At 32.1% G+C, this 143673-nt stretch overlaps 14 protein-coding genes, 7 non-coding genes and 1 pseudogene across 23 annotated transcripts in view; 8 read left to right on the top strand and 14 right to left on the bottom strand.

Moving 5' to 3' along the window:
• LOC129892243 (transcription factor ILR3-like) overlaps window positions 1-244 on the top strand; it is a 3884-nt gene extending 3640 nt beyond the window's left edge. The window contains exon 5 of the mRNA XM_055967805.1: window positions 1-244. This exon is cut by the window's left edge and continues 273 nt beyond it. The gene's annotated coding sequence lies outside the window, so the exon portion shown is untranslated.
• A 330-nt stretch (window positions 245-574) lies between these two features.
• LOC129892455 (uclacyanin 1-like) lies at window positions 575-1967 on the bottom strand. Its single transcript, XM_055968025.1, has 2 exons — window positions 1671-1967; window positions 575-1545 (listed from the first exon to the last, which is right to left on the bottom strand). The coding sequence occupies exons 1-2, from the start codon at window positions 1834-1836 to the stop codon at window positions 887-889; spliced, it is 825 nt and encodes a 274-aa protein (XP_055824000.1). The 5' UTR covers window positions 1837-1967; the 3' UTR covers window positions 575-886.
• A 3009-nt stretch (window positions 1968-4976) lies between these two features.
• On the bottom strand, window positions 4977-7709 carry LOC129892232 (uncharacterized). The gene is made up of 3 exons (XM_055967790.1): window positions 6796-7709; window positions 5726-6256; window positions 4977-5631 (listed from the first exon to the last, which is right to left on the bottom strand). The coding sequence occupies exons 1-3, from the start codon at window positions 7588-7590 to the stop codon at window positions 5518-5520; spliced, it is 1440 nt and encodes a 479-aa protein (XP_055823765.1). The 5' UTR covers window positions 7591-7709; the 3' UTR covers window positions 4977-5517.
• Window positions 7710-10359: 2650 nt separating this feature from the next.
• Window positions 10360-15836, bottom strand: LOC129892509 (uncharacterized). Of its 3 annotated transcripts, none has more exons than XM_055968088.1 (4): window positions 14836-15836; window positions 13392-13922; window positions 13044-13266; window positions 10360-10748 (listed from the first exon to the last, which is right to left on the bottom strand). In XM_055968088.1, exons 1-3 carry the CDS (start codon window positions 15643-15645, stop codon window positions 13156-13158), a joined length of 1452 nt encoding a protein of 483 aa, XP_055824063.1. In that variant the 5' UTR covers window positions 15646-15836; the 3' UTR covers window positions 10360-10748; window positions 13044-13155. The 3 variants fall into 3 exon arrangements, with proteins under 3 accessions (XP_055824063.1, XP_055824062.1, XP_055824061.1); XM_055968087.1 differs by lacking the exon at window positions 10360-10748 and adding an exon at window positions 10777-11435 and having other exon boundaries at window positions 14836-15835; XM_055968086.1 differs by lacking the exon at window positions 10360-10748 and adding an exon at window positions 10777-11438 and having other exon boundaries at window positions 14836-15835.
• Window positions 15837-21139: 5303 nt separating this feature from the next.
• On the bottom strand, window positions 21140-24764 carry LOC129891156 (uncharacterized). The gene is made up of 3 exons (XM_055966426.1): window positions 24003-24764; window positions 22417-22953; window positions 21140-21250 (listed from the first exon to the last, which is right to left on the bottom strand). The coding sequence occupies exons 1-3, from the start codon at window positions 24762-24764 to the stop codon at window positions 21140-21142; spliced, it is 1410 nt and encodes a 469-aa protein (XP_055822401.1).
• Window positions 24765-42720: 17956 nt separating this feature from the next.
• Window positions 42721-43283, top strand: LOC129892310 (B-box domain protein 30-like). Its single transcript, XM_055967875.1, has one exon. It carries the CDS (start codon window positions 42767-42769, stop codon window positions 43160-43162), a length of 396 nt encoding a protein of 131 aa, XP_055823850.1. The 5' UTR covers window positions 42721-42766; the 3' UTR covers window positions 43163-43283.
• Window positions 43284-50387: 7104 nt separating this feature from the next.
• On the top strand, window positions 50388-52717 carry LOC129892012 (cyclin-U1-1). The gene is made up of 2 exons (XM_055967532.1): window positions 50388-50892; window positions 52080-52717. Exons 1-2 carry the CDS (start codon window positions 50456-50458, stop codon window positions 52363-52365), a joined length of 723 nt encoding a protein of 240 aa, XP_055823507.1. The 5' UTR covers window positions 50388-50455; the 3' UTR covers window positions 52366-52717.
• A 1823-nt stretch (window positions 52718-54540) lies between these two features.
• On the top strand, window positions 54541-66564 carry LOC129892003 (peroxisome biogenesis protein 22). Its single transcript, XM_055967522.1, has 8 exons — window positions 54541-54832; window positions 57231-57467; window positions 57551-57598; window positions 61760-61816; window positions 61893-61994; window positions 63941-64006; window positions 64191-64292; window positions 66150-66564. Exons 1-8 carry the CDS (start codon window positions 54740-54742, stop codon window positions 66252-66254), a joined length of 810 nt encoding a protein of 269 aa, XP_055823497.1. The 5' UTR covers window positions 54541-54739; the 3' UTR covers window positions 66255-66564.
• A 6470-nt stretch (window positions 66565-73034) lies between these two features.
• Window positions 73035-79954, top strand: LOC129893229 (pentatricopeptide repeat-containing protein At1g71460, chloroplastic). The gene is made up of 2 exons (XM_055968730.1): window positions 73035-75187; window positions 78849-79954. Exons 1-2 carry the CDS (start codon window positions 73216-73218, stop codon window positions 79952-79954), a joined length of 3078 nt encoding a protein of 1025 aa, XP_055824705.1. The 5' UTR covers window positions 73035-73215.
• On the bottom strand, window positions 75788-76706 carry LOC129893230 (uncharacterized; annotated as a pseudogene).
• A 2133-nt stretch (window positions 79955-82087) lies between the features above and the next one.
• Window positions 82088-91075, top strand: LOC129892541 (histone-lysine N-methyltransferase ATXR2). Its single transcript, XM_055968125.1, has 15 exons — window positions 82088-82323; window positions 82427-82502; window positions 82824-82909; window positions 83026-83375; window positions 84082-84194; window positions 84303-84334; window positions 84595-84737; window positions 86754-86841; window positions 88218-88266; window positions 88364-88418; window positions 88860-88929; window positions 89010-89079; window positions 90067-90143; window positions 90655-90711; window positions 90813-91075. Exons 1-15 carry the CDS (start codon window positions 82240-82242, stop codon window positions 90918-90920), a joined length of 1458 nt encoding a protein of 485 aa, XP_055824100.1. The 5' UTR covers window positions 82088-82239; the 3' UTR covers window positions 90921-91075.
• A 4196-nt stretch (window positions 91076-95271) lies between these two features.
• On the bottom strand, window positions 95272-95400 carry LOC129893677 (small nucleolar RNA snoR80). Its single transcript, XR_008767558.1, has one exon. It is a non-coding gene; the product is annotated as a small nucleolar RNA snoR80 (small nucleolar RNA).
• A 93-nt stretch (window positions 95401-95493) lies between these two features.
• LOC129893658 (small nucleolar RNA R11/Z151) lies at window positions 95494-95583 on the bottom strand. The gene has a single exon (XR_008767545.1). It is a non-coding gene; the product is annotated as a small nucleolar RNA R11/Z151 (small nucleolar RNA).
• A 121-nt stretch (window positions 95584-95704) lies between these two features.
• Window positions 95705-95804, bottom strand: LOC129893656 (small nucleolar RNA Z157/R69/R10). The gene has a single exon (XR_008767543.1). It is a non-coding gene; the product is annotated as a small nucleolar RNA Z157/R69/R10 (small nucleolar RNA).
• Window positions 95805-95900: 96 nt separating this feature from the next.
• On the bottom strand, window positions 95901-96027 carry LOC129893676 (small nucleolar RNA snoR80). The gene has a single exon (XR_008767557.1). It is a non-coding gene; the product is annotated as a small nucleolar RNA snoR80 (small nucleolar RNA).
• Window positions 96028-96115: 88 nt separating this feature from the next.
• On the bottom strand, window positions 96116-96225 carry LOC129893660 (small nucleolar RNA Z152/R70/R12). The gene has a single exon (XR_008767547.1). It is a non-coding gene; the product is annotated as a small nucleolar RNA Z152/R70/R12 (small nucleolar RNA).
• Window positions 96226-96311: 86 nt separating this feature from the next.
• On the bottom strand, window positions 96312-96398 carry LOC129893659 (small nucleolar RNA R11/Z151). The gene has a single exon (XR_008767546.1). It is a non-coding gene; the product is annotated as a small nucleolar RNA R11/Z151 (small nucleolar RNA).
• Window positions 96399-96487: 89 nt separating this feature from the next.
• LOC129893655 (small nucleolar RNA Z157/R69/R10) lies at window positions 96488-96589 on the bottom strand. Its single transcript, XR_008767542.1, has one exon. It is a non-coding gene; the product is annotated as a small nucleolar RNA Z157/R69/R10 (small nucleolar RNA).
• A 4525-nt stretch (window positions 96590-101114) lies between these two features.
• On the bottom strand, window positions 101115-103043 carry LOC129892184 (peroxidase 3-like). The gene is made up of 4 exons (XM_055967743.1): window positions 102705-103043; window positions 102356-102553; window positions 102007-102169; window positions 101115-101721 (listed from the first exon to the last, which is right to left on the bottom strand). The coding sequence occupies exons 1-4, from the start codon at window positions 102912-102914 to the stop codon at window positions 101303-101305; spliced, it is 990 nt and encodes a 329-aa protein (XP_055823718.1). The 5' UTR covers window positions 102915-103043; the 3' UTR covers window positions 101115-101302.
• Window positions 103044-114446: 11403 nt separating this feature from the next.
• LOC129892094 (peroxidase 3-like) lies at window positions 114447-116129 on the bottom strand. The gene is made up of 4 exons (XM_055967639.1): window positions 115851-116129; window positions 115389-115586; window positions 115078-115240; window positions 114447-114985 (listed from the first exon to the last, which is right to left on the bottom strand). The coding sequence occupies exons 1-4, from the start codon at window positions 116055-116057 to the stop codon at window positions 114567-114569; spliced, it is 987 nt and encodes a 328-aa protein (XP_055823614.1). The 5' UTR covers window positions 116058-116129; the 3' UTR covers window positions 114447-114566.
• An 11775-nt stretch (window positions 116130-127904) lies between these two features.
• On the top strand, window positions 127905-128922 carry LOC129893204 (uncharacterized). Its single transcript, XM_055968696.1, has one exon. It carries the CDS (start codon window positions 127962-127964, stop codon window positions 128739-128741), a length of 780 nt encoding a protein of 259 aa, XP_055824671.1. The 5' UTR covers window positions 127905-127961; the 3' UTR covers window positions 128742-128922.
• Window positions 128923-134855: 5933 nt separating this feature from the next.
• LOC129893384 (transcription repressor MYB5-like) lies at window positions 134856-138305 on the top strand. Its single transcript, XM_055968898.1, has 4 exons — window positions 134856-135084; window positions 135710-135821; window positions 135917-135999; window positions 137980-138305. The coding sequence occupies exons 1-4, from the start codon at window positions 135030-135032 to the stop codon at window positions 138213-138215; spliced, it is 486 nt and encodes a 161-aa protein (XP_055824873.1). The 5' UTR covers window positions 134856-135029; the 3' UTR covers window positions 138216-138305.
• Window positions 138306-143673: the final 5368 nt, after the last annotated feature.

The raw sequence follows: 143673 nt of genomic DNA on the forward strand, positions 1-143673 counted from the left end.
GGATTTGCCAGGTGACTTGCTACTGGAGCTTTGTTCTTTTTGTTGCTCCTGTGCGTGCTAAAGGTGACAAACAACTGAGACAATTTGCTGGTTGTATTTATATGTCTAGCTTTGATGTATGAGTCAGTCTTGATGGTTTGCTAAATCATGTATATGGCGGGTATATAATCACCCGAAAAACAGTTATGTATTACGATTCCCTAGATGGGATTCCTTCTGAAATAATGAAACTTGGTTGTATGCACATTATAACCTGTTTTAGCTATGCATGCTTCTGCACTCTGTAGTATATTCTCCTCTGGATTGACTCTGAAGACTTTGCTTATTTTGATTGAGAGACCATTTTGGTTACTTTCCACACTCACTACCAGAATTCTTTTCCTTGCACTAGGATTAACTATTCCATGTTTTCTTGATACCCTGGTGCTTGTACTAGATCATACTTTGTTTGCTCTTATATACTTATTAGAAAAGATTTCAACCTCTGTTCGATTTATGTGGTTCCGAAATTCACATCTAGGGCTTCTAAACTCAGTGAAGCACGTATTTTCAGACTATTTGCACTGTGACAAGCAATATGTTGAGGAAATTACTTCAGTTAGTTTCTTTGAACCTTTGATAGACAGCAGTATAGGTTGTGTAAGATTCCACATTTATTGCCTCTACTGATTCTACTAAATCGAGAAAGTATCCAAAGCTGAAAGAATCCATGGCAATACTTGAGAAAATCTCAATGTTGAAGTCCATTATAGCTTCGTCAATAATTTGCACATTCATAAGATGGAATGTTGAAGAAACAACCAGGACTGAGGAAAATCAGGCACAAAATAGAATTGAATGAAACATAAAACGAAAAAATGACATCTTCAAAATATTGTTTGAAGGCTTATAGAAGGAACATCATCATAACCACAAAGCCAAACCCCACAGTAGAACCAGTAACGACACTGATTTTATCAGCCGATGAAAAAACAGATGGTGTAGGTGCAGAAGCACCAGAAGGTGGCAATCCGGGTGCTTCAGCAAAAGGTGGCAATCCCGGGGCCTCACCAGTTGGGGATGTTGGAACGCCAGTAGGAGGCATGGCTGGGCTGTGAGCATGGGAGGACTTGGAAGGTGACCATGCAGGGGAAATTTTAGGTGCGTATTTTTGTGAGGGTGCTGATGAAGACTTGGGAGATGGCGATGAAGAGGGAGGGGAAGCAACTGGGGTGGTGGAAGGGGCTGATGGTGGTGTAGTCATGGGAGTTGGTGGTGGAGTTTTGGGGGTTGATGGTGGTGGAGCTTTGGGGGTTGCTGTTGGTGGAGTAGCCGGTTTGGCTGGTGGTGGTGGAGAAGCCTTGGGAAGAGTGTTGATTTCGAGTTTCATTCCTCCTACATGACAATGTCCACCAGTTCCACATATGAAGTATCTCTTGCCTACAGAAGCTAGAGTGATTACTGTCATGCCTCCAGTATAAATTGCGATAGGAGATGTTATCTGGCAGGACTCAAAACCAGCCTTTGTGACTTCAAGCACAGAATGGCTTAGAGCATATGAAAAAACTGTCAAGAAAACACAAAAGAAGGCATTAGCTCAAACGTCCAATAAAAGTACCAGACTCTGTATGGAAAGATGGAAGCCAACAATTTAACAAGTTCTAAAAAGGTAAGTCTTTTAGATGGTTTACTTAGATTGTCTCCGACGAAGAAGGTTTTAGATGCAGCCCATGCTTGAGCATCAGTAGATTGGTCCCATCCACCATTAGGTCCTCCCACAGTGTAATTTGTTGCCATGGCAGAGCCAAGCAGCATGGCTATGGCAGCCAAGCTCATCAACATTCTTAGCATTTCCATAACTTCACTCAACAAAGAATTAGCTAATTTGGCTGTATTACTGCTGCCAAATTAGCTAATTTTCTATGTCTTAAAAGTTGTGTCTTTTCTCTTGCAAGATCTTAGCTAGCTATTTAATGCAACTCTGCAAAACAAGTTGAATAAGGAGAAGACATTATTTTAATTTCAAGAGGCACTGACAGCTTGTTCCATAAAGGTTTCTTACAGTTTTAAAATTTTTGGGTTTTGCTTGCATGCTACTACTCCTTTTGGAGTCTAAATATTACACGAGAACATGGCAAATAATGGTGGAGCATTATACAACAACTTCATTCAGCAAAATAATCAGAAACTTATTCCCGTCTTTCTTCTTTAAGTTCTATACAATAAAAGGTAATTTTATTTAAATAAATATTAATTGGTTATCTATAAATAGGTAACATGTTAAATTACACTGATGGTATAATTAAAAAAGTTGTGACGATGTCCTTATATATTAACTTAAAACTCTTCTTCGAATATATGACTTTTTCTCCTTCCCTACGTGAAAAATTAAGAAGTAGTAATAGTTAAAATTAACGAACCAATAGTTTTTAAGTATTAATTACGTTTATATGGGGGATTTCTATAGTTGATATTTGTTTGTTTGTTGAGAAAGACATGGAGAGCATGCCTAAAGAGAAGACTTATCCCTAATCCTAGAGGAGGTGATTCTAATCATCTAATATTATAAGCCACCAGCCCACCACTATGATTTAAGAAATTAAAAGAGAATAATTTTGGAGCCTATTATATAACTGGATGCACGTTAGACCTATATCCTTGCTATTTATAATTAACCCTAGTTAATTAATGGAGATACTTTCAAGTTTTAAATTCATATATATATATATAAAAAATATAGAATTCTTCTTTCTCTCCCTCTAAAGTGATAGCTGGATGTTGAACAGGCTAGCTAAGTCAATTCACAATGATGAACTAGCTAATTAAATCTTAAGATAATTATAATTAGTGAAAGAACAAATTCTAGTTCATTTTATGAGAAGATTTATTGGAAATTAAGCACATAAATCTGAGTTAATTTTGCGGATAACCTATTTTGTACAACCCCATTTAAGGCGCAATTACTTTTTGTGTAGTAACTTGATCTTCATCAACCATAGTTGTTGTTATGTTTGTCTAGACTTCTATTAACTTTCATATTTAATAGCAGAAAGCATGTTGTTTGACAATTTTATACAAAGGAAACATATACAAAATCCTCTTGATAGATGATAAAGTATCTGAAGTTAGACTTTGACAAACTATTCTAATATGTATGTTGTTATAAAATGGCTAAATTTACAGCAATTTAGAGCCCGTTTAACCAACTTAAAGCCCCTTTTTAGCTTTTGGACGTGTTTGCCTAATGCTAACTTTAAGCCATAAAGTTTTTAAAGTCAGTCAAAAATGAAATGTTAGGATTCTTAACTTTTTTTTTCTAAGTGTTTAAAGTCATTTTCTTTGACCATGAAAATTACTTTTATATCCCTTATATTTTAACTAAATTCCCAAACTACCCTTTTTATTCTTTTAACCCTAAAATTCACATCATTTTCCTCATTTAATCACTTTTATCCAAACACTCAACTGCTTATTTATAAAAATAACTTTCAGCACTTCAAAGTTCTAAAAGCACTTCATACATAAAAGTTATTTTTTTAAAACCAATCCAAACGGGCTCTTAGAGATTTCAACTATGTTTTTGACAGGCTAAATTTTTCATTTTCAACTTGAAATCTAATTGGAGCTAAAGTTCTATTCAATCTTTAAAATTTGATTTGAATTGTGTTTTCATTTTATTTCTATTAAGAATTAACTGTAGAAAATAGTATGAGATGAATGAATATTGAAAAAAATTCATAGTGTGAATGGTGTTGGATCTCCCGTAACTGTTATAATTCTAGTATTTTGACTATTAAATGTTTTATGAGAATTAAGCATCATTGTCTTACATAAGTGGTGTTTTGGATACTAAAAAGAAAAAATTACCTAAATACATAACTTATTTTATCATATTCTCTAAAATTTCCTATCATTTGAAAAAATTACAAAATTTCATATTTTCTTCTATTTTCAGATACATCACTTTATGTGATGTATCGGTATTGGGGACGTTGAGTGATGTATCCAGAATCGAAACGTGATGTACCAAAACGTTGAGAGATGCATCCGAAATTGAGACGCGATGTATCAAGATATTTTGGGATGTATCCGAATCACACCAAATTTAAGAGATTTTTCTATTTTAAAAAAAGTAGGGATATAATGTAATTAACTCTTAACACTTTGGAATTTGTGTAATCCCTACTAATTAAAAAAACATTAATGATGTTATTCTAGTCTTACCCTTCTTTAAATAAAGAGCATTTTATATAACCAAGAAACTATTAAAAAGTTATATTTTCTTCTAGGTATTTAATAACGGTAATTTAGTAAAATACTCTAGAAATGAATAGTTTCTTAAGAGTTGTGTTAAACTAAAAACACCATTTATTTAGGAATCGAGAAAGTATTAAAAGCCCGTTTGGATTGACCGAAAAAAAGTAGTTTTTAAGTGAAAAAATAAAAAGTCAAACTTAAATGACTTATAAGTTAAAAAATAAAAAGTAGGGAGAGTCTTATTTTTGATTTTTAACTTATTTTAAGTCAATTTTAACTTATTTTAAGTCATTTTAAAATTTGTCCAACACTCTCATAAGCTAAAAATGACTTAAAAGTTGATTTGACCAACTTTTAAGTTAATCCAAACAGGCTCTAAAAAGTAACAATTTTTCCAATATAAGAATAAAGTTGGAAAAACATATTAATTCGTATTGAATTTCAAAAGCAACTGTCATTTTTTTTATTTCTAAAATGACATTTATTTTGAGATCAAGGGAGTATTTTCCCTCCATAATTCAAATAGAAACATAACCGAAAAATATAACCATAAGCTAGCTACAAAATTTCTCCAACAAGAATAACAACTAAATAAAAAAAAATTGAATGAAAATCACCGAAATTGCAGCTATTGTTCGCATTCTAAAATCTGGAGCTACATGACTATAAATCGTGCTCTTTTAGTTTTTAATCGAAGATTAAGATGCTGGAATACTCTGTACAAATTTCAGCTCAATCTGAATACAGTGATAAAGGTTGTATTCATTGAGCAAACAAATATAGTTGACACAGATTGTATTCGTCGCTCGAATGAATACACTAAATACATGTACCTGACAATGAAACATTTGCTACGAATGGTAAATAGCTTACAAACCGTAGTGGTTTTCTGCAAGTTTATATCCTTGTCTAGTGTCAAATTTCCTCAAGTACTCATCACACAAGACATTAAGAAAGTAAATTTTGAACAAGTTACAGTCAAAATTGCAACTTTTTTTTTTGTTAACTCACAAGTAACAAAGGTTTTCTTACATGTTTCCTAATTTGTTTATGTGCCTAGTTTCCTGTAGTATACATCTAGTCCGAGTTAATACATGTACAAAACTGATTTCTCAAAGAAAAAAGCTTCCCCCAGTATGCTCTAGGCCCTCAAATCATTTTTTTTTCCGGAGCAATGGCTTCTTCAGATTCACAATTTCATGAGAATGGAGATTGCGCGATTGGATCAGGCAATTGGTGAGACCATCAAATGGTTGCTGAATTTCTCAAGAATATATTGTACTAATGCTGCATGTAAATTAGTTCATCTTCCTTGCATTCTCTTATCGCTACTTCCATGACGTTGCCCGATGTAGAAGGTAATACATCACAGCAATGCCTTCTTGGAGCAAGCAACTACATATGACATTAGACCAAAAGATGCAAAAATTAGCTACTAAACAAATTTAGAATGAACATAATTTATTAGAGAGCAAAAGTTTCAAGATACCTGTTGTTTATCTAGGACTAACTTGTTTGATAACACTCTGATTTTTTCTAGTCTTCTAGGTGAACTCATGTCGAATTTGCATTTCTCAGATGTTTTCTTCTTGTAAATAGTCTCAGTTCCATTGATGCCAGAAGAAACTTTGTCCATGAAAAAAACAAGCTGCCTTTGGCATGGATCAGATTCATATTTCTTTGTATCAAAGTCGTATAGTCCACCCAAATGACTGTTTTTCCAGGGAGCGTAGCTCTCTTGTACGCGCTGAACGTTTGGTAAAAGCACATGCTTATCAAACACTTGAACAGCATATCCCCAAGATACTGACACTGTCCAAGAAAACCAACGATCGTAGCATACAGTTTGCTGCAAAATCCGATGTGGATCGAAGTTTGCAGCATTGTACAAATGCTCCAGAGCCTTCACTGTTGTCATATTTGGGAATATAGGATCAATTTCCTCCATATGATGCATAGATACCAATGGCCTGAGGGGATGTGCAGCCAACATTCCAAACACATTTCTATGAAAATCCATCTAAGTATTTCAATTTCACAGAAACAGAACAAGATAGTCAGAAATGCAAAATTCACAATAGCCTAAAAGGAAGTACAAGAAATTCAAAAGGTAAACGAAAATAGGAGAATAAATCGACAACCCCTTAAATTTGCTAGTAAATTTTATTTACACATTCGAACTGGGACATGTTCGGATCTAGTTCCAATTAGACACTTCCAACTCAAATTTTGGAAAAATCTTTTGCTTGTGCTTTCAAGTGCTCGTTATGAAGACAAGTTAACCATTTAAAATAAGTCACCTTCTTTAAATATATGCATTAACCCCACTAAGCCGTAAATCTTCGTGCATGTTCCAATTGAGCGTGTAATGTGTTTCTTATCTATAGAATGAGCACGTGTGAACACTGGATAGGAACTTTTTCAAAAATATGAGCTGAAAGTCTCTACTATGAACACATTCTCCTGTGTTTCAAGTGCTAAATTGGAATTGACCATAGTTGGAGTGTCTAAGTGAACTTTATTGACAAGTTTAAGAGGTTGTCGACATATTCAGCATACCTGATGAAACCCGGGCTCACGGGTTAATCCAACACCAAGCTCTGACAAACAAGCATGAATTCTACCATCACTTCCATACAAGTGAGGGTATCTTTCTATGCAAGAATCAAAAACTTTAGCTAAAACTTTAGCCAATGGATAACTTATAGCAAAACCAGCTCCACCAAAAGCCATTTCATAGGAAAAATACTTGTTCTGCATAAAACTTTCTGAATTTGTCCCAATGTAGTACCAAAAGCCATGATCATATTTAGATAGTGTCTTAACCAAATTTTCTGGGAAGAAAATTGTATCATCATCACCAAACACAAACCATCTAACATTAGAATAATTAAGCCCCACCGTCTCCGAAACGACACGTGCCACACGAATAGCTGAAGGGGTCCCACCTTTATGTGTATATCTGAAATCAGAAATATCCTCAGAAATGCAAATTGGAGGCAAAGACTCATCATTTGTTTCATTTGATGAAAAAACTGGCATTTTTTCAAGAAACACACAACCCCTCATTTTTGGGGGCTTCCACCAAAGCTTAACATATTCTTTTCTTTTAGACCAAGATAGCTCATTTGATGCAATCCCAAAAACAACATGATCAAGATTTGTTTGTAATGATAAATTTTCATCATTTTGTAATGAAATTGATGTATGTAAATGCTTATTGGTGTTGTTACGAGCAAGAAAAATAGAACAAATAAAATAAATTATGCAACCAAAACAGGATATTATAATTAGATTCTTGAAACTATTGGTGGAATAATATTGTTTCTTGCTAGGAAAATTAAAAAATTGCATTTCTGAGGATGAATTGGATGACAATGGGAAGAAGGGGTTTAGAGAAATTCAATTCACTACAACCCCTTTGTGGAGAAATTTGACAATCTTTTTAATTTGGTATAGAAAAATCGGTTACATGTCTACATGTTTTATTAATTACAAAGAGTTACTGATGGAAAATGTGAGGTTACTTTTGAATATGTAACGCCATGTTTGAGTCCAATAAGAGGTCTCCAGGTGGTGGAAATGAGTCAATAATGTTGACGTGAAAAAGGAAAATTGGTGGAAAAAACAGTGTTTTCTCACATTCAAAGAAAAAGAAATTAGCAAAACGTCAATGTGTATGAAAATGTGAAAACTAAGAAGAGGTGCATGACATGTGTTGATTTAGGATGGTGACATTTGTAGTAAATTTAAACACAAAAGAGGGTTCGGTTGCCCAACTCTGGACCTGAACTATTGGTATTTTATGATTATGTAATCATAAACTAAAAATAAATATATCAAATTGACTATTAATTTTGTGGTCTTAAACCTATTATGTAAAAAATTAAAATTAAATAATTTCCAAAAAATAAAACATTCTCTTAAACAGACGAAAAAGGAAAAAAGAAAAATAGCGCGATTAAGCAAACATATACTTCTTAGTTATTTAACATAGCTATAATTTAAAAAAATTATTGTTCGCCACTAACATATAATCCTACCGACCACATCCAATTTTGTATAATTCGGTTTCCCTGAATTTTACAAAATAGACTTTCTCTCTCTTAATAATCTTTTTACTTATTTTTCTCCTTAATTCACTCAAACACAATTAAATTTCAAAATTTTAAAATTTTTTCTTTCCCTCTAAAATCATGCTCCCAAATTTCAAAGCAAAAAAATCTTTTTTTCCCTTCTCCCAGATTTCAACAACTTTTGCATGTTTTTAATTCTAAAAATAAGAACAAAAAAGGAGATAAACGGAAGGAAGATAATTCAGATGATGTTCTGATTTAAAAAATTAAGCATAAGGTAAAAGAAATTACATTTACAAACAATATATCGAAATCATCCAAAGAAGAAGATGCTCAATTCGATTAATAAACAATCAAGGCGGGGATGGAATTGAGGTGAATTGTATAAATTAATTGGTATATATATTCTGTTGAAATTGTTTTTGTTATTTTTGTATAACCTTACAATTTTCAAGATTTATAGCCAATTTTCTCAAATTTATAGTTGTATCTATACAATAGATTCATGTGTATTTATCAATTAATTTTTTTGTTTATATAATTTGTTGAGATATTTAATTTGTATAAGTTATGAAAAAAATTATATTTGTATAAGTTTCGAAATTGTATATGGTTACCATGTTTGTATACTTGATAAATATGAGCAAGTATACGTTCCAACTATTATTTGTATAATTTCAACATTATTGTGATTTATATTTCTATCAATATATTTCACATTATGTTATGTACGATTCTATAAATTTAACGTATCAATGTTTATTGCGGCTTTCTTACTTTTTAGACCTTATTTGTATATTTTCAATAATTATATACAATTACTTTTTTGTATTTGTATATCATTAACAAGTATTCGTTCCAGCTATTATTTATATAATTTCAACATTTATATACATTTACTTATATTATATATAAAGTCATTTTTTGACATGTTTATAAAGTCATTATTGGAATTCTAATGAGATACAATCCTATGATTTATGGTATTGTTTTCCTTTTTACAATCGAAATTATCGCTCATTTTCCTCAAAAAATAATAATTAGAAATCGAATCGTATAAATTATTAAATGCACGCAAAATATACAAACGAAAATACCTATAGCAAAGTTATGGAGCGTAATTAGTCAAACGGTAGCTATGGATAGGGGTGTACATGGACCGGGTTGGTTCGGATTTTTTACAAACCAAACCATTTGTGTCGGGTTATTAAATCTATAAACCAAACCAAACCAATAAAAGTCGAGTTTTTCGATATCAATTTTTCTCGGATTTTTTGAGTTTTTTCGGGTTTCTCGGGTTTTTCGGGTTTCTCGGGTTTTTTGGATTTTTTCGGATTTTTTTGGGTTTCTCATAGTATCTAATAAAAAGCACAGAGCAGTGCTTCTTAAAATGAGTTCTAGTACAAAATATCAACATATAAGATGGAGGCACAACACTGTTTAAAGTTTTAACTTTATAATATAACTTTATAAGATAAGTTTTTTTTGTATATTATTTAGATGGGCTACTCAAGTCCAAATCTAAATGTAAGAAAGAAAACAAAAATTATGAAAAAAATTTAAAAAATATTTATAAATTACATTTTAATAAATATTTTTAGTATAACATAATTTAAAAGTAGTATATCTATAATCGGGTCGGTTTGGGTTCGGTTTGACTTTTTTTAGTTAAAACCAAACCAACCCTATAATGGTCGGGTTTTTTTTTCAAACACCAAATCAAGTCAAACCAAACCACTAGTCGGGTTTTTTTTCCGGTTTGGTTTGGTTTGTCGGTTTGGTGCGGTTTATCGGTTTGTCCTGTACAGCCCTAGCTATGGAGGCTAATTAAGTTTTTTCTCTCAGCTATTTATAAAATTTCCTCCAAAAAAAATAGAACAAACGAATTGAAATAAGTAGAACAATAGAATTGAAACAAAGGAATTATAAGTAAAAGACAATTGCTAGTCTACCAAATATATTTACCATAAAATTGCCTTCCTCTGAATCGAAAGTTTTCCTATGACATTTTCAAGTTGGGATAAGGAACTTTGATGTGGATACTAAATTCGAATTAAACAATAGAAGAAGATATATCTTTATTTCTTGTGAATTAATATAAGCCTTTCGTGTGACCTTACAAAACTTCTCTGAGGCCAGTCTCAGCTAATCGCCGGCTGAAGCTACTAGTTACTACATAACACATCTTTCTCCAGTACAAATTCCTAAAATTTAGACTCAACATAGTCCATAAAAACATAAGAATAACAACTTCAATCAGTGGTATATCGGATTATAAGCGCAAAGGCTAGCCATGAGATCCCTGAAATCGACCGACGAACCAACAAAGTTTCTGAAGAGTGATTACTACGCATTCCATAAGAGATGCAAGACACATGACACCCTCCTACTAGGGTTCCTTAATAGTAGAGAGGGTAGAGTAACAATCACATAAATCTGCAATGCCAATGACAAGAAAATGAACTTCACTATTCAAAAATCAAATCTACAGGAAGAAGCAGAAAAGTCAATAATAAAAGTGTAACCACTACATTTTATCAGTTTCGAATGAAATGAAGAGTAACTCAAAATCTTTGTGGTAATAAGGTCAAACTACTGCAAAATAATGCATTCAGCCCTTAAAACAATGCCCTAACGAGAAAACCAAAAGGAAATGAAATTAAGGGAGAAGGAGCTCCAAATTTTGCTTTAGCAATGCGCACACAACATTTGGAACTTCTCTGATCTATTCCTGGCAAGTTTCAGCAGGTGAATCAAGCAATACGACTCAAAGCATCGTTATTATCACTGCTAAGGCCTGTATAATCACTTCAGTGCAAAAGCTGAATCTATCTTGACATTTTAATGATGCTCTATACCAACTATTCAAATAACAGAAATTCAAACCTAATGACAAAAGTCTTAAAAGGCATTCAATTCGAAAAATACTAAAAAAAGAAAAAAAAAATGTCAAGCTTTAATAGATACGACGGCTGTGTGCTGAGTCTGCTGAATAAAGCAATCCTAGCCAGCAAAATTCATGAGTAATTGTTCCAAACGTGTCAATTTCAAATCTCTCTTCTTTTTGTGCACATATATGTTTGCCACACTTTGCTCAGAGATTCTTGGCTACCAATATACCTGCTGCTATTAAATAAGGTGGGTTAACCTGAGCCATGTTACAGAAACAGAACGCTAACAAAATCATCTAAGTACCAATTCCCAGTTTCTTCGTCCATGTTATACTGACTGATAAGTATGTCAGCTACAAGTTATCAAAGACTAAGTGTCAAATTATGGTATGCTCTGAAACCCAGTGTACTTGCACATGCCTAAGTAACAAGGGTGCTATAAAATGCAGTTCTTTTCTAAACTGAAGACAATTTATAAGGAAGGAGTCGAACGATACTTAGGATGAAAAGCATGAAATACCATTAGGATAAATGTTACCCCCATTCAACAATTCTTTTTTTTAAGGGAAAAGGGTCAAAAATGCCCTTAAAATATTTGAAATAAACAAAAATGTCCGTTTATAGTTTGGTCCAAAAATGCCTTTGCCATCAATACTTTGGTCCAGAAATGCCCTTATTGTTATTTAATGGGTCAAAAATGCCTCTATTGTTACCAAATATATTTATTCGAAAAGGCATTTTTGACCCATTTGGTAACAATAGGGGCATTTTTGACCCATTAAATAACAATAAGGGCATTTCTAGATCAAAGTATTGACAGCAAGGGCATTTTTAGACCAAACTATAAACGGAGGGCATTTATGTTCATTTCAAATAGTTTAAGGGCATTTTTGACCTTTTTCCCTTTTTCAATGACCGTGGTGTCCGGGCCAGCTTTCTCGCACCTTGACTAATTCCACGAGATACCTGCCACCTTCTACCACCAAGCCTATATTGATACCTGTAAATTTCGCAATTTTCCTTCTACGGTCTTGGTATGTTTTTGTATACAAATTTACCTTTTAAGTATGATTTTTTCTTTTCTTATTGGTTTTTTAGAGACTCAATAGTAATGCATCAGCAAAAGCTATTTAGTTTATAGTTGCCCAAATTCTGAAATTAATGGATTTTGCAACTAATAATTTAACAGAGAGAAATCAAACACGGCCCAAGTTTCATAGCAAGTTGGAACTGATGTCATGTGTTTCTGTCTCTCTCAAACACATTGAAATCCCATGTGTCCTCTCTGTGCCTCCAACAGTTATCATTTCTCTAGGAGTAATTTATTTTAATAGATTTGGAGAGTCTTTCTTCTCCTTGAAGTAAAAGTTCGAGATGCATTAACATTTATCACACACTAGTGATGTCATGTCATGATTCCTTAAAGACAACATGGATATGGATGGCAGGCAGACCTATATTTCTTGGTTTTAATAGGAATAGGATTTCTGGGCCTTGACGAATGGCCGTCCACCTTTTACTTTAGAAGAGCAAAAGGCTCGGGGCATAGCAGGATGAACCAATGTGAATGAGTGTAAGCTTTGTCTCCCTAACGCTATTGGTGTTGACCACAGTAGGTGCTACCATGGTAGCAAAAGAGGCCAGATGATATGAGTTATTAACATCAAGTTTCAATGCCACCCAACATTCTAGTGTGACTTGGCGAATAATATTGCATATGAAAGTAGGACCTTATATAATTTAGAAATAGCACTAGGAGAAAGAGTCTTCTGCAAATCAAAGCAATCAATAACAGGTGGAAAAAAGAAGGCACGTGATGTCTTTCTGACAAGAAAGGTACCTTATAAAATTCAGAAATCGGAAGAGAGAGTTCTGTCAAGAGACTGCATAACTCCCCGCTCGTCCAAACTATGGATTGACAGGTCATTTGTCGAGCAATTTTAAGTATCATTCTAAGTCTGCATTGAGATCAACTCATCATGCCCACATTGTCTAATACCAACTATCATCGTCTCATTGATAGGTAATGAAATGTCACAGCATGGTCGGCGAGGTGCCTTCAACTGATTCAGGAAAATTAGATATTCAGCAGAAGAAGCGTGAGATAGAAATACACCACAAATAAAGGCACAGTAATAATAACGAGACCATGAAAACAAAGTTCAGGGTCCATAGGCATGCAGAGTACCTGTTCAACATCAACGGCTAACTTCTGTGAGAAGACCCTTATCTTTACCAACTGTTTTGTAGGATTACTTCCTACACACTTCCTAACATTGTGTCTTGTATACTCAGTCCATATGCCATCTCTACTAGAAAGCACGTTTTGCAAGAAGAAGACATCAGGTTTTTTGCAAGGATCACTAGGGTTGACTCTAGTGTTGAACATATAGCTTGCAGAAACATTTTTACCCCTTTTCCATGGTCTAAATGTTCGCTGCAGCGAGAGGAGATCTGGAAGAAGTTCATTCCCTTCAAACACCTGAACGGCATAACCCCATGCAACTGAAACTGTCAGTAAATTGGACTTGTCATAGCACACAGTTTGTTCCAAAATCCTAGCAGGATCAGCATGGACAGCTTTGAAAAGATGGTCCACTGCTTGAATCCTAGTCATGCCAGGAAAAAGTGGCTCCACCGCATCCAAGTGATGAAGTGATAACAAAGGTGATAATGGATGTGCAGCAAGGATACCAAACAGCTCTCCTCGAACATCAACCTATTTATAGTGAAAGCAATTTTGATTTAATATACAAAAGATAAATCAAGAACATCCTAGGTGGCTTATATACTCACATGGGAACTCTCAAAAGGCTAGTTCATTGAATTTCCATAAGCAAAGGGAAAAATTTGAGGTAACTCGTAAGCTCACAAAAAGGTAGCATACTAAAAACATATTACCTCATCCAATTTATGTGATAGTATTTCCTTTTGAGTCTGTCCCAAAAAAGAATTAACACTTTTCTATATTTAGAAACAACTTAACTTTAAAATTCTCACTTTATCGTTAGTGAGATGATTTATAACCAAACAAATATCTATGACTTGATTGTGACCACAAGTTTCAAAAGTCGTTCTTTCTTGAACTCCTTGCACACTCAAACACCATCACATAATTTGGGACCGAGGGAGTACAAATATAAAAAAACATTAAACACTATTTGTATCAAAACGAGCCTTATTTCAACTATCATAGCAATTGCAGAACTACAATTGAAGAAAAAAGAGCAGTTATGTTCATTGATAACATGCTAAACAGAGTGGTCATAGTTTCAATATGCTGCTCATTAAATCAACCAAAAGATATCAAAAGTTCAAACATTTCCCTGTGATACGCGAACTTGACAAGATTTCACATAGTACTAACGTGCTTTATCATTTGCCTCATGTTTTTACTCAACTAGGAATAAAACATCTAACCAATGAATCTTAAGATCAACCAATAAGGTCATCTCATGAAAGCCAGCTCCAAAATTCCATCTTGGTCTATTAGTTTATAGTCCATGTTTTGTTCATGGAATCCAAACCCCACAAAAAACAACTACAACATACCCTATATGATCCCACAAGTGGGGTCTGGGGACGGTATAGTATACACAGACCTTAATTCACTGAGCATAAGCAAAAGTCACCTGATGGAATCCAGGTTCGCGGGTCAAACGTACTCCAAGCTCAGCTACACAAGAAAAAATCCTGGAATCACTTCCATACAAATGAGGGTACCTCATCAAACAAGAATCCAAAACCCTAGCTAAACCCTTAGCCAATGGAGCACTAAGGGCAAACCCACCCCCTCCAAATGCCATATCAAACGAGTTCTTCTCATTCTGCTCATAACTCTCCGAATTATACCCAACATAATACCACTTCTCACAATCATATTTTGACAAAACTCTAACCAAATTATCCGTAAAGAAAATAGTGTCATCATCACCAAAAATAAACCAACGAGTATCAGTAAAGTTTACATTTTTAACTAAATCAAAAGTATCTTTAACAATACGTGCAATCCGGATCGCCGAACGACGACCAGAAGGGAAAGAATAAGGAAATTTGGAAGTATCCGATGAAACAAGAATGGGGGGAGATGAAACAGAGAGGGTAGAACTGGAAATCGGGTCGTCTAGGAAAACGACGACGTTGGTGGAATTGGGTTTGTACCAGAGGTTAATGTAAGGAAGACGGAGAGAGAAAGAAGAAGAAGAAGCGGCAATTGAGAAGAAGATGTGTGAGATTGAAAGATTAGTGGGAATTGAGGGGGTTTTGGAGAAATTGGGATTTGGATTGAAGGAAGTTTTAGGGGTATGAATGTGGTGAAGGAGGAAGATGAGGTAGAAGATGACAAGTGTGGAGAAGAGTAAGAGAACATCTTTGAGTCGATTTTGGGTATGGAGGAATCTTGGAACCATAGGCATTTCTACTGTGTTGGATGCACTGAGCATGGAAACTGGATAGTAACTGTAACTATGGAAATCGAACTGTGTTGTGAGCAGATTTCAGATTTCTTGTTCTGTTTCTGGAGATCCCCTGTTTCTGCTTCTGTTTCTGGGTTTGAACGATGGTGTTTAATGAAAAAGTAGACCAAATGATGTCACGTGAAGCCTTTTAGAGTTTTGGCTTAAAACATCCATCAACTATCCGATAAACTTAAAGTAAATTCATATATTATAAACGGAAAAAGGTCAAAATTATTTCTGAACTTTCAAAAATAATTTATTCATGCCCTTCGTTATACTTTAGGGTCAATTATACCCTTATTATTATACTTTGGGCCAAATATGCCCTTGAGTATAACAGAGTGTCACGTGTCGGTCTCTCAGTGGACAACTTATTTTTCCTTTTAAATGTGTTTTTTTATTTGTTTTTAAATCTGTTTTTTATTTGTTTTTAAAATTTATTTTTTTAAATCTATTTTTTTAAATATGTTAATTTTAAAAAAACAATTTATTTTTAAAAAAGATAAAAAAAAAGATTTAAAAAAAAGAAAGATTTTAAAAACAAATAAAAAAATAGATTTAAAAAAATAGATTTAAAAAAATAAATTTTAAAAACAGATTTAAAATCTTTTTATTTTAAAATCTGTTTTTTAATCTTTTTTTAAAAAAATCTGTTTTTTATCTTTTTTATTTTAAAATCTGTTTTTTTTATCTTTTTAAAAAAAAAACTTTTTATTTAAAATCTGTTTTTAATATTTTTTTAAAAAAATCTGTTTTTTAAAATTAACATATTTTAAAAAATAGATTTAAAAAAATAAATTTTAAAAACAGATTTAAAAACAAATAAAAAATAGATTTAAAAATAAATAAAAAAACATATTTAAAAGGGAAAATAAGTTGGTCACTGAGAGGCCGACACGTGGCACTCTGTTATACTCAAGGGCATATTTGGCCCAAAGTATAACAATAAGGGTATAATTGACCCTAAAGTATAACGAAGGGCATGAATAAACTATTTTTCAAAGTTCAGGGGTAATTTTGACCCTTTTCCATATTATAAAAGTGAACAAAAAATATTTTTTATTTATGTCAAAAATTTTAATATTCATCCTTCCATTAATTTCTTGGCAAAAACTAACGGCTATGGTCATTTTTCTTCCTTCTTCCTCTCGCTCTATTTTCTCTACCTTTCCTCCTCAACCTTATAATCGACGCGTGACGGCTTTTATGCAGTAGTGATCAGTACAGTAATCCGATGAGTGAATATGGGCTAAACTCATCTGAATCAAATAGCAAAGGCCAACAGACAACGGAAATGAAAACGGGTCGGATGAAGAAAGACAACAGAGGATTCAGTGAAAATAAAGGCTTCCGTGGAAATTCTTAGTACAAAAAACTCTATTTCTGTATAATCTTTCAACTTAACTCTTTATGATATGAATGCTTCAACAATTGCATAAAAGGGATGATTTACTTGGTCAATATACAAATTTTTTTTTTAAATAAGTTTTTCATTGTATTTATTACTGTCAGTTCTTTTATTTCAATGCTTCAATTATAGCTTTGATTGTTTTGTTCATATCTATTAAGACTTTATTCCTTGATATATTTTTTCTTTTTTGGCTTAAGTGTGCATTTGATAAATTGGATTTGAATCAATTGATTGGTCGATGACAAAACTAAGTAAGTTGTATGTAGTATTTTATGTTGTTTATTCAACTTCGAATTTTGTCTTTTCTTGAATCCAAGTTGTCAGGCCAAACTGCTGACTTTTAGACCATAGCCGTTAGTTTTTGTCAAGAAACTAACGGAAGGATGAATACTGCAATTTTTGATATAGGTAAGGGATGTTTTTTGTTCACTTTTATAACACAGGAATGTACCTTAAATTTGTCCCATAGTTAAGAAATATTTTTAGCCAAAAACTTAAACTTTTTATTTTTTTTCACTGGATGTTCGATATTTAGAGGACATTGAAATTTGACTAAACTCGAACATAGTTGAGTTATGATTAGGAGTGAAATGACGCTTGGATCTAAAGCTGGTTGATTCTTTTCGAAATGCATTGAGACACATTAGTTGACTAGACATCTAGGGGTAAAGCACTATTTCGATGTGGATCGCGAAAGCAATATCAAATCGAGGCAAATTCTAAATACTAGATATGACCTCAAAAATAACAAGGGACAAGGTCGGCTAGTGGGACAATGGGGAATAAGCTTTGAGTGTGAGGTAACATTAGAAAATTTCATATTAATAGGTAAAATGTTCTCTAACAAAAATGACTTTGTATTCAAGGTGACTAAGCCGATAATTTATACTTTGTTTAGATGGTTATTAGCAGTCTGTATTGTATTGTTAGTGTAAATATCATGTTTATTTTGATTGTTACTTAAATTTTATTTTATCGTATCGTGTTAATCTATTGTTAGGTAACGATGAAAAAATTTATTTTATGTAACGACCAACTTGGTGTGATTATGTTGTTATCTTAATGTTTTCTTTTTTTGTTGTCTTTACTTATATTTAATAATTCTATTTTATTCTCTATCCTATCTTTTTAGAGTAGTTCTATTATATACCTCTTTTTTTTCATATGTGACATTATATAATAATAAAAAATGATACAATATATTCAAATATTATAATCATTAAATAATATAATATAATATGATAGATCATAAAACAATACATAACAAATATTTAAATAGATTGTTGTTAAGGTGGAGTGGTTCACGTAGTTTTTCTATTGCCTAAAAGATTTTCCCCACATTTGTTTTCTATATCTCTTCGGACCTGCGCATAGCGGGAGCCTTAATGCATCGGACTGTCCTTTTTTTATTTTCTATATCAATTTGTATGCCTTGATTGATTTGGCACGTGAATTTTAAAAAATTGAATTTTGCAATCTTAAATCAAACATATATATATTAAATATATTAAAATATTTTTTAATCTTATCAACTTAAATATATCATATGAAAATATGAACTTAAAGAATGGTTAAACAGAAAAAGAAACATTTTAAAAAGTAGAATTTCAAATTTTAAATTGTGATTTTAATATTTTTTAAACATAATCCATAAGTTTATATTTTGCAAGAAAATATTTATATTTGATGTGACGAGATTACCCGTATCATATGGAATGATTATATCAAAGAATAGCTAATTATTATAATTATGATTGATTAGTGAATCTTTGTAAAATTATATGTATTTAAAAATTTGTAATAGTATGTAATCACAAATATTTATTCATAAAAAGGAATTTGGAGATATACAATTTATTAATGCGATAGCTTAAGATATTTCGATACTTCATTTTATATTTTATATGAACTATCTCATTTGATGAGTTTTTATAAAAGTTGGGGGTGTTTTTACAATTTATGATGATTTTATGTTTATAAAAATAAAGTATTGTTATGTCGAAAAATGGACAAAGTGCAAAATTAATTTCATCTTTATAAGAAAAAATCAATTTTAGTAAAAGAGGAGTCGCCACTTAATTTTTTAAAGAAATTAAGAAAACTTAATTTAAAAGACCCTAACAGATTTAAGTCTTAAAAATTCAGAGAAAAAGGTACGAGATTCTTATTTCCACTTTGAGAAGGTGTTAAGCATTCAAAGTGGCCGCTAACGCGTGGTTATCCGACGATTTAAAAAATTATTTGACTAACTTTTAAAAATATTAATTTAAAATAAAATGAAGACTTTAGAATTATTTTTTAGAAAAAATGATTAAACTTAAACATTGAAAATAATATAGATGTATATAAAAAAAAGTAAAAGTTTATCAAATAACTAAGTAAAGGTAGAAAATCATTTAAAGAGCAAAATTAATATGAATTGGTTTATCTTTAGGGGAATCTAATTAGGTTAAAACAAATTAAAATTAATATCTAAGAAAGCATAACTGACATAACTAACTAAATTATTACAAACCGAATCAATATAAATACAATAAATAATACATGAACAACAATAAATAATAAGAACAGCAATAATAATAATAAGAAGAACAACAATAATAATAATAACAACAACAATAAGAAGAATAACAATAATGATAACAAGAACAACAACAACAATAATAAGAACAACAATAATGAGAACAACGATAATAATAACAACAACAACAACAACAACAATAATAATAATAATAATAATAATAATAATAATAATAATAATAATAATAATAATAATAATAATAATAATAATAATAATAATAATAATAACAACAATAACAATAATAAGAACAACAACAACAACAACAACAATAATAATAATAATAATAATAATAGTAATCAACAACAACAATAATAAGAACAACAACAACAATAATAATAATAATAATAATAATAATAATAATAATAATAATAATAATAATAATAATCAACAACAACAATAATAACAACAACAACAACAACAACAACAACAACAACAACAACAATAATAATAATAATAATAATAATAATAATAATAATAAAAATAATAATAATTATAATAATAATAATAATAATAATAATAATAATAGTGTCAAACTACTTGGAAAAATAATGAATAAAACTAAGTGCTTTCATGAAATAATCCTAACATATTCTAGCTAATTAATCCTAACACATGCTAACTATAACAAATTTATATCATTAATCTAATTATTCTTATATACATACTAACTAAAAAAAAATAAGACTACGAATCAACTAAATATAAAACATGAAATAATTAAATAGAATAAAGCTGAAAAATATTTTACCTCTTTCCGGGCAACAAGATTGAAGACGATGAGCGGAAGACAACTTCACCACCACCCAAGAGTTTGATGAAACTCCAATCTACAAAAAAAAAGATTAAAAATTTAGACTCGAACCTTCGTGGGTTCGACGTTATAAGAACACTATTCTTAGCCTAAATTTTGACTTCAATCTCCTATTTTTCTTGAAGAAAAATATAGATTGAAAGCTAGAAATTTTCATAACTTTTAGGCTGGGGACAAGAGTCCAAAATCCTAGCCAAGTTAAAAAAAATTCTAACTTTGGGGTGGCTAAAAAAAACCTTCCACTTCTTTTCTTCTTAATAAGAATATAAGCCTTTATATAGGCTTCAAAAACTATAAATTTCCTTCTAATTTTCGATGTGGGAGTTTGAGTTTTTGTTTTACGAAATTTTTTTAAAATACAAACTATAATTAAACTAACCTAAATATCATTCTATTTAGTTAAAAATAAAATCTATTTAAAGATGCTTCAAAATTTTAAAGAAACTTGATAGCTAATTTGCGTTGTGGAAGGTCAAAAATGAGTGTCAACAAGTATAACTTTAAAAATTCAAATAAATTTCATTCAAATCAACATAATTTCAAATCACCGATAATTTAAAATCATGCCCAAACAAATCCTAAATATAACGTTGGGGCTAGTCTAAATTACAACGGTCACAAATGCTTCTAACAATGAAACATTTCTCCACAAAAAAGAATAGTTTATAAACAATTTCTAGGGAGACATTGTAATTAACTCATCAATTCCACATGGTCTGATTTGAATATCCATAGATTTCTCGGACGATAATGATATGTCACAACACTGACGACGTGGCGCCCTAACCTGAAACATTTTAAAAAAAATCTTTTAGCTTAAAATAATAATCAAATAAGTCTGTCAATAGTTTACAAGTACTTGTTATATTTCAAATAATGAAATTCAAAGACAACAACAATAATCCAGTGTAATTCCACAACGTGGGATCTGAGAGGATAGATTGTACGCAGACCTTACTCCTACCAAGGTAGGACAGCTGTTTCCGAGAGACCCTCGACTCAATAAAGTATAAAAAGACGTTAGATAAGGCTAAGAAGTGAAGAGGTCAATAAGTTTAAAGCGATATGATAAGGCAAATAACGGGGGCGCTACAAATAAAATAGAGTAATGAAAGTATGGAAAGTACAGAAAGTACGAAAAATAATAGATAATAGCAGATATCAGAGAATAAAAATTTATAGTGTGCTAAAGAGCTACTAATACGATAGACTATCGTGACTATATACTAGCCTTCTATCCTAATGAAATTCAAATCTGCATGAAAAAAAAAGTTTAAATTTGCAAATATTGAATAATGATCGAACTAATTGTAATGTTGATATATATATTATTTACCGGTACTACATACTAAAAAAACAAAATTTCTGAAAAGTTCCCCATCAACATTGTATTCATCACAACTGTCTCTTTGGACTTTCCATTGGAATATCAAATTTTTCTTCGTTGGAAATTCAAGATTTCACAGGATACCTGTTACCTTTCACTGGCAATCCAGCAACAAGCCGGTATTATCAGATAACTATGTTCATCAAGATTAGAACAGTTGAAAAGAAATTACCTAGTATTTTGTTTCTTTTAAAAATTGAATATAAGGCTTCGTGGAGCTCAATCCACGCGCTATTGATTTGACCACTAGGCCATATCCTTTGGTGCTTTTCTATTCGTATTTTTTTCAACATCAAAATGATTCAGCGAGGCAAAAAAAAACATGAGCAAAGCCAAGAGGTGTCAAGGGGTCATCGCCGGATAATTTCAATATATATATAGAGAGAGAGCTAGGTCAATCTTTTTAGGTACATAGTAGATATTGATCAATCCCCTTAGCTTTTTGATACATTTCATTTTTATATTTTGAATCATCTTACTAAAAATTCTGATTCCACAATTACTATATACAAACAAAAAAAAAAGGAAGAAGCAAAATAACAATGATACAAACATAACCAACATACCTGTCTAGTTTCACTATCCAACTTGGTAGAAAAGACTCTAATCTCTTCCAAATTCTTGATTACTTTATTGCCATCTTTTGTGCATGTTTTTCCCACTACTCTGTGCCTTGTATAATTACTCCAAACTTTATCTCCATTAGAGTCAACACTTTTCAAAAATGCAACCATTTTCTTGCAAGGACCCCTAGATTCCACCTTTGTCCTAAACATAAAATATGGTCTTTTCTTATCTTTATCCCATGAATCAAACGACCTTAAAACTGTTATAAGCTCCGGAACTTTAACATTGCCTTCGTATACTTGTATCGCGTAACCCCAAGCCACTGCGACTGATAATGAATTTTTTCGATCGTAACAAATAGTTTGTTGTGATATTCTTGCAGGATCAGTGTTAGCAGCTTTGAAGAAATGTTGTAGAGCTCGAATTTTGGTCATGTTAGGGAAAACTGATTGTACACCTTCTATATGATGAAGTGATAGTAATGGTGATAATGGATGTGATGATAGCAATCCAAATAGATTTCCCCATAAATCATCCTGACAAATATAATAATTAAAAGAGATGAAATATTAATAGTGGAAATGTTTGAATAGATGAATATAAAGCAAGATGTCATGAGGTGAAATTTTGTAAAAGCAGTAAGATCTAATATTTTCAAATTTTTGATATCATTAATATTTTTTAATATTATCTGCGCATCATGATTTTAATTCTAGGGAATTGATGCAAGTGATGCCTACGTACCTATTTGTCCTCTAAATTATCAAAAAAAATCACTATTTTAATATAATGATATTTTCTCTCTCTTTTTAATCTATATTATGAATTTATGATATATCTAAGTGTCAAGAACTCAAGATGAATTTTATTAACAAAGAAAAAGAAATACTAATAACAACTCAATTCCATCTTAATTGGGATTAGTTATATGAACCATTCACACTAAAATTCCACCCTATTCCCGAAATATCGTTAATAAAAACAAGATTTACCGGATTTGAATATATCAAAAGACTGTCAAATAGCAGGATTATCTAAAGGAGGGGAAGAAAAACAATGAAATATCACCATAGCCAAATTCAAAATTTTGAGTTTATGGTTGTGAATTTTCGAAAAGATAGTTTGTTAGGTTCTGAATAAATTATTTATATATTCGTAAAAAATTTACACAAATATAAAGTATTTATCAAAACTTCTCAATTCTACTAAACATGTAACTAGAACTTTATATAAGCCTCTTAATATCATTAAATCAGAGTTGAAAAGTAGGGAAATATATTGCTTTCATTTCGAATTAGTTGTCATAGTTTACTTTTCAAAATTACTCATTTTCTAAGCTAAATTAAATTAGATCAACTCAATATTTTACAATTAAAATTTAAATATTTGAAAACTATACAAAAAGTACTAAAAATTGAAACTTTTCTCATATCAATTTGGTTAATACATTTTTAAAATATTTATCAAAATTCATATAATTTAATTCTCAAAAAACAAAACATGACAACTAATTTAGAACCGAGCAACAGTAAATAACATTTACCAAAAGTAAAAGAGAGCAATAACTTTTAAATGTTTTACTTACTTGGTGAAAACCAGGTTCATGTGTTAAACTCACTCCAAGCTCAGCCAAACAAGAGAAAATCCTAGCATCACTACCATAGAGACTTGGGTACCTCATCAAACAAGAATCCAAAACCCTAGCTAAAACCCTAGCTAAAGGACGACTTATTGCATATCCGCCTCCACCAAATGCCATATCGAAAGAAAAATAATCATTTTGAACATAGCTCTCTGAATTAGATCCTATATAATACCATTCATTATGATCATATTTTTCTAACATTTTCACCAAATTATCCACGAAAAAAACTGTATCGTCGTCCCCGAAAATGTACCATCGCACGTTAGGATCGTTACGCGCAACCACTTGTTTAATCATGTACGTTAGGCCAAGGGCATAACGTGCACCCGCACGATGGGTATACGGGAATCGAGACATGTCATCATAAATGAGAATCGATGGAAGATCGATGTTTTTCGGGGAATTAAAAATTTCTGACGAAAAGTGATCTAAGAAGACGTAAGTTTTCGTAAAATTAGGTTTATACCATAGATGGAGGAATTCTTTGCGTTTTGAAAAGGTCTTAGAGGAAGAAGCAATTGAGAAAACAAGGTGGTTAACGGTGGTCGGAGAATTTTTTGTGGCGGTGACGATAGCGAAGGAGAAAGAGGTTAATTGGTGGAGGATGGAAGAATGGTAATTGAGAGCAATAAAAAAAATTGACATAAAAATGAGTATCAAGAAAATGTCTTTGAAGCAAAATGTGGTTTTGAAAGCTGACATTTTTAATTTGATTAAAGAAGGCTGAGTGAACTGAAAATGACTTATTCAAGTCAATTATTTCCTCTATACCCTTCAAATAAATGTGTTTAAAAATGATGAAGCATTTTTTGGGGACAGATTCAATGTGTGTGAAAATGTGTTTAAGTAAAATATATTGGTAGACCTAGTGAATCTTAGACTGGATTTTGTGAGCAGAAACTGACAAGCTTTTGAAAATTAGCAAGTAATATTCTTTTACCTTACTAACACAAATACACTTGTGGCCTATTTGGAAATTGGAAGGATATATGAGAATGGAATTGGAGTGTAATTATAGTTTGACTTGTTTGTTTGGTCATATAGTTATTTGGTTAATAGGAAATTGGATATAATTGAAAGGAAATGATTAAACTTTCTAATTGTTTGTTTGGTCATATGATTATTTGGTTAATAGGAAAATGGTATAACTGAAAGGGGATAATGTAACGATCCATTAGGTCGTTTTGAGTCTTAGAAATTTTTAGTTTATAAAAGACTCATTCCGTAAAATTTTAATTGAGTATTTTGGACTTTTTGATAATTACGGTTATTTAGTTGAGAGAAAAACTTAGATAACTTATTTAATTAGCGGGTTAAAGTGTTAATTTATTTATCACTCTATACCAATTATTAAAGGAAAAAGATAGAGTTTATTAATTTTGATACATAATTGAGTAGAAAAGAAAAAGAAGAAAATAAATAATAATAAAAGAAAAAAAACATATATATATATATATATATATATATATATATATGTATAACTGGTAAAGTTGATGCCATGTGACCAGGAGGTCACGGGTTCAAGCCTTGGAAACAGCCTCTGGCAGAAATGCAAGGCAAGGCTGCGTACAATAGACCCTTGTGGTCAGACCCTTCCCCGGACCCCGCGCATAGCGGGAGCTTTAGTGCACCGGGCTGCCCCTTATATATATGTATATATATATAAAATCTGATGGCATTAAGCCATCAAATATAAGTATAAGCAGCAGCGAGAAAGCCAACAAGAAAACGAATCAGAAACTGGAAAAAAAAATATACGGAGGAAGAAAGAAAAGAAAGGGGAAAAAAATAAAGGAGAAGAGAAAAATAAGGATTTTCATTCTAAAGCGTCCAGGTAATTATTCTCATCCTTTCCATTAAATTTTTATGCGATTATGAACATATTTTTATGGTATATTGGTGGAGAAATAATGATAAAATAAGGAAATATGACCCTAGGTTCTTCACATAAAATCTTGATTTGGGGGTCAAATAACGATCTGTTTTAGCTGAAATTTGACATGTGAGTTTATTTTATCATGAGTGAACATAATCAAAAAGAAAATTTCAGATTTGACTTTAATGACTCAGGATGACTTTTTGACCCAATTTTTTATCCAAAAATAAATATAGCTATATGGGTGTCATTGAATTCGTATTCTTATGAAGATTATGTATTTGAACAGATTTTGATTGTTTGGAAGCGTTACGAAAGTCTCAAGTTTTAAAGTGATTATTAAATTTAATTGAGGTTTAACCCTACTTTTGAAATTCAAAAAATATGGGAGTTGACATGTTAAGTGGCATCAAGATTAGGAATGTGTTTATAGAATTTGGTGAGTTATTGAGTCTAGGTTAAACATATATATAATATTGGTGTTTACGAATTAGTTTACTTATAAATATTATATATTTGATAGATTGAAATTGGTCTGAGGCATTGAAGAAGGGAAAGACATTGGTGGATTAGCTTGCTTTACTTCGGTTCTTCGATTGAGGTAGGTTATGGTTTATTCTATATCATAGATAGACTCTTAATAGTGATTGATAGTCATTGAGTAATGCGTTAAGTTTACTATGCGTTTAACTGTTGTGGTTTGGATGGTTGGTATGTTGTTGTGATTTGTCTGAAATTCCAAGACCGTAAAATTCATAATCTTGAACGTGCCCTATCAAAAATGGTGCCTTGAATAAAGAAGGCTTGATGAAATATTGTTAAAGAAGTGGAATATAATCATAAAAAATGATAAATTAATTATATTTGGATCGGGTGTCACGTTTCGACACGGTATATTTAGATCGGGTGTCACGTTCCGATACGGTATATTTGGATCGGGTGTCACATTCCAACACGGTATTATTGGATCGGGTGTCACGTTCCAGCACGGTAATATAAAAGGAGAACAACTTAAAATGACTTAATGCTACCCAATCTCCAATAACTCATTTTCCAAAAGAGTGTGATATGGAGGCTTGAGTCCTCATGTGTGATCTTGATATTGTTGACTGGTTATGTAATTGTTCATTGGTTGCCACCTGTTAAGTGTTATTGTTGATTTCCCGCTATTACTTTATACATATTGATTCCTATTTTGAGTCGGTCGATGATACCTACTCAGTACATATTGTCCTATACTGACCCCTACTTGTATCTTTTCTTGTTTTATTTTGTGGAGTGCAGCGAGTTTTCCATCGACTTTGACTCGACCTCAACTCTAGTCAGTCTCCAGTTCATCGGGTTGCAAGGTGAGCTATCCTTCTAGCTGACGATAGAATCTCTTGTCATGGCATGGTGTCCTTAGTTTTCGGACACACTATATTAATTGTTTATTCTGGTGTTGATATTTTCAGACTTAGTTTTAGAATTTAGATATCCTTCATGTGATGACTTTCAGGTTTTGGGAAAACGTATTTAATTGAGCTTCCACGTTATTGTCATATTTATTAGTTGGGGTTTGTATCGTTGATTCTCCCACCATAGAGGTTAAGTGTGGGTGCCACTCATGGCCCATTTTGGATCGGGACAAAATGAAACATATATATATATGTCATCACATATATATATATATATATATATATATATATGTTTCATTTTGTCCCGATCCAAAATGGGCCATGAGTGGCACCCACACTTAACCTCCTAGGTGGGAGAACCAACGATACAAACCCAACTTATAAAATATGACAATAACGCGGAAGCTCAATTTATGAGAGTAAGATATAATAAAACCACTAAAGTCTATTAGATACGTTTTCCCAAAACCTGAAAGTCATCACATATAGTACATCTAAATTCTAAAACTAAGTCTGGAAATATCAAACACCGGAATAAATAGTTAACATAATGTGTCCGAAAACTAAGGACACCATGCCATGACCGAGAGAATCCAACACGAGCTAGAAGGATAGTTCACCCTGCAATATGATGTACTGGAGACTGACTAGAACTAAGGTCGAGTCAAAGTCTAGGGAACACTCATTGCACTCCACAAAATAAAACAAAGAAAAATACAAGGGTCAGTACAGGACAACATGTACTGGGTAGGTATCATCGGCCGACTCAAAATAGAAATCAATATGGATAAAGTAATAGCGGAAAATCAACCATAGCACCTAACAGGTGGCAACCAACAAGATCAAGATCAAGTGACACACAATGAACAATTACATAACCAGTCAACAATATCAAGATCACACATGAAGACTCGGGCCTCCACATCACACTCTTTTAGAAAATGAGTTATTGGAGATTGGGTAACATTAAGTCATTTTAATTTATTTTCCTTTAATATTACTGTGCCAGAATGTGACACCCGGTCCAAATATACCGTGTCGGAACGTGACACCCGATCCAAATATATTGTGTCGGCTCGTGACACCCGATCCAAATATAATTAATTTATCATTCTTTATTATTACATTTCACTTCATTAACAATATTTCATCAAGTCTTCTTTATTCAAGGCACCATTTTTGATAGGGCAAGTTCAAAATTATGGATTTCACAGTTTTGAAATTTCAGACCAATCACAACAACATATCAACCATCCAAACTACAATGATTAAATGCACAGTAAACTTCACACGTTACTCAATGACTATCAATCACTATTAAAAGTCTATCTATGATACAGAATAAACCATAACATACCTCCACCGAAGAGCCAAAGTCAAGAAAGCTAATTCACCGGTGATTTTCCTTTCTTCGATGCCTCAGAACGTTTTCAATCTATCAAGTATACAATATTCGTAAGCAAACGAGTCCGTAGACGTCCATATTATATATGTTTAACCTAGACCCAACTCTATAATCAATTCCCTAAAATTCAAGCTTAGAGTTAAGCCTCAATTTCTTCAAATAACATAAATCTAATGGTATTCATATAATAAAATACACTTAATATTTAATTACATATCTCCATATATCAAACTTAATTTATAATATGATAACAAAATAATAATAATTAAGGTCGAAGTCAACTGATTGTACAAAGTGATATGGTAAATTGAAATAGCACCAAACTTCTCATTCATCTATCATTAACGCCTAAGGATTGGCTATCCTATAGTGTTGGTCATTATTATCTAATGATAATTCATAAATCTTTTTATTCAAAAATTTCCATAAATTTCTTATTATTGGCTACAATGGTCTACACATGTTTCTGGCCAAAACACTTTACCACCAACAATAACGAAATGGGATTTTATCCCTTCAATTACAAGCCATATACAAACATATGTATGGTATCATAAATTCAATCCAAATTCAAAAGTTAGAGCTTCAATCAGTGTTATCTGAAGTCACGTTCCTTTCTCCTCTAACATGTTCTTTTTTTGTGCCCTCAATTTATGATCTAAAAATTATTAAACCCTACTACTTATTTTAATAAATATGGGACAAGTGGTATAGGGTATTAAATAAATTATCAATTTATCTCACCAATTAAATTAAATATCTAAAGTTAGCCCTCACTAAATAATTATAACTACCAAATAGTCCAAAATACCTATTAAAAATTTACGGGATGAGTTTTTTATTAAAATAAAAAGCTCTAGTACGCAAAACGACCTAAAGGGTCGTTACACATTTCCTCTCTTCTCATTTCGTAATCTTTATTTTTGTGATTCTATGTAATTGTTTGTAAATTTTTTCTCTTATTTATTTTCTTCATTTAGTGTAACTATGTTATTATTCTAGTTTTTAAAACTACATATCCTGAATCCTGATATTAGAAAGAACGAATCAACTCATTCACTTTGTCTGATTATTCAACCTGTAAATTAAAGAGATAACTCCTTTGTAATGACATGTCCCACTCATTATTAAAAAATACCTCGTTGCATGATTTCGAGAATTATTGAAATACCCAATCATTTTAATTTGGGGTGACACGATGAAAAATTTTGGAATTTGAAAGTTTGTTTCGACTGATGTCATTCCATCATATTGGGAATTTTTTCAATGTAGCGGCTGGCAAGTCACTAGCAAGCTGACAGGACCAAAAACTAGAAAATGCGGATTTTATATTGGGACTCCTCCTCTTCAGTTGAAAAAGGACTAGGGTTATTTCAAAAGCCTTGCTAAGTTGCTGCAAGCTTAGGGGGAATGGAGAGGAAGGACTCCTCCGTGAAGGGGGTGAAAATTCATGGATTCTAGGCCTACTTCCATTAGAATTCGCCTTCACGAAGTCAGAAGTTCAGGTTCAGACTTCTATAGTACCTGCTTGGCGCCATGTAAGCTAGGCTTAATTGAGTAGTTGAACTTGTTTTCAAATCATGTGATAAGTTTAGATTGACGAAATTTTTTATGTCTAGGCCTTCTAGCACGGAATTTAAATGGCTAAAATGTGTTGACTATTGTTATTTAGGGTGGCAAGGTACTTGATTGATAGTGTTGGCCTTACAACTGTTGTTGGGTGTTTATAATATGGGTGTTAATCTAGGGGTAATCGAATGATGAGCTGAAAATTTATTTGGGAAGGGTCACGGGAAAAAGAGCCTGTACCTAACTCCCTGTGAACTACTATATATCCTATCCAAAATTAAGTTAGAGTGATGGACCATAGTTGGTTTAGGTGATGGTTGAATGGTTTTTCAATTTACGTTATGTGTGTATGTTGACTATTTTATTAGTATTGCTGGTACAAATATCTGTTTAGGAAATAAAGGATGAATGTGAAATGATATCTTGTTGTTAACCTCATGCAATAAACTTGTTTTAATTACTTGTGGTCTTACAAGTATGGTTGTATTTATTGCACGTTTTTGACCCATTAAATAAAAATGCAATAAACGTGCAATATGACTTTAGTGATTAATCAGGGTAAAATGATAAACTCACCATATCAATAATTGATTTCTTAATATGTGTGTTAACTTAAAAATTGACAAGTAAAAGGGAACGGAGGGAGTAGGTTACTTTTATTTATGAGATTTTTTTAGAATTGAGCGATATTTAAAAAATTATGTTTAATAAGGATATAGTTAAAAAATAATTGTTAATTTTAGTTTTTGAATCTTTACAGTGACAATTATGTGGGATATATATTTTTTAAAACTAATCAACAGTTAAGATTGGACTAAGAAAATATATATTATCCTAGTTTTATGTGGTCAAATCAATTAAATGCGAACAATGGCTACGTGCCCACAATAGTAATTAAATGGAGTATTAACCTCATAATGTGAACAAAACAGCATACATTAAAAGATCATCTAACATTAAACAACTTTATTACAAAACATAGGAAGTATTATGTCAAGCATACAAAAAAAAAATTATGATGTTATTAACTTCAAAAGTGAATGGAACAATACATAACATTCAAATACACAAATTTATTAATGTATATGTCTTTATTGATGTATGCCTATTCTAAATGTTCAGACACGTTCATGAACTTTACTAGCATAGTTTAATTTGTACTCTCTATTAATTTGTATTTTAACCATCCAAATAATTATGCATTTAGAAAAAAAAATACTATATTTACTCAAATCAGTTTTTTTAACTTTAAATTTTCTATAAATTGAAATCGCACTCAAATTCCAAAACCACTCATTCATTTGCAATTAATATTTCAAATTGAAAGTTGAAGAAAAAATAATTAAAAAGATAAGTATATTATGGCCAAACTTATTTGGCCCATTTACTTAAATAATATAATATATATGATTAATTATGAATTTTAGTATATACTTTATCTTTACAAAAAATGACAATACTTTTTTTACCCAAAATAGCAAAACATATAAAGTACCGTTCTTTTTCTTTTTTTCTCTCCCCTACTTTTTTTTTATATAAATGAAGCTTTTTTTCTCTCTCTCCCGTTTTTTCCATTTCTTTTTCTCTTTCTCTTTCTCTTTTCTCTCTCTACTTCTTCTCTTCATTTTTTGTCCGTTTTTTCTATCTATTTTTTTCTCTTTCTCCCTCTTTTAGTAAATAGTAATCGTTATATTGAAAAAGATGGTGTAAAATTAATTTTAATTTTATAGAGAAAAAATCAATTTTAAAAAAGAAGAGTCACCACTTAACTTTTTAAAGAAATTAAGAAAACTTAATTTAAAAGACTCTAACAAATTTAAGTCTTAAAAATTCAGAGGAAAAGGTACGAAGTTCTTATTTTCACTTTGAGAAGGTGTTAAGCATTCAAAGTAGTCGCTAACGCGCGGTTATCCGACGATTTGAAAAATTATTTGACTAACATTTAAAAATATCAATTTAAAAAGAAACGAAGACTTTAAAATTATTTTTTAGAAAAAATGATCAAACTTAAACATTAAAAATAATATACGTGTATATAAAAATTTATCAAATGACTAAGTAAAGTTAGAAAATCATTTAAAGAGTAAATTAACATGAATTGGTTTATCTTTAAGAGAATCTACTTAAGTTAAAATAAATTAAAATTAATATCTAAGCAAATATAAATAACATAAGTAAATAAATTATTACAACCCGAATCAATATAAATATACAATAAATAACACATTAAATATGACCCGACACTTAGTTTCTGTACTCCTGAACTAAGTTGTTGGGTCATCTGCGTTTTGGGCCTCAAGCACAATTCTACTGTATATCGTAGCTATATATATACTGTATATCGGATTGTGTATACACAATATATATTATACAATGTATACAATATTATTTCTGTATATCGAACTATATACACACCATATACCACCTGTTTGTTCCCTATATTTGTTGTATATCATTATATATTAGACTGTATATCAGTGTATATAACATTTTTTTGCATATCAAACTGTATAGATATTGTATATCAGTGTATACAATACTGTTTTTCACCTGTATTTCGTGTATATAACCCAATATCAATATTCAAACCATGAATATTAGCTTCTTTTTCATGTATCAACTTTTTAGCAATTTAAGCAAGATAATGTGAGAATCAAAACTCAACAATATGCAAGGATGTAATACAAAGATGGACTCGAATCGATATCACATTCACCAAAATAAAATTACATAAGCATCTACTCATTTTAAGCTAAACCAAGGATTATGTCATGCTATGTTAAGTAAGATATCAAATTGATGGGCATCCTATAGGTGACTAACAATATATATTATATGTAGACAAAGAAAAGGAAAGAAGAAATATATTCAAGTAACTAAAGGACATGGAATTAATATATACGCTATACTAACTCAAATTGTAAATAAAGAATTAAATCAATTACCATGAAAGTTTTAACTAAATAATAACTTAAGCATATTTTTTTATTATATAAATCATGTTAAAAGAAGAAAATTAAAAATATGAAAATTTATATTGTCAAAGAAAACTACTTAGAAAAATAATGAACAAAATTAAGTGCTTTCATGAAAATAATCCTAACACATGCTAACTATAAGAAATTTCTATCATTAATCTAACTATTCTTAATACATGCTAAAAAAAACTACGAATCAACTAAATATAAAACATGAAATAATTAAATAAAATAAAGCTGAGAAAAGATTTTACCTCTTTTCGGGCAGCGAGACTGAAGACGATGAGCGGAAGATGACTTCACCACCCCCCAAGAGCTTGACGAAACTCCAATCTGCATAAAGAAAAATTGAAAATTTAGACTCGAACCTTCGTGGGTTCGACGTTATAAGAACTCCGTTCTTAGCCTAAATTTCGACTTCAATCTCCTATTTTCCTCGAAAAAAAATATAGATTGAAAGCTATAAATTTTCACAACTTTTAGGATGGGGACAAGAGTCCAAAATCCTAGGCAAGTTAAAAAAAAATTCTAACTCTGTGTGGCTAAAAAACATCTCACTTCTTCCTTCTTCTTAATGAGAATATAAGCCTTTATATAGGCTCCAAAACCTCAAATCCCTCAAGGATTTTCGATGTGTGAGATTGAGATATTTTTTTTTTAGAAAAAATTAAAAATTTTAAAAATACAAACTATAATTAAACTAACCTAACTAATATTGTATTTAGTTAAATATAAAAAAAATTGATATGATTTTCAAATAACCACATAACTAGTAATCAAGGATATAGTTATATAGAAATACGTATATTATACTAAAATTTATAAAAGGATAAAAATAGTTAAGAATAACATAAAAATATCTTTGTTTTTTTATAAAAGCAAATTATTTAAAAAATGTTCAAAATTCAAAGAAACTCGATAGCTAATTTGCGTTGTGGAGGGTCAAAATTGGGTGTCAACAGTAATAATTAATTATTTTAATTTTGAATTATATATTATAGAAATGATGCTTTTACTATTTTTTAAATTAAATAATTTTTTATATAAATACATATATAATGCATTTCTAACATAATAAAAGAAATAAATATAAACAATAAGTGTAATACATTTTGAATTCAATATATTATACATATTATAGACATAATTTAATGCACGTGGTGGATATATAACTAAAATATTTTTAATATAAATGTATTATAAGTAATATGTGTGAATTTCAAACATTCTAGTACTATTTAAATTAATTTAAGTTGTTAGAAATGTATTATATTTGTTGAAATAACAACAATTGAATTTATAACAATGTATAATATTGAATTCTAATTGTAATACATTTTGAACTCAATATATTATACTTATAATAGAGATGTTTCAATGTACGTGGTGAATATATAACTAAAATATTTTTAATACAATAATATATTTTGTTAATAAGAGAAAAAATAAAAAATAATTATACTAGATTTTGAATTTAATATATTATGGGCATGTTTCAATTCGCGTGGTGAATATATAACTAAAATATTTTTAATGTATTCCGTTAATAAGAGAAAAAAATAAAAAAAATTATAATAGATGTTGAATTCAATATATTATAGGCATGTTTCAATGCATGTGGTGAATATATAATTAAATATTGATAATACAATAACATATTTTAGCACCACTAATAAGAAAAAAAATAAACAATAATTAAAATATATTTTTAAATCAATTTATGATACATATTATATGCATCTTTCAATAAATGTGGTGAATATATAATTAAAATATTTTTAATATAAATATATTATAAGTATTATATATAAATTTTAAATAATTCAGTACTATTTAAATTAGGATAATTAATTATTATTTTTAAAAAAGAAAAAGAGAAAGAGAAAGAGAAAAAGAAAAAAAAATAGAAAAAAAAAAAGAAAGAAGAAGAAGCACGCAGAAAGGGTGGCAGAGGGAGAGAGAGAGGGGAGAGGGAGAGAGAGGAGTAATAAAGTAATTTTAGTTATTAATTACGATAAATATGCTATAAACCGTAATTAAAAAAAGTATTCTAAAAAGAAATAATTATTAATGAAATAGAGTTCGTTCACGTATAAATTCCAACTTATTTGTGACTCTTCTTTGAAAAGTCAAATAAAACACAAATGGTCTTTTTGGGACCTTTTTAAAAGTTATTAAAACAAGAGGTGATGGCGGACATATACAATTAAAATTTGAAGTTTATGAATTTAATTTTTAATTTTTTTAAGTTATTGAGTTTTAAATCAATATCTTATACATATTAAATATATTTTTAAATTTAAATAAAAATTTTGAATTAAAATTATTAAATTTGATTGAATTTATATCTCAAAAGACTAGCTCCGCCCCTGAAATAATTGATGGTATAATATACCAGACGTTAGTTATAAAAAGAAAATCATTACGTATTTTTTTTGAAATATATTGTTTGCAAAGAAAAGCAGGGTCAAAGAAAATGGCATCCACAATTAACAATCCACGTCCAACAACAAACATTAACTAAATAAATCACAAGTGACCAACATTATGGTACATTATTGGATTGATTTATCTTTAATTAATGGTTTCGAATTCAAACTTTCTATATAAAGATTTTTTTTTAGGGGGTGGGGATGTCATTTTCGAATGATCCTGCTATATACAATTCAAATTTAATCGGAACTTCATGAACTTCAAACACTAAAAAAAAACAACTAAAAAATCACTAATAATAGCGTGACACATCACACTTGGGACTCATATCAACCTGTCGTTTTGGTCCAACAGCCGTACGTGAGTTATGAGAAATCCCATCAAAACGAGGTACTACTGACTTATATTTTTCGTTTCAATTTATTTATTATGTTTAACTTGACATAAAATTTTAAAAAATTAAAAAGACTTTTGAATATTATAATTTTAAATTAAAAATATGTTAAATATATTAAATATTTTTTAAAATGGACTAAAACGAAAAAAATATGAGAAACATATTAAAATAAAGGAAGCAATATTTTTGGACGTTTGAGTTGAGCTTAATTTAAGATTCATTTATAATCAAACTATCAGAACATATATTTATTCCAATTTCTTGATTTACTTGATACTGTGCCCCTATGTTATATTGTCATGCTTGAGATGCCCAAATCTAGTCATGCCGGAGTTGTTAAATCCCACATCAAGTAGGAAAGTTAATAAATGAATTTCCTTATATATTTTTTTAACGATTTAAGCTGTTTGAATTGGTTTAAAAGTTGGTCAAAATTATTTTTTAAGACATTTTTAGTTTTTAAGAGTGTTTAGCTTTCAACTTTAATTTTTGGCATAATACATAAATATGCTCTTTACCTTGGCCTCATACGCAAATAGACACTCAAATTTGTGTAAAATTGAACAAGTAGGCATCGTGTCCTACGTGACATAATACACGTAGGATGCAAAATTGTCATGTAAGATACCATATAGGACGAATGCGTCTATTTGTTCAAGTTTTGAAAAGTTAAAGTGTTTACTTGTATATATTGGTAAAGTTAAAGGTCATAGTTATCAACTGAAATCAAGTTGATGATCATATTTATGTATTATGCCTTGATTTTTTATTTTTTATTTTTTCAGTCAATCCAAACGAGCTCTTGCTCGTGAGCTAATTTTTGAAATTAAATTGGCCATTCTGATCATTTCTAATCAATACCAAATCTCAACCACTTCAAGATTTTTTGATAGAGAAGAAAAAGGCTGTGGAGCCAAATTATATATATTATATATATATATTTGAGCCCATTCCAAGTCTCAACCACAGAATAAGATAGTTGTTTCACAAGCCAAAGTTAATTTTTTTTCTTGTACTCTCATCCATGCACGTTTATGAATTAAAAAAAGAATCAGAATTCAGATGAAGAGGTGTCAAATCAATTCTTCATCACCATAAGAAAAGAAAAAAAGAAGATTGTCATATTGTGTGGACGTAATGAAGCGGCCAAAAGCTTCATTTCAATTTTGTTTGACAAAAAATTACACTCTATATAATCGATATTAAATTCTACGTACTTTCCTCTTACTTGTTATATTTTTGAATTTTTTATTAAAATTATTAACTCTGTTGCTACTAGATTGGGGGTGGGGATTTCCCTAAACTCATCAGAATGTGGGGATTCCACTATTAATGACTTTAATTCTTGGCCATACAGCTCTTCTTTCTTTAATTAATCTAATAATAATAACTAACATGACTTGGTAACTACTCATCAAAAAATATCATGGCTCACGATATTCTACAACCCCCACCCAAATACCCCCAACATAATTTCGTGCCTTAATCAAGTACTAAGGGTCATTTGGTTCAAAATAAAATTCATCTTTATAAGATTATAATCAGGAAATACAATATTAGGATCATAATTTTACCTTATAGATAAGGTTGATAATATTAATATTTTATAATAAAATTTATATAGTATTAGCTCATATTAATAATTAAACAGTGGATAAATACTATTAATTTCAAATTTGATACAGGGATTAGTATCCTAATCGGAGTAATTAAACGAACACCACTCTCTTATTATTAAAAGGAAATATTATATATCAATGTATTTGAGTGTCTCTATAGTGTATTCATCACCAAAATGTATTTTGGTGAAGCAGCTGAAGTGTATTTGTTCCTTGTTATTCATGATTATCAATGCATTAAATTTGTATCAATTTATTCAAATGTATATATTTTCTTGTTATACTTTGTATTTAATGCATTTGTCTGTATCTGCTACTGAGTAAACATTTGAATCAATATAATGTATCAAGTGTATTTGAACCTTGTTATTCATTTTGTATCAATATATTTGAGTGTATTTGCATCTGGTTATATATAAATTTGTATAAATATATTTGAGTGTATTTTCATCTTGTTATACATTTACATCATATATTTGAGTATATTTGTTCACTATTATAAATTTATATCAAATCGAATTTTCATAATTTTTTATATCTGTATCTCTGAAATCTATAAATACATATATCCCAGGAGATTACTAACAATTAAAAAACATATATGTATCGCTTTAATCGAAAAATTGATGTTTCAGTGAAGTTCAAAGTACTTATATTATTGCAAATGAAGAAGTGGGCAACTTTAATCGATTTAAGGATTGGTGTATATATACAACTGTGATGTTTGAATATTCAAACTTAACATTGAACTTGTGAGATTTTCAAAATCTATGGAAGATTGAGATATCAATTGAGCGTAATTAATATTAATTTTTTTAAAAAAAAAGATTTTATAGGGGAATTCACGCACGTGATTCACGCACGCTATTAAGAATTGTATTTGTATTTGTAGCCAATTTTTGCAGATAAATACATTTGATACATATGGTAACAAACTATAATGTAGCTATGAATAGTAATTAACGAAAGTGTAGCTAATTAGGAGACCTAATTTCGGCCTAATGTTAGTTGTTTTTGAAATTTTCTCATAAAAGAGCTAGATATAGGAGTTTGTGCCATCTCGGGCCCAATATATTTTATTCCCTCTGTTCCAATTTTATGCGGCACATATAGAATTTGGAGAGTCAATCAATTATTTTATACTATATTTTTTGAAATATTTAAAGTTGTTAATTATTGTGATTTTTAAAATTTTTTACGTTATTTTCAAATGATGTATGTTACTCACTCTGTCCCAATTTATGTGACACATATGAAATTTGGAGAGTCAACCAAATTTTTATTGATTTTTAATTACTTAAATTGTTAATTATTGTGATTTATAGTATTTTTCTTTACATATTTTTTAATTAATTCATATTACTCCTCATGTCCCAATTTATGTGGCACTAATGAAACTTTGAGAGTCAATCAAAATTTTTATATGTTTTTCAAATATTTTAAGTTGTTAATTATTATAATTTATCATAACTTTAATGTAATTATTAAATATATAGTACCTTCGTTCCATATTAGATGAACACTTTCAACTTTACACGGTGATTAAGAAATCATTAATACATTGGAATACTTTACCATTTTGCCATTTGTTTATATCAATGAAATATATATATAGTATAAAAATAGCTAGTATTGAGAATTGTTTACATTAAACGGTCATATTAATTGTAGAAGTAAAATAATAAAAAATTAATTAATTTTATCTTGATTTAGTAAGTGATTATATAATATGAGATAAATATTTTTAATAAAATATCATCTAATATGAGACGAAGAAAATAATAAATTAAAAATAATGTAAAACAAATAAATTGAAACACACATATCGTTCTAGAATTGCGTGCTTATAGCCTCTAATTATTAGATAATAAGAATGTATCTTTTATTTTTTAGCTTTTTCACAAATTAGCTAGACTCCGTCATTTTCAGCCAATTTACCAATTAACCCTTGAGATTCACTCCCTCTACTCCTTCTCTCTTTGTAAAAGTCAACACCATATTTTAAATCGGTTGATTCAAAATATAAACATTATACATGTAAATTTTGTAATGTATATATAATTTTATATATATTTATTATTTTACATATAACACCGTTTATCCCATCTACTATTAAAAGTAACGAATAAGTATCAATATTAGATCAGAAAACATTGTCTATAATAATTGGAGTTAGTTACATATTGTTATTTATATAAAAACTCTTTCTATTTCATTTACTTAATTAAGTCTAACAAAATAACCCAACAAAAAAAGTGCATGAAAAAATTAGTCTAAAATAGTTCAGTAGTGGCCACTCTATCCTATAGTGACAACGTTGTTTTCCGAACCACATTTTCCATATGAGCATCATGTTTAATTACTAAAAAGATTCCCCATAACATGTGGCAAATGAATAAGAACCCCCACCCCACCCCCACCTTCTTTAATTAAAGATTTCAAATTGAAAAAATAATTAAATTTTTTTATAAGAGTGTTTTCAAAGGCAAAGCCAAAATATGAACATTATGAATTCTAAATTATATTACGGTACGCGGCCTCAATGCTGTTAATTGAGTTTTTGAATGTAATTTTTATATAATTTTGGTGTTGTTTAATATAGTGTTATTTTAGTTATCACCTACTATATATGTTGAATAATTGGGTTCTTTAAACACTAAATAAGAAATAAATTGTAGAATATAAAACACAAAAAATATTACCTTAATAAACATCTTGCTTAAATGAGTAAAATATCACAATCTACCTCTGTATGATTTATTCCCAAAAAAATCACCAAGAGACAGATTTTTTTTAGTATCTACATAACACTCTTGCAATCTTGTTAGTCCCATTATTAACATGTCTAATGCATCTGATTTTTTTGTATTTATTTATCAATCATCAAAATTAATTTAAGCTTAGCTCAATAGATAGATATAAGGTTTATCGAAACCACACCTTTTATATTGCCTCTTCGTCTCTTCCCTTCGGCGCCTTTTATTTTAATAAGTCTTACACTTCGCAAATTAAAATTAATTGACACCTAACAGAATTATTTATATAAAATCATGAAATATGATTTAGAATCAGAGGCGAAGTGAATTTTTTTATCAACGAGATTCAGAATATATAAAAATACTTATATAAAAAATAAAACAAAATCAACAATATGTATTATATACATAAAAAAAATCAATTTAACTTTTTAAATAATTTTTATTAAGGGGTATCAATTAACTTCCATGGACAAGAATAACTCCACGACTATCTAGAATAATTGATGTTAAGTTATATTCTGTTGCTGCAATGAAAACTCTTGCTACTTGCAAATATTTAATTTACTTAATTAAGTGTAACAAACTAACCCAAAAATAAAAGTGCCTGAAAAATTAGTCTAAATTTGTTCTAACAGTGACCCCTCTGTCCTACAGTGACAATGGTGTCTTTCTAACCACATTCCTATTTTTTCCCCACGAACATCATGCTTAATTACACACAAAGATACCCCTCCATTGAAAAACAGGTGATGAAATTTTTCATTCTTTAATTAGAAATTTTAAATATGAGTTTGAGAATGAAAACTTCTTTTTTTTTTTAAGAAAGTGCCTTTACTTTTAACAAAAATGTTATCAAACACAGATTTAAATTAGGGATAATTACTGTCAGAATTATTTGGTTATCTAATTTACAAAATATAATATATATTTATAATGTTCAAATATGTCATCAAATTTTGATAAAATTAAAGGTTTATTTATGTCATTTATTAAAAGTTTGACTCATTTATGTCATTGTCGATTGAGGAAAAGTTCATTTATGCCATTATTTGTAACTCTAATTTTGCAAAATTATTTTTTACATGTGACTAATTATAATTCGGCCACGTCATTAATTAAAAGCAAAAATTCTAAAATTATTTGTGGAATTAAAAAAAAATCCACCCATATTAAACAAAATATTCCAAAAAAATGAAAATCAGTCCCGAAATTTTAAAAATCTGCTTTGATTCCTATTTTTGTCATTGTTTTTGATACTAGATTCCTGTTTCCTGAAATTTTTTGAGACTATGTTCACAATTTCAAGTGAAGTAGAATTCTGGAGAAAATTCTACGGTTAAAGGATGTTGAAGTTTTGAAACATTGAAGAAATTTTAAGTGAGTCTTGTTAAATTATGTTGAATTCGAGTTCAAAAGATATTGTATTTTGGTACCTAGCTCGGAGGAACGTTGTTCTTGAAATTTGAGGTGATTTCGTTAAGAATTAAATAAATTGAAATTTGGAAGTTTTTGATGTTTTTCATATGTTCTTGATGTTCTTAAGCAAAAATGAGCAAAAATAGTACATTTGATAAAAAAAAAATCAATTGAAAAGTGTTACAAGTTGTTTGGGGTCTTGTTGAGTTAAGTTGCCTTTTTTTTAATTAAAAAAAAATTAATGATGTGGCTGAATTATAATTGGGTACGTGTAAAAATGATTTTGTAAAATAGAAGTTAAAAATTAACGGTATGGATGGGCCTTTTCTCAAACTGCAATGACATGGATGAGTCAAACTTTTAATAAATAACATTAATTAGTCTTTACTCAAAGTTCGATGGTATATTTGAACCTTTTTCATATATATATATATGCGTGTAATGACTTGATGCTGAATGAGAAAAAAAGCATGATACAAGAATATGTCAATTATTTCGGCCTTAACTGACATTTATGTCATCTAATTTTAATTGTACACAAATAAATATTTAAATTTATATGAAGTTGAACAACTACAGATGTGTCTGGTGCAACACATATAAGACGTTATTAAAATATCAAATAAGACATATGCGTCTATTTATTTAATTCTATATATATTTAAGTGTCTATTTTTCGAAATCCTAAATTTTGAGGAACATAAATATTGAATAAGACCATCTTAAATAGTACGTTTATATAATACAAAAAATAAAATTAAAAAAAATACGGTTGTATTCACAAACTCCTATAAATAAGCCCTCTCTTCACATATTGAAACAAGTCTATTTTTCTTCAAATTACAAAAATTAAAGATGTGTAGTGGAAGAAGAGAAGGTGAAGAAGATACTTCACCAATTTCATATTGCAAAAAAGGGTCCTTGAAAGAGGGAGAATCCATAGTTGGGTCTACAATTTCTTGTGAGCTCTGTACTTCAGAGGCCTCTGTTTATTGTCAAGCTGATAATGCTTTTCTTTGCCGGAAATGCGATAGATCGGTTCACGGAGCTAATTTCTTGGCTCAGAGACATATAAGGTGCCTTCTTTGCCGCGTTTGCCGGAGATCAACGCGGCGATTTCTGATCGGAACTTCGTCGGAGCTGATTTTGCCGACGGTTGCCGGTTTGGAACAGAGTAGCAGAAAGAGAAGTGCAGATTCTGAGACGACTGACAACAGAACGACGCCGCAAGAGCTTTTCGTGTTTATCTGATTCTTTTTTGTTTAATTCCATTCTTGGATGATGCATCTAATTAAAATTAATTAAGTGTCCTTATTTTTCATGTATTATGTTAATTAATAGTAATAAAAATAATAAAATTTTATGTGTTCCATATTAGTTGTCATGTATATTACAAAATAGTTATCCCAAAATATTTGTCAATTTAAACAATCTAGAGAGAATTAATTATATTTTTTCAATTTAACTCTTAGCAATAATTATTGAATTAAGAGACACATAAATATATAAAGGTTAAAAAATTATAAGTACTTAATGTTGATACATTTGAGTCGAGGGTATTTTGAAAACATTCTTTCTATCTCTATGAGTTGATGATAAGGTTTACATCTCTATGAGTTGATGGTAAGGTTTACGTACGCTCTATTCTCTTCAGATTATTGTTGTATGGTTAAGTATGCTTTTTCTTATAAAATAACATAAAATTTTTAAAATAAAAAATATACTTAAAAAAGAAACATGATAATTGACCACAGTAGTTAAATTAAATATGGGGAACAATCTTTTGTCCTTAACATTAATAGTCAAAATGACATCTGTATTGATGCTGGAAAACACATTCTAAATAACAAGGGAAAGGAAAAAATGACCTCTTTTGGTTATCATTTGGCTAGTGAAACCTCTCTGTTTGGTTATCATTCAAAATAAAGAGTGAATCAGAGTGAGCAAAATCCCACATTGCTAACTAGGTGGATATTGAGAAAGAAATAATGATCATACAGAAAATCTGTTTTAGCGCCACCTGGAATGCGCGATCCGAATTTGATCAAAACTTTAATGTGGCACGGCACATCGGGCGGAAAATAAAACAAAATTGTGCTTACACAGAGAGATTAAAGTTAATGTGATGATAATGTTACAGCCATCAAAATAATTAAGCAAACTCTCAACAATTCATAAATTATCATTCTGCATATCTGAGAAGTGTGTCATGTTATCAAATTCTACGTAAATGTAATATTTGAAGAGTCTGCTTATTTCCATTCACCATAGTTTTTAATGATCTCTTGATAGTTCATTACTTTTAACATTCTATCTTGTTCATAGAATGAGCAACTCTAGAGGCAATTTTGGAAATCTACTCATGTTATGAGTTGCTAGCTAGCTGATTTTGATAAGTTGTAAAAATACAGAAGCAACTTCTTCGAATAGCTTCCTTATATAGATTACTGATTGGTAAAAAGAACTTAAGAAAAGTATAATAACTAATCAAGATTCAATGAACAGCGTGGAAATCAGCCAACACCAATATATATTACAATTGTTAAAGTTAAGTTAGATGGCGTCTCCACACATTGAACAAAAATCACATATGTATAGAGTTTGATGACTATAAAAAAAGAACATGTGTCTGTCTAGTAGTAGTCATCAAACTGGAGAAAGTAGTGCACTTCAGATTTCTGTTACAAAACAAATTGAGTGACTTTCTAAGATAATTACATATTACCCTTAGTTGAGAGATTTTTGTGTTACAAAACAAAGTTGTGTAGTTGAGAAACGTATGAGAAATTAACTCTCTACAATCTGCTCACATTCTGGTTTACTTCTTCTCATACTATCTCCTCTTGGGTTTTTCCGTTGTCTGTAGTTGGTCACTAGTTTCCACATCCAAATCCAACTCCTATAAGTTGACAATGAGTTGCTTCACTACTTTCTCCAATGATAACGAAATGCTTGAATTGACATGGACCAGATGGAAATGGTAAGAGCATGCTTCCGTTACAGCGACTGCTGCAGCCATTTTTGAGGACTGAGATCCTATATATGCACGTCCTGAAGACGATGCCTAGAAAAATAGAATATGGTAAGCAACTGTATCATATTGAAAAACATAAAGATTGTAAACAAGTTCAATGTTGATTGTATTAGTGCCAGATTTGTTTTGGAGGCTTCCTTATAACTTCGTTTAGCTGGAAACGAAGAAGAGTGGAGAACAAAAAAATATTGAACTTGTTTACAATCTTCCTTCCGAACATACATTTCTCTTCCTAAAAGACACTATGACTGAGGCTTTCTCTCATTTTCTGCATCGAATTTTTCTCTTCTCTTGCATACATTTCTTACAAACAAAATTGATCTATTCTGTGTGTGATCTCATTGCTGAAGTTTGAGTTCGTTGAAATTATAGAAGTTTGAGCGCCCAACATCCTTGCGACCAGACATAGGCTATCCACTTTTCATGAATCCTGAAGAGCTAAGTTAGCACATGAGTTTAGCTTCGCCTCAGTGATGGTTCAAAGTCATCTTCTACAACCATTTGATAGGATCATACTGCATAAGTTCTATAGAAAACTCCTATATTTATTGAATGTCATTAAAGGAAAGTGATCATCCGAATTAGAGTGTGAGAACATGTTATGAGTCTAACTTAATATCGAGCGCCTCTAAGCATTTTCTTAAAAATTTGCTACATGTTTAAGTGAAGAATTATATTGCAAGTTTAGTGGGACATATTTAATAGGGCAATACGATAAACAATTTGGACACTATGGTGTTAGTAGTAAAGGAAAGGTCAATCCATCTTGAGCTGATTTTTTCTGTTACATCTCTAGGGAAAATTCATTTGGAGAACTGATGTCTAACTTCACCTTTTTATTTACATATCATGGGTACTTTAATGAAGTCTTGGCATGTATTTTGAGAATACAATAACAATATATCAAGTATAATCCCACAAGTGGATACTCTGGGGATGGTCGGATGTATTCAAGCCTTATCGTTATTTTTGTGGGTGGTAAAATGATAAAAGCAGTAATAGCAAATTAAATATGTACATGTTTGAAAGAGTAGGATTTTATGGTTCATTTTCAAGTCCAAAAATATCAACAAAAGGCCAGCCAATAACATATTTGTTGTAGTCTAACAATGATTATCATGCTAGCATTTCTACTTACTGATCATATCAAAGTGCAAGAAGAATGTAAGTCGAAGACAACCTAGTTCCGTTAATCAGGTAAACGGAAGGAATAAATGATGTTTAGCAATGTGCTAAATGCTTATTCTAGGCTTGATATTTCATCAAACATGTAACAGAAGTAGAAGAAAACATATTTTTACTGTCTCAGAACGCAAATACTGTTAGAAACATGATAGGAAGAGAAAATAATTTTATGGCATTTAAATGCTGCTGAAAGATGTTAAATGCATAAAGCATCGCAAATAAGAACATGAAAGAGTAGAGACAGATAAATTAGTAAGACTAATATAGCATGAGTGTATAATCAGAAGAAAATTAAAAATTACACAAAATTAAGTGCAATATGATCTAAACTCCACATTATTAAACTATAATCAACAATTATATATATTATTGTCGAGCTTTGTATAGAATTTACAATTAAATGATAAAAAATATACAAAGTTGTTTGCTCCATGTTTGTTCTAATTTTATCTACAACTACCTATTTAGATTAGGGTGTTGAACCTTTCTGAAATATTTATTGAACAAAAACATTCAGTTGTTGAACTTAAAAGGGTACAAAAGAATTGCTAACCTGAAGTTGAGTGGCTTTGAAGCAATTTTTTTGAAGCCCTTGGCATTGTCCCTGGGCTTTTTCTTGGAACACTTCATAAGCATCAAGTTAAGCAAATTGTGTTGATTTGTTTGTTTTTCTCAGAATTGATTTGGCATAAACTTGTGATCTTGTACTGCATTAATGCACAACTAATACCTTTTTGTGAATAAAATAGAGTGAAATAAAAATCCAAGCACAAGTGTAGTAGAAAATTGAAGGCATAGAGAAGGAACAATTAATAATTACGTAAATTATTAAAAGGCATAGAAAAGGAACATTTTCTTTTCTTTCACCATTTAGCAACAATAGACTCATCACTTTCCTCTACTATCATACGAAAAGAAATATGAATTATGGAATTTTTGCAGATTCAGAATGTAGTAGTGGATGTGAGTCTGATTGGACATTATACTTGGACAATTCTGTCCTTTCACCTTTAAGTTGTTGCAAAGCCAATAAACTTAAAAAGTTTGTAATGACTATGATTTCTGATGCATCTTCTGGACCTACACATTTTTGTGAAGAAGAAGACTATGGCCACACCAATAGGGGCTTCTTTTCTCATGCCCCCATTAACGCACATTGACTAAAAGAAATCCCAAAAAGCAAAAAGCAAAGGAAAAAGAAAGAGAAAATCAAGATAGGAATAAAGGCATAGAGAAGGAACAATATCGAGAGAGTGAAAAAGCGTAAACATAGCGACACTAAAGAAGGGAAAGGTTGGTTTTTAAGCGGTGTTATAATTGAAAGGGTTTTGTTTTTAATTGAGAAAAAATTGAGAGAAAAGATAAATGTTTTTTCCAATTTTATTTGTGGTGGCGCCACATCACTGGGCCTAGAATTCTCTTTTATATATATATAAAATTAATAAATAAATTTTGGCTTTAGGTCACTCATTCTATTGAGTAGCCTCTTACGCAAACTCAATAGAGGAAGGATGACAACTACAAGATTTTAACTTCTGCAGCCATGCCCGGACCCTATAGTACTGCAATCATTTCCATTGGAATCACAATCTTGACACAAGCATAATTTTTCCTAAATGCATCTTATGACCGCTGTCTATGAAGTGTATTTGCCACAAATGTGAGAACGATGATGCCTTCTTGGTAATAAATTTGTTGAGTGCCCCAATCCAAGCAAAACCGGCTAAATCTGTTATACAATACACCATTGCCTTTGCTACCCCATAGAAATCACATATAGAGCAATGTAATCATTTTTCTTCCTGACTAACATTTTTGTTCTACTGTATTCAAAATAGTAAATCAGATTTTCAAAATAAACTGAAAAGTAAAATTTTTATATATTAAATATCTGGAATCACAAAATTTATTATGTCCTTAGGGATTTAATTCCTTATTGTATCCGAGGTTATGAATTAGTTCATCTACTATAAAATAGATATACAATGTCACTAACAAATCACACAAAGAATCTACATTTTTGTTTGTAAGAAAGTAATTCAAAAATTTTGATAATGAGAAAAAACTCGATATTTATAACCAACAAAGAATACTATAAACACGCAATATTATCAGAAAAGTCACAACCTATAAGATAGGAGCTCTTTTAGAACATTATTATTTTATAATAGGAAAACTACCTACTTACACAAACATTCCTACCATAGATATTAATCCACTCTATATTTTGAAATAATTACATATTATCGCACTAATTAATAATTTTATACCAGATTTCAAGTAAGATACACCACTCTTTCATATTTTAAGTCATATATATGTATCAAATATACTAGATACATGCATCTTTGATACCAAATACATTCTGAAACACAAATACATAAGGAGAAAGGCGAGCGAGATCGGAGAGAGGCGAGCAGGAGAGTTAGTGTATTTCGGATACATGCGAATCACACTCAATACATGTATCATTAATACCAGATACATTTTGAAATACCTATACATATGAGGAGAGCCAAACGAGAGAGTTAGTGCCCCAGACACATGCAAATTACGCTTGAATACAGTGTATCTGAAACGAATTACACCTAATTTGACCCACATATATCTAAAATACATGTATCTGAGTGTGCGAGATACATGTATTTGGTGAAGTAATTGTGGTATGAAAGATAATTTTGAAAATTAAAGTGAAGGTACGTAAATAGATCCTAAACTAATATAATTTGTGTGTCTTTGCTCATAATAATACTCATAAGTTTTACTTAATAATAGATCTAATTTTTTTGAGTTTTTTTCTCATCAATCATTTTTTTTGATTAATTTAGAGTTTTGGCATGTTTTTTATGGATAAAAATCAATTCAAATATATACGAAATGATCACTCAAATAAACTCACTTGTATTATGACCATGTGAAGCGTGGATAAATTGACTAGTACTAAAAAAAACATTTTCTTGTCCACATGTAGTTGCTAAATTTAAAGTAGTTACTAATTACTTAAACTTATCACTCAAATAAATCCACTAAGTCAAAGAAAGCAATGAGAATAGTGTGTTGCTGATCTTACATCTTATAAAACTTGGCTAGTGAATTCACTAGTTTTTGAAGACTTTTAATCACAAAACTTCTATTTTTAAAAAAGGATAAATGTACATTCAATCATAACTTTAACTTTCAAATATTCTTTCTAAATTATTTTCAATATTCACATTTTTTAATGTTCGAACACATGTTTAAAATTAGGGTTGCTTATTAGACGAATATTATGCTTAGCAATTGGATTTGTTAGATATCAACTTTTAAATATACTAATTTGCTAGCCAACTAATAATATATAGTTGGTTCAATATCGGATTGGTAATTATTAGACAGTTATTGGACAGTGTAGTAGCTCAATCATTTCATGCTTCCTTCTTTTACTTTCACTCACCAATATATTAATCTCCCATAAAGCAAAACAATTTTTCTAACATTACATAAAGCTAATTCTTTAGCTATAAATCACTGTAAGAAATACACGAAAACCTAAATTTTAAGGGTGCATAAACATACTTATTTGTACAACAAATATTCACTTGTACAATAATTTAATATTTCAAGACTTAAATTAAATATACTTCAAATATACATATCTATATACAAGAAGTGAAGGCTCGTCAATTATGATCAAGACTAGCTAACTAGTAGACCAGTAAAAAATCCTACTCACAAAAACGTATCAAGTCATATAAGGAGCGACAAAATTTTAAATGGGGCTTTAGGTTAATTATATATCTAGGGGTAAAAATGTAAGTAGATAAATCTTAACGGATTAAATGTTTACCCAATAAAAAATTTGAATAATCCGCACCCACATCGATAAATCGCTAAGTAAAAATTTTAATCTGTTCATCAATTGTTAATTCGATAATCCAATAATCCAATACAAATAAGCCAATAAATCAATTTCATAGTTAACTTATTGATTACGATTCGATTTGAATAGTTCTACTTAAAATTATGAAAAAATAGGAAGGAAAAGAAAAGGCAAAAACAAATTCATTTGGTTGTTCATTAAAGGGTGGACATAGTTTGGGAAAAATTGAAATTCAACCGAAATTTCAATTTGCTCCAAAAATTATAGAGAAAAAAATTGAAAAAGAAGAAACCAACATATAACTAAAATATTGTCTTGTTCAGTGACACGTGTCCAACAGCCCACGATGGAAAACAACTCAAACCAGATAACGCGCGACCGGTACCAAACGTTCGACTTCCAATTAAACACAGCACAAACTATACTCAAATGTTTCATCAACACAACAGCGGTTACATTAATTTAGATGCTACACGAGGGCGGCAGCGACGAATTCCACCGCCGGCCGGACCCGAGCACTGCCGATGCAGCTACTCCTCGGGTCCTAACCATCTTATCCTACGTGCTTGAAAAGCTAGTGGCACGGAACGACCAATTGCTAGTGCTGGGCCGTCAGGGTGCTCATGATAATGGGTTCATGAGCAACGGAAAAGGAGGCCCGCAGAGGGTACTAGGGAAGAATTTTAATGCGTTTCATGGGGTGAAAGCGCCGAACATAAGTATACCGAAGTATTTGGAGAGGTTATACAAGTATACGAATTGTAGCCCGTCTTGTTTTGTGGTGGGGTATGTGTATATTGATAGATTGGGGCACAAGTATCCAGATTCTCTCTTGGTTTCTTTGAATGTGCATCGGCTGCTTGTCACCAGTGTTATGGTTGCTTCCAAAATGCTCGATGATGCGTAAGTACTTCTTTACTCTCTCTAGACATGCCAATAAATATTATTTGAAATTGTTTTAATTTGTTTGGCTTGATTTAGAGTACATGTGGGTCAAGTTAATTAATGTGAATTTGGAATAGAAAGTTTAATTCTTCCATTTTTGTACAATTTTGTTGTAATTTTCAAAAGTTCAAATTCATTACACTATTTAAACTTCATGTAAGAGTCAATTGAGCGTGTTGGGTTAAATTTGAGCGGGTCATAATGGTCAAGTCAATAAACGGGTTAAGACCCAATTGAACCCAATTTGTACTAACTTTAATTGTTTTATTTGTTTTTTTAAAAAATATTTTAGTACCTAATTTTTATTTTTTAATTATGGCTATATCTAATATATCAAATTAAAAAAAAATTAAAAATATTTTGACAAAATTTCTCATAATCAATTTGGGTTACATATTAATCTAATTTTTAATGGGTTAAAATGGGTTGGATTGAAATGAGTTGGAGTATTAACCCGCCCAAACTTACACGGATCGATTTGATTTTGCCACCCCTAATATTACTCCACTAGCTTTATATCATCCTAATTTCAATCACCATTTTTGCTTTTAATAACTTAATTATTTTAATATCTTAAATTTAATACTCCCTCCATTCAATTTAAGTGCCGTCGTAGTTTGACTGGACACGAAGTTTGACTGGACACGAAGTTTAAAAAATAAAAGAGAGATTTTTAAATTTAATGGTCTTAAATTAAAATTTTGTGTAACCGTTTAAATCTTGTGGTTTTAAATTTGTTAAGTAGAATATTGGAATAAAAAAACTTACTAAGTATTAAAAGAAACACTCGTTTTGAGACAAATCAAAAAGTAAAGTAAGACACTTAAATTAGGACCAACCTAATAACATTTTAGGAAGCACCGGAATATAACAGATATATTTATACATCTTAATTCTTAAATATTGTGTATGGTGGTGGTGGGGTGGGGGGAGAGTGACATGAGGGCTTGATATAAGGAGCAAGGTAAACTTATAAGTGCAAACTATTATTATGAAGAATAGTCATTTCATAACAATCATTCGATTCCCCTACTTCCACTCCAAAAATATAAAAAAAGGATTTTAATTGTTTGGTCTTTTAGTAGTGAAAAAGTATATAACACTTTGTATTCTGATTTTTTTTTTCCCGTTAAAATGTATTTCAGACACTACAACAATGCATTCTATGCTCGAGTTGGAGGAGTAAGCAATACAGAATTAAACAAGTTGGAATTGGAATTACTTTTCTTGCTAGATTTTGGAGTTAATGTGAGCGCAAGAGTTTTTGAAAGTTATTGCCAGTATTTGGAGAAGGAAATGTTGAGCAATGGGCCAACCCTCAAGATTGAAAAGTCAGTTATTAATAGCAGTGTTAGTACTGTTGATGATGCCACTGAAATTTCAGTAGAAGATACTGATCACACTTCTTCACCATCCCAATTGCTAGATTGAATTTACGAGTCAGTGATCACAGCTATAAATTCTAACAAGATGATTCAGTAAAATGTAAAAAATATTTTCTTGTCCCTACATCACTCTTTCTATATTCATGTAACATATCTTGGTTGTGATTGTGATTGTTATTGTGCGATTGATCGCTTGGTTGGAAGGATTTGAGTTTTTGTGAATTATTAGGACAAGTCTATTAATGTACCATAACACAATTGAGTGATTCATTGGAAGGATTTGAGTTTTTGTGAATTATTAGGACAAGTCTATTAATGTACCATAACACAATTGAGTGATTCATGTAATTGGACATACAAGTTACAAAGAGAGAAGTAAAGACCATACTCTTGCTTTTTGTTACTATTTAATTTATAAGATCATTATACTGGTTCGAATACTGATTTTTTATTTTTTATTTTGAAAATGATTGCAAGGCTTTTATAAGAGTTCAGAAATTAAAAGCCTGGTAACTAATTGCATGAGTTGGGGGTTCAATTATGTTACTAGCCTGTGAAATTGTTATCAATATTGTTTCTAGTTTCTGGATAATCTATTAACTATAAGATATTAGTAATATCATATTACACTGACAAATTTGGTTAGAGATTTTTTTATTTTTAAATAATGGTGGTGTCTAGTAAATTTTTGTGCGCTTGAATTAAGTACCATATACTATAATTGAAGGGGAGCCTTGGAGTAACTGGTAAAGTTGCTGCCATGTGACCAGGAGGTCACGGGTTCAAGCCTTGGAAACAGCCTCTGGCAGAAATGCAAGGTAAGGCTGCGTACAATAGACCCTTGTGGTCAGGCCCTTCCCCGGACCCCGCGCATAGCGGGAGCTTTAGTGCACCGGACTGCCCTTTTATACTATAATTTAGTAAAACACATACAAAACTAACCCTTATTTAATTCCCCTTCATCCTTCTCTTCCTTCGATGTATAATTTTTTCTCTGATAAATAAACTTGAATAGTATTAAATTAGAATTAACATTTAACAAAGTGCTATGCAATGTAGAGTTAAGAGTATAAAAGAACACAAGATAATTCATTGAATAGTATTAAATCAAGATTTCGCTAACAAAAAAGCCTTTAATGCTATCCAATACCTCTTCCTCTTCCAAATGTTTTAACGAATATGCTTTTTTGATGTTGAAGTGTGTTCCCTGACTTGTCCGTGTCAACAAACAATTTGAAATATCTCAACTTTTTAAAAACAGTTCCGAGTCAAATAGCAATGATTCGAAACACTTTTTTTTTTCAAATTCAAAAAGTTCTTCTTACTTAGAATAGGTCCGTCGATTCAACATTAGATAAAAAAATTCACTTTTGGGTAGTTTAGGTGTGTAATAGATTGATGATAGTTTAAATGTGTAACTGATTTTTCGATACAATTTAAGGAGGTAATTTATGTCTTTCCCTAGCATATTCTCCTTTTAACTTTTTATTTTTATTTTCCTTCGGAATAAAAGAAAACAAAGAGTCTTTATTTTCTTGGAAAAATGGATCAAAATTGCTCATACACTACTATTATAAATTGAATAACTTTACCTTTCTTAAAACTTTTTTTGCAAATATTACTCATATTATTTGGAAAAAAAATTACCCGACAAATCTTCAAGTCAAAGACAATTTCAAATTATAAGCAAATTACCAAAAAATAGGATATGTGAAGCTTTTTATTCCACATTTGTTAATTATAAAGGTAAATACGAGACAATTCACCGATGACATGATTATAATATGATAAAAAGTTTAATATATGATCAAACTTAACAATTGCAAACAATGTAATGGCAAATTGTAACCATTTTCCTGGTTCTTTTTTCCTTGATAAAAATTAAGCAATTGATCAAATGTGTTCTTTTATACTCTTAACTCTACATTGCATGGCACTTTGTTAAATGTTAATTCTAATTTAATACTATTCAAGTTTATTTATCAGAGAAAAAATTATACATTGAAGGAAGAGAAGGATGAAGGGGAATTAAATAAGGGTTAGTTTTGTATGTGTTTACTAAATTATAGTATATGATACTTAATTTAAGCGTGTAAAAATTTACATTTGAATAATTTAAATATGTAATAGATTATTATAATAATTTAAACGTTTAATTAATTTTTTGATATAATTTCAGAATGAATTTATGCCTTTTCCTAATATGCTAAATGTCTAATATCACCCTCTCCTCGAAGGCTGCGTTTCTCTGTCCCTATTTGTCAATTCCATATTTATTTCGATCAAAAACTTGGACTACAAAGTCACGGTGGAGACCGCCGAAGAAGCTGAAAGCTCGATTCACCGTTCACCGGAAAACTCAACCGACGACGACGAAGAGCCAAATTTTCTGAATTTATTATATAATTACTACAAATAACATGGGTGATAACTCCAAGGACGATTTCCTTCAGCTTATCAAGCGATTCGGCGCTTTTTTGACCGTGAAGATTTCTAATCTCTTCCACACACTGGTAATTCCTCTTCCTCTTTCCCAATCTCCAGTTTTAACATCTCTTATTTGTGAATTAAGCACTGAAAAATTATAATTGATGAATCATGTTTACGGAAAAAAAATCCAGTTGAAGTTTGAGCTGTAGTCAGAGATGAAAATTGGTGCTGGAAATTCCTTAATACATAGGGTTTGTAAGGGTTATGCATACATTACCTCACATGATTACAGAAAGGGCTTTGCTAAGCATAATTTCTTGCAAGGAGAACTATAAGTTGACGATTAGCACCTTTTGCTAATTATACCTTGATATAAAACTTGTTACTAGCTGCTTACTTTACTTAGGCAGCTTTAATCCTGTTGAAATATGGATTAGACCTTCTCTTGGTGTCGTTTGCATTTTTAGGAGACGCATTTCCACTAGACAAAAACTAAGGTTTGAATACTTGAAATCCAGTCACTTATCTTTATCTTCTATAAACTTGAAAATTTATATCTGAAATGTGCTAGCTAGGCCACTGAAATATATTTTAGAAGTACCATTTAGGACCGGTGTCATGAGTGTGTCTGGCTTATTGTATGAGTTGAGAGACACTTGAATTGGGAAATGGAGATTATCAAGGGTTTAATTTTGTGATGTAGAGATGATTCTGATTAAAATATCTATAATAATCGTACCTCAAATGTCATAGAAGTGAGTAATATTAACAGTTGTGTAATTGCAATCAATCTCTTGTCTCTTCAAACTTATGGTGTTTGCAGATAAAGTTTTGTTGAAATCTTGGTTAAACTTAGTGCTCAACTTTCTAAATTGTTTAAGCTTGAATGTCTAGTCAAAAGTTGTTCCCTAACATCGCTTTGTACTATTGCTGCTTTCTGTTCTTACTGCTAAGTTGTGATTTCTGGTTGTAGTTCCAATAGAACTTCTCACAACTTTTTTTCATGTTGAAGATAAAATGCATTTCATTATTTGATAGGTATTTGATTTTCTTTAGTATGTGCTTCTTCTCTGCCACTATTGGTCTGTCCATTGTCATTCATCCTCTAGTTTTTGTTCTCTTGTTTGCGTTGTTCTCACATAACTGTTTCTTGGTCATCTTCACATGTTCACATGTTTAAGCAGTCCTTTCAAATGCCAAATTTGTTCTCTCTTTATTGTCACTACAGCCTTACGCATAACCTCTCCATTATTCAGCTTGTCTGGAGTCCAGCGGCTCTCTAAGGCTTCGATGTACTAGTACCTGCCACCAAAACATCGTGAAGGATTCAGTGAACGTCTTGAAACTTAGTAACACAAGATAATTCACTGAATGGTTGTTAGCCTATCACAGTGACCCCTATGCTGATTTGGAAGCATAGACTGAGATTCTAGTAGCTAGTGTAAGCAGTTTAAGCTGCTGAGAAATGGTTGTAAGAGAAGCTGAGGGTGGAGGAGAAAAGAAGTGAGGGGAAGAAGTTCTTTAACACAGGTTTCGAACTGTGTGCCAGAGTTTCTCAGTTGTAAAATTAAAATTTGAGAAACACAGGCTTATCTGATAACATTGCTGGTTTAGAGTTGCGCCTCACAGATTAAGAGATTGGGTGAAGTTATGATTTCCAACTATTTTCTTGACTATGATACTTAATATTGCTTTGTTTGTTCATTAGCAAATTGCAATAGAATTTTTAGTTTCCATCATGTATTTATTACCATATCCAGAAGATCACCCACAGGATGATGTTTCTCAAGGAGAAATGTCTAGTCTGCTTGGTTAATTTTGACCTTCGATTTTCAACTAAAGAAGTATACAACTTCAGTTCCGTTGTTTGAGATTTGGTTTAGGCCAATTTGGATGGCTCCCTGTTTATTTTTCCGATTTTTTTTCTGAACCATCCCAATGTCCTTTTTCTTCTGGGTTGTGCTTTCCTGTCAAGTGAACTCTTTTGCAATTCTCAGATTGACATCATCAGAAATAAATGAAAAATGATAGATATTGAAGGAAAAAACTAAACTAGTCACCAATCAGATGGTATGAAGAGTTAACCTCTAATCAGACAGCACATAACACTGTAATAACTACCTTGGTTTGGGATTGCTCGAAAGGTACACATCTAAAAGTGTGGCTCTCCAAATTATCCATACATCTAACAGCATTCGGGAGCAGTGCATGTAATATAGGATGCCATAAAGCAATGCTTGTAAAGTGTGAGTGGCCAAATCATTCAAACCACTTGTAGAGTTTGGGAAGGCAGTGGGTGTTAACTTAGCAATTTGTGGTCTCCACAATCCAATAAACTGCTTTTTCCATAATTTTACGAATGAAGACCTTTTCTGATATAAGTTGTGATATAACTTTCAATTTGCTTCATCCCAGGAGGATCTATCAAAATATTCTGCTTTTTTCTATAATATGACGGTAACAGCTATTCGGTGAATGCAGGATTCAAGATCTGTGGGGGCCATAGCAGGTCTTGCAGTTGCTATAGTTTTTACCTGGAGAGTGTGGAGATCACCTAGTGGACCACAAAGGAGGATTCCTAAGCGACAAGGTGCGACGCCTAGTAGTTCTGGTGTAAGCACTCATTCAAGTGCATATGTGCCACCTTCAGGAGTTATCTCTTCTTCGGAGGATTCAAATGCTCAAAATGTTATTGATGAGTTCTTTCAGCCAGTAAAGGTAGATAGCAATCCTTCTCCACTGTGAGCAGAATAAACGAAATGTTGTCGGTGTATAATTAACTTTTCCTTGTTCTTTTGCAGCCAACACTTGCACAGATAGTTAGGCAAAGGTTGAGTGAAGGGAGGAAGGTATATTTTTTCACTTCGTCTGTTGTTATGTATTAAGTAATTGGATTTTTGGAGGCCTTGTATGGCATGCCTTCTTTTGTATCTACAACTAAAACGAGAAATGTACTCAAAAGTTATCTAGTGTACTAGTATTAGCATTAGTGATTGTCGGGAATTAGATAGTGATGGAAACTCTCAAATCTCGTTGTATTCATGTAGATACAGTTGGTTGCCGTACATCTAGGGGAATCGAGATAACAAAACACAAGTCCTAACCATATACTAATAGGAGATACAAACTAGATAGTAATCAACAAGAACTAGAATACACTAATATTTCCCTTGCAAACTTAAGGTGGCTCTAAAGAAACTGAAATCTAGCCGAAGGCAAAGGCTTAGTGAGGACATCCGTCGGTTGATCTTTGGTGGAAATGAAGCGGACATGAAGATCCTTTCTAGCAACCTTATCTCCAACACAATGATAATCTATTTCCACATGTTTGTTCCGAACATGATAAATCGGATTATGAGATAAATATGTTGCACCAATATTATCATACCAGAGAGTTGGGGCATTAGGAGCATGAAAACCGAGTTCAAATAGAAGAGATTGAATCCAAGTCAATTCCGTTGCTGCATCTGCCAATGCCTTATATTTTGATTTTGTCAAGGAACAAACCACACTCCGCTGCTTTTTGGAGGTCCAAGAAATTAAATTGTCACCTAAGAAATTTGCAAACCACTCGTGGCCTTACGATCATCTATGTTGCCAGTCTAGTCCGCATCGGTGAAGGCCTGTAGGTGAAGATACGGAGAAACAAAGATGATGAAAGACCATGTCTTGGAGTGCTGAAGATATCTCAATAGGTGTTTCGCGACAGACCAATGATTTACAGTCAGAGAACGCATGAACTGACATACTTTGTTAGTCGAAAATGCAATGTCCGGCCTCGTCAAAATGAGATATTGAAGGGCGCCAACAATATGCCTGTATAGAGTAGGATCATGGTAAGTTGGACTATCCTTTTGGTATAGTGGCCATTGGAGTGAGAAGAGGTTTGCCAGCGCGCATGCCTTCTTTGTCCAAAAGATTGTGCACATATTGGGCTTGAGAGAGCTCCAGTCTGGAAGACGATTTCTTCACTTGAATGCTGAGGAAGAAAGTCAGATCACCCATATTTCTAATAGAGAAGGTGCTTCCCTGAGCAATAGAGAGCGATGAACTTGTCATTATTCCCTGTCAAAATAATATTGTCAACATATACAAGAACATAAGCAATAATACCACCTGAGTTGAAGATGAATAGGGAAACATCCGTTTTAGAAGGAGAGAACCCCGAGACAACAACAACAACAAATCCAGTATAATCTCACAAGTGGGGTCTCGGGAGGGTAGTGTGTACGTATACCTTACCCTTACCTTGAGAGACACCAAGGTTTGTAGAAGCTTAGTAAAGCAAGCTCGTGGAGGTTCAAAATTCTAGTGTTTGATGTCGATGATAAAGCAAGTTCTAGCGTGTCCCAGGTTTCTTTTGACGTGTTGAGACTGGTCACAATAGATAGAGTCTCCTCTGATTGTGATGAGATCAGCAGACTCATGACTAGTTGATCTTGTTGAACCCATTGCGCATTGAGAGGTTTGGGTTGAACTTCAATGGATCCTTTGGGTTGGATCAAAGGAGACTGGCATGGTCTTGCTTTTGTGATAAATTCAAGAAGATTTTGGCTTTTGAGGTATTGTAATAGTTGATTTTCCAAGAGAAAGTTGCTCCACGTGAGCTTAAGAGAGGTGAAGTGATGTGTGTGAGAAAGCGAATTGGAAGATGACATATTGATTTGAAGTTAGCATTCATGATTGTTAGGAATTAAATAATGATGAGAACTCTCAAATATCATTGTATTCATGTATGAGATATATATACAGTTGGTTGTCGTACATCTAGGGGAATTGGGATTACAAAATACGAGTCCTGCCATACACTAATAAGAGATACAACTAAATAGTCGACTAGAACTAGGATACACTAATAGATAGCGCTTTCAAGTAGTGTATTGGTGAGAAATGCATTACTCTATTGAAAATCCAGGTTTTGCTTGCTTATGATGGATTGATGATGATTGATTTCATTTCATGTAACATTCATAATATTGATTAAAGAGAGATTCAGTATTGAGGAGGACATCAATTGATTATAGCGAAAAAAGGTGGGGTTGTGGAGGGGGAAGTGCTAAAGGACTAGAAACATCAGACTCCCCTTGGGTGTGGCCTGTAGAGGAACATTTTGAAGGGGTGATAAGGTTGAAGTGGTGAGATCACTTTCAAGATAAATGAAGGGAACAAGGTCAATTTTTGGGGATATGTGATGCTGGGAAAATGCATAGAGACTCCTGTTTTCAAGCATCCATATTATTTATGTCTAAAGAGGATGACATTCTAATAGTCTCGGAGGTTACAAGAAGAAGAAGTTCAGTGAGACTTAAGCTTTAACAGGAGCCATCAACACTGACAAGTAGCGCTGTAGTGGTATTTCGAAATGTTGTTGAGTTGCTGAATCAATAAAGTTTTCGCATGAGAACCAGGATTTTTGGAAGTTGTTTCAGAAAAGGTAGGGGTAGGCCGAAAAAATATTGGGAAGAGGTGATTAGACAGGACATGGCGTAACTGCAGCTGACCGAGGACATGACCTTAGATAGGAGGGTGTGGAGAACCCACATTAGGGTAGAGGGTTAGTACATAGTCATGGTAGTCTATCGTATTAGTAGACGCTTTAGCATACTATAAATTTGTTTTGTTCTCCGATGCCTGCTATTATCTTATTACATTTTTTACTTTCCGTACTTTCCGTACTTTGATTATTCTATTTTATTTGTAGTGTCTCCGTTCTGTGCCTTATCTTATAGCTTTGAGCTTATTGACCACTTCACTTTTTAGCCTTATCTAACGTCTTTTTTATGCTTTATTGAGCCGAGGGTCTCCCGGAAACAGCCGTCCTACCTTGGTAGGAGTAAGGTCTGCGTACATTTACCCTCCCCAGACCCCACGTTGTGGGATCAAACTGGGTTGTTGTTGTTGTTGGGGGAAGGGTGCGAAATGATAGGTTGTTTTCAGTTTAATTCATATCATATTAAGCTTTTGATCCGGGAGGAATTGGTCTCACCACATCTATCCTTTTGGATCCCTAGGACGTTGAGAATGGTACGTTTCTTCATTTGGTTGCAAGTAAGGAGAGTGATTCTGACAGCTAAAAACTTGTGAAAGAGGAGGAGGTTTACAGTTATTGGTTGGTGTTCATTTGTAAGAATTGGCTACCACCTCCTTCTGCATTATCAAGTAGTCTCTCGCTTGTGGTGAGAAATCTTTAGATGGTTGAGCTATAATGGGTGATGGCATATTCTATGAAGAATACACTGTTCATCTGAGCATTTAAAAGACCAAAGAAGAGAATATACAAGATCACAAACGTATATTGGTCGCAGCTAAATATTAATTGAGACGAAAGCTTTAAGTCCCTTTGAAGATCCATTTCTTTCTAGTGATATGCAGGTTTACATAGTAGAATGCAAGCGCGAACGAACTCTGAATCCAGCACCCCTAACCACAACTCACCCGCTGAATCTTCAACATCAGTCGGTTGGACCTAATGAAAATTAAATAAATAAACGAAATGAGCGTTTTCATTTTTGAAGCTCTCTTCCTGTTTCAGAAGGAATTCTAGACTTTAAATCTTTAATTGATGTTCCTTGAGGAAATATTATCTGTATAAACTATTTGTTCGGTTGCTGATTTACTTGTTCGATTCTACTTAGTGTGTGACAAGCTTTCCTAGATAGATAGTAGAATGCTTCAAGTATTCACCAGTCCTTATTTTATACGCTTTCTATTATTTAATAAATTCCATCGGTCTTATATGAGCATTTCAAATTGTTTGTTGATCTGAACAAAGATAAGAATCTTTATATAATTAGTGAATCCACGGTTTGTTTCATCTGGAAGTATGTGGTTTGATAATGGTGGTCTGTACCTCAATATGAAGATAGCCATATACTAATATCAATGTGGGACGTCTTTTCAGGCTTAAGTAGCTAAAAATCTTTCTTAGTGATCTGTTTGGTAATGGTGGATTGTCTGCGGCTTTCTGGTAATGGTAGCACAACATGATTTGGATATGGTTTTAATTACAGGTGACATGTAGGTTACTTGGAGTGATCCTTGAGGAAACTAGCCCTGAGGAACTTCAGGTAATTATTTTTTCAGGCTTTTTTTATGGACCGGTGTTTAAATACAGTTGACATTGTTTATACTTTGTCTTGACAGCAACAAGCAACCGTGCGATCCTCTGTACTCGAAGTATTGCTTGAAATCACCAAATTTTGTGACCTTTATCTCATGGAAAGAGTTCTTGATGATGAAAGTGAAGTGAGTTCTCATTCTTTTATTTATGTGTTCTATTTGTTGATTTGTGATTTTTACTGATGTGAACCCTTGTTAGATCCTGTTTAGCTGGTTTAGAAAGAACAATGTCGTGTTGCCTTATAGAATTCGTTTGATGCCTTCCTTTTTTTGAAGAATATGGAAATGTACCTACTTTTGTGGGCATGATTCGTTAGCTTTCTGCACCCAATAATTTAGCACTCTAAACTTGCCATACAACAACAACAACCACCTAGTGAAATCCCACAACGTGGGGTCTGGGAAGGGTAAAGTGTACGCAGACCTTACTCCTACCAAGGTAGAACGACTGTTTTCGAAAGACCCTTGGCTCAATAGAAGTATAAAAAGAGGTCAGATAAGGCTAAGAAGTTCAAAGCGATATGAAAAAGCAAATAACGAAAGCGACACAAATAAAATAGAGTAATCAAAGTACAAAAAGTAATAGATAATAACAGAAGTCAGAGCACAAGAAATTATAGTGCACTAATGCGCCTACTAATACGGATGAATAACGAGACTATGTACTAGCCTTCTACCCTAATATGGGTCCTTCACACCCTCCTATCAAGGTCATGTCTCGGTAAGCTGTAACTGTGCCATGTCCTGTCTAATCACCTCTCTTCAATATTTCTTCGGCCTACCCTTACCTCTTCTGAAACCATCCATGGCCAACCTCTCACACCTCCGCACTGGGGCATCTGTGTCTCTCCTCTTCACATGCCCAAACCATCTCAGTCGCATTTCTCGCATCTTGTCTTCCACCGAGGCCATTCCTACCTTGTCCCGAATAGCCTCATTTCTAATCCTGTCGCCCCTGGTATGCCCACACATCCATCTCAACATTCTCATCTCGGCAACTTTCATCTTTTGAGCGTGAGAGACCTTAACTGGCCAACACTCCGCCCCATATAACATAGCCGGTCTAACTACCACTTTGTAGAACATGCCCTTAAGTTGTGATGGCACCTTCTTGTCATATAGCACATCGGAAGCGAGCCTCCATTTCATCCACCGTGCCCCAATACGATGTGTGACATCATCGTGAATCTCCCCGCTACCTTGCATGATAGACCCAAGGTACTTGAAACTACTTTTCTTTTGGATGGCCTGGTCACCAAGCCTAACTTCCGCGCCAACCTCCTGAGTTGTCTCATTGAACTTGCACTCTAAGTACTTTGTCTTGGTTCTACTCAGCTTAAATCCTTTAGACTCCAAGGTATGTCTCCAATCCTCCAGCTTAGTCTTTCAGTAAGGGAAAAAGGACTACAATTCAACCTAAAAATCAACTTGTTGTGCCTTTATAGTGGCAAAAACTTCACTTGTTAATCTTTGTTGTTTTTCATAGATTTCTTTCTAAACTTGAGAGCAATTAATTCTTGCCTTACCATGAAGCACCATGCAAAATGGGAGCAAGAGCCAATTGACTATGAGATGACATTGTATTTGGCTTTCTTTTGAGATTTCTCATTTGCAAATTCCTTGTCATGGAACTTTTTCTAAGTCTGCTTGGAGTTCGGAACCTGGACCAAATTCTTAAGAACGAGACTTAGAGAATCCTAAAAGGAGAAGAGCCAGAACTCATATTCCAATTTGGGGATGCTTTACTTACTTTTTTTCCAATCAATAGTTACAGTAAGTTGTGACTTTCTCTAGTTTGGTTTATGGAACTTACATTATTCCCAAAATTGGAATTGTAAGATTTCTCTTAGGATTTCCCCAGGCAAAAGCATTAGTCTTTTTACATTCATCTTGGGTTGTATATCTAGTATGCTTCATAGCTACCTTGTCATATCTTAGCAGCCACAAATTCTTAAACATGTGGGTGTTACTTTAGGATGTGTAAATGCTGTGTATGATGAAGTTGCATGTGTGTATCAAAACTTACATTGTTCATTTCTATGCATATTCATCGCATGAACTAATATGTGCAGAAAAAGGCCCTCCTGGCTTTAGAGAACGCTGGAGTGTTTACATCTGGAGGCCTGGTCAAAGACAAGGTAGTAGCTAAATAGCCTTTTACCATCTGTAAGAAGTAAACTGTCTATAATACATTGTTAACCGTTGGTTTCTCTTCTGGGAAAACATCGACTTGTTTCTTTTTCCTGTCTTTAGAGAATGCTGGAATGGTTCTTTCTGTCCAGTTTCATGCATTATATGTTACTGATTAGACTGCATATGCAGGTTCTCTTTTGCAGCACTGAGATTGGACGCACATCTTTTGTTCGACAACTAGAACCTGATTGGCACATTGATACAAATCCAGAAATCACTTTTCAGCTAGCGGTAATCATCATTCTTTGACTTACAATATGATCAATGAGCTCATCATCATGTTAATTGTTCTTTTCATTCAATAAAAGTAAATTCATAGGCTGAAAATGTAAATACTTGAGATGATAAATCCAATCAGTGATCTGTTTTGTGTTTCTTCTTCTCTTCTCGTCTCTCTTTTTGTAATGGTATCATTCTACTGCTGCTCTAATTAGGTTTTGCAATGTCATTCTTGATTCTACTATTACTCAAATTAATCTCTAAAACTTCCTTATCCTTCCACACCTCCTGTTAGAAACTCCATTTGCTATCAATTTGGGTTCTCGATTCATATTGTAATTGCAGAGGTTATCTATTAGCTATAATTTGTGTTCCACACTGATTGCAAATAAAATATGTTAGTGCAGGGATAAGTGTAAGATTTTGAGAACCTCTAATTTGATTTAACAAAGTTCAACAAGAACGAATGATTTAGAGGATCTACATAGCAGATCCAAGCTAGTTTGAGATTAAACAAGACAAGTCACTACAATTTGGGTTCTTGATTCATGGTGTAATTGCAGAGGTTTTCTATTAGCTATAATTTGTGTTCCACACTGGTTGCAAATAACATATGTTAGTGCAGGGATAAGTGTAAGATTTAGAGAACCTCTAATTTGTCTTAAAATATTATGATCGAGTATTGGGATGAATTGGTCTGAATAGAATGGAATGTATATAGGATTTGTATAGTTGATGCTAGCTAGTTTGAGACTAAAGCAGTGGTTGTTGTTTATTGCAAGTTATTAAGAGACCATAATGAAAGAGAGGTTGGGACTAGATGAGAGGATAGTTTAGTGGCTTTCACATTTAAGTATCTTCTTTTTTCGGGACTGCATGGCTGACCAGTGGATGAAAAATTAGACAGAAATGTTAGATGGGTCACTCAATATTAAATATTTAAAGACTCAACTTTCCATATTCTTCCTCTTATCTGCTTTCCTAAACTTCTCATGCACATAATGGCTCTTAGGGGTCGTTTGGTAGAGTGTATAAGAATAATTCTAAATAGAGTGTATTACAGTATTAGTAATGCTTGCATTAATTATTTCTTATGCATTGTTTGGTTTGGTGTATTAAAAATAGCATGTATTGCATATTGTTTTAAAAAAATATTTATTTACAAAGATACCCTCCACAAATGTGGTGGAAAAGATGTAAAAAGGTTTTGAGGGGCAATTGGGTTTTTAACCATGCTAATGCATGCATTAAATCCCATTGCATTACTAATACCTAGAAATCAATGGTATTAGTAATACACACCTTAATACACAATAGAATGTATAATTAATGCAAGCATGAAAAAGTGTACCAAACAAGGTACTACTAATACAACAAATTAATGCATGCATTATTTTTGCTAATGCACTCTACCAAACAACCCCTTATTTACATAAAATTATTGAGTTTGCATGTATTAGACATGTATTCGTAGCCAATATTTCACATTTGTTGGGGACACATGGTTTTATTTTGTACGCATTTCTAAAATAACCCGGTGTTTCTGGAGCAGAAGCTAAATTGTTTATCATTTCTAATACATCAGTAGGGGCAGAGAAGCTGCTAAGGTTGGAAACATTGAAGGTCTTTTCAATGTTTAATGCTCACAAACTATTCTGTGACAATGTGAATGCCTCGTATGTGCAAGAAGTTACTTGTTCCTTGCTCCGTTACACAATGTGTTTGCAAATAGACATTTGCTTACCGTAAAAATTGATCTTTGGGTTTATTCTTTTATGGGAAACTTTTAATAGGATGATTCATTCTAATGACCAATGTGTCCTCTATTTTATTATTATCTAATAATGTTTATTTCTTTACTGGTTGCAGAGATTCATCAAATATCAGTTACTCGTTTCGCCTACCAAGCCAGAAAGAACAGCAATCAATGTCTTCAACTCAACAACATTGGAGCAGTTCTTTGGAAGTGTTTAGATGCAACCAACAATAGCTCTAGCAAATTTCGTTTATTTTAGTTGTTCTTTGTCTTCTTTTTCCCTTTTTCTTTTGTTATTGTTCCCCCTTTCTTCTCCTCTCTACTCTACTCAGCATGTGAAAATCCTCATATGTTTTGACTCCTCATTTTTTATGGTTTTTGTTGGTACCTGCTGCTTAATAGTGTGAGATTAAGAGGCACTAATTGGAGAGCACTAGTATTGTGGAAACAAATCCATCAATGTTGCTGTGTAATGATATCACCTCTCTTTTCAAACATAGATGTGAGTACCATTGTAATTTACTGCTACCTTGCATTCATTTTATTTTCCTATACAAAATCCTGAACTCAGGCCTATGCATGCTCGAGCTCTGTATTTGATTTTATCATGCTCTTCAACAACTTTGCATGAAGCAAAATCAAAGGAAGAAACAGAAAGAGAGTAGTATAAGAGAGGATCTATCTATGTAAACTTTTAGCTAACCATAGCTCCACTCCTACAACTTCAATGTTTTTCTTACAATTTTGAATGATGATTCCATTAAATATTTTAGTTCCATTCGTTTAATGAGCTGAATCTCTATACGTTTGAATTAAATCAAGGTTAAATGTGTTCAGTAAATTATGTAAGGAACAAAACTGACACAAAGAAACAATTCAAGGACTGAAACTGTTATTATCTTTAAAACACATTAAAGAATAAGAAGCTATATGAATATTGAGTAATATAATTAATTTTTATAGTTAAAAAATTATGACATATTTACAAGCACAAATTTCAGCATCATATTCTAAATTTGTGTGGAGTATAGTTACTACCTGGCGTTAAATACTTGGCTAAAGGCCAATGAAGAGGGTGGTTTTTTTTTTTTCTTTTGGGTCTAATTTTTACCTTGGATTCAAAAACTCCGGATGTACCACTAGCAAGAAAATGATCAAAATGATCTTTAACGTATGAGTTCTGGTTTCATTTGTTCCTTTAAGTATAAATATGATGTAAATTATCCTTAGTGTATTCCAAAAATGATTAGCTTGATCTTAATTCATGCAAGTTAAAACAATCTTATTATTTCATCAAACTCGACATGTGCATTGCACCTGAGTCGCCAAATTACAAAACTAAAATATCTTCTTGTATCGTTCAATTATATTACAAAATTCACATCGAAATTCTTGATCCTAAATTGTAAGGGCTATGAGAGAACTTTTCATGAAAGGGTAGAATTTGAAGAGAACTGCAATTTTATGGCGTGGAAGGAATTCTAGAATGTCTTCGATTGAGCTAAGTAGGTTGTAAATGGAAGAACATGCTAAAGAGCCCTGTTTATATGACAACAAAAATAACGAATATCTTTATTTTGTTATAAAGTAATTTTAGTGAATGTTTCATTATTAAATGAGATCCACTTAAATGGCCAAGTTGCCACTTTTTGCCTTTGTCGTTTGGCTATAAATAGCCAGATTTTTAGCAATGAGAGACACAGACAAAAATTCTCTCCATTCTCTCTTTCCATTTCTGTCTCCTTTCTTGTGTATTTAATTTGCCAAGTTAGTTTGTTTTATAACATGTTATCAGCACGAGACTCCGTTATCTTGAGCTATTTTAAACAGGTAAAAAGGGTAAAATTTTTATTTTTCTAAAATATCTAATTTTTCTAAACTTGAATTTATTGCCGTGGATATATCGGACAAAGGCTACAACTCATGGGCTCTAGGTGCTGAAATCCACCTGAATTCTATGGGTCTAGTAGACATCATAAAAGATAATAACCAGACATCTAGCCAAAATAATGTCAAAGCTATGATATTTTTCCGCCACCATCTTGACGAGGGGTTAAAAATGCAATACCTCCCAATTAAAGACCCCTTAAGTTGTGAAAAAATTTGAAAGAAAGATATGACCACCTGAAGTTGGTCATTCTTCCACAGACACGTCATGATTGGTTCAATTTGAGGTTAGTAGACTTTAAAAGTATAACTAAATATAATTCTTCCATGTATAGAATTATATTACAGTTAAATTTATGCGGAGAAGAGGTCACTGAACATGACAAGCTTGAAAAAATATACTCCACATTTTCTTCCGCGAATATGCTCCTGCAGCAGCAATATCGTGGAATGGATTTTACAAAATATTCTGAATTACTTTACACTTTCTTATTGCTGAACAACATAACAAACTATTAATGAAAAATCATGAAACTCGGCCCGTAGGTTCTATGCCACTTCCTGAAGTGAATCAGACAAATTATAACCAACGAAAAAAAGATAGTGTCCCAATCGTGATCGTGAAAGAAATTTTAATCATGATGGTCATCTTGCACCAAAGAATAACCAGCAATATAAAAGGAAAGGTGAAAATTATGAAACTATGCAAAAGAAAAATTCAGAAAGTGTATGTCATAGATGTGGAGGAATGGGGGCAGTGGTCACATACATGTCGATCATCAAAGCGTTTGGTTCAGCTCTATCAAGCATCCTTGAAAAAGGGTGAGAATAATCCAGAGATAAATTTTATCTCTGAAGATAATATTGAGCCTATGCATCTGAATGTAGCTTATTTCTTTGCAATCCCTGAAGGACAAATGATCATCGATGAGCCCGCTATAATCTAGACAATTTTATTTTTGTTGTTTATGCTAGTTGGTATTTTTATGTTTTTCTAATCCTTTAAATGTTTGTATAATGGGCTTGTTTAATAATAATATTTACTTTGTTTATGGTTTTTTTTATTTGAAGAAAAGAAAAATGGATATGCCTCAAATTTTGTTTGGATTAATAATCAATCATGAAGATATTTGTGTGATCGATAGTAGAAAAACACATGCTATATTCAAATATAAGAAATACTTTTCTTACTTACTTAAAAAGAAAGAAAATGTTACAACAATTTCTGATAATTCGAAATTGATTGAAGGCTCCAGAAGAGTTATTATATTTCTGCTTAAGGGAACAAAATTTGTTATAAAAAATGCATTGTTCTCTTCTAAATCCACAAAAAACATGTTAAATTTCAAACATATCAGCCGAAATGGATATCATGTTGAGACATTAAATGAAATGAATATTGAATATTTTGGTATAACCAAAAGTGTCTCAGGACAGAAATATATTTTGGAGAAATTATCAACCTTGTCTTATGACCTATATTATGCAGAAATTAGTATAATTGAAGCACATTCGATCGTAAAGTAGAAGTTTACTGATTTAAATGCTTTTGTGCTATGGGATGACCGAATAGGTCATCTTGGATCAATAATGATAAGACGATTTCTTGAAAATTCAACTGGACATCCGTTAAAGAACTTGAAGATTCTTACAAATGATGAATTTTATGTGCTGCTTGTTATCAAGGCAAGTTAATTGCCTAACCATCATCATTGAAGGTTGGCATCAAATCTCCTAACTTTTTAGAACGTATACGTGGGGATATATGTGAGCCTATTTATCATCTAGTGGGTTGTTTAAATATTTTATGGTCCCAATAGATGTATTTTCAAGATGGTCTCATGTGTGTCTCTTATCATCTCGGAACCTGGCATTTGTGAAGTTATTGACACAAATGATATGATTAAGGACGCAATTTCCAGATTATCCTAGTAAGGCTATTCGCTTCGATAATGCTGAAGAATTTACATCCCAAGCTTTTGATGATTATTGCTTATCAATTGGGATAAGAATTGAACATCCCATTGCTCATGTTCATACTCAAAATGACCTCCAAGAGTTATTTATTAAGCGCCTACAATTGATATCAAGACCACTACTTATGAAAACGAAATTGCCCACTACTCTTTGGGGTCATGCTATCTTACATGTAACAACACTCGTTCGTCCCAGACCGACTAATTATAATAAATACTCTCTGTCACAATTAATATTTGGTCATGAGTCAAATATAGCTCATCTATAAATTTTTTATTGTGCGGTTTACATGTTTGTAGCACCACCACAAAATACTAAGATGGGTCCTCAAGGAAGGTTAGATATATATATTGGGTTTGACTCACCCTCCATAATTCGTTAGGTTGAACCGTTAACCAAAACTTTATTCACTACTCGATTTGCAGATTATCAGTTTGATGAAATGAATTTCCCACAATTAGGGGGAGAGAAAAAAGAACCTAAAAGGGAAATTGAGGGAAAAGTTTCATCACCATCTCATTTTGATCCACATGCCTTTATATGTGAGTAGGAGGTCCAGAAGATCATCCACTTACAGAAAATAGTAAATAAAATGCCAGATGCATTTATTGATTTGAAATGGATAACGAAGTCACATATTCGTGCAATAAATGTGCCTATCTGGATTGATGTTCCAAAAGGACCATCTACTAGTGTCATTGCTTCTGAATCCCAAACACGCCTGAAGCGTGATAGACCATTGGATTCAAAGGATAAAAATCCTAGAAAAAAGCGCAAGAAATAATAAATATGACACTATAAGAGAAGTTCATGAAGAAGTTCAAGATCTAATTAATACTGATATTCCTGAAGAAATCAGTGAATCCAGGACTCAAGTAAATGAAGAACTTTCAAAGAGTTCTATTGATGGTCCGATAAATTTAGATCGATCGAAAATTATTATGGATAATGTTTTTGCATATAATGTTGCAATTAATCTTATGTAAGACAGTGAGGATCTTGAGCCTAAATCTGTCGAAAAATATTGACGAAGATGTGATTGGCCAAAGTGGTAAGAGGCAATTCAATCAAAATTAGACTTACTTGCTAAATATGAGATTTTTGGATCTGTAGTTCAAATTTCTGATGATATAAAACTAATTGGCTATAAATGAGTTTTTGTTTGAAAATGAAATTGTAAGATACAAGGCATGCTTTGTTGTACAAGGATTCTCTTAAAGACCTGACGTTGACTATGAAGAAACATATTCACATGTTATGGATGCAATAACTTTTTGATATCTCATCGGTTTAGCTGTACATGAAAATCTTGAAATGCATCTAATGAATGTGGTTACAGCTTATCTTTATGGTTCACTTGATAATAAAATTTATATGAAAATCCAGAAGGATTAAAATTACCTGAAGCATGTAATTCTAAGTATCAGGAGATGTTCTCAATCAGATTACAAAGATCATTGTATGGTCTAAAGGTATAATCGCCTTAGCGAATACTTGATAAATGAAGGTTTTATAAATGATATCATTTGTCTTTGTATTTTTACTAAGAAAATGAAATCAAAGTTTGTTATACTCGCCGTTTATGTTGATGACATAAATCTCATTGGAATCCTTGAATATGTCCAAAAGGCAATTCAATTTCTAAAGAAAGAATTTGAGATGAAAGATCTTGGAAAGACAAAACTTTGTCTCGGTCTGCAAATTTAATATTTAGCAGATGGGGTCTTCATCCACCAATCTGCCTTCGTTGAAAAAATTTTAAAATGATTTTACATGGACAAAACACATCCCTTAAGTACTCCCATGATTGTTCGATCACTTGAAGTGAATAAAGATCTGTTCCGACCTTTAAAAGAGAATAAAGAACGTCTTGGTCCTGAAGTACTATATCTCAGTGCTATTGGTGCACTTATGTATCTTGCTAACGCAACCAGACCTGATATAGCATTTTCTGTTAACTTGCTAGCAATGTATAGTTCTTTTTTGACGCGAAGACATTATAGAAGTGTCAAACATATTCTGCAATATCTAAAGGGGTCTGTTTGATATGGGTCTGTTTTATACTCGCAAAGGTTCTGTAGACCTTATTGGTTATGTAGATGCAAGTTATTTATCGGACTCATATAAAGCTCGATCTCAAACAAGCTATCTGTTCACATACGGAGGAACTGCTATATCATGGCGATTTACGGAGTAGTCCATTGTTGCTATTTCTTCAAATCATGCTGAGATAATAGCGATTCATTAAGTAAGTAGGGAATGTGTGTGGTTAAGATCAATGACACAATTCATCAAAGAAAGATGCGGCCTAAAGTATGATGTCAAAGTACCCACGGTCATGTTCGAAGACAATACTGTGTGTATAGCTCAATGAAAAGGAGGCTTCATAAAAGGAGATAGAACGAAACACATTTCAGCAAAAAATATTCTTCACACATGATCTCCAGAAGAATGATGATATTGATGTACAACAAATCTGTTCAAGTGATAATCGAGCAAATTTATTCACTAAATCTTTACCCGCCTCAACTCTTGAAAAGATGGTACACAAGATTGGAATGCAAAAGCTTAACCATCTGAATCGTGGTCTTCATCAGGAGAGTAGAATACGCGCTGCACTCTTTTTTTCTTAGACTAGATTTTTTTCCACTGGGTTTTTCTAGCAAGGTTTTTAATGAGGCAACAATCAATGCGTATTGAGAATAACTATATATTTGTCATTTCACTAGAATTTTTCTTTTACATGGACATCCAAAGGCGAGTATTATAAAGTAATATTAATGGATGTTTCATTATTAAATGTGACTCACTTAAATGGCCAAGTTACCCAGCTTTTGTCCTTATCATTTGGCTATAAATAGCCATATTTTCAGTAATGAGAGAGACACAGAGACAAAAATTCTCTCCACTCTCTCTTTCCATTTCTATCTCCTTTCTTGTATATTTAATTTACTAAGTTAGTTTATTTATAATATATTTGTATTATTTAGGACTAAATTGATTAATTTTTTGAAATACATTAAGAGCTATTTCCTATCATATTTATACGTAAAGATCAAATAGAAGTAAAGCTCATACATAATGACCATTTTGATCTTTTTTTTAACCCCTCTCCACGAGCTCTCATTTTTTTTTTGTTCGTTTACTGACTCGAACTCACTTACCATTCGACCAATTCACTCTTGCCATCCATTTTGATCATTTCCAACTACTAGCCACCAAAATTTTAACTGTAAACCAAAACTTATCTTCATTTCAGAGTTCCACACATCTCCAAACTGAATTCTCAAGTGTTTGGTCAGTTCTACTGAATCAATGATCAGCTGCAACCTCATTCCTCTCCCTTCAAAAACTAACCTGAAACCTCCACCAGATACCCAAGATCTTCATTCTTCCCGTTCAAATCATCATGTACACAATCTCCGTTTCTCCCATCACATTAAAGGACCATCAAAATACCCAAAACACACCAATTTGCCCAACTTATTATCAGTCCATACAAAGAACCCACATGCCATTTACAAAGATATTCAAAGATTCGCTCACCAAAACAAGCTTAAAGAAGCACTTACAATTCTTGATTATTTAGACCATCGTGGTATTCCAGTAAACCCCACTACATTTGCTTCCCTTATTGCTGCTTGTGTTCGTTTGAAATCTTTAAGTTCTGCGAAAATTGTGCATACCCATGTAATAATTAATGGGCTTGAGAATAATGAGTTTATACAGACTAAGGTTGTTAACATGTTTGCGGCTTGTGGATCGATTGAAGATGCGAAGAAGGTGTTTGATAAAATGCCTGTGAGAAGTGTGTACCCGTGGAATGCGTTGCTTAGGGGTAATGTGGTATTGGGTGGGAGTAATTATGGTGAAGTATTGGGTACGTTTTCGGATATGAGGGGATTGGGGGTGGAACTGAATGTGTATAGTTTCTCTTGTTTGATTAAGAGTTTTGCGGGTGCTAGTGCGCTTTTTCAAGGTTTGAAAACTCATGGGCTTTTGATCAAGAATGGTTTTTTAGGAAGTGATATTGTTAGGACTAGTTTGATTGACATGTATTTTAAGTGTGGCAAGGTTAGGCTTGCGTATCGCGTGTTTGAGGAAGTTGAGGAAAGGGATGTAGTTATGTGGGGTGCGATGATAGCTGGTTTTGCTCATAATAAGCTGCAAAGGGAGGCATTGGAGTATACTAGATTGATGATAAAGGAGGGACTGGAGGTGAATTCTGTTATTCTAACTACTATCCTTCCGGTTATTGGAGAAGCACGGGCAAGCAAACTTGGCAAGGAGGTACATGCTTATGTGATCAAGACAAAGGAATACTCGAAGCAGTTGTTCATTCAATCTGGTTTAGTTGATATGTATTCCAAGTGTGGAGATATTGTATCAGGAAGAAAGGTGTTTTATGTATCAAAAGAGAGGAATGCAATATCTTGGACTGCTCTCATCTCGGGTTACATTTTAAATGGAAGACTTGAGCAGGCGTTGAGATCAATTGTGTGGATGCAACAAGAAGGCTTCAAGCCTGATCTTGTAACTGTCGCCACCGTTCTCCCTATTTGTGGGAAACTGAAAGTATTAAAGGAAGGAAAAGAGATTCATGCTTACGCAGTGAAAAATGGGTTTTTGCCAAATGTATCTGTAAGTACATGTCTAATGATGATGTACTCAAAGTGTGGCTTGCTTGAATATTCATCTAGAGTTTTTGATAGCATGGAGAAGAGGAACATTATAGCATGGACTGCCATGATGGATTCATATATTGACTCTGGATGTCATGAGGAGGCACTTGGTGTTTTCCGGTCAATGCAGTTGTCAAAGCACCGGGCAGACTCTGTTGCAATGGGAAGGATTTTAAGTGTTTGTGGAAAATTAAGACTTTTGAAACTCGGGAGAGAAATACATGGTCAGATTCTGAAGAAAGATATAGCATCTGTACCTTTTGTTTCAGCAGAACTTGTGAAGATGTACGGGAGTTGTGGTGGAATTGATAAATCTAGGTTTTCCTTTGATTTAATACCCGTAAAAGGATCTATGACATGGACTGCTATTATTGAGGCATATGGATTAAGTGGCCAATACAGAGAAGCAATAAACGAGTTTAAGCAGATGATATCGAAGGGCTTTAACCCAAACCATTTTACTTTTAAAGTTGTTTTTTCTATTTGTGAGAAAGCTGGATTTGCTGATGAGGGCTGTCAATTCTTCACCATGATGACACGAAAATATAAGATAAAGGCATCTGAAGACCATTATACTAGCATCATTAACCTTCTACATCATGTTGGTCGCATTGAGGAGGCTGAAAAGTTTGTGTTTCTCAAGCAATCCTTGGCATGATTTAGAGGAGAAAGATTGGCCTTATTGCATGTTGGTCGTACATGGTTATACATTCAGATACAATCCAGTGGCTTGCAGTAGAGCTTTCTATTGTCTTTCTGTCGACATAGGTGGGAAAGAGTAATAATAATTCCTCAAGCTGAAAATGTTACACATAAAGGAACGTGAGGAAGGACCTTCGACATGGCATGTTGTGTTTGGAAAAACTATGGGACTTCTCATCGCAGTGTAATCACTGTATACGTATCTGGTGGAAGATGTTAAATACAAATTCACTTGGTGCTGGTTTTACCCTTCCATAGAGCCACTCTGGTAATTCTTGCTTTGTTAGCTTTGTTGTATAAAACTCTGTATAGGCTCCAATATAGTTTGGTAGATGAGCAAGTTCCCTCAATGAGGAAGCTGGATGAAGCTTTTACTTTTGCAGAAAATGCTATAAACGATTCTTGGAATTACTATTCCGTCTATTGTTTCCTTGAGTTCCTCATCGGTTTCATATAACCATCCTCAACATTGTTCGGACCAAGGCATAGTTGATTAATACGTCTACCATATCGCGAATAAGTAAAAGGTTGTGTTCCATAACCTGATATTATGGGTAGTCTAGGTGTGATAATATTTTATTCATTGATTTGTAAGGAGTGTGCCAAGTCAAACATGGACAAATAACTTTGCATGAAAAAAGTAGTAATTAAACTGTAAAATAGAGCTAAAGATTCAATCAAACTAAGTAAAGAATTTAATTAAAAGTATTTAACTACCACCCCTTTTAACACCTATTAAGGGGCAGAATTCTATATAAAGTTAAATGACCAAAAAAAAAGGAAAAAAGTTGCATTGTCCTTTTCTCTTGCTAAGATTTGGTCATGCTTCAACCTTGATAATGACTACAATAGTTCCTCACTCTGCCTAGGAAAAATGGTACCCTCAATCATCTGAAATTGTTCAAAGGACTTTGCAACATTGTGTGGATAATGAAATTTTGCGCCTGAAAACGGAAGTGATCAGACCTATTGCACAACCGTCCACCTTGATGCAAGAAGTGGTTGGACCTGGGGCCCAAGATGGAGTCATCTGCGGTGGCGAAACCATATCACCAACTGGGGCTAGGGATGGAGCAGCATGAGTTGGTGAAGCCACATTATCAACCAGAGATGGAGATGGAGCCACGTCCACGTGTGTTGATGGTGATGGTTTTTTGGATGAGGACGCCACCACCATCCAATTGAAGGCACATGATGATGATGCCACCACCATCGGGGCCACCATCGAATTGAAGAAGTAGCAAACAACTCCTTGTTGTTTTCTGTTTTGGGTTTCCTTGCAGTAACAATGCCTATGCAAATAGGCAACAACAGAAACACACATAATAATGTGTCACTTCTCAACGAAGACATGTTTCAAAAGAAAGAATAATTAGCTAACGAAAAAATATGAATTTAACTTTAAGGCAGGCATTACTTCCAAATCCCTTTACCGCTTTACGTATGAATAATTATGTGTGATATAAGTTGATATAAATAGCCAAAGAATTTGGGCAATATTTCCCAATCCCTTTATACTTCGAATATCTACTTCTATCCAAATTATAATTTCTATATATGTCACGTCCACTTTTAATAACTTTATAGTTCAAAGACTTGTAAATAACTGTGTTGCAATCAAACTATAACTCCTCCTCCTCAATCAAGACAAAAGCCAAAAAAATAATAATTAGATTTGAGAATATATTTAACGATCACTTGGTTGGGAAGCCTACTTATACTAAAAAGTGGAAAACCCCATAGTTCAAAGTTGATTTGTGGAATTACCCTTACAAATTTAAGTGACCTTGAAGCCCCATAATTGAAAGTTGGTTTGCGAAATTACCCTTCATATTTATTTCGTTTCTTCTAGGCTCCTATGATGATCTAGCGTGAACCTTTTTCTATGGTCAAGTTGTATGAGATTTTTCTAACAAACCTTGACCAATTATATTTGATCGATATTTATTTTATTGAGCTAAATTTTCTTTTTCCGTTTGGGTGTTAGCGTTGAGTATAAAATTAAAACAATTAATTGATAGTGTTATAGTTTAACAATAGAGAGAAGAAGAAATTGATCAAAGAGTAGTTTGGATAGTAAGCATTGTCGTCGGGATAGGCTTGACAGTAGTTTGGAGAATGGCATCTGTCGTACCCATTTCCCTTTCTTATTGTAGTATTAGTTTTACTCTCATAGTTTCGTGTTCTTCGATTTCTGATACCATTTGTGTTTTTTATGTTGCGATTATTGTATTATTTAGTTGTTACTGTTCCTATTATGAATGTTATGTACGACTTCCCTTTATGTTCGCCATGCCTTCTTCATTTCCATATACCCTAATGCAAACTGCTTTGAAATGTTTTTTTCTTGAAGCCGAGGGTCTATCGGAAATAAGCTTCCTAACTCCACAAGGTAGGGGTAAGATCTACATACACTTTACCCTCTCCAGACTTTACCTGTGGAATTAAACTGTGTACATTGTTGTATTTGAACCTATAGTTTTCATCCCACTTTGTTAAATTTCCTCTCCTTAGTTTGTATGTTGTAATTTGTATTGGCTAAATTGTTGGTAATGGTGAGTTAGAGTTGTAGTAGGTCTGAAGTTTCAACATAGTGCCTGCTAACCAGTTGATTGAAAAATCCTTTTACCTTGAGAAATGATACGCTCACTCCTATGCTGTTGCTTTTGCTTAAATTAGGTGGCTGTTTTTGTGAAAATTTTGTGAGATGCAACTTTAACTTATTTTGTACTATTGAATTTCAGGATGTGGAAGCTAATGTTGAACACTAATCAGTTCTTGCTGCTGTATGGATCGAAACAATAAAGCCTTGTAATGATCTGTTTGCTTTCTCCATTGTGTCTGTTGTATTTTGTATCAGACATGTAGTTCTATCTGTAAACCTGAATCCTGATAACAATCGCGTTAAGAACTTGGTTTGGTATAAACCTATATTGCGTATAATCTCTCTAGAATGTGAAGAGAACCCTATATTGTTGCGTATCGAAATAAAACAGGTCCAAATGAAGCAAAATGTATACCACGGATTCTTTTTTTTTTTTTAAACCTGTACACAAAGAATGTTAGATTATTGAGAAATGATCAGAGGTGGATTCTTCCCCTGCTTCACCTAGCATTTGTACACCTTTCCATATCATTTTTTATATTTTTGAAATAAAAATTTATGGTACAAAATCCAGAAAGTAATTTTTAAAAAAAGTGAAAAGATGTAGTTTTCACAGACCATTTCCCTCCAAAAACATTGATCTCTTCGCCACATAGCTTGGGGATCTCAGCCATGGCTATGGGATTATCACAAAGACAATCCATCAGCCGTTTCCCTTTCTCTATAAGTTTCATTGGCCGAGTTTGTACCTTCTCATTCCTTGCTATCTCTTTACCTGATCAGTTTTGCCACAAAAATCATATTGACGGAATAAGTAGTCACGTAACATCTCCTGCCTAAACGTCAAATAGTTCTTTGATAATCCCAGTCGCGCCTCATTTTTCTCGCTAAAAGAGTTGCCACCTAACGAATTAAGGGTCAAAATTGGGTGTTAACAATTCCTGTTCTTATAAGAGGAGTTATCATGGAGATCCTCTTAAAGGTGCCCCCAAAGTCTCTGTTGAAATTCATGTCCGTTTCAAAACCATGGCTTCGGCTAATCTCTAGCCGTAAGTTAGTAAAGACTCATGTGAAATTAACAGCTAATGACAAAGAATGCAGCCACCATAGGATTATTTTTCAAGACTCCACAGGCAATTTCAAGGTAAGTCGTCTCCCGCCCTTGTTCCACAGAGAACGAAGAATTGAGCTATTTGACATGGATTCTCCCATGGAAAATCCCACTGTTTATACTAGGATTGTGGGTTCTGTCAACGGATTGATCTGTATGTACAGTAAGATAGAGGAGCCAGTCCTATGGAACCCCACAATTCGTAAGTGTAAGAAATTGCCTACATTTGGAGCTAATTTGAGGAGGAGTTGCTCTTATTATCTCAATTATGGTTTTGGATATGATGAGTCACGTGATGATTACAAAGTAGTAGTTATTCAGTGTATTTCCGATGATGTTGGTTCGTATGATACTGTAGTCAACATTTACAGTTTGAAGACCGATTCTTGGAGAACAATTGATAAGTTTCAAGGCAACTTTTTGATAAATTCTTCAGGTAAATTTGTCGATGGGAAGCTTTATTGGGCTTTATCTGCTGATGTTGATACGTTCAATATGTGCAACATCATTTCTCTTGATTTAGCAGACGAGACATGGAAAAGGTTGATGCTTCCAACTAGTTATGGAGAAGCCAGATATCCTTTGACATTGGGAGTTGTGGGAAATGATCTTTCTGTACTTTGTCTTAATTGTCATGAAGGAACTAATTCTGATGTGTGGATTATGAAGTATTCTGGAGTTGAAGTGTCATGGACAAAGATTTTCACCATCGATCATCCTAAAGATCTTGGGGAGTTTATAATCTTTTCACCGATTTTCTCTATACCTTCTTGCCAATCAAATAAGGGCGAAATTTTATTTTTGCTTCCCCCAACTATCATGATATATGATGGTTCAACCAGACAACTAGAGGCTCTTGATCACTTTGAGGAATGCTTTGCTGCAGAAATCTACGTAGAAAGCCTTGTTGATCCCCTATTGATAGCACACAATCATTTAGCTGATAACTCATAAGAATTCTGCTTTATTTTAGCTGCTATCACCAGCTACGTTAGATTGGAGCAAGATTTTACGAAAACATTTTCTCAATATTCAGGGACATATATATGGGGGGCAGAACAACTTCTCAATTTACTTACTGCAGCCTAGAGATAAAACCGTTGTTGCACTTCTTTTTTCTCTAATGTAGAACAAGACGTTGAGTATGTATGAATCATACATCATATTTGGTTCTGTATAGCTTGGAGTTATTGAAAACATTTTTCCTTTTTATTATTTTCTCACTAATTCACGAAACAAAACGTTATATGGGGGGCTGGGGGTATATTGTTCTTCAGTGTAACCTGAGTGATTTCATTTTCATTTTAATTTCTACAAGTAATCTGATAATCCTATATAAAGAGTATACTATGCTCCACATTTCATATGCAATATATTAGAGAGAAAATAGCCAAATCACTCCCAATCCAATTCTCAACTACACACCTATACTATTAGCCCCTTAGACTATTTTAAAATGAAATTAATTTCACCATAGATGCTGAGGTGACAAAGAGAGTGTATTCACTTTCTCAAAGCGAGTGAGAGCCAATTTTATTTTTATTAAACTTTAACTTTACAAGTATTTTCCATTTTCATATTAAGTTTTTGATTTTTTTAAGATTATGTTACCTTTTACTTTTATTTATCTTTTCTTTTTTATTGTCTTTCTCTTCTTTCTTTTCTCTTCAACACTTCACCGGATTTAAGTTGCCGAAAAATACGATGAATTCACTTAACCGTTCAGTTATCACTAATATTATCTCCTTCCTTTCTTTTTTCAAAATAAACTTATTTTTCATTCTCACACCACCATTTTTGTCATTGCTAGGCCAGAACCTCCACCTTCTTTTCCCAGATCTAAAAATTCTCCGACTATCATTATCTGTTGTTATTGAATTTTGAGTAGTAGTAGATTAAGAAATGTTTAAAATTGAGACCAACAAATTAATTTCGTTGTAAAAAACACCTTTCGTAGACGGTGACCATGATAATGAGATTAAAAGTAGAAAAAATAATTTTTATACTTCAAATCACAAATTCATTTTGGGCAGCCTCAAATTCGATTTAGCAATATTATCGTTACCCGTTGGATGAAACTTCACTAAAATTATATAAAAGTAAATAAATAGAAAAAATAGAATAAAAAAAGAAGCAGAAGAAGGAGTGACGAGAAGAAGGTAATGTACTCGTGGGTTTCATATCAATGGAGAAAAAAACTGTGAAAAAAAAGGAAAAGAAAAGACAAAAAAAAAAAAAAAGAGAAAACGAGAAAGGGGAAAATAGAATAAAGATAATAAATAATAATTTTTTAATAAAAAATAATATTACATGACAGAGCGCGTATAGATCACTTTTTAATACAAATCTGAGTGTGAGTTTTTGAGGGGATATATATTATACTTTTAAAAAGTTTAGGAGATTAATAAAACTCTCGTGAAATATAATTGTATAGTTAAAAATTCGAATATAATTTGAAGAAATTTTGGCTATTTTCTCTATATTAGATTGCCCTTTCTTGCTTTTGGGGCTCCTCAAATATGCTAAAAAGGCACAATAAAAAATGAAAGAAAGTGCACATGTATTCAAGACAAGATATTTTTACTAATACCTTTGACCAAATTAAAACAATTTATAGATGAGATATCATTCCTCACAAAATGCTAAAAGTAAAATCACTATAATTTAACTAATGTAATCCGACGAGAAAATTAATATTCCTTTATTTGAGTTTACTTTCCTCTTATTGACATACCACTCGGTTGCCTAGTTACCATTTTCAGCTGCAATTAAGAGTGAATTACATCTATATAATTCATCATCACATTGAGCCAACAACAACAAATCCAATGCAGTACCATAAACGAGGTTTGAGGACGATAAAATGTACGGCTATACGCAGAATTTATTTTTATCTCGTAGAAATAAAAAAATTATTTTTGAAAAATACTCGATAAGTAACTCACATCAAATCAACTAAAAGAAAAACACAAAAATAAAGAGAACGTAATAAATAATATAGAAAACATAACATAGCATTTTGAAAACAGGAACAATAACAATAACCAAATAAAATTACTTTCGGTCATAAAATTTCAAAAACACCAAAAAAGTTATTCTCATTCTTCTTGTTTCAAACTATTCACAAAAATATATTTTTCAGTTTAAAAATATAAAATTGGGGAAGCAGACCCTGGAGTTTAGAGAGGAAACGCCGGCATAACATTAGAAGCAGTTTTTCTACAATTCTCTGCCAATCGATGGAAATAATTTGCCCAATTGATGCACAATTCTCTGACCAGATTGCCGCACTTCTCAAGCCACCAACTTCACAACAAGTCCAGGCATCTAACACTTTTCTCCTTCTTCACTTTCTTTTTGTTTGTTCAAGTTATGGCTAAGTTCAAGTGTGTTTTAGTCTATTAACTGTTTGATGAATGTTCGCAGAAGTATTTTGAAGAGCTATTAGCGACTAGACAATGTCACGGGCTCAAAGTTAAACCTACTCCACATTATGGAAAAGGTAATTCCTTCTCCGTTTCTTTCGTTATCGCTGCATTCAGTTTTATGTGTGTTTGTGAACGAGTGCTGATTGGATAAAGATCATATAGCCACCTCGATTAGTTTTGTATTGAGGCGTATTTGATTGATTGTCTAATGTTCTGATATGCAACTAAAGTTAATCACTTGATGAGGAATTTCAAATTGTGGGTTTGCTTAACCACTTGTTAGGGAATTTTGAAATGTGGGTTTGCTTACCCAGAACGATTTTGTACTAAAGTTCAGTTCTTTCATGGATTTTATTAATTAATCAAGCACTATATTGAGACTTGTGGGATATCAGGGGTTTATGCTGAGACGGATTTCAAAGAAGAGGACCTTGTCTTGAAGGATCAAATGCTTGCTGGTGCCCAACATTCTTCAAATAAGGTATTGCTGATTGAGCTAGCAGAATCGTTTTCTTCCTCGTAGTAATCATCCAACTTTTTTGTATTTTTTTCACTTCTTGTATGACATGCTTCATCTTGATCTTTTGCATGTGGCAGGTAGACTGCTTGGTATGTAGTTATTGTTTCTGCTTTGTTGGGTCAATAGAACTTCAAATTGGGAGGAAGCTATATTTAGAACAACTGGGTGTCTCCCCTAACGATGAGTGTCATACCCAAAAAGATTGTTATAACTCTGATTCATCTGTTTATGAAGATGATTCTGATGTAGAAGATCAGCAAGTCTCTGGAGAATGTTCTTCTAGCCGTTCAAAAGATAAAATTTCTCTCCCTAAGGATGTGGTCGAGTCATTGTTTAATGGCGAGATGCAATTACCATATTCTGAGAAGTTTTCATTGCCTCCAATTGTTTCTTGTCCTGGTGGATGTAAAGAGAACTACTATTGCAGGTAAACATTCTGCTTATTTCCATGCATTAAAAAATTCATTCAGCAATGTAAAACATTCAAAATTTTATCATTTACCGTAATTAACAGTAACAAGACAATGAGACTGCATAACATGACATAAGCAGCTTTGACACATTTTTAGTCATGCTGAAGAGAATCTCTGCAACATCATAATGCTGTCTTCTTATGCCAATTGGAGATTTTTCTCTCTTCATTGTGTTTGAATCTTATCCATTTCATTGGCTGCATGGAGGAACACCTCGCATTTTTCTATATGAGGATCATTGTTGCAGGGTTTCAGCTTCTTGAAAAGCCTTTCTTCCATCTAGGAGTAGACCTAAAAGCCTTCTTCCAGGCACCTTCTTTTTGTTGCAGGTTTGCAGCTATTCAGAAAGTACATGAGGTAGCTGGCATAGCCATATAAACATGTATTTCTGAGGTGTCTGCCTCAACTGCTAAAATTAGAATATCGAACTATTAACTCTAAATGAGAAAACAGATGAACAAATTTTGGTGGTACATTTTCTGTGGTCATATTCTTCTGCTATCATTAAATAGCCTTAGGTATTGGTCACCTCTCCCATGAGATGAACTTGTTTTATCACTTTTTGCTTCTCATAGTACCACCTAATGGACTATTGTTGTCAATTTACTTGGCCATCACTACAACTGAATAATTTACTAACCTTATTAAATTTTTTGGCAGCAAATCTTGCGCTGAGGCTGATTGGGAGTCTTTTCATTCTTTGCTGTGCACGGGGGAGGGGTCAAAGTCATTAAGCACAAAGGCACTTCAGAAATTTATAGAACATGCTAATGGTAAGGTTCTTATGTGTGTGCTACCTATTATGGTAATCTTAGTTTATAACTTGCCTACCCATTTATCTTGTTATTCAAGCTATTTCTTTTTCTGGTTTCTTCTGCCAGATACAAATGACATTTTCCTTCTTGCAGCAAAGGTAAGTCCTTTCCTTTTCTTGGTGCAACTTGCCTCTTTCCTCTTTTTCATTTTTCCTGTCAAACTGCAAAGCATTTTGAAGAATAGTTCATTTCCTATTTTTCTAATGTCTTGCATCTCTTGTTAATTGCATGTCAAATTGCAATTCTTCTTAGGAAAAGTGAGGTGCATATGTGAAGACATAGGTCTGTGTTTGTATGTCTCTTGCTACACCTACATGTTGTAAACCTGCTTAAGCAAACAAAATTTTGCCTTTTATAGGTCATGTCTTTCACCATTTTGAGACATAAGAAGTTGAAAGAAAGTCGTCATGAGGGAAAAGGGAAGCAAGTTATTTCAGAAAGTATTGATTTTTCTTTACTGGGGGAGGCATGGAAGCCCGTGTCCATGGGATACAAAAGAAGGTACTTAATTTCTCTTCACAAGTTGCTGTAAACTGAAATGTCACCCCGTTGAAGAAAAACTTGTGCTCTCCCAAGAAAGTGCATATTCTTGCCCAATTATTAATATTGTATTTTGTCTTTCCTGAATTACATCCGCATGGTGATGGTTAGCTGCATCATTGTAGAACTTGCAGGATATTCCCCCAAGAAAGGAAATGGGGAATGGGTCATTTCTCAATCCACTTTATGGACCACTTTTGTTCAAAGATTGACTCATATTCATCTGTTGCAACACAGTGGTGAAAAAAGTATTCTCACCGCTGATGATGACTCATATTCATCTGTTGCAACACAGTGGTGAAAAAAGTATTCTCACCGCTGATGATAACATTGAAGAAAATATTGAAAATTTATAATAATTCAAAATTTTGTCTGGTCTCTTGAGGGATTAACCATATTTGGTAATGAAACCATTGGCTCTTTTAGTCGTCTTGACATTCAAGTTTGTGTTGTTTCCATATCTTAGTTATTCTCTTAATTTACAAACTTGATGCATCTCCACATTGCTTAAGTTTCGTTTAGATATCCTACAAAATACTATGCCATCTTGAATAAAGAAGCAATATTACCTCTTGTTGCGACCTAAGATGAATAAGTTGAAGCTTTTCCTCTCTAGTTAAGCTTTTACATGAGGTGATTGTACACTTATTATTAGAGCAACTCAACGTGTAACTCAATATGATGGTGGGACAAACCTTAATCAGCAACTTGGAGGTATTATAAGCAAATCTCATATCGACAAAATACAGGAAAGAGTCGAGTATATAAGGAAACAAACCTTAAAACCCACTAAGGGGTTTTAAAGCATGAGAGTCTAAGCCCGAAGCGGACAATATCACCTATGGATTGGGCTATTAGAATTACAATTCAATATTATCAGAGAAGAAAAAGTTCAGGGTTCAAGTCTAATTGCTACCTTAAAAATAATTCCATGTTCTTGGCCCAAAAAGATGAATCATGTCAACGCGTGATAAGGTGTATTGTAGACCTAAGATAAATAAATAATGGGGTTCTCTCTCTTAGGTTTAAACTCTTAGAGGTGGTCACATGGTTCAATATTTTATGCTTATTGAATCTTCTAGGTAGAGCATAGAAGTTTAACTGGTTTCTTAATTTTACAAAGATTATAATTCCTATATTGAAGGGGAGCCTTGGAGTAACTGGTAAAGTTGCTGCCATGTGACCAGGAGGTCACGGGTTCAAGCCTGGAAACAGCCTCTGGCAGAAATGCAAGGTAAGGCTGCGTACAATAGACCTTTGTGGTCGGGCCCTTCCCCGGACCCTGCGCATAGCGGGAGCTTTAGTGCACCGGGCTGCCCTTTTTATAATTCCTAGATTATTTAGGACTATGCTTCTTTGAATCTCTTTTTCTTGTCAAAAAAGAACTCAATAAATGGTAAATCTTTCACCATTAATGATATTTGTCCTTGGCTTTCATTTATTTTTCAAAAACTTCAAGGGTTTGCTAATAGTAGCCCCTTGATAGTCTTTTCTCTGGGTTTCCCTTCTATAAATCGGGGCCACGACAGATGTCTATACAACATACACTTGATGCTGATACATATATAAAATTTACCTTACAAAATGATAAAAAATCTAAAATAAAATTAGGGCAACAGCATGAATCAATATAGAAGCTCTTCCAAACATGCTGCAATGCTTCCCCGAAGGATAATAACAGTGATGAGCCTATAAGCTCTAACTCATGATTATTTGTCTTTTAAGGTTCTTGCATTTTCCCCTATAATGAATAACTGGAAATTTTGTGGTGTAATTGTGTTACAAGTACGACAAATTTAAATACAATATAAATATTACTCAGAGCTAAGCTTTCTAAAACGGAATTTTTTTAATTTTTTTTTTTTCGCGAAATAGTAAAATCCTCCTATGAGTAGTATCAGTGTTCTGTGTCAGGCTGATGCATGATTATTCTACTTGTCAAGTTCCTCTCATAGTTCGAAGTGACTTTTTGTATAGGTGGTGGGATTGCATTGCTTTGCCAGCTGATGTTGATGGTTCCAATGAAGCTTCATTTAGAATGCAAATAAAGGAGCTGGCATTAACGGTAATCCTCCTTGATTCCGATGTAACCTGCTTGCGTTTTCCACCATCACTTCAATCTGCTGAAGTATCTTTAATTTGTCAGCTTCATGTGATGACCCGCTACATCATCACGCCACATAAGCGCCACGTAAGTGCCACATGTCACAAAGTTGCCCATGTGGAAGCCTTACATAGGAAAAATTCTAGTCCATAGTGGAAGGTTCTAGAGACATGTGGAGAATTTCCTTGGAAGACTTTAGAATTCCATGGATTTGCATGGAAAGTCCTTGGAATCTTCTAGTTGTGTAGAGAAATCTAGAAGAGGGATTAGTTTGTAAATATGGAAGGACTTGTGTAGTAATTTTTATTTACACTTAAGCCCCTAAGGAATAGTATAAATAGAGGGGGCATTCATTTGTAGCAAATCATCAAGAAATCAAGCATTCTTTCAAGTAATACAAAGTCTTCTTCATAAAAGCTCTCTTGTCTTTCTAACAATCTAGCGTTCCCTTAGCGATCTAGTCTTAAAGGCTTACTTGAGCTTGCAAGACCGTGAAAGATTCGTGAGTAAGTTGTCAAGTGCCGCACGGAGGTCTTAGTTTGAAAGTTTGAAGTCTAAGTCCGTGACATTCAGCTGCATAGGAGTAGTTTTCTCACCTGTGTCATCAATCATCAGTTCAAATTGTTAAATTAACCTCCTTGGGGGCGGCAAGTTGACTCTAGTAGTAGACCATAAAAGGGTCTACTTCTCTTCTATTTTGGCTGAAATAGATGAACGCGTTGCAACTCTCCTATTTTATAAGCTCTCTTCCATATTTGGTCTTCAAGGACCAGTTTTGAGCAGGAAGAACCTTATCCCTTAATTGTTATTTACATGTTAAGAATAAATTGGTTTTTTCTTCCAGAAGATAATGGATCCTACTATTCCTACTGTAATTGATGTAAAAGTTGCATACTACAAACCTCAATTGAATTAAATGTGCAAGATATATAAAGAATAAACAATCATAAGCTAAAACCACATTTATGAATTTCCATTTTGATTATCTCATGCATCATCAGTTTTCTCCTAAGAATCAATACTGTTCTGATGTTGCCTGGAGTACGCTGTATCATCGCTTAATCTGAGTGCCAGCTTTAACAGAAACTATTATTCAATTGCTTTCCAAAGATAGAATAACGCTACGGTCCTGATGTAGAGGGACAAAAAAAAGTATGTTGTATAAGTCTTTCTTAGGAGTTAAGTTTAAGTGTATTTGTCAAAATTATGTGCTCTCTTGCTGCTTTATACATGAACCTGTGTACCTATGTATTTTGTTTTATATTTATCTGCATTTCATTGGTCACGCTTCCTGGATTTCTATACTGAAATTTGATTTATCAGTTTGAATTATCCAGTCTCTGCAGCTCCTCAAGGAGGCTATCTTTGATGAGGAATGCCAGCCATGTATCCTAATTACTTTTGAATCAATTGACTGCTCCTCTTATATGTAATTTTTTTCGGTATTTATGTGGTTCAAGATGGAATCCTTGACTCTTACCAGTATTCTCGCTTGAAATATATGGCAATATCATTGGCATGTTTGAGCTGAATAACCTGTAAGTATATGATTGATAAACTACCTAAGTTTTATTTCCAGCATGCATGCAATGAATCTGATGATCGTTTCCCTTTTTTGCAAATCGCATGCAAAATGAAATTTTACCTCTTTCCAAAATGAATGTCCTAAGAGAGTCTTTGTTGCATAACATATTCTATGAAATCATTAGGGCTAGAATAATTTAAAGCAGCGGTGAGAAGTATATGAGCCATCTGCAGACAATATTTTGGTATAGAATAATTTACTCCTCCTTAAAAGTGGACATTATTTTGGAATGACCTAAATAACGGATGATGAGCTTGGCGCATTTGATTTTTGACTTGTACATTTCCCCTGCCACGCTGTGTATTTATACTTTATTTTATTCTGTTCTTAGTTTATTCTTATATGTATATGTTGCTGCTGTGAATTACTTATTAAAGCCTTTGCTTGTTTATAGTGATTTGGTGGTAGAGTCACCAGTGGAGGATTACTTTCTGTATATTGATGATCTTCCTCTCTCTGAAAAGGTTAAACCGATTCCTCTATGTGCTTGTGAAGCTTACTAGCATGCATAAATTTGACAGCATTACTTTTATGATATTGGCAGGGAGAGGCTGAGCAAACTACAAAGCCTATCCTGGATGCTCTTGGTGATGACTATTCAATTTGTTGTCAAGGTATACTATAATGTGTGACGTGAATATTAAGGATGATCTAAACTCCCACACACACACACCCCACACCAGGTCCAAGTTTTTCTCAAGACAAAGTTGTAGTTGGCAGTAAATATATGTTGCTTAGGGGTGGAGACAATCTACAATCAGAGATAACTGTGATTACAAGCTTAGGATTTCTGAGTTCTATTTAAAAAGGAGACCTCATGGCTGGGGACTTTGCATGTGGCTCTTGCATTTAGCTGATGGGGTGCATTTTCTCTGAACTTCATTGGTTGTTGAGTAGTGCATTGCTTTTGAATTCTGCAAGAGACGGTTCTTGTTTATATACCATAGGCAATCTTAGAAGTTCGTCTGTCAGGAGGGATAAACTTTTGCTGCTAGCATTTCAACTAATGCAGAAGTTGACAAGGCATGATTAGTACAATGACACATCTTTGCTACCTTCTGTAGTGCTAGAGAATATGAAACCCGATTTCTCTATTTTATTGATTTGGAAGTGTTTATACAATATCATTGCTTTATTTAGAATAGGCATAATACATAAATATGCTCTTTAACTTGGCCTCAGTTGGCAACTATGACCTCTAACTTTACTAATGCACAAATAGGCACTTAAACTTGTATAAAATTGAACAAGCAGACACACATGTCTTACGTAACACAATACACTTAGAACGCCACGTAGGACACAAAATTGCCATGTAGAACGAATGTGTCTATTTGTTCAAATTTTGGATAGTTAAAGTGCCTACTTGTGCATTAGTAAAGTTAGAGGTCATAGTTGCCAGCTGAAGCCAAGTTAAGGGTCATATTTATGTATTATGCCTTTAGAATAATTAGTTCTTGGAAAGGACATAAGCTGCTGCTGGGAATTTTTTTAAAAATGTTGTGCGTCTAAGTGGTGTCTCTTTACTTTTCCAATCCTGATTTTACCTAGTGTTATGTGTATTTATCTGAATCATAATCAAAACCAATCTTTGATAAAAGGTACTGCATTTTTTCCCTTGCAAAGCTGTATGAATCATTCGTGCAGACCTAATGCAAAAGCTTTTAAGCGAGAAGAGGTATGTTCCGATATCTGCAAATTCTCCCTGTCTCATTCTTTTCTTTGAATAGAATAACCTTGCAAATAGGAAGAAAGAACTAGAAGTGCAAAAGAAGATTTGATTACAGGCAAAGAATGGAACCTGTAAAGCAGATAACTGATTAGTGTAGTGAGTTCTCTGCTAGTAGGTATGGCATTGCAACTTGGTTGGGGTCTGCTTGTCTCTGTTTCAATGTTGTTTCCGACATTCTTGAAAGTAGAGAACTAATGGACAAATCATTAGCCGGACACATATCCAAAGCAAATAGCACTGGAATGGAGAGTTGTTCTTACATATATAATACTTTGAAGAAACCTTTAATTTCTCTTTTATTTTGTGTAATCTGGCTGGATATTTATAAACTATGCTTAAACATGCTTCAAGTTCTTAACCCGAAGCTTTTATTTAATCATGCTCAGTAATATATTCTTCATAAATTGTGAAACATATTTCTAAGACGATTGTGAATGTTTGATATTTGCGTTATTAGGATCGAGATGGCCAAGCAACCATAATTGCTCTTCAACCAATTGCCAAAGGAGAAGAGGTGGCTCTCAACTTGTATTTGTAGTTACAAATTTATTGTGCTTCGGAGAATTTACTTGTAGATTCACTGGTTAATAAGCTCCGATGTGTTGATATATGCAGATAACTATTTCATATATCGATGAGGAACTTCCTTTTGAAGAGAGGCAAGCATTACTCGCAGACTATGGTTTCAGATGTGGATGCTCCAAATGTCTAGAGGAAACTTAGTTAAAGATCAAAGGCAACAACTTCTTATTGAGAATGGCCACAATTTTGGAACATGTACTGATTGATGTACAAGGTGGATTTAGAGGCATAATTTTATCTCATTATCTTGAGAAGATGTCTGCAACTAGAACAATTAATAGAGCTGCTTGCTTTCACTTCATTTTTCCTTTTTAGCCCTAACTTGATTTAGCATGTTCACAAATCGAAAACTGATAAATCGAATTGATAGTACATAAAAATCAAACCAAACAGACAAATGCACACCCTTAAATGAGGAAAAATAGGGGAGGGAATTATAAGGTGCAGAAAGTTTCGATTAAGTTATTAAAATTGGACATAATCCAATCAGATTTGATTGCCACGTGCTGGAAACAAGTCCCAATCGTACACGTAAGGCACAATAAAATCCCAACCAACTGTTTAGTTTCTTCTTTTTTTCTTCGGTAGGAAGGATACTTTGTGTAATATATTAAAGCAAAGAGGAGCTGTTGTGAACAACAACAGAGTTAACAGTATGTGCAATAGTGTGGCCACTTGAGTAGCAATTACAATTAGTAGTTTTTCTCAAAAAAAACAGTGTCTGCCCAGACATGTTTAGAGACAAATATTGGAGGAAGTATCAAAATGTTCTGTGATCCAAAAGCACTGCATTTTGCTCCCTCCTTGCTGAGTCTATCGGCCACTCTATTCTGCTCCTTGTAGACATGTGTCACCTATGGTTCCCCAGCTTCTGCATCAAAGATCTACACTCAAATACAATGTTAGCATACCATTGGTTATCGTGTTTTAGTATATCAATAACATCTGTGGAGTCCATATTGATTTCAATGGGATGTAAGTTTTGGTTGTTAGCTAGTTGGAGACCAAATCTGAGAGCTTGGAGTTCTGCCAAAGTGGGGTTATCATGGGCTATTTTACTCATGAAGCCAATAACCCATTCACCTCTATTATTTCTGATGACTCCACCCAGTCCCCCAGATTTTGAGGTATTGTTAGTGGATCCATCAGTGTTCAGCTTGAAGCTGCCAGTCGGGGGAGGTTCCCATTTGTCAGGGATCACGGAGTGGGGATTGGTGTTGTTCTTAGGGGGGTCTAGTATTTTTGTCACAAGATTATATGTAGTACCTTTGAAGCAATTTTGGTGTTTTATTAAGTAGATGAACTTGATTTATCAAAATAAAAAGTTAATCTTATAATGTCCTGTTTAAGAGTTAAATAAGTGGAACAAAAGTCAAGTTTAACATGTCCTATTTATTTTTGGATTAAGTTGGTTATGCCCCACGATAAGAATAAAGGGGATCTTGGATCAGTTATGCAAAAGCCCACAAGTAGTTCTTCTGTTCAAGAGATTTACAAAGGAAGAATATTATGGAGAAGAGTGGTACGTGAGAAATAGGATCTTTATATTCATGGTGCACAAATCCAGTATCATGTTCCTATAGAATAGGTGTGTGGAAACAAAATTGATCTGTGGCAAAGATTTGTGGATGGGACATACTCATATAAAGGATCAATTCCATGATTTAGGTAAATAAAGTGATAGAAATACTGCATAGAAGAACTAAGAGGTCCTGTCGGTAAAATATACTATGATTTAATAAAGCTAAAAATGATTTATGTAAATGCCAGTAGCCATTGAAAGGAATTTTATCGTATGGGCTCTAAAGTCTAGGATCATTTTTATTTCAAATTCTTATATGGTGCGATTCTTTTCCTGGGATTGCAAAATATGAATCTCCTTTGAATCAAATAGTCCCTTATATAGGATCAGGAGAAGAGAAAGCTTGGGACGGGTTCTATTAATATAACTCATATAGATAACCCAAAATACTTTTTGCAGTTTATTATCTCCCTGGTTCTAGAATAGCCACCTCTGTTTAAGCGCTAATAACCATATTTGTGAGCTTAATTATTGTAATATCCTTGTTCTATCTTTTGCATCTACATGATGCTAGCAATAAAAATTTTACTTCATCCAAGAAAAAAAGATGTAGTACTTGTCTAATCGAATTGGAGTTGTTGTAATAAGATATGTAAAGCTTGCAGGACTACAATTATTTCCTCTGTTTTGTAGAGTTTTGCAAGTAGGAAAAACCATATTTATGTCTTGTTTTCTTGTAATGTGGAACCACTTTTTCATTATAGACACACTCATTGTATTTTAAAATCAACCGTTAGCACCCTTTATATTATGGAATCCTACACAATTATTAGCATGAATAATATTCCCCTTTTTACTGGGTTGTTATATTTTTAGTTTTAGAAACACGATGTATATTCGTAACTAAGTTACTAAAATATAATTACTAGAAGGAAAATTACAATTACAAGAATATATATAATTTTAAGGAATTTAAGCAAATAAACATTTATTTACACCTTTGACATATATCTTTCACTGGGTATGTTGTTGTTAACCTTTCAAATGTTACCAATCTTTTGAACAGATAACATTGTGAAGAACATGGGGAAAAATGCCGTCAGAAAATAATCTGATTAGTTACTCCACATACTCGAAAAGTATGTTGTGTTTAGCTATCTGCCTTTCTGCGTGTAGTTGGGCACTAAGAGAACCTGCATTGTGTTTAGAGGTGGCCTATTTTGCTTTAATAATGTATCGTATGAGGATACATTTTATTATAGGCTTTTGGGAAAAGTAGCTTCACATATATTGGTGTTAGTCGCTCTGTAAAGGTCGATGGGAAAAGGAAGTGTAAATAGGAGTAAAAGGATACCTTAATATATGGTACCCAACAAGGGTAAGAGGTATCACAGTATGCTCCCTATTTTTCAGTGGTGCTTTTTTTGATTTTTCTGATGAGGAGAACTTTCTCAAGCAGTTCTTGATCTCAATGTATAGGTATCATATCATTTGTTCACAAGCATTTTATAGTACTTCCTCAGATTTAAGAAGAATTTCCATTTTGGTGGCAAGAAAAACTCCAGGAGGTAGGTAGAGTAGAAATTAGCGTGAGAAAGTTTGCTAACTTGGTCAATTGAATTAACATGCTGATTCAATAAAAATAGGAACTCCTTCCTACGTTGTTGTTAAGTGTAAGCAAAGTCTAGTCAATAATTTACTGACCTCCGTGTTTTATATATACATAAACATTCTTGGCGCATTTTATTCATCATTCAAAAAGAGCTACTAACATTTTACAAGCATTCCTAGTCTACAATGATAGAATTCTGATCTGATAGTATCCGAAACTGTCATTGCAACATTAAAGATGTGATAAATCCATCGCCCAACATGTCAACTTCCCCAAATCCAAGAAAATTTAGGGTACAGTTAAACAAGCTCTTTCCTTGCTGATTACAGCATTATTATTAATAGATGCAACATGAAGATTCTAATTAATATCCTTGCTGCCCTGCCAATCTGTTTGAGCTTAAGTCATTCTTTGCATTGTCCCATTTTTTCAAATATATCTTAACTTTGCTAGCGTTTTATTACCATACAAAACTATTTTATAACTTTATAAAAATACCATTTTGATACATTTTCTCCCTAAGTTTATGAACAACGAGCATGAATGTATCATTTTGCTTCCAAAAATCAATTAAAAAGTGCCACATAACAACTGTTTTCTCTACTAATTAATTAATTCATTTTTAAATACACCATCTTCCCCATATTTTCAAGAGTCTTTGGTTGAAGGTTTTAAAAGAAATTCATCACTCTTCTGAAATCAACCCAAAAAAGATAAGAATTTGATTTAATTTCAATCCAAAAAGTTAATTTAAAATCGTTCAAGGTTTAATTTCTTCTTAATTTGAGAAATCGCAAAAATATTAATCTCATTTTTCTTGAATGTTAAATTTAAAAATCCTAAATTAATAGATGACAAGATCAGTGAGAATGTTTTGGCCATTTGCAGTTGAAACTGACTATTCTCTCTCTGGACAAAGTGAAGGAATACCTTGCTTATCCTAGCAAGTTTGCCGCTGTTGCTGCTGGCTGTTGCTAAGGAGTAGGAGAAGAAGGATGAGCCTGATGATGGCATGGGTTTCAGCTTGTTTGATTAATTCTGTTGTTTGTAATTTATCACTTTTTTTATTTCAAAAACATATTTTCTCTTAGAATTTTATGGGATGTTGATTTTGATTGAAATTTTGAAGGATATTTTATGTGTTTTTCTATTTTAAACATTATAAAGAATTTTTATTTTTGAAAAACAATCCAAGTCGGACTAATCATTGTTATAAATTAATTAGAATGAATTAAATGAGAGAGATAATAAGACCCGCAAAACTAAAGTATTTTTTTGAAAAAAAATAACAAATTCAAGGGTGACAAGTTGAAATGTTGTCATATTTATATGAAGTGAATGGCATGTTGATTTTGAAGAAATGTAAGTGGCGTTTCCAGGATAATATGGCACTTGATAAAACGAGTCCATTAATCAGGATATAACAACTCACAATATTACGTCTGAGCCATTATGCCAAGAGGAACTAACTATCCCCCAGAATTGGTAATAGACGCCTTATTATTCTTGTATTAATATCTTTTTCCAATTAAACAAACTCCAAGTATGTTTGCTAATGAATTCCAAGTATAAAATTTGAAGGGCCTCAGTGTGTGTAACACAATCAGATCATTGATAATTAAATCTCACTGAAATCCGCTAAGATAATTTTGGTTTATCATCATGAGCCTCACTATGTTTCAACTGTTCTTAGTATCATTTCATAACACAATTCAAAAATAACAACAAATAGTGAAATTCTAATAACAATAATTCAAAAAACTACAAATTTAAACGAAAAAGAAAATAAAAGTTGTGCTCAGACAGCCAAGGGTTTGTCTTCAACCAATGGGGGTCTAAATCCCCAGATCAGAAACTCTAGTCCACAAGTTTGCTTCCTCATCACACTAACATTGTTTATTTTTTTTCAAAAACCTCTATTTTACTGAAGAAAGCAAATAGTTTTTCAACATTAGATTTTATTGATTAATCAATTGATTGGGAGAAGTAATTTAAGTGGCGTTTCCAGGATAATATGGCACTGTTAAACAAGTCCATTAATCAGGATATAACCACTTGCAATATTGCGTCTGAGCCATTATGCCGAGAGAAATTAATCATCCCCCAGAATTGGTAATAGACGCATTAATTAACCTAAAAGGCAAACAAGAGGATAAAATACTAGAACTTATAATTGTTTTATGTAGGATTGATAGAAGAATCGATGCTCAGTGGAAGGAGAAGTCGTTAATTAATAGGCTCACGGAGAAGGCTTTTTAAACCTTCTTCCACTGCCCTATACACACTATGGTGCTTAATCTCATCACAGCATACTTTTTTCCATCAATCAATAAATTCAACAAAAATTAAGAAAAAATTCATAAAATCAATTATTGATTAAATTAATGTTTTTTGAATGGGGCTTCAGTGTGTGTAACAATCAGATCATTGATAATTAAATCTCACTGAAATCCGCTAAGATAATTAAATTTATCATCATGAGCCAAATCAAATGAAATATTCAAATCGTTGAAATTTCAGTGGAAGCATAAGAAAATCATTCAAAAAAGAAGAAGATGAAGAAGAAAAAGAAAAAGGTGTGCTCAGACAGCCAAGGGTTTGTCTTCAACCAAATGGGGGGTCTAATCCCCAGATCAGAAACTCTAGTCCACAAAATTGCTTCCTCACCACACACATATTTAATAAGAAATGAATAGAGAAAAAAACAAACTGAAAAATTCAAATCAAATAAGAAAGGAACTGAATCTTAGCAAAAAGGAAGAAGGAGATTCAACCATTACCCATACCAGAAGAAGCCGATGAAACATTAGCAGATATGAGATGTATATATAGGGGGGTGGGGATGAGTATTTGACACAGCTAGGGTTTTGTGTACTATTTACGCTGGGTCAAATTTTGCTAGGGTTTTGGGGGAAATTCCTAATGGGCCTATGGTAATATGGGCTTCATTTGGAGTTTGAGTCGCCGGTTAGTTCTTGGGTCAATTAGATTCACAGAACTAGGCTTATTATTCAGGTATGTTTTGGACCTAATATTATGTCTTCTTTTGGGGGAAACTTTAATAAATAGCCACTTCCAATTTTATAATTGAAAGATGGTTAATATCAGGAACTTGAAATTACATGATAATTTATTTTTAAAAAGGTATGATCAAAAAGTCTCTAGTAGTCATTACTTCTACTATTCGTTACTTTATATTAAATAATGTACACACTTATACACATTATACAAATTATTTACACACTTATACACATTATATACACCTAAAGTATATAAATTTATATACTTTAGTATGTCATGTTGGTAAACTAGATAATCGAATGGTACATTTGCGTAAGTTTCACAAAGTTATTAGGTAAAATTGAATAATAAGAGGACAACATTCATCTTGCCTAAAGAGTTAGAGAGGTTAGACAGAGCATGAGGGAAAAGTGAGACTGGTGAGCAGTACGCGGACCCAAGAATTTTATGAAGGGGGTTCAAAAATAATTAAACACGCTAATCAGAAAAAAAAATGTGCTTATTCAGATTCGAATCCGCGAGCTGAGACAAGCTAAGACGAAATATTGAACTCCATTTGCCACTGAGGTAGTCCTTTGGCTTATGCTTAGGGGGTTCAATGTTAAATATATATACATAAATTAAAATTTTTATCTTATATATACAGTGTAATTTTTTAAAAAAGAGGATGAACCTCCTCAACTACACGTGGATCCGCCCCTGCTGGTGAGTTATGGATAATAGACAAATCATGTGCATGGCCTGAATAATCATGAATCAATAGTGAAGAATCTAAACATCTAACACATTGATACCTCAACATTTTAAAAAAATGTTACTGTTTATCCAGAATATGACAAACTTATTTGTGTATGACTCTTATTTTCCTTCTACTTCTTCTCATTTTCTGTTTCTTTTTTCCCTTGTAAGTGTTAAGTTGGATATAATGATCTCTATATATATTCTTCACTCATAATTTAACAAGATTGATTTATTACAAAATGTAACTCTAAATTCTGCCACGTTAAATTGATTGTAACCTTCAACAGATCTAGAATTTTTATTTAAGGGTTCGAAAAATAAAAATGTAACGCCTAGAACTTGAACATGGAAGCTCAAGGTTACCTAAACTACTAAGTCAATCTCTTGTCTTGAGTCATGTGAGTTCAAAATCTATATCTATCTATCTATATATATATATATATAAAAAAAATTGCCATATATAGTGTAGTATTTTGGTTTGAGTGAACACAAAATTATCTTGTTTTGGTAAAGCAATGAAATAACTAACGAAAAATAATGTTTATATCAAATTATAATTCTTAATTTAGTTTTTTTCTAGCATTTACTTTCATTTTCAACTATAGTTCCTGTTTATTTGGTGAAGTGAATCTGTCATTGGAATACCAACAGATCAGAATCATAGATTATTGTGTACAGTGTACACACATAGAAGAAGTCTTCCACGTCGTCTTCTCCAAGCCTTATTATTTTTCATCTGTTTTTACGAATTGCGGTGGAATAGTTGTGATTTCTTCATTCTTAATTAGGGGTTTCAGATTCAAGCCATGAATATGAAGAAAATTTTATTGTGAGTGTTGCCCCTAGAATTGGACTCTGCAATGCGCGAATTTGAATTAGTCGAACTTCAATGTGAGTATGAACTCCATATAAGAAAAAAGAAAAAAGTACCCGATTTTATTTTTTATTTTTGAAAAAAAAAGGATCTATCTTCTTGATATCATTTTCCACAACTTAGAGCCCGTTTGGATGGGCTTAAAAAAAGTAATTTTTATATATAAAGTGATTTTACAATTTTTATGTGCTGAAAGTTATTTGTATAAATAAACAGTTGAATGTTTGGATAAAAGTGCTTATGCTGAAAATAAGTTGTTGATGTGTTTGACAAATAAGTGTTGTTAAGCACTTATTTTCTGTCAAAATGACAGAAATATCATTAAAATTGTTAACACCATAATAAGTTGATTTAAAAGATTTTTAAACTCTAAAGTTGATTTTAATCAAAAGTAATTTATAATGTAAAATCACTTTCACTGTAAAATGTTTATTTAAGTTAATTTTTTTATAAAAATAAACTTTTGGGATGTTACATACGCTTCATGTTTTGACTTGGAGGATTCTGGTTAGTCTCCTAGAACGAATATTTACTCGTCAGTCTGAACTGAAATTTGGAAAAGAATCAACAAACCAAGACACGACAGTTTGCTTAAGTGGCTTCTTTGTCATCTTGGTGCTTGTCGGAGCCCAATAGATGGAGCGGTTGACATACCATTTGCTGATCCATTTTCAAGTGGTGGAGGGACGCCCCATTTGCCTTCAGATTCAAGTGGTTCGAAAACATGAACACTACCATCTGATAGACCTAATGCAAATTGGTTTGGATCTTGTGGATGTGCTGCAACTACAACTGGGTGGATATTTGAATTGCTGCAGAAAAATGCCAAGGTTATTGGAGGGATATAAAAAAATAATTTTTATGGTCAAAGAAAATGACTTAAATCATTTCAAAAAAAATTAGAATATCTAACTTTTTATTTTTGGGTGAATTTAAGAATTTTATGACTTAAATTTAATATTAGCCAAACACCATAATAAGCTAAAAATGGCTTTTGACCAACTTATAAGCCCATCCAAACGGATTCTTAATCTATTATTTAAAACTTTATCTACACCAAATTTTTCAAAGTCAACTTATGGTTTTTGACCCAAAAAAGAAAAAAAACTTCTAGTTGTTTGATTTGTTAGCTAGACCAACTGCTCCATCGTCGAGCCATGTTCTTCTGGTTTAAATATATATTATAAAAATTTTCTTGTTATATATTGAAAGAAGTCAATTTGAAAAGGTAAACATGAAAAATTATAGTAGAATCCTTATATGTAATATTTTGTAATTTTTTACTATTTTACGTGAAAGTGTTATTACTCAGGACGTTAAATAAACTTTTCTTTGACTATAATTTTCTCAACTTGTTAAAAGATATTTCGAATCATTAACTATGACTTGTAATATTTTTATACCATTTTTAAATATGTAAATTTTAGTTTTAAGAAATTGAAAAAATCTACATCCAAATTTATAGTCAAACTTAAAGAGTATTGACTCTTCTTGACTCTTGTACTCTAAATTCCTTTACATAAATTGGGAGGAGAGTAATTAGTACAACAAAATTTCTGAAAAATACAAGAGATTTAGACTGTGTTTGGTACGAAGGAAAACATTACAATATTTTTTTCTTACCCCACCTTTACCACGATCTCCCTTCCCCGCCAAAAAAATTTAAATTTTTTTTTAAAAAAAAAATATTATTTTTGAAAAAATTGTTTCAGAAAATTTCATTTTTTTTAAGCATCCCTACCCCGACCACCCTATCCCCCCAAAAATTTTAAAACTTTACTTTTTAAAAAAAATATTTCAAAATTTAAAATTTTCATTTTTTCCCCCCAACCCTGCTCTTCCCCCTACCAGCCCCCCCCCCCTCCAACCGCCCCACAAGAAATTTAAAAAATATTTTAAATTTTGAAAATTTTATTTTTTTACCCTATCCCCTACCCCGACCCCCCTACCAGTCCCCCACCCGTCTCCACACAAAAAAAAATTAAAAATTTAATTTTAAAAATATTTCAAATTTTTGAAAATTTATTTTTTTTACCCCACCCCACCAGCCCCCCTCCACACACACAAAAAAAATATTTTTGAAAAATATTTTAAATTTTGAATAATTCATGTTTTTCACCCCACCCTTAAACCCAATCCCGTGCCAACCCCCGCCCCCCACCCCATCTCCCAAAAAAAAATAAAAAATTATTTTTTAAAAAATTAAATTATTTGAAAGTTGGGTCTGAAGTCGGGTGTGTCGGATTTCGGTTCGAAAGTCGGGATAGAATCTAAATTTGAAAGTCAAATTTTGGGTTAAAAATCGAATTGGATTCCAAATCAAAGGTCGGGATCGTATTCCAAGTGAATTACAAGGGTTGATTTTCATGTTAGAAACTATTTTTCTAAAAATATTTTTTACTCTTTAGCCAAAAATAAAAAATATTTTCATTAACTAACTAGACAATAAAAAATATTTTCTGAAAAATATTTGTCACTCACAAACCAAACATGAGAAAATAAGTTAGAAACCAACTTGTTTTCCAAGAAAACATTTTGCTTCGTAGATAAACACACACTTAAGAGTTGTGGAGAAGAAAAGGCTCTTGTCATTGGAATTTTATTTTGAAACACTCGCAACAAAGGTACAAAAGTAGAATGACAAACATACTATACATAGGAAGAGCAATACAAATAATCCCCAGAAAAACAATAACGAAACGCAAACATAGAGCCAAATAAAATTCGAAATTTTAAGTGCAAATATGAGTTCTCTAATTGTTCACAAATGCACATTGCTTTCTAATTTCACCAGCAGAGCCAGTCTTAACTTGTATCCTTCCCATTTTCTCCATGGCCTTAGCAAATTCCGCGTTGAATTCTTGGAGTGAACCCTTAACTAGCTGGTTGATGAATGATTTCGTTGTAACACTTGTGGTTAAGGCTGCATCGGATTGAAATAGGCCTCTCCTTTTGAGCAGAAGTTTGTAGTAGCTTAGATCAAATGTCCTGAAACTACCAGGATCCATCTCAACTATTGTTGTATTGTCGTTGATTGATTTGCATTTCTTCGACTTGAGATTGGATGCATATTCACTGTCTAGAGATGGATCTTGTGTGCCCAATACACCGGTGAAATTGTACAAACGTGTTGAAAATGATGAACAATGAGAAACTCCAATGGTATGAGCACCTGAGAATTAAAAAGAATCTCCGTTGTAGTTATGCCCGAAAAATGAAAATTATTATCAGAGGCAAATTTAGAATTTGAACTTTGTGTAGTTATGCTCAAGAAAGGAAAATTGTAACCAGAGGCAAGATTTAAAATTAGTGTAGTTATGTTTGTTACGAGAAGCAGATTCAAGACTTGAACTGATTGTATTTTTACAAATATGAGTTCAGTCGAACCAGTGCATTGACTGTGAATATGTCGAGGTAAACATAAAAATAAAAGTGTATGTACTTCAATTTGGTTTACCAGATAAGAGGACCAAGTCTTTTAGATCAAGACCCTTGTTGGCAAAAGAAGTCTGGAGACTAGACAAGTTACTAGTTGGAGGTGGAATATTTGCCAAGGCTTCAGAAGCATTAGATATTTTTCCATCTCTTCTACCAGTTGGTACATTCCAGAAAGGTCCTCCCTATAATTCAAAGAAGAAGAAAATTAGATGGCGGATTTAGGACAGATTCTGTGAGTTCAAACTATATGTACACACATGTGACATTTATTCTGAACTCACTGATTTGTCGTTGTTAAGTTATATAGCTAAATATTTAGGTTGGAATGTGTGCCATATTTAATTTATTTTCTCGAGTTTTATACTTACGGTGACCAAAACAGAGTCTCTAGCAACCAAGGTAACAATATCAGCACAAGAGACAACTCCAGGGCATTCAGCTTCAACTATTTTCTTCACTCCATCTATGAATGAGAAACCTCTCAATGTTTGATTAGGAATTGCCACTTTTTCCGTCTGATTTTTCGTGCTTGAAGTGAAATTCAGAAGTACTGAACCATCACAACCCTGCAAAATTAAAGTAAAAGAAACAAAAAACACTTAATTTCAAGCAGAATACACCGACAACTCCTTGAATTTGTCAGTAAATTTCATTTAGATACTCGAATTATGACCTATTCAATTGAGCATCTGAACATATAATAAAATATTAACATACCCTGACAAAACAATCATGGAAATGTAGTCGCAACAAGGCTGCTGCAAGAGATGGAACCTTTGGAATGTGCTTGTGGACATAGTCCTGAATAATTTTCTCTGCTTTTGGACAACTCTTGGCATAGAAATTGAGTTGTAATTGTGCATGGCTAGCATCTAAAAATATTACTAGAATACAAAATACCAGAAAACCCAAGCCAAATCTAGACATATTTTTTTACTACTAGTGAAAGAGACCTTACTTAGTATTTTTTTTTTCTCTGTCACACATCAACTACAGAGGATCATAGCCAATTTATAGGACTAGAAATTAGATTAGTTATAGAATGTCTCTTTCAATAAGGCTTATAATTCAGTGAGATTCCTTTTTATCATTGTGACCAATTTGACGCTTAAACAAACACCTAATAAGATTATTTAAAGGATCAAACACCAAATGGAAGAAAAATATGGATAGTTATATTGGAAATCATATATACATATGTCTGAGTGCGCACTAATAATGCAGTGAAGAAATCAGAAATTTATATAAGGAGATTCAAAAAATTCTAAAATGCCATAGTTGTAATTTGAATATCTGACCTAAAACAATTTCGAACCTCCTTTACCATTATACTTGAGTTTCTCTTCATGTCAAGGGGATTCAATAAATTCACAAACAATAAAAAAAAATCATTTTTACTCTATTTGCTCAGTGTAATTTTTTGACGAAAGTAGTTGGTTAACCCTCTTGACACTACTTAGCTCCGCCACTGGGACAGAGCCACCCATGTCCAACTGATGTTGACACCCATTACTATGTAGAAAGGTAAAACTTTATATATAAATTTACGATTTTTTATATTTTGACTTCATGTCATGTCAGGAGTGGTTCAAGCAAATTAGTGGTGTAAAGGCAAAATTCAATGAAGGCCTTAAATTTAAATTGTTAATAACACTTATATAATTGATTTCTTCTAATATAATTTTTTTCAATTGATAATATAACCCTTCTTTTTCTAAATTATCTTTCATTAGAGTACTCCAAATATATTAAGTTTCTTTCAATAATAATTTTATTTTATATTAAAATTTTTATTTTTTCTATAAATAGTATTCAGCATTTGTTAAAAATAATGATTGATAACTTATTATTGTTAAAAAATGGGGCCCTCAAATTTGGGGGCCTAAGGCACATGCTTTTTTTTTTAACGCTGTTGAGCCGCTTCTTCACGTAGTGAAAATTTTAATTCCGACACAGTATACTTCTTCATCATGGTGCTGGGTGCATGTGGAAGTCAACATTTCAATAATTAGCACGTAGTAGTAATACCTGCTACCGTAACCGTGGCAGCCAGACAAGCTCATACATATTATATATATAACAAATTGACTCTTTGCTGTTTATTCATTTTTGATGTGAAAGGCACAATATAAGGATCAACACAGTTGCACTTGCACAGTTAAATAATGGAGATTAGGTTTTCAAAAAGTTGGAATACCGTGGTATTCAATTAAAAAAAACCTCACCAAAAACCAATTACATTAGTTGGAATACCGTGGTATTCAATTAAAAAAAAACCTCACCAAAAACCAATTACAAATAACTAATCCTGTCTTGATGTCAAGATTGATTGATTTTACGTCTGTTGAGAAGATAAGGCCAATAATTTTTTGTCATTAATTTAATATTTTAGTCAACTAATTCCATGCAAAGATCAGCAAAATCCTTGTGGAGACTCACGTATGCATTCAATGGAAAAATAATAGCAATCCATCAGGAAAAAAAATGAGATATATAGAATGAAATAACTTCGTCAAAAAAAATTCACCCTTGAGATATTTTGTATCAGTCAGAAACAATTATGTTCCTCGTGCTCCCATGATCAGCTTACCGAGGAATAAAAAGGAAGTACTCCGGGCCAGAGCAAATTGAAAGTTCCCATCTCAAAATCTCTAAGTTATGAGTAGAGTAGCTCAAGACCATTACACACCCTTTTTAAAATTTTTATATAATTGATAAGAGAGAAATGTTTTTTTTTCCTTCTTGAATACCCTCCAGAACATATGATTTGGTTCTAAAGTTTACAACTTTACATGACTGACACCCACACTAACCCTTCGATGGGAGAACCATTCTAAACAATCCAACAACAATAATCGCAAAGTAACCTAAATTTTTAAGAGGCAACAGGTGTAAAACAAGAATTAATGTTGAGTTCCCATAAACCCAGAAAACAACTAGAGATCAGCCAAAACCTATGCGGAAGTAAACACATTCTAGGAACTGAAAGTCATCCGTACCAAAACTCTAACCAAATATCAATGTAAGAAAAAGGGAAACACTCCCAAAAGAAGTCAAAATACTAAACAAATGTCTGAACATCTGAATCCCGAAAGAAGAACTGAGACTAATGAGGAAGTCCACGGTAGCATGACAGAATAGCTCACCCTTGAACTTCGAATAAGCTTTTACTTCTCTAGACGAGGTCTCTCTGCACCCGACTAAATATGTCATGTACTCAATAAAAGGCAAAACAAGAGTAGTATAAGTACACAGAATAATGGTGTACTGGTAGGATCATGCGGTTAGTCAGTAAACGGATCATAGACAAGTAAATATCACAAATAGACATATACATATACATATACAGAGTAAGCCAACTAATCTCAAGTTCAACTATATTCAGCAATATCACAACTCAATATCTTTCACATGCTATAACTTCACACTAGGGTCCTCTCAAGGGACCTACAAACAATCAACTTTGTGTCGGAACGTGACACCCGATCCAAGCATACCACAATCAAGTCCTAGTCTTTAAGCCACTCCATTCACCTTCGCTGTCTCAAAATCAAGTCCTTCTAGGTAAACACGTGTTGCAAGCTGTGGTGATCAGTAAACACCTCATACTTGACTTCATACAGATAATGTCTTCATATTTTCAGCGTGAACACTACCGCTGTCAAATCTAAGTCATGAGTCGGGTAGTTTCTCTCATGTACCTTTAATTGACGCGAAGCATATGCTACAACCTACTTATACTGCATCAACACAGCACCCAAACCAGAATGTGAAGTATCACAATAAACAATGAAGTCTTTACGTTCTATCGGCAGGGTCAGAATTGGTGTTGTGGTTAGAAGAATCTTGAGCTATTGGAAGCTCTCTTCACACTTGTCAGTTCAATCGAATGGTACCTCATTTGTAGTCAGCCTGGTCAAGTGAGTAGCAATAGAAGCAAAGTTTTTTACGAAACAACGATAATAAATGGTTATTCTCATAAAACTTCTAATATCGGTCATGGAACTAGGCATAGCCCAATTCTTAACTGTCTCAATATTTTGTGAGTCCATCATTACCCTTTTTTTTTAAACAACATGACCTAAAAAGAAAATCGAAAGCATCCAGAATTCACACTTAGACAATTTTGCATACAACCTTTGTTTTCCCAAAACACCTACCACAATTCGAAGATGATCTGCATGTTCCTGTTCACTCTTTAAATGCACTACGAACGAATCCTGGAATGGTTTGAACACCTCATTCATCAAACTCATGAAGGCTGCAGGTGCATTGGTCAACCCAAAAGACATTACTAAAAATCCATAGTGCCCATACCTAGTTCTAAATGTTGTTTTGGGAATATCCTCAGACCTAATTTTCAATTGATGATACCCAGACCTTAGATCAATCTTTGAGAAGACTGAAGCACCTTGTAACTGGTCAAAAAGATCATTAATACGAGGGAAAAGGTATTTATTTCTGATAGTGACCTTATTCAGTTGTCGATAGTCAATTCATATTTTCATACTACCATCTTTTTTCTTGACAAATAATACCGGAGTACCCCAAGAAGAAGCACTAGGATGAATGAATCCCTTGTCAAGAAGATGCTGAATTTGAGCCTTAATCTCTCTTAACTCTGTCGGAGCCATACGGTGTGGAATAATGAGAATTGAATGAGTACCCGGCTCTAAGTCAATGCAGAAATCTATATCTCGATCAGGAGGCATACCAGGCAAGTCTAAAAGGAAAACTTCTAGAAATTTATACACTACTAGAATAGACTCAATAGTAGGAGACTCTACCTCCACAACCCTGCCCCGCCATTTTTTTTATCCTAGAGAAAGGTTATGATCTTAGCTAGCTTAGGCTTGTACACCCCTTCCCATTCTAACCTTTCCCTCTCCGAGATCTCTAGAGCCACAGTTTTTGTATTGCAATTAAGTACAACAAAGTAGGGGGACAACCAAGTCATGTCTAAGATCACATCAAAATCTATTATGTCTAAGATCACTAACTCAACCCAAGTCTGGTATCCCATAAACATAACAGAACAAGCACGATACACATGGATGACTATGACTGACCCTCTAACAAGGGTAGAAACATGAACATGGGCATCCAATATATCACACAGTACATCAAAACCCAAGGCATATTTTACAGACTCATAGGAATAAGTGGAACCCAAATTAAATAAAATAGTAGCCATCCGGTCACAGACAAGAATAGTACCTGTTATAACTGTGTTAGACCCCTCTGCCTCGGTCTTGCTCAGAAATGCATAAAACTGAGCCCGATCAACCTGATGGGTTACTTTCTGCCCGACTGGGCTGATCCTCGACCTTCACTATCATTACCTCAGCCCCTACGACCTCACAGATTTTCTTCTCGCTCACTCTATAGATGTCTTCTGCCATTGCCCTATCCAGTTGCTGGAACCACTGCTCTGGCCTGCTGGGGTGTTGAAACTGTTCCGCGATGATGAGGACACTCCTTCCGCATATGGCCTAGCTCTCCACAATTAAAATAGACGCAATTAAAAGACAGAAGGCTACCTAGAAATGATGCTCCCTGACATTCATGTGCTTGATGTTGTTGTGGAGTACCTAAAAGACTGCCAGTAGAAGCGGACAGTGCCGACTGAATTAGCCGGGCAGCAATCACTGGCCTGCCTGACTCTCTAGAATAGGATCCCTGGAAGTTACCTGCACTCTTGGGCTTCTTAGCCAAGGCTTTGACTTGTATATCTTTCCTCACACCTTCAACTTTTTTAACAAAGTTTGTGACTTCGTTGAAATTCTTGCCAGCCAAAGTCATATGGACAGAAAGTATCTGCAACTTGGGGTTCAACCCCTTCACGAACTGTAATGACCCATTAGGTCATTTTGAGAATGGGTCCTCCTCCTTTCATAGAAGACACTTTTCGTAAATTTAACTTGAAAATTTTGGACCTTTCGGTAACTTTGGTTAATTAGTTAAGGAATAATTTTAGAGAATTAATTTAACTAATGGGCTAAAGTATTAATTTATTTAATACTTATACCAATTTTCTTATATTTAATAAAATAGGTTAGTAGGATTTGTAAATTTTAATACATAATTAGTTTAGAAAAGGAAAAAAAATATAATAAAAGAAAAGAACAAAAAATAATTATATATAGATTCATAATCTGATGGCTTAATGCCATCAGATGTGCGCCGACGAAAAAGAAAAAAAATTGTAAAAAAAAATACGGAGGAAGAAAGAAAAGAAAGAGGAAAAGAAAAATAAAGGAGAAGAGAAAAATAGGGATTTTCATTCCAAAGCATCAAGGTAATTATTTTTATCCTTTCCATTAAATTTTCATGTGATTATGAACATATTTTAAGGGTATATTGATGGAGAAACAATGCTGAAATAAGAAAATATGACCCTAGGGTTCTTCATAAAAAAATCTTGATTTGGGGTCGAATAACGATCTGTTTGAGCTGAAATTTGACATGTGAGTTTACTTTATCATGAGTGAACATAATCGAAAAGAAAATATCAGATTTGACTTCAATGACATAAAATGAGTTAGTTCCCGAGTTTTGATATATTGAGGTAAATAATTAAATATTAGATATATAATATTTTATGAATTCCATTAAATTTATGATATTGGGGAAATTAGAACCTAACCATAGGCTTAAAATTTGGAAATATGAGAGTTGACATGTTAATTGACATCAACATTAGGAACTTGATTATAGATTTGGGTAGGTTTTGGGTCTAGGCTAGACATATAATAATATGGGTGTTGCTAGTTTCAAAATCTTATTGTAGTTATTTATTTGATTAGATTATACTAATTTGGAGGCCCAACGAAAAGGGAAGGCTCAAGTACCGGAGTAATTGCTCAATTAATTAAGGCAAGTGAATTTCTAAACCTCAGTTTAAGCTTATAGATGCTTGTATTTTCCGTGTCATGTATACTAGGGAGTAATGAGAATTGGACTGAGTTATTGACTATATGATTGGCCTTTAAAAATAAAGATGAAGGGTATAAAATGGTGATCTAATGACATGTATTGGTGGAATTGATATGTTGTGATTGTGGATTTATTTTGGACATGTGAAATGACTATGTACATATGAGATAGGAAAAATTATTATTGTTGTCATATTATTATCATGAATTATATGAACATGAATTTATTGCATTGATTTTGATATATTGTGTTAAGATTGAAAATGATATGAAATAAAAGGGATCGGGCCACACGCTCCATAGCAGATATTACAAAACAAAGAGGTCGGGCCACATGCTCCGTGGTAGGTATTATGAAACAAAGGGGTCGGGCCACATGCTCCGTGGCAGGATATATATATATATATATATATATATATATATATATATATATATATATATATATTGAGGGGACGGGCCACACGCTCCGTGGCAGGTTACATGGATAGAAATGTCTCCCATGGGTTTTGGACAGTAATTCAGCAGATGTGTATCGATAGGACAGACATGCATCATCTCATTGCATTGCATCGCATTTTGTTGATATTTGTGAATTCGTGTTTACCCCTTTATTGCTCTGTATATGCTGAACTTGACTTGAGATAATTCATTAATGAGGTTATTGATGAGTATTCGTGGACTATGTTGCTATTGTTATTGTACAAGTGTAGAGTTGGACTGGTTTTATGCAAGTTGTAGTTAAGGAGATTTGGTTTGGAGGACAGGAGTACTTGTGTCTATCAAGTTTGGCTTAGTTTTAGTTATCCACCTGCTGAGTACCGTGTTATTTGGTACTCACCCCTTGCTTCCACACTTGTGTAGGTTGTGAGCCGGACCTACTTGATCTTCTAGAATTTTCTACTACTTCTGAGGCTATCATTCCGAGTGTTGAGGTAGCTGTTACATCCATCTAGCGGACGCCTCTTAATCTTTTAATATATTTTAGTCCTATTCTAGAGACAAAGACATTATGATTGTATTTTCTTTCATATTTCAGAAATGTATTAGTGGCTTGTACACATGACAACCAATCTTGGGGGAGTTTGAGTTTGTTTTACTTATTTTTGGTTAAGTTAAATTTAGATTTATTTCTTTTTCTTCCGCATTTATTTTTCATTGGGTATTAGGCTGACTTGTCTCAGTGGGTTGAGATGAGTGCCATCACACCCAGATTCGGGTCGTGACACGAATAATCTGATCCTCTCCTCTTGAGTAGTAACCAGCTGAGAAACGTACCTGGACAATGCATGGAACTTGGCCTCATAAGCAACCACTAATACCCTTCTTTCTTAAGGTCCACTCATCCTTCTTTCTGTCCCTCAAAGTTCGGAGCACATAATTTTCTAGAAACAGAGCATAGACTGAACCCAAGTAAGTGGGGGCAATACAAGTGAACGACATTTCACATAAGCCCTCCATCACTGCTTGGCCTTACTCTATAGCTGGAACATCACAAAACTCTACTCTATGTTGGTGCACTATACCGAGCTTGTGCAACCTCTCATAACAATCTAGAATATAACTCATATGCATCTTCATTTTCTGTACCTTAGAAGACTAGAGGTTTTAGTTTGAGGAACTTGGTGAGCATTTCATGCTCAGTACCAATCATCACAGGACTCATTAGTGGCCTGAAAAATACATTTGTACCTACCACCTCATCTCCTAGAGGAGCTGCAGCACTAAACAGATGAGCAACAAGAGCTAGTGTTCTAGGCATGGTGGGGATGGTGTCAGTGCCAGCCAACCCACTCAGGAAGGTCATAATCTACTGAGCTAATATTGGATCTAGAGGGGGAATACCAGCAAACCCAATTTAGGTGTCCTCCTCCTATTCAGCCTGCTATTGCCTTTCTCAAACTTCCACCTCTCTCTGGAACTCATTTTGGGAAGCAAGAGGGCCCTCACCTACCATCAGCTCCTCAACAGGGACATTCACTTTGGCATGTGCTGCTCTCCCTCTACCCCTGCCCCACCTTCCTCCCCTGCCTCTTCCTCTGCCACGCCTTCGAAAGTTGACTCTTCTTCTAGCTTTACTGGAGCTACGGGCCTGGCACCATTATAACGAGTATTGAACATCTGCAGACAAGAAAGGTAAAGAGGTTAGATACCAATTTGGATCGCCAGATACCAATTGGAATCAAGTTATAGCATAATGGAAAGAAGATAATGAAACTTTTCCTAAAATACTATAGCCTCTTGAAGAAAAGTGCAGACGTCTCCATACCATTCCGCAAGACTCTACTAGACTAATTTTGATATGAAAAAATCAACAAACATGGCTCTGATACCAACTTTGTCACCGATCTGACTCTGCATGACTGACACCCATACTAACCCTTCGATGGGAGAACCATTCTAAACAATACAACAACAATAATCGCAAAGTAACCTAAGTTTTAAGATGCAACACGTATAAAATAAGAATTAATGCTGAGTTTCCATAAACCCACCGAGAAAATAACTAGAGATCAACCCAAACCTATGTGGAAGTAAACACATTCTAAAAATTGAAAATCGTCCATACCAAAAGTCTAACCAAATGTCAATGTAAAAAAAAGAGGAACACTTCCAAAAGTAGTCAAAATACTAAACGAATGTCTGAACATCTGAATCCCCAAAAAAGGACTGAGACTAATGGGGAAGTCCACGGTAGCATGACAGAATAGCTCACCCTTGGACTTCGAACAAGCTTTTACTCCTCTAGACGAGGTCTCTTCGCACCCGGCTGAATATACAATGTACTCAACAAAAGGCAGAGTAAGAGTAGTATAAGTACACAAAACAATGGTGTACTGGTAGGATCACGCGGTTAACCAGTAAATGGATCATAGACAAGTAAATACCATAAAATAGACATATACATATACAAAGTGCCAACTAATCTCAAGTTCAACTATATTCAGCAATATCACAACTCAATATCTTCCACATGCTATAACTTCACACTAAGGTCCTCTTAAGGGACCTATAAATAATCAACTTTGAGTCGAAACGTGACATTCGATCTAAACATATCATGTCGAAAAGTGACACTCGATCCAAGCATACCACAATCACTAATACATTCAGTATTTATATTACCCAGAACAGGTTCATCACAAAAACAGGCCAGCAAGTGATCATTTCACATATAATCTAGCATGTTTCCCCATTTATATACACACATGTATATCATGAAGCAATTTAACAAATAATAAAATACATACAAGAAATTAGACCATCACCTACCTCAAGTTCAAGCTTCAAAACCTTACAATGCAATAGCATTCCCTTTCCGGGTTCGTTCTTCTTGTTCTTGGTCTAGAAACAGTAAATACATATATAGGATCAACACAATGGTTTAACTATCATAAAATATAACACAATTCACACCCTAAGCCAAATTCATGATCCTAACCCCGCCTTAGGGCTATTTCCCACCATTAGTTTTCAGCCCAAACCCTTCCTCAATGATTATCAACCATAATTTCTAGGTTCTAGGAATCAAAAAATGAATTTAGGGAGTAAAACCCTTATCTTAAGCATGAAAATCCATGGGAAATTGATAGAATTCGCCCTAGGCCGCCTCCTGTCGTTCTAAAAACTGTTTTTGTAAAAAAAGACCATTTCTGGGGGTTTTCCCCGACTTAAGTTGCTTCTGCCCGCTCTGACGGGACCCATCCTGCTCTGGCAGGATATGCAAAAATAGTGAGCTCGGAGTTTAAGCTCCAAGCCCCCATTTTACAACACACCCCCTTTTCAAGATGTATTAAAATATACCCTTCACGCCAAATTTGATTTCGGGAGGTTTACTCGCCCGAATGCGATTCCACGAAGCCGTAAATGTTCCGTGTCATCTTGGTTGTTAGCCTATCCAATCAAATTAGATATTTGATCTCCCATCATTCACATGATCACCCTAGACTTCACCTGACTCAGAATTCGTTCAAGTCTGGCTTAGGCTAAATTTTTCTAAAGTTACTAACTGCAGTTTTTTGGCTTGAAATCCTTCCCCATTGGCCTATTTCTAACGACGGGGATAGATCATTACACATAAATAAGCTTGAACATTTTGGACATGTTGGGAAGGTCATGAACGAATTTTGTAACCTCTAGTCACATTGCTTGACCTCACTTAATTTTTACACTGGAACAAACTTCCTCTTTATTATGTTGGTCTAAAGTACTCAATGTACCAAAGGAGAAGATATTCTAAACATAATTGTCTAGGAATGTTAGTAACATTGAGGCAGTGTAGCCAGTCCAGCAAATCCTAGTCAAGTTTTCGTGGGCTTTAGAATTCATCATTGGAATTTTAACACGGGATAATTAAGCCACATGGCCCTTCGGCAAAAGTAATTATCAAAAAAATGGTCATTCGTTGTATAGACATGTATAGTCAGTGTATACTTCTTGTATAGTCAAGCTATATTCAGTTTTTGAGTGTATCATAGTGTGTATTTAGTGTATAGCTTATATATAAGTAATCTATATTGTATAGTCAATGCATACTTTCTACGACTTTTGGCAAGTTATATTGTATAGTCACTGTATTTTTTTATGATTTTGGCTATTTTTTATGTAAATAAAACATAGCTATATTTGTTGTAAAGTAATTAATTTATTGTATATATTTAAAATTATCCATTTTAACACTCTGTTCCTTTCCAGCCCAGCCCTTCATTTGAAGGGCATTCGTTGCGTTTGTTATATTAAAGTTAAAGATTAATACGATACAAAATAGGTAGGGGTGAGGTTGCATGGAGACAATCAGAAGGTTTGCCTAAAAGTAGTCACCCTTTGAAAGAGTGTGTAATAGCTGACTTGCATCAGAACTACTTCAATATATTTATTTAGTACTTTTTCACCACTAGGCCTTTGTGAACCCATCTTTTATTTCTTGTTCTTGGTTCTAACTATTAATTGAATTATTTCTTGATTTTATCAGTTTTTTAATCAATACTTCCTCCATTTTAATTTATATGACATCATTTGATCAAACACACAATATAAGAAATAAATGAAGAGTGACATTTGTGTTCTAAATAAATTTTAGATATTTGTATAGTTATAAATTATTTCATTAAAAATAACATGCTAATTTTAAAATTATTTTTTTTAATTATAAAAATGTGATATATTTTTTGGGACAAACTAAATCAGAAAGTGTATTACATAAAATAATACGGGGGACTATTGATTCAACATTTTGTCGCCTCCGTTAGCTTCAAGTCTTCTGTGTTTTCACTACTTTAAGCTAAGAAAAGTACACGCATTCATTGCTTATTTCTATATTTTTCTTTCTTAATTTGCAAGCGAGCAAAAAGAAAAACAGTACTACATACAGTAATATTTGTTAAACTTACCAGAATCTTAAGTAGAATAAATCAGTACTAATTCCACAGGAACTTTTAACTTTTGTTTGCCTTATTTTAACATTAACAATTTAAAGCTTAAAGGAGTTGTTATAACTTGTAAAGACAATAGCCGAACACCAGCAAACTGCAAAATTAAAATGAAATAAATATAAAAGTACATGATACATAATATTACACCAATCAAACAATTCACTCAGAGGACACATAAATAATAAATACAACCACAAAATCACTAGAACTTAATTTCAATTATTCACAAATGCACAATGCTTCCTGATTTCACCAGCACTGCCCGTCTTAACTTCAACTCTCCCCATTTTCTCCATGGATTTACCAAATTCGGCGAAGAATTCGTTGAGCGGTCCATCGACAAGTTGTTCGATAAATGATTTCGTTGTGGTACGTGTTGTCAATGCTGCATCGGATTGGAATAGACCTCTCCTTTTGAGCAAAAGCTTGAAGTAACTAAGATCGAATGTCTTGAAACTACCTGGATCCATCTCAACTATAGTGGTATTGTCGTTAATCGATCTGCATTTTCTTGACTTGAGATTATCTGCGTATTCGCTGTCTAGAGATGGATCTTGTGTACCAAGAACACCAGTGAAATTGTATAGACGCTCCGAAAATGAGGAGCAACGAGACACTCCAATGGTATGGGCGCCTAAAATAAAATAGTATTTAGTAACTTATCATCATGAGGTAAATTAAAAAATATTATACATTGTCGGTATACAGAAAAACTTAAACTCGTACCTGATAAAAGGACCAGGTCCTTTAGATCAAGACCCTTCTTCGCGAAAGATTGTTGTAGTCTGGTGAAGTTACTAGTTGGAGCAGGGATATCAGCATTGGCTTCCGAGACATTGGATATCGTTCCATCTCTTCTACCGGTTGGCACATTCCAAAAAGGACCTCCCTATCACGACAGTGACATCAACAACAAGAAGACGAAGATAATTAGATACCTAAACATCAAACTTGACGTGTTTTATTCAGATTTTCTAAACTAGCAGTAGTCTTAATTACCCCCTAAATTTGGTTATTTTATCGAGTTTTTCACTTACTGTGACCACAACTGCGTCTCTAGCAACCAATGCGATAATATCAGCACAAGAAACAACTCCAGGGCATTCAGCTTCAACTAATCTCTTAACAGCATCAATGAATGAGAAACCCCTCAATGTCAGATTAGGATTAGCTTGTTTTTCAGTTTGGTTTCCAGTACTTGAAGTGAAATTAAGAAGTACAGATCCATCACAACCCTGTAAAGATAAAATCAAATAAAAATAACGAAAGCAGAATCAGAACAAAGCAAATTCATTAAGAACATAAGGAAACTCTGTATGTGAAACAGGGCAAAAATGATACTCCCTCTGTCACATTTCAACTGTCTTAGTTTGATTGAAAACGAAATTCAAGAAAATAAAAATGACTTTCGAAAGTGATCTTCATTGTTAAACAAACTACTAAATAGGAAAGTGAGGCACGTAAATTGAAACCCGAGGGAGTAATACTTAGTTACTTACCCTGACAAAGCAATCATGGAAATGCATTCTGAGTATAGCTGCTGCAGTATTTGGAGCCTTAGGAACTTGTTGCTGAACAAAATCTTTAATAATTTTCTCTGCTTTTGGACAGCTTTTAGCATAGAAATTAAGTTCCAATTGAGCATTTCCACAGCCTATGATTATACATAATACCAAAACACCCATCAAATAGCTAAATGAAGCCATTTGCTATTGCTTTGTCTCAAAGAAACTTTTTTTTTTCTTTGATGTGTTTTTGTACTACACACACATCAAGTCTAATAGCATAATAGCAAATTTATAGGGACCTAGTGGGCTTGCTAATCAAGCTAAATAACTAGCCATATGATTATTTTATTTAAATAATGAACTCTTTATAACAATATAAAATGGTTTAGTTTTTGACTCTTTCTCATTGGACTCATTCTGTATGATTTAAATTCCTTATTTATATCGACTCAACTTTTTTTTGACATATAAACGACTCCCATTTTCTTCTTTCTATTCGGATCATTTGGTGTAAGAGATTAAAATAAATGATTTTAAAATAAAAAATAGTTTAGGAATAAAATTTTGATGTCTATCTTAGATAGCTAATTTCAGAATAGTTAATTGTGGAATAACTTATTTTCAATCAAACGATTCCTTAAAGTTTAGCCAGCAGTGCGGTACTTTAAAAATTAACCATAAAGTTCTTATTTGCTCCTCCTTTTTTTAAAAAAATATAATAAAATATATTTTTAATTTATTCAATTTGGTCACCTGCTCCTGCAATCGATATCGATATTTATGACGGTACATGCATGCGAGGTACAAGTTATTTTAAAAAAAGAAAAAGAAAAAAAGTGGTACAAGTTATTTTTTTCAAAAATAAAAAAGAAAAATTAAAGGTACAAGTTATTGCAATAATTAATAATCTGAATACCTGCTACCATAGCAATCCTTACAGCTCATGTATAGGCTTTTGGCATATCCCTTTGTTAAACCAAAATTCAAACTATTGGAGCTGGTTTGCGACATTTTTTATTTCAAAATGTGTATTCCCTTGAATAATGTATTTTGTATAACCATTAACCGACAGTGACAGAGCTAGTATATTCACTAAAAGAATTTATTCAGAATATAACGAGCTCGTTTGAATGGGCTAATAGTTATAACTTATAAGTAGAAAGACATAAGAGTCCATTTGAATGGATTTACAATTTATGGTGTATAAGCCAAGATCACAAGTTAGAAATATTAACTTACAATTTTTAGTTTAAAAATAAGTGTTTAAAACACTATTTTATCATACCATATTACAATAAAAGTGTTTAAAAATTATTTTGGGTTAAAAATATCTAAAATAAGTCAATTCAAATAGACTCAAAAAAGTAAATATACGAAGAAGTCAAGAAGATTCGCCATTCGGATGAATCCCTACATCCCCTAGCTCCGCCACTACCTGTCAATGGTTAAAACTTCGCAACTTAATTAAAACTTTGGAAATGTTTTTGTCCCTTGTTTAGAAAAGCATCCCAATATTATCAGGAGCGAAAATACAATATTATATATGATTTTGGATGAACTAATTAATTTTTTTTTGTTTAGATCTTGTATTATTATTAAGGAATAAATTATATATATATGAATATTTAATAACAAACTCAATAACTAATTAAAACGAGCTATGGATTCGATAGTAAATAGAGAATTTGTAAACTTCAAATCATGTTTCCATATATGACTACTGTCTTCATGCTCAAGAAAGTAAAGTTTGTTCTTTGTACATTTGAAAAAGCCAAGATTGTACTACTCTACTTAAAGCTTAAGATGAAGATTTCCTGCTGCTTTAACTTTGCGGTAAAAAAGACATAAGTTTGTTCCTCAATTTTAGTTGTGATCAACATGGTCCGTACAAGGTATGTATATATGTGTGTTGAAATTTATGTTTTGCTTAGTTGTAAAGTATGTCTATTTCAAATATATTAGTTATGGAATTTATCGATAATTCTTAGCTAATACATCATTAAATAGTTCTTAACTAATTGAATTTTCATAAAATAATCTGTCACTAATATGTAGCTAAATGGAATTAGCTAGCATGAAATTTTTGGTATTTAATTAAAACAATTTATCCATAGTTTTTTTCTTATTTTCTTGTAGTATGTATATATATATATATATGCGTGTCCGTATATGAGTACATCTCTAGAAAATAATTCCTAACATCCTTTGGTTGAAAGAAAAAATGTATTGAACTCATTAACCTAATTCATTGTTAGAGAAAAGGGTCAAAAAAATGTTATTTCCAGCAGGATATTATTGGAAGTCAATACTAAGTTAGGGTTACGGACGAAAATATTTTTTAATTTTTCTATGTTTTTCCTTGGAAAATGTTTTCTTTAAGAAAACAAGCTTCTGAAAACCACTTTCATAGTGCAACTAGGAAAACAAGTTTCACAAATTAATGTTGAATCCAGAGTTGAAATTTTGTGGCTTCAATTTTTAACATTCTTAAAGCCTGTTTGGATAGATAAATTTTAGGTATTTTAACTCCAAATTAACTTTTCAACAGTTTTTTAGTGTTTGAATAAAATAAAAAAAAATATTTATAAACACTTATTTTAAGCTAAAACAATAAAAATATACCAAAGGTCATAGATTAAGATTTCAAAATTATCATATAGTCACAAGTTATAAGCTCCATCCAAACAAGCTCTTAGTATTGAACTTATTGTATTTTTAAAACTACAGATTTAGACCTACACTATTTATTACAAGTTTAGTAAATCTTATATATATAAACTTATGTTTTGCGTTTTAAAAGTATTGAATTCATTTATTTATCATGTGACACAGTCATGATTTTGACTAAGAAGGTTCAAAATTTGATAAGTAGACATGTGAATTTATCAAAGAAGATTCGACATCTATTATATATACATAAAAATTTATTTTAATCATATATAAATAATATAATTTTTTATCAAAAATATTCGGATAAACCCTTAGTATTAAATGGCTCCGCCCCTAATTGCCACAAGTGTCATGAGTATTGTCCACTCTAATAGGCCGAACTAATTCAGAATCATTTTCAACGAGTTTATAAAGAGTGGTCCCTACAATTCAAGTAAATTAATTACTAAATAGTAAATACTGTATCCACAAAATATCAGAGAAAATAATTTACATTGTGTGCCAATAATTGATTCTTTACATTATGGCTTGTCGGCAAGATAATTGAAACTTGAAAATGAGGCCGGTTCTACATGCTTTAAAAAAAAGGCAGGTGTCCTTCAAATACAGAGGGCCTTATTTTTTTAATTTTTTTTTAGTAATAGTAAGTTATAAAAAAATTATAATTTTTTATTTTGAATATTATCTGTAAAAAAAATTATATAAGAGGAAAAAAATTTAGAAAAAGTTTGACACATTTAAAATACTATATTTCAAAAAAAAATTAAATAAATTGGCTATAATAAACTTTATAATATATTAAAATTTAAGGGTTCAATTCAATCTTGGCTTTAGGCCACTAATTAATGTACTTGACTCACCCTTGTATATAATCTAGATAAATATTATGAAAAGTGAAAGCGGAGAATATAGGGGTGGTGGGTTCGTATGGAGTGAAGATGCAGTGTATAGGAGGTCAAGAAAGATATAATTAATGTGGAACTTGTTTAGTTGTTTTTCCTATTTTTATTATGAAAGTCATTTTTTTGCATATATAAAAAATTATTTTCTATGAGAAATATTTTTCAAAATTTTTCACTAATAAAACAAAAAAAAAATAATATATTTTCCTCCTTACCAAACACACCCAAAATCTAGGGATGTGCATCAATCGATTCGATTCGATTTTGTGTATAATCGGTTCGGTTTAATGATTTTTGGTTTTTAAATATGCTAAATCAATATAAAACCAATACGATATTTCTTATTGGTTTTTGATTTATCGATTATTGATCTTTAACGATTCGATTTTTGGTTTAACCAATAAGAAAATACTCATAAAATAAATATATAATTTCTCCAATAATTTGGCGTGCATAACAATAATATATCTTTACGTAATGCTCATAAAATAGAAACAATAGTAACAATCACGAAAAGAACTATACAAGTGCAATACACATTAAAGAACTAATATAATAATGTGAATTAAAGGCTAAAAGAAAAAAATAGTAGCCCGTAAGGTACTGATATTACTATTTAATATTTGTATAGATGGAAAATAATAAATTACTATAGTCTTAATAGGTTATCGATTTACCCAATAAGTCGATATTAAAAATTAATATCGAACCGATAATTCAATAATTATTTTTTATGAAAATATTAAAAATTTCGTTAATCCAATAATTCAATAACAATAAATTAATAATATTTTTTTAATTTAATTTATTAATCGATTCGATTTTTATCAACTCCTATTAAAGTCTTATTAAAAGCACATAAAACAAAAATGGTTGTGTTTCCAAGATATGGGGTTGTCTCAGACAAACTATTTTTTACCATAGAATTTCTTATATGCAAGCTATCCTCAGTATTTTCTTAATGTAGTTTTATTCCATTAATTTGAAAAGAAAAAAAATCTATCAATCAATGTCTTGTCATTTGTAGGAAAATTTTGAAAAAAAAGAAGTTAAAGTTCAGTTGCTTCCAATATCAGAAATGACAACTGTAAAAGAAAATACTTTTTGAAATAAGTTATATATTTCTTTTTCATTTCTCATTGAACTTTCCAGCAAGCAACTAGTAGCTATTAATATTTCATCTATTTCATATTAACCGAATTTTTAAATTTTATTTTATTATTTAAAATAATTAAATTATTTAAAGTTTAAAAGAAATATTTAATTTATTTTTCATATTTACTTTTTTCATTAATGAAATTTTGTAATTTTCTAGAAATAAACTACCCTACTTATAAAGTTATATTTCAATAAAAAACTATTTGTATTTATGATTTCACATTTAATCATCTTTATGATGCTGATTAAACAAAAGGATAATAGAGAAAAATATGATTCAAATTTTATCATTTAATAATTTTCTTAATATGTGTGCATAACTTAAAAATACAACTAATATGGAATTAGAGGGTGTAGTAATAACTACTCAGGCTTATTCTTTTGATTAAAGCTTAATTAGATCAATAATCTACTTTTGGCTTTATCCTTTATGCTATTGCTATAGGGGGGAATATAAGAATGTGCATGGCTTATAAAGAGATCTTTAATTTTTTTGTGATTAATTTAATTATAACAACGAATTAAAGTGTTGATTAGAAGTATTTCACTTTTTTTTTCTCCATGTTGTCTCAATCGATTCTTTTGCCAACTGTTGTGGTGTTTTATTTCTAGGCTGTGTCCAATTGGTTTCTTTATTAGGGAACAAACACTACGAACGTGTATAATTTTTCATTCGTTCTTTTGCTAGTCGTTGTCCCACTAAATAGTTGTGTCACGATCCAATCGATCGAACGCGTGTGAGCACCCACTTTATGATCTGTGTAGAAGAACTCTTAACTCCTTATATATGAACAATTACGGAATTTTAAACAAATTTGAATAATTAAAGCAAAATTTCTAAAGAAAACTATATTAAAGACTAGCTTATACAATTATACAAAATCCCCCAAGGATACTAGTCTAAACAAGTACAATAGCTACTAAGAGTAGAAATAAAATAAAAGACCAATGACCCAGCTTTCACCAAGATAAGGAAAAAATAGAAGTTGCTGGAGGATCGCCTTCATCTTCACCTAAGAGACATAACTGATCCTACAATCAGACTATGCCAAGTGGCATAACAAGAATAGTATCAGTACAAATAACACGTACTGGTAGGCATCATCGTTCAAGCTGATACCCACCGCAAAATATATGAACAGAGAAATAAGAGATATCATAGTACTTAAACTTCCTCAATTTACTCACCCCAGCCCAATAAGCGCACTCCTTATTCTCACCATTAGGGTATTCACCACCCTAAACAATACGGTTCCACTACCACCCTAGTCACAACTTAAAACCTGTGGGTTAGGGACCCACCTTACTATTATTCCATCACTCCAATAGTCCCCACCTAGCAATCTTAACGGTTCAATGATTTCGCCCAACCCTCACTAGTTGATCTAATTGTCTTACAATATAAAGCATATTCGTCTCGCAACCACACTTTCCAACTCACTTGAGTTCTGGATAGCCACTATCCCTACCTCAGTTATTCATGAAAATCACAATGGTAATATTCTCTGACAACTAAAAACCTCAATTTCTTAGCCCCCACCCATACTCATGTTTAGAAGCATCTAGTTGGACATATGTTTGAGTCTATGTTTTCATAAAACATTTTCAGATTTCTATTCATGGTTTTAGACTCTCTTATGATGTTTCCTCATTTATATTTTACTTTATGTATGCTTATTATATGTACAAGAGGCTTGGTTGGAGCCCTTCGGAGTTTCGATTGCCGTGTTACGACTAGGCCCTAGGTCGGGTTATGACATTAAATGCATACTTTGAGTTGATATAAGTTGAGTTTTGAGCTAAGTCCAAAAGAGACTAAATGATGTATTTTGAGTATTTTCTCATTTGACGTATATGAGCATAATATAATATTTTGAGAGTAATATTGAGCATCGATATGGGGTGAGCCCATAAACTACGTCGCCAACGTAGGATAAAGGCTATGCCTTTATAAGTCCCAAAATGATGGACTTTAAGTAATTTTGGATCCATTGAGTTTAAGTGTCCTTTACCCTAACAAGATATTGGACGGCTGCGACAACGACAGTTCTCAAGCGTTGTATCATCACTAGCTCATAAGTGGTGGTTGTCAGTTGGAGAAACTCTCTGAGAGAAAAATATTATATTTTTATATATATATATTGAGTTACATCTCTTATTTCATATCATTTAAAGCATTATATTATTTTACTTCATGCTTTATTGAGCTGAGTCATTTCAGAATGAGTCCCTTGAGTTGAGTTGAGTGAGGTTGAGTATTGTTGATTGTGTTTCTTTTCAGCTATTTTACATACTCGTACATTTTATTTACTAACGTCATTTGGCCTACATTGTTTTATGATGCAGACATAAGTATTAGAGATCATCAATAAGTGTATCGTTGAGGATTTACTTTCACTACAAGAAAAGGGACCTTTAGTTGCGACTCCTGTTGTCGCCATTAAATTGCACCATATTTAGTGCCTTGAAATTGCGCCATATTTAGTGGCGACTCAACTCTTGTCGTCACAAATAGGTACTAATTTTTTCAATAAAATATAGTTGAAATAGTATTTGTGGCTACTTTTAGGCCGTCGCCGCTAAAGAATATTTGTGGGAACTATGTCGCCACTAACCTCATATATATACACCACATATGTTGGAAAGGCCCTCACATTTTGGTAGAGTACTAGTTCTATTTGGTTATTGGCCTCAAGAGAAAACCTCGCCTTTATGTCTAATAGAGTTGTTAATTATTTTAAATTAAGATTATCGTTCAATTTTAGAATAAATTCCCATAAAATATGAGCCCCTGTCCTTCTTTTGTTTCATGATTTTTTTTTTACTTTTTCCATTTTGATAGAATTTTTTGGCTCCTCAATTTCAAGTGAGGTGGGATTTTTCACTCTATATATTTGTGTCGTTAAATTTTTTTACTTTTTTTTATGGTCATATTTTGTATTACAAACTTTGTGCAGAACTAAATTGATAAACTGTTATTTAATATACTTGGGCATAATTTGAATTTATGAGTTCAGTGCATTTGGATCAAACTATTTTGTATAAATTTACTTGGACATATTATCTCTTTGTTGTCTTTAATGTGTTTTGTAATCTTTTAGTGCAATATTATTTTGGTCATCTATTTTCTATTAACATTTTTTTTATAACTGTCCATTTTTCTTTTAACATTAAGATTATAAGAATAATAAAAGTGATCTTGTATTTTTTCTAATAGGGGCAAGGTTCTTAAACTCAAATGGCGTCGACAAAGGAGGAACTTGATATTCTTTTTCATATGTGTATGCATTAATGACATTGAACAATGAAATATTGTGAAGTATATATTTTATTGATTTCTTAGTAATGAAAGTACTTATGATATTCGGTTTGAGAATTATTTTGGTGTTTCTTGGATTACAATGGATAATATTGATATATGAATAGGTAATTAATAGAATTATATGAGGAAATATTAATTTTAGAGGAAATTATTAAAATTGGTTATTATAGTTGAATAAAAATGTTTTAGTGATGATGAAATTTTGTCACTATAAAAGAAGTAATTTTTGTGGCAACCAACAAGTTGCCACTAAACCTAAAGATTTAGTAGCGATTACAGTTTCTACTGAAAGAATTACACATTTGTGGCAACAATAATCGCTACTACAGTCCTTTATTTAGTGGCGATGAAAGTTGCTACTGGTAGTATAATAATTTTTGTGGCGATTATAACTGCCACTAAAGGCCTACTTCCGTGGTGACTTACCTAACATATATATTTTGTAGAAGTTTTTTTGCGACTTGTAAGAGTCGTCACAAGAAATATTTAGTTATGGAGGTACTTGCCACGGCCTTAAGGTCGCCACTAAAATATATTAGTGGAGACTTTCAGGGTTGCGCTGATTTCTTGTAATGTTCTTTAGTTTTGGTGAGACCTCTTTGCATTCAGATGAGCTCTTTTTTTCCAATCAATTTTTTATTATTTAGTAGTTCTTTGAGGTAGCCATAAACTTGTCTCGGTACTTTCTTATTAGTTAGTTAGAGGCTTCATAGAAAGAGTAGAGTTGAGTAGAAGGATTCTTTCAGAGTCTATTTTTTTTAAAACCATAATTTCATTATTAAATTTATGACATTGAATTACACTATACTTTGAGTATTTTTAATCTATTATTTATTTATTAATGGTGATGTTTCTAAGTGCCCACTCGACTCAATAGTCTCCACTGAGTGATTGAATGAGTGGTCAGACCAAATGGTTCGCTTGAGGCCAGAAATGATCTCCGAGTGCCGGCCACACCTAGAATGTAGGCTCGTGGTGTGACACTTTTTGACTATCCCTTTTTGATATCCAATATTATATCAACCATGCAATATTTAATAGCTTAGTAAAATCATATTGCATCAACATCATGCATATTAATTACATGCCAATGATTGAATGGATTTTTACTCTTCAAAGGTAAGGAATTTTTTTTATATTTCTATTTTATTTTCCTTTTTTCTATTTTGAAGTACCCCAAATTAACTAATAGTCATTTTGATTTGGCATTATTACGAAGAGTGCTTGATTATATTTGCTTTTAGAATTATTGTCTACAAATAACCTGCGGCCTATATTTGGACTTCCATGTCATTACAAGACTAACAGGATAAAGGATAGAATTATTTCAAAAAGTAAAAGTGAAGCACAAGCATTTCGAACTTTTCTATTTAAAAAGGGCAAAGGGCCCATTAAAAATATTCCTTGAAAATGATTTTAAAATATCATTTTTTTATCTTTTGATTCAAGAATATTTTTAATTTATTGAAAATGAGTCAAAAATACTCACATTTACCTTTTGATCTAAAACTATCTCATCTTTATTTTTTGTTTAAAGATACCCCTCCTTCAATCTTTTGGTCTAAAATTACTCTCAAATCAAATTTAATTGAATTGAATTCTTTTACTAATTAGTTAATTTTTTTATTTGTTCTAAAATATAATTTTTCATTTATTCGAATTCTTAATATAAGCTCATCCCAATATATTTAATTCTAACGTAACATAAAATAAAAAATTTATTGTATAAAAATGAAGAATAAAATTCTTAAAATTCTTATTCATATTATTAAAATAACATAATAAAATTTTATAAATAAACAAAAGCCGGAAAAAAAGACAAGACAAGACATTATTTTCTCATCTCCAAAAAAAACAAAATTTCATGAAAAAAGGGTTGTACACCTAAAAGACAAACCTTTGGAGCCTCGTGACCAATGTAAAACAACATCTTTTTTTTTGTTTAACCCAACTTTGAATGTAAACATCCTTTGTCCTAAAAATCCAAAATTAAACCTTTACCTCTCTTTCCCTCTCTTAGAACAATTCAAATGTTAAACTCAAAACACTTTTGAAAACAACCTAATTTGCCAAATTAGGCTTGGAGAGAGGAGAATCAAAATTTTTCAAAAGATAATAAGTGCTGAAAGATGTGGAAAAGTTGAAGGAAAATCAATATTGAAGAAAAATTTACAATTTTAAAAGTTAAATTTTAAATAATTTTATTGCATTATTTTAATAATAAGAATAAGAATTTTATTCTTCATATTTACACAATAAATTCTTTATTTTATTTTTTAGACTTAAATATTTTGAGGAGAGCTAATATTAAAAAATTGAATAAATAAAAAATTATATTTTAGAACAAATAAAAAAAATTAACTAAGTAGTAAAATAATTCAATTCAATTAAATTTGGTTTGAGAGTATCTTTAGACCAAAAGATGGGATGAGAGGCATTTTGAGCCAAAAACAAAGATGGGGGTATTTTTTAATCAAAATGTGGAAGGAGGATATTTTCGAGTCATTTCCAATAGATTAGGAGTATTCTTAGACCAAAAAGATGAAAGAAAGACATGTTGGAGCCATTCTCATTACGCCTTCGACCGTTCATCAAAAATAATTATAATCATTATATATATATATAAATAGATTTATATATTTATTTATTTATATATGTTAATATGGAAAAGAAGAAGTTATCGGCTATTATTTTGAGACTATATTATTTTGATAGATACTATATTTATTTTCCATGAGGACAAAATGAGAAACAAATAATTAGTATATATTCGTAAATTATTATTTTTTGCTTAAAGTCTAACTTTCAAAGCCATCAATGCGATCCCATAATTCATGCAATCTTTTGGACACCATTTTCACCTCTTCACGGAACACCACAACACACTCTTTAAATTCATTTGTGAAAGCTTTTTGAGTACTCCGCTAGGCATTTTAATTATAGTGCTTATTAAAAATACTTTTCAAAGTGACACACATAAATAAGACTAGTCAATTCAATTGGGTTAATTTTTATAGTCAAATTACGTAAAAGAACAAATCTTTTTGATTATAACCTTTCCAACATCAAAATCTTTGATGTGCCAACCAACCCCTTTTGGCTGTTACTCCTGGGGCCTTTGCTTAATAAGTCATTGTTTTCAATTTTGACGTATAAGAGAAATATTTCTCAACTTTATAATTTTTACTTCTTCTCCTATAATCTTTTCCCTAGTTAATTTAAACCCCCAAAGTTTCATCTAATCCTTTTCTTCACCCCTAAATGGGACGACAAACGAATGACTCATTTACGCAAATGTCCTTTTTCAACTTAAATGCATGTTTAAATACAACTCCAATTCTAAATACCCTTTTCAAACTTAACTTCAAATGCAGTTTTTTTTTTCCAAATATCACAGTTTTCATGTACAAACTCTTACTTAACATAGTGTACTGCGCTTTTTTCACATTTTTTTCAATAGTGTACTAAATTTCCTCCCATTACTTAACATATATGGTGATGTCTCATCTTCTAATAAATTACCTTTGAAAATTTCTCTAAATATTGGTCAAAACCATGTTCTAATAACATGAATACTTCTTCCAATTTGACAAGTCAGGAAATGTTTGTGGAGCATTCATGCATTCACCTACCGTTTTGGTCAATTTTGCATGTCAAATTGCAAAATTTATGTGACACTTTTTTTTAATCAGTCCTAAAAAAATAATCTATTTTTTTATTTAATAGCAATATCAACATTTTGTCCATGTTGGGTCCTATTTATTTGACAAAAAAGTCCGCACTTTTCTATTTAAAAATCAGTTCAATTTAATGGTAGTTTTGAAACATTACAAAGTTTTTTAATTTCATATTTCTTAAATTCTCTGTCAAGTTAAACTCTATCAAATAAATTGGAACGAAAAAGAGTATCATTCTTCCTACATGATCTTTTGTTTTATATTTCATCCAATTTCTTCACGATACATTCAATTTCATAATATAGTTTGCCTTCTCTAATTTCTTAACTTATCTTTTTGTTGTCCAATTACTTCACATTTAACAATTTGTAAAATGAACATCACCATTGTTATGGATGGTTATGAATTTTCCATGGAAATAAACCCTCAAGAACCAATTCTCCAAACAAAACAAAAATTACAAAACTTCCTAGGAGTACCAGTGGCTTCACAAACTCTTTCAGTTTTGGGGTTTGAATTATTGGATGGATTCAACATTCAAGATTATCCAACAATTAAACAAGGTACAAAAATCCAATTAACCATCCAAAATATTACTATTGGAGAAACATCCTTACAACAACAGAATATTATTGTTTCTTCAAAATTCCAAATTATTGTGAAAATGTCATCAAGAAAATTAAACATAGACATCGACAGTAGTGAAACTGTACGAAGCCTAAAAGAAAAAATTCACATAATCGATGGGACCCCGATAAGGAGAATGTCTCTTTACTTTTCTGGAAACGAATTAAACGACGAATATCGAAGTTTAATGGAATATGGGGTTCAAGAATTTTCAGAAATTATTGTTTTATTAAAGACTATGTCACGTATGGTTACTGATCCACCTTCAAGAGGAATTAGCCTAGTGGTACAAACATCATCTAGTTTGCTTAATTCAGCAAAAATTCCAGTTGAAATGAGTGATTTGGGGACGGTAAATGATTTGAGACAACTATTATTAGATCGAAAAATTCTTCCTATGGATGAATATATTTTTATTCACAAACAAAGGATTATGAGGGATAATTGTAGTCTTCGTTGGCATGGTGTTGAAAATGGGGATTTTGTTTATGTTTTTAAAGGGTCTGTTAGTAGGGAAGAACGTTGAAAACAACTACTATATATGTTATCTACTATATTCTTATTTTTCTATGTAGCAGTAGATATATTTAACTAGTATTATAGAAGTATGCTCTTATATGCATATGTAATTGTGAGTTCTTACACTTACATACTAATATTGGAAGCTATCGATTCCTAATAAAATGTAGCATGATAGTAATATGAAATTGGAATCATCACGCAGGTTGTGATGGAATGGATAGAATCCCTCCGTCCTTAATGATAAGATTTGGACTAGCACTCACAACGGATAATAAAGAACCCACCCAAGAAAATATCAAGGCTTTAAAGAGCTATAATTTGCAATTATGCTATTAATTTACTTATATATCAAGGCCTTGAAGTACTATCATTTGCTATTTGCAATTAATTCACTTATGTACTATGAAAATAGCTAAATTGAGGGTTTACTTGGAGGAGCCTAGATTTTCTTTAAAATGAGTATGATACTTCTTTGGTGATCAGTGTATTGGGATATCCCTTATTCCCTTTTATTTTCTCTCTTTAATGAACCCTTCATGTGTGAGTTCAATCTCTCCTCCCTTCATGAATTGATTATTTTAATTTTATACCTTATTACTCTATCTTTCTACATTTTATCTATTTTATTGATTCGCACATATTCAAGTTTGTATCACTTAATCAGAAATTTTGATTTCGAGCATTAGGTGCGCAGAGTGTATGGATCTTGGTTGAAAACACTTCCCTCATAAATAAGTCTTATAAGCCGCGGTAAGGGACCTCACAGCAGATAACGAAATTAGGTAAAAAAAATAACAAAATTAAAAATAGTTATAAAAGACAATCCATTAAACACATATTGAAACTTCAAAAAAGTAAAATCAAAATTCAAAAATATTAATATGAAATTAATCTATCTAAGCTGCTATAAATATCAAAATATTCACACACACCAAAAAAAAAAAAAAAACACAACTAAAAAAATCTAGGTAGGACCGGGTTACATGTAGGACAACCAATGTTCCTGTCTAACCAACTTTCCATGCAGTAGAAGTGAAACATATGTGTGCACGACATCTTTATAATAGGTAATCCTCCAAAAATGGCTTCTTCACATATTTTGCAATTCTTTTTGGGAAGAGTTGTTGCCATGGCATTGCTATCATTCTCATTTATTTGCTTGTACATGTGAGACATACCAAACCTGACTCCGAGTTCCAACACGTGACGATCATCGACGAGCACAGAACAATTTCTATATTTATATGCCAATTTGATCAACTCATCAACGATCAATTTGCATTCGAAGACTGGAAATTTACAATTTCTTAGTTGTTCGTGTATGGCTTCACGAGTCTTTTCTGGGTTCTTGAAATCTTGAGATTCCATAGTAAAATATGTTGAGATTTGTGGACGATCACGTTTGTTTTGTTTACCAGAAACATCATGCCAAAGATGTTTGGTTTTACAAATTAATTGAATCTCTACTAAAATCAAATGTAGAAGGACGATGAAAAATTCTTAATTTCCTTTTGGGACATGCGAAGCTGTAATGCAATTTGGACTCTTCGTTATCGAAAATCTCCATATCGCTAATGTAACTGAATTAATTTTAATCTTACAAAAGAAAGAAAGATTGATAGGTGGATCAAGATAATTTATAGACATTTCAATCCTAAACCTAGTTTGAGAAGGATTTAAATGTTTCACACTCTAATTAAGCCTATTTAAAGTTGGTGTAGTATTCTACGTACTCCTAGTCCTAGTTGATTTGTGACTTGGTATTCTGTTTTAAAAAACTTGAGATATTTAATATTAAAATGGGAGAAATTTTTTAGCTACGTATATACCGATCTAGGATGTGTACTTATAATAAATTTATTTTATTTTTTAAATTACCAATTTTAATTTATTATAACAGGAGTAAGAAATTATGTTTTTTCACTGCACAAAAATTAAATCCAAATTTCAATACAAATAGTGATGAACCGTCTCCCAATGGGAAAAGGAATTCAATTTTTTCTTCTTAATTATTTTTCCTCTCTTTCGTTTTTTTTACCGTGATACCCTTTCCCTATCAAATTCAATTTACTAGAGTTTTTGGCTAAAAACATCTCTTAATTATGAGGCAAACTTAAGGTACATCCCTGTGTTATAAAAGTGAACAAAAAACATCCCTTATCTATGTCAAAAATTACAATATTCATCATTCCGTTAGTTTCTTGGCTAAAACTAATGGCTATGGTCATTTTTCTTCCTCCCTCCTCCCGCTCTATTCCCTGTACCTTTCCTCTTCAACCTTATAATCGACGTGTGACAGCTTTTATGCAACAGTGATCAGTACAGTAATCCGACGAGTGAATATGGGCTAAAACCCGTCTGGATCAAGTAGCGACGGCCAACAGACAACGGAAATGAAAACGGATCGGATGAAGAAAGACATCAGAGGATTCAGCGGAAGTAAAGACTTCAGTGGAAATTCTTAGTACAAGAAACTTCATTTATATATAATCTTTCAACCTAACTCTTTATGATATGAATGTTTCAACAATTGCATAAAAAGAATGATTTACTTGGTCAAATATACAAATTTTTTTCTTTTTAAATAAGTTTTCCATTCTTTTATTTCAATGCTTCAATTTTAGCTTTGATTGTTTTGTTCATGTCTATTAAGTCTTATTCCTTGATATGTTTTTTTTCTTTTTTGGCTTAAGTGTGAATTTGACAAATTAGATTTGAATCAACTGATTGGTAGATGACAAAACTAAGCAAGTTGTAGGTAGTATTTTATATTGTTTATTCAACTTTGAATTTTGTCTTTTCTTGAATCCAAGTTGTCAGGCCAAACTGTTGACTTTTAGACCATAGCTGTTAGTTTTTGCCAAGAAACTAACAGAAGGATGAAAATTATAATTTTTAACTTAAATAAGATGTGTTTTTTGTTCTCTTTTATAACACAAGGATGTACTTTAATTTTGTCCCATAACTGAAATATTTTTAGCCAAAACTTCAATTTACTAAGTTCACTAGGTTTAGGATTTACTTTTCAACTAATATAGCACAATATAATATAGCTTCCATTGAAACTACTTTCTATGTTTCCCGTATCAATTCTTTCAACTAGAAGAAAATTAGTTTCTCAAGAAATCTCTCGAACTAGAAATAAATATAAATTATATAATACACAATAGCTACAACAGATCTCTAAGATAGAGTGGCACTTTCTTTATTAATCAATAATCTTTTCTTTGATATGTTCGTTTAAGATCAGGAAGTTGCCACAGTTTAATTAGGGACAAGTCCAATCTTTTTAATGATGATTAAGAATAGAATATGTTATAAGAGAAAAAATATAATAATATATTTATTAGGAAAAAGATATTCTTGACTCATCAATAATAATAGAGCTACTTTTTAATCAAATTATTAGCGGTAATGATATTTTTGGACAAAACTATTGACGGCATGAGCCTTTTTGGACTACACCATTAAGTGAGAGCATTTTTGTTCAATTTCACATAATTTATGAATATATTTTTTTACCAGTTCTCGAAAAATAAAATACTCTTATATGTTACGCAAGGATCATATTAATAGTTTAATACCGACCATAAGAACAACACTAGGAGGTCATAGGTTCGAACTGTAAAAACATCCCCCCTGTAAAAAAAAATAGTGTAAAATTACCTACAATATTTTCTCTCGTGATATGACATTCTACATACAACGAGAACTTAGTGTTACTGTTAGAGTGGGTAAAAAATCCCACATTGGTTGAGAAATGAACTAGTGGTCTCCTTATATCGATTTGGGCAATGCTCCTTTAATGAGCTAGCTTTCGGGGTTAAGTTAGGTTCAAGTGTCATATCTTTACATGGTATCAGAGCTAGACTCATCCTCATTTGGACTCCCGGTTCACACTCCAGTTAGGCCTGGGCGTGAAGGGGGTGTTAGAGTAGGTAAAAGTCTCACATTGGTTAGGGAATAGACTGGTGATCTCCTTATATGGACTTAGGCAATCTTTCTCTCATGAACTAGCTTTTGAGGTTGAGTTAGACCCAAATATCGTATCTTTATAGCGATCAATCTGCCCACTTTTTACCATAAAAAACAAGACGAAATGTGTACCTTTGTAAGATCCATCTTGTCCATTTATGTTGAAGTGTGTAGACAATTTTAATGAGGAAGGCAATATAGTTAAGAGAAATGAGCTTCTCTAGTACAGATTTTTAATGGTTCACAAATGAGACTTGACACTAATAAAGTCAAGATGATTTCCCTTAAACAAAGGGCATTGTACGTCCCTTAATTAGTACTCCTTCCTTACCTTTTATATCAGTTGTCATATTCTACTTTTCAAAAATTAATTTGATTAATTTTTTGAAATTAAATTAGATTAAATTAGTACTATATTTTAGAATTAAAATAATACAAAAAATATTAAAATTACATTTTTTTTTCATGTCAATCAGGAACGGCTCAAGCATTTTGATGGCCTAAAGCCAAAAATGAATTGAAGGCCTTAAACTTTTGAAGTACTTTTTTATTGAAAGTATTCTTCTGGATTTTTTAAGATGCAAAATTATTAATATATTTCATAAAAAAACTGTTTCGAGATGCAAAGTTGTTTCTTTCTTTTTATATGAATTTTTTTAATAAATAGTACTCACTCAGTTTCAATTTATTTGTCTGATTTTAACTTTACATGGAGTTTAAAGTTTAATAAAAAATAAAACAGACTTTTGAATATAAAACTAAAAATTGAAATGGACAATACAATTTTATTTTATTTTTAAAATACCTATAATATTTTTATTATTGCTAAGAAATGAGGCCCTCTAATTTAGGGGCCTAAGGCAAGTTCCTTATTTTGTAAGGCATAGAGCCGCTCCTAATGTCAACAACAACAACAATAACATATCAAGTGGAATTCCACAAGTGAGGTCTTGAGAGGATAGAGTGTATGTAGTCCTTATTACTACCTCATGGTGATATATATATTATTTTCGAAAGACCATCGATTCAAGTGTAGAAAATTCAAGTATAAAGAATAAGAAAACATAGCAACTAACAAGGGAAGCAATGCAAATCCTACAAGAAAGGAACAAGAACAACAATATTGTATGGCAATCAAAACACAATAAACAATAGACGATAGTAGATATCAAAAATAATAACTACGATAATACAGCTCGTACAAGGACAAACACCAACAAGCCTAAACCCTCGTAAAGCAAGATAACATTCCATTGTCTACTATCTTCTACCCTAGTACGCGTCCTCCACATGATCCTTCTATATATCTAAGGTCATGTTCTCGATAACCTAAAGTTATGTCATGTCTTATCTAATCACCTCTCATCAACACTTTTTCGGCCTACCTTTACCTCTCCTCGTACCTACTATAACCAACCTCTCGTGCCTTTTCACTGGATGCATGTTTATCTCCTCTTCACATGTCCAAACCATTTCAATTACGTTTTCCTCATCTTTGTTCACCACGGATGCCACTCCCACTTTATTTCGAATATCCCCATTCCTAATCTAATCGCTCCGTATATCCACATCAACATCCTCATTTCCGCAACATGCATTCGGAATACAGGAGTTCTTGACTGGCCAGCACTCCACCCCATACAACAAAGTCTGTCTAACTACTACTTTATATATAAAGCGTACCTTTATGTTTAAGTGGTACATTTTTATCACGCACGACTCCAAATGCAAGTCTCTACTTCATTCACACCGCACCAATATGATGTGTGATATCATCATCGATATCTCCAATTCCCTTAATTATAGATCCAAGATACTTAAAATTATGATGAAACAATATTTTAAAATCATGTTGATCAAAATTATATAGCCCAACTCTCGAAAAATGAAACATGACATACTAATCTGAGACGAAAAAAGTATTTAATTTGTGTAATGCGATTTATAAATAAAATAAAAATAATTAGAACATCGAAGAGTAGTAACACTTTGTTGTTTGGTGAAAATTATTTCCAACTAACACATCGATGTTTGAGTATCCACCTACCTCAATTTATTGGACCACCGTACACTTCACTGTCAACTACCATTCTTCTTATGTTTGTCTGTTTTTATTTTATTCACTAAACTCCTCCACACACTTGCAAAATCAGAGCCGCCCCTTCTTTTTAGATCCTTTTTATTATATAGTAGTAAATTATTAGTAAATTATATTTTTAAATATATATATACATATTCAAGCTTTGTTCTCCATATATACTCTTCCTTAATTAGTCCTTCATTGCTAATTCATTTAATTAAAGTTCTATCTCTCTTGATGGAAGATTGGGATCGATCAAGCACATCAGATAATGCCTCACTGATCTCAGCTGGTAACTATTCATCATTATTTTTATACCAAAAGCTCTTAATTTACTTCCTCCATTCATTTTTACATGTGTATTTTTACACGTTCATTAAAAAATAATATTTGATATGAGGATTTTATCATAATATTGATGTTTAATATTAGGTCTTGGAGGATGATTGAGAAAAAACTAATTGTCTTTTTTTTTTTTTTTGATATATTGAAAGTGACAACTAAAAAAAAATTCTATTTTAAAAATATTGAACATGTAAAAATAAACTGGAGGACCAGTATTTTCTATCTGCTTGTCAAGTTATTCTTAAGGAATTTAGAGAACTTTATGATATGATTCTCTGCATCTAACCATTTACTCTAATAATGCCACAAGTAAACAAATATTTTACCTTTTGGCTACTTCCAAAATATATGTTATCTATGAATTCATTTATTTATTTTTGCATGATAGGATAGTCAGTGATAATTTAGAATTTAAAAATCTCTGTGTTTCTACATATCATGTTAATATATTACACTACTAAGTTCACAATCAAGTACTATTCAATTTGTTTTTAATGATTTTCTTATTATATTTATAAAGTCTGAATAAAAGCTATTTAGTTCATGTAAATTCACATATTATTGTATTGTAGATTCGACCCGAGTTGTTGCATTAGAGACCACCAACGAAGAAACCTTTAAACTTGAATTTTCAGAGGATGAAGAAATGCTAATTGCTAAAATGTTCAACTTGGTCGGAGAGAGGTATGGTTTTTTCTTAAAATTTAAATTCTTGAATTTTTCCCCCATCAATTTGAGGTTTAATTTAAAATTCTAATGGTGCTTTAGCCTTTAATTAGGTGGTCGTTAATTGCAGGAAGAATCCCAGGAAGAAGTGCTAATGAGATTGAAAAGTATTGGAAATCAAGATACTCCAAAAGCCAGTAAAATTCTTCAAACGTTTTCCCTCCTGTGAATAGTTTCATCTCTGTTCACTTTTAACTTGTCTGCTGTATTAAAAATATATTTTTTTTACTTGTCATTTTTAATCTACAATACATATTTTTCTCTATTATTACCCTTAGTATTAATTACTTATTTCTCAAATTATTTTTTCAAGACTTAAGATTAAAAATCAATATTTCATATAAATATTGTGACAAAATATTTATGTAAATGATTATTTTTCAAAAATTGTGTTAAAGCCCAAATTAAACAAGTAAAAATGAACTAAAGAATGCATATTATCACTTCAACCTAGCTGAGTGCTATTCTACTGCATACTAAAATATGTTCGAGATTTGCGCAGGTGGAGTTAAAGATTTGCGTTTTTAGGGATTTGAATCTTTAAAACTATAGTTTACTGAATTTTCAATATATTATTTATAGATATTAAATAAATAAATATAAAATAAAAATTCAAAATTTAAGTCAAGATGATTAAATTATGTTGAACTTGTAAATAAATTTGTAACTCTGTTCCTTGTGGTTTGTATACTTTCAGATAGGGGTGTATAAAATTGGATCGAAAAATCAAATCAAATCGCTAATTGAGTTAAATTAGGAAAAAAATTCGATTAGTGGTTTAGTTTTGACTTGATTTGATATTGGACGAAAGAATTCGATTATACTAGGGTTAGTTTGGTTTAAACTAAAAAGAATCAACTCGAGATCAAGTTTGGAAGAAAGAATCTGACTATACTTGGGTTGGTTTGATTTAATTTATAAATATTTCTTATACTTAATTTTTTATAATTTTTATCTTTTAACATATTATTTCAAGTTTAAAGAATTTTGAGTGGTCCAATAAAGGTTATAGTCCATATATAGATATTATTAACTCTAATAAATCTTAAATCAAAATCAAATCAATACTAAGACAAAAAAAACAAATTATTCAACACTAAGAATGACAATAATGTTAAACATTTGTTCTATGTTTTTTAGAAAATTAAAATATATAACCTAATTTTAGATTATTTTTTTGATGTTAAGTCGTGAAATTAAGACTTATTAACCCTATTTTAGCTTGATTTAGTACTTTTAAATTATGATCATTTCTATTTTGACATATTAATTTGCAATATTTATTTTATGCGATGTCATTATTATTTTTTGTTGAATATTTTAGTGTAATCATTCATCTCATATTTTTTGTTATTTTCTTAAGAAACACCTTAGATTGATGTATTTTGATAGGGCTAAATAAATATTTGAAGCACAAGTTAATTATATGTTGGTATGAATACTTTATCAAAAAATTCGAAATTGAAAAATTTGAGTTTAAATAGTTTGATATGATTTATTAAAAAACCCAATACAAATAATTTAATTTAATATTTGAAAAATCTAAACCAACCCGATCATGTAGACTCCTACTTTGAGAGAAGTAGCTCGCATGAAATTGAGTAGTCTTATTATTAAACGATATACACCGTGCATATCATGTCATTTCAGGATTTTTTTTGCCTTTTAATCTGATATACATTATGACAACCATACTATTCTTCACTATTAATGGTAGATGTATTTGCCTTGTAATCTGATATACATTATGACAACCATACTATTCTTCACTATTAATGGTAGATGTATGTGGACGAGTCACGCTTTTTACTAATAAGATTCAAAATTTAAAAAAGTAAATTTATAAAGACGTCAAGCGAGTTCAGTATCTAAGATAGATACACATAAATAATAATTTAAAACCATTTATTTAATTTGTGCCTATTTGATGTGATTTCTCTTTACCCCTCCTAGGCGTTCCCACCTTTTTTGCTTTTTTAGCAACTCGAACCCACAATTTTAAAGTTGGAGGTAGGGGTGAGTACCATCCAAGCAACTCTTACCGAATATTTTCAGCATCTGAAACGTATTTTTCAGGACTTTTTTTGAAAAATAATAATTATACTCTTCATTTTAGAGGGGGGAAATCTGCTCCAACCAAAAGATGAAGCTCAAAGCATTGGATTGATAGAGGAATGTGGACACTCAAAGGAAGAAATAAATGGGCAGCCCCAGCAGTATCTTTTTCCAGAAAAAAGGCCCATATCCGTCTTTCAATCTTCAGAGACTGGGCCTCTAACAACAATTGGGCCAAACAACATCTCTAAAGACCAAAAGTTAGTTAACCCAGCCCAAGACCAAACAAACCAATAACATATAGATACTTTCTCTGTCTCGTTTAAACAACTTTCATAACGCACGCTATTAAAGGTGCTAATTAATCAATATCGATAGTTTCAATAATTACATATCTTATCAAAGGTACCTCTAGATATATTATATTGCATCTACATACATTGTATCTAACGAATGTATCTCGTCTCTCTCTTCTCTCACTCGCCTCTCTCATCCCTCTACTTCTATGTATTTGTGTTTCACAATATCATGTATTTGCATATTCAATTTTAATTTTTTTTGTATCTATGTATTCAAAATCAATTACGTCTAGTGTATCTGATATTAATTTCATCTAGTGAATCTGTGCATAGATACATGTATCTGGGATCAAAGATACATGTATTTAATATTAAAAAATACATTGATACATTTATCAGTGTACCGCACATAGATGCATGTATCTGATATCAAACAAACACGTTGATACATTCATCAGTGCGTGCACAGATGCATGTATTTGATATCAAAAAATACACTGATATATTCATCAGCATTTTCGTGCATAAATACATGTATATGATATTAAAATATGAACATAAATTGTCTCTAAGTGTCATCACCATCGAGCAGAAAGAGGGGAGAGAGAGAGAGGGGAGAGCGAGAGAAAAAGGGGAGAGCATGTGCATTTTTTGTATAGCTATAAATAGAGGCGGATCCATGTGGTAAATTTTGAAGGTGCACGTGCATTCTATTATATATATAACTAGGTAAATTGCCCGCGCTTCGCACGGTGGGTAACTTCTTTTATTAGCTTACTCATGATCCTCGATAATTTTTGTGATTTTGAGCGAATATACTGATTTTTCAAGAATATATTATTTCATTCTCTATATTTATATATTCGAAAAGAGGTATAAATATTCTCTACATCATTTACGAGTGTTTTGCTCTTATGCATGGTGTATACATAATCCAAAGGTTATTTATGTTAGTGACTTTGTTATGTAGTTGACAAAGTTAATGAAAATACAAAAGTACATCTCGTTGAGTTTCATGAAACAATTTATGATTACTTGGATTAAATGGTGACTCGGGATCTATTTCGGAGAATATACTATAACTAAGACTTTTACACTGCACCGGTTGAGACATCTCTAATTTGCAAAATTTTGTCAATATGTATCCACATTCTTAGTATTTTTGATTTAATAGTTCCGAAAAGATTATTAAATTGAATAACTATGACGTTTTTATGAAACATGTAAACGAAGTTATACAACTATTAATTTGTCTTCACACTATTTCTCTATGAAGATACATCTGTGAATTGACAGGAATTCTTGCTTTTGGTCTTTTTCATGCCTTTATCTACCTAGATAAAATTGATTTTATTATCATTAGAAAAATTAGCTCATAAGAATTCATATCTGTCTAGGTTTTCTTCCTTAAATTTGATTAAATGCCTCTAGAAAGCCAATACAAATAGTTTCATATTAATTGGTGGAAGTAGTTAACTGCAATGTATTGATTTTGTATAAGATCCATCATTTGCTGGTGTATGCCGTAGGGTAGAATTAAAGATAGTGGCTTCGAAAATAAAGAATTAATAGTAAAAGAAGTCTCTTGCTAACACTTGTGGCATGCCTGCATTGCATATGGAATGAGTTGAACTTATAATCTTATATCTAGTTATTTTATCAAAATGCTGCTTATTCTCAGCCGATAAAACTCTAGTAGGATCAAATATTAAATAGTACCTTAGTCCAATTCTATTCTAGAATAGCAACAACCAGAAGATGAGTGTCTTTTTGTAAAAGAAGAAGCTAATAAATTACTGAACTGCTTACATTTTTGGGATAACCAAATCAATTTTTTAATTTGAAAATGCACATCAACAACAAAAAGTAAACAACTGGAATGGATTAAGGGCAAGCAATCCCTGCTCTCATCGATTAATGGGGCTTGTTCAGTCATTATTTAATCCATATGATTCGTTCATCATATGTTATTTCATCCACTTTTGGAATTTCATTAAATTTTTCAAGGACACATTTAATTCAAAAGGATACATGAAAAAAACTCAAAATCAATAAATAAAATGTTTGTGCCACTTTTTGAAAAGAGAGGTATAGTGCAGGAATATTGAAAGTTCTTTTGTTCTCATTGAATAGAATAGTTATTCATTTCCAAGGTGATGCGACGAATTAATAATATAATGTTATTCCATACATTTTGATGGTAGGATAGGAAAAAATAGGCATTATGAAAAAAATGTCATTTTATACTGCTTAAACGGGGATAAGTAATTCAAAATGCATACATGAGTTAACATTAATTTTGTAAATAAACCAATAGATGTGTAACCATTCTACAGTGCATGTTGAAATAAACTAACAGCAATGCATGTTAGATTTTGTCAAATTCTTCTATAAATGTGGGTTTTGAGTTGTGTTTGCTACTTTCACATGTATTGAATCCGTAGTTGTTAAAATCAGTAATTATTTATTGAATAGTGTTCATCCAAATAATTTTTTCAACAATGTATCCCCTTTGTTCGTAGAGATAAGTGGTGATCATTTTGAATGTTAAAAATAATTGTTTCACTTTAAGTAATATTTGTATGATATTTTTCGTTATCATTTCTTGATAATTAAACGAACAAAATAACAGAGATAATGTTATGCTTGAAGGTAATTGTACTTGATGGTATAGTGTTTATACTTTATTACTTTTGGACATGACAATCCTGCTACTTTTGCTTTATTCCGTTCATATCCTGTTTAAAATTTTTGAAGATGTGGAATTTCGTTGTTTGTGTCACTTTCAGCACATGCATTGTCTTGCTGCAAAATTCTTCTTTTTTGGACTTTGTTATTGTGCTTATTCAATTATGTCTCAAATTATTTATTGTAATTTTAAAAATTAATTTATTAATTTAAATATTTTAAAATAAAATTAATTATTTTTTTTCATTTTAATCTTTGTAATGATTGCTCTTGAAATGCAAACACGTTAATTATGAAGAAATGACCAATAAATAGTGTAAGAGTCCATATGGATACGCTTATAACTTATAACCAAACTTAATAAGTCGGAATTTCTAACTTATAATTTTAACTTACTTATGTTATTTTAGTTTTAAAATAAGTGCTTAAAAAGATTCGATAAATACAAGAAGAAATAATGAACTATCAAGTGTTGTTAGAAGAAAAAGACAAAAGAAAAATTATTCAGGTTATTTTAGACTGACAATCCATCTTCTTTAGTTCATATATTTTAAAAGAAAATTTGTTGTTGATAACTCAATTTTCTTCTTGGCTTTTATATTTTTGCATTATTCATCCATTCTCATTTGTTATATCATGATAAAGTGTGTTATAAATTCTATGATGATCATAAAATAATTGTTTCTCTCTAGATCTTATTTTCCTCATACATGCTTGTTAGTTAGTAAAGGTTCGCTATCTAATTGGTAAGTTAAGGTCTAACCCCCTTATTGTACGTATCTCTATTGATGTTTTTTATTATTAATAAAAAGTAAATAGACATACGCCTAGTATTATAAATTTATCCCAAAAAAGAGACACTGATATTATGTTGAAGGATTTTATCAAAAAATAGCTACTTACTAAATATTATTAATTTATTAACTCAATGAATCTTTATAAAATTATATATATTTAAAATTTTGTAATAACAAATTTTAAGATAATTTCACAAGTGAAGTCGAATGAACACCAATTTAAAATTTTAAAATTAGGAATGCATATTTGCTCGCGCACAAAACTTCACCTCACAAGCTAGTACAACAAAAATAGGAAAGAAGACATATAAGGCCATCTCCAATCCATGCCAAATTTTACACCAAATACTATATTTTATATAAAATTTGGTACAAAGTTGTTTCAACTCTAGCTAAATTTTGCACCAAATTTGGTGTGTGAATAGTGTAGCACCTTATTATTATTTTATTATACAATACTTTTAATTAAATATTATATAAATTTGTGTGTTTTAATTAAAACATTTTATTAGTTTTACATAATATTTTTATAATATTAATTTTAGATTAAAATTTTAATTTTTTTTATATATTATTTTCCTTTACTTGAATTTTTTTGAAATTAAATTTATGTTAATTCTATTATAAATTTGAATTGGATATAAGTACAATTAACCTTGGCAAAAATTAAATATACAAAAATATAAATCTCGACTTAAAAAAATTAAGGACAAAGAAGCTCATTTTGGACTATATAATGCATTAATAGAGCATTTATGAGAGCAGTGTAATGATCTTGAAAGTTGAATGTTCATCTAGAACTTAAAATAAAATTTTCAATTGTGTAATATTTATTTAATTATATTTCGTTAATGATTTTACTTTTATTTGTGTTATCCATTATTATGTATAAAATGTAATATTTGCTAGCAATTTATATTATTTAAAAATTATGATATAAAATAATTTTATATTAAATGACTATAATTTGAAACAATATGAAAATCATATAGTAAATGTTTTTTAGAAAAAATTTTGTTTTATGAAATAAGAAAATATAAATAAAATAAGAAATAATAACATAATAATGAAGAGAGAGAAAAAGATTTTTTTGTGTGTAAAATTTGATACCGTAAATTAGAGTTGATTTACATAAAATTTAATGTAAAATTTGGTGTTAGGATCAGAGATACCTGTTAATAAGTCAAATTTATGCTAAAAATAAATTTGTTTTCCTCGAAGTGCTAAACAAGATTTTTTTTAATAAAAAAACAAGATATTGAATTGAAGTGTTAATTGGACTCACACATAAATGGACGAGCCAATATACTTTTTGAATATTGCAAATCCCAAGGAGATATAACACCTTCTTTTTATTATCATTATTATTTATCTTCCTTTTAATAATAGTATGTATGAAGTATTTGACTATATGTTGGTTGATCAAAGCTTCATAATTGATGCTATCTATTCCTACCTCCTTCACCTTCTAGATTATTATTACTTTTGACAAAATATATAGATAAGTTCTTAAGTTTATCGGTAAATACTAAAAGATACCTAAATTATATATATTTTGATTGAGTACTTCAATTTATGATAGTATTTTTATTAAATATTTCTTATTCAAAATTTATTTGTGTTCTCAAATATTTACTGCATAGATAAATTAATCATTTAAATATATATTAATATTCTTTAATTATATACATTAATCTCAATAAGTTATAAATCTTATGCATGTTCGAGCTAATGTTGCTGTATATAATTAAAGTAGGAGACAAAGATAAATTTATACGGTAAATTATGGTATACATGAACTTCTAATCTCTTTGCAAAATTAGATATTTAATGTATATATTTTTAAAATTGATATAATATTACCAGACACCTGTGCTCCAAAGGGGTTGAATGGTTCACTTAGTTAAATCTTTAAGTTATTTACCTAGATGAATGAATAGAAATGTTTTATATGAATAATTTATCTACATA

The sequence above is a fragment of the Solanum dulcamara genome, chromosome 6 (assembly GCF_947179165.1).
Source record: "Solanum dulcamara chromosome 6, daSolDulc1.2, whole genome shotgun sequence".
In the NCBI taxonomy this organism is placed as follows: Eukaryota; Viridiplantae; Streptophyta; class Magnoliopsida; order Solanales; family Solanaceae; genus Solanum; species Solanum dulcamara.

What these genes read in the sequence shown, in the direction of transcription:
- LOC129892455 (XM_055968025.1), bottom strand. Translation starts at nt 1,836, where the DNA reads ATGGAAATGCTAAGAATGTTGATGAGCTTGGCTGCCATAGCCATGCTG. An exon ending in CTTCGTCGGAGACAATCTAA is followed by an intron (nt 1,546 to 1,670) that starts GTAAACCATCTA and finishes TTTTCTTGACAG; the next exon opens with TTTTTTCATATGCTCTAAGC.
- LOC129892232 (XM_055967790.1), bottom strand. Translation starts at nt 7,590, where the DNA reads ATGCAATTTTTTAATTTTCCTAGCAAGAAACAATATTATTCCACCAAT. An exon ending in GTGAGCCCGGGTTTCATCAG is followed by an intron (nt 6,257 to 6,795) that starts GTATGCTGAATA and finishes TGAAATACTTAG; the next exon opens with ATGGATTTTCATAGAAATGT. An exon ending in TAGTCCTAGATAAACAACAG is followed by an intron (nt 5,632 to 5,725) that starts GTATCTTGAAAC and finishes TGTCATATGTAG; the next exon opens with TTGCTTGCTCCAAGAAGGCA.
- LOC129892509 (XM_055968088.1), bottom strand. Translation starts at nt 15,645, where the DNA reads ATGCTCAGTGCATCCAACACAGTAGAAATGCCTATGGTTCCAAGATTC. An exon ending in GCGAACCTGGATTCCATCAG is followed by an intron (nt 13,923 to 14,835) that starts GTGACTTTTGCT and finishes CACTATAAATAG; the next exon opens with GTTGATGTTCGAGGAGAGCT. An exon ending in TAGCCGTTGATGTTGAACAG is followed by an intron (nt 13,267 to 13,391) that starts GTACTCTGCATG and finishes TTCCTGAATCAG; the next exon opens with TTGAAGGCACCTCGCCGACC.
- LOC129891156 (XM_055966426.1), bottom strand. Translation starts at nt 24,764, where the DNA reads ATGTCAGCTTTCAAAACCACATTTTGCTTCAAAGACATTTTCTTGATA. An exon ending in ATGAACCTGGTTTTCACCAA is followed by an intron (nt 22,954 to 24,002) that starts GTAAGTAAAACA and finishes TATATTTGTCAG; the next exon opens with GATGATTTATGGGGAAATCT. An exon ending in TGGATAGTGAAACTAGACAG is followed by an intron (nt 21,251 to 22,416) that starts GTATGTTGGTTA and finishes AAAATGTTTCAG; the next exon opens with GTTAGGGCGCCACGTCGTCA.
- LOC129892310 (XM_055967875.1), top strand. Translation starts at nt 42,767, where the DNA reads ATGTGTAGTGGAAGAAGAGAAGGTGAAGAAGATACTTCACCAATTTCA.
- LOC129892012 (XM_055967532.1), top strand. Translation starts at nt 50,456, where the DNA reads ATGCTACACGAGGGCGGCAGCGACGAATTCCACCGCCGGCCGGACCCG. An exon ending in TCCAAAATGCTCGATGATGC is followed by an intron (nt 50,893 to 52,079) that starts GTAAGTACTTCT and finishes AATGTATTTCAG; the next exon opens with ACACTACAACAATGCATTCT.
- LOC129892003 (XM_055967522.1), top strand. Translation starts at nt 54,740, where the DNA reads ATGGGTGATAACTCCAAGGACGATTTCCTTCAGCTTATCAAGCGATTC. An exon ending in AGTTCTTTCAGCCAGTAAAG is followed by an intron (nt 57,468 to 57,550) that starts GTAGATAGCAAT and finishes GTTCTTTTGCAG; the next exon opens with CCAACACTTGCACAGATAGT. An exon ending in CTAGCCCTGAGGAACTTCAG is followed by an intron (nt 61,817 to 61,892) that starts GTAATTATTTTT and finishes TTGTCTTGACAG; the next exon opens with CAACAAGCAACCGTGCGATC.
- LOC129893229 (XM_055968730.1), top strand. Translation starts at nt 73,216, where the DNA reads ATGATCAGCTGCAACCTCATTCCTCTCCCTTCAAAAACTAACCTGAAA. An exon ending in TAACCTTCTACATCATGTTG is followed by an intron (nt 75,188 to 78,848) that starts GTCGCATTGAGG and finishes TTATAAGAGGAG; the next exon opens with TTATCATGGAGATCCTCTTA.
- LOC129892541 (XM_055968125.1), top strand. Translation starts at nt 82,240, where the DNA reads ATGGAAATAATTTGCCCAATTGATGCACAATTCTCTGACCAGATTGCC. An exon ending in CTATTCAATTTGTTGTCAAG is followed by an intron (nt 89,080 to 90,066) that starts GTATACTATAAT and finishes CTTTGATAAAAG; the next exon opens with GTACTGCATTTTTTCCCTTG. An exon ending in AAGCTTTTAAGCGAGAAGAG is followed by an intron (nt 90,144 to 90,654) that starts GTATGTTCCGAT and finishes TTGCGTTATTAG; the next exon opens with GATCGAGATGGCCAAGCAAC.
- LOC129892184 (XM_055967743.1), bottom strand. Translation starts at nt 102,914, where the DNA reads ATGTCTAGATTTGGCTTGGGTTTTCTGGTATTTTGTATTCTAGTAATA. An exon ending in TCCATGATTGTTTTGTCAGG is followed by an intron (nt 102,554 to 102,704) that starts GTATGTTAATAT and finishes TTAATTTTGCAG; the next exon opens with GGTTGTGATGGTTCAGTACT. An exon ending in AGACTTGGTCCTCTTATCTG is followed by an intron (nt 101,722 to 102,006) that starts GTAAACCAAATT and finishes TTTAATTCTCAG; the next exon opens with GTGCTCATACCATTGGAGTT.
- LOC129892094 (XM_055967639.1), bottom strand. Translation starts at nt 116,057, where the DNA reads ATGGCTTCATTTAGCTATTTGATGGGTGTTTTGGTATTATGTATAATC. An exon ending in TCCATGATTGCTTTGTCAGG is followed by an intron (nt 115,587 to 115,850) that starts GTAAGTAACTAA and finishes TTATCTTTACAG; the next exon opens with GGTTGTGATGGATCTGTACT. An exon ending in GAGACGCAGTTGTGGTCACA is followed by an intron (nt 115,241 to 115,388) that starts GTAAGTGAAAAA and finishes CTGTCGTGATAG; the next exon opens with GGAGGTCCTTTTTGGAATGT.
- LOC129893204 (XM_055968696.1), top strand. Translation starts at nt 127,962, where the DNA reads ATGAACATCACCATTGTTATGGATGGTTATGAATTTTCCATGGAAATA.
- LOC129893384 (XM_055968898.1), top strand. Translation starts at nt 135,030, where the DNA reads ATGGAAGATTGGGATCGATCAAGCACATCAGATAATGCCTCACTGATC. An exon ending in TTCAACTTGGTCGGAGAGAG is followed by an intron (nt 135,822 to 135,916) that starts GTATGGTTTTTT and finishes GCCTTTAATTAG; the next exon opens with GTGGTCGTTAATTGCAGGAA. An exon ending in ATCAAGATACTCCAAAAGCC is followed by an intron (nt 136,000 to 137,979) that starts AGTAAAATTCTT and finishes TCTTCATTTTAG; the next exon opens with AGGGGGGAAATCTGCTCCAA.